Source organism: Haematobia irritans, chromosome 4 (assembly GCF_050003625.1).
Source record: "Haematobia irritans isolate KBUSLIRL chromosome 4, ASM5000362v1, whole genome shotgun sequence".
NCBI lineage: Eukaryota > Metazoa > Arthropoda > Insecta > Diptera > Muscidae > Haematobia > Haematobia irritans.
Window position 1 is genome coordinate 26,807,714 of NC_134400.1, and position 144,179 is coordinate 26,951,892.

The 144,179-nt window shown below is 32.4% G+C and overlaps 3 protein-coding genes across 4 annotated transcripts in view; 2 read left to right on the forward strand and 1 right to left on the reverse strand.

Annotated features, from left to right (window-relative positions):
• LOC142235328 (uncharacterized) overlaps window positions 1-4,700 on the forward strand; it is an 11,188-nt gene extending 6,488 nt beyond the window's left edge. The window contains exon 3 of the mRNA XM_075306584.1: window positions 3,928-4,700. Within this exon, the coding sequence (XP_075162699.1) occupies window positions 3,928-4,700 (773 nt within the window). The remainder of the gene's footprint in view (window positions 1-3,927) is intronic.
• A 10,998-nt stretch (window positions 4,701-15,698) lies between these two features.
• LOC142232651 (uncharacterized) lies at window positions 15,699-16,796 on the forward strand. Its single transcript, XM_075303293.1, has one exon. The coding sequence runs from the start codon at window positions 15,733-15,735 to the stop codon at window positions 16,657-16,659; it is 927 nt and encodes a 308-aa protein (XP_075159408.1). The 5' UTR covers window positions 15,699-15,732; the 3' UTR covers window positions 16,660-16,796.
• Window positions 16,797-22,474: 5,678 nt separating this feature from the next.
• LOC142232652 (uncharacterized) lies at window positions 22,475-111,549 on the reverse strand. 2 transcript variants are annotated; one of them, XM_075303294.1, is made up of 4 exons: window positions 111,414-111,549; window positions 49,723-49,943; window positions 32,671-33,137; window positions 22,475-22,900 (listed from the first exon to the last, which is right to left on the reverse strand). In XM_075303294.1, exons 3-4 carry the CDS (start codon window positions 33,103-33,105, stop codon window positions 22,574-22,576), a joined length of 762 nt encoding a protein of 253 aa, XP_075159409.1. In that variant the 5' UTR covers window positions 33,106-33,137; window positions 49,723-49,943; window positions 111,414-111,549; the 3' UTR covers window positions 22,475-22,573. The 2 variants fall into 2 exon arrangements, with proteins under 2 accessions (XP_075159409.1, XP_075159410.1); XM_075303295.1 differs by lacking the exon at window positions 49,723-49,943 and having other exon boundaries at window positions 111,414-111,548.
• Between the last annotated feature and the right edge of the window lie 32,630 nt (window positions 111,550-144,179).

Below are 144,179 nucleotides of genomic sequence, written 5' to 3' on the forward strand. Positions count from 1 at the left end.
GAAAATTTTGTCAAAATTTTTTTTTTTTATAGAATAATTTGTCAAAATTTTATTTCTATAGAAAATTTGAGCAAAATTTTTTTTTCTGTAGAAAATTTAGTCAACATTTTCTTTCTATAGAAAATTTGAGCAAAATTTTTTTTTTCTGTAGAAAATTTAGTCAACATTTTATTTCTATAGAAACTTTTGCCAAAATTTTATTTCTATAGAAAATTTTGTCAAAATTTTATTTCTATAGAAAGTTTTGTCAAAATTTTATTTCTATAGAAAATTTTGTCAAAATTTTATTTTTATAGAATAATTTGTCAAAATTTTATTTCTATAGAAAATTTGAGCAAAATTTTTTTCTGTAGAAAATTTAGTCAAAATTTTATTTTTATAGAATAATTTTTTATTTTTATAAAAATTTTGTCAAAATTTTATTTTTATAGAATAATTTGTCAAAATTTTATTTCTATAGAAAATTTTGTCAAAATTTTATTTCTATAGAAAATTTTTTCAAAATTTTATTTCTATGGATAATTTTGACAAAATTTTATTTCTATAGAAAATTTAGTCAAAATTTTATTTTTATGCAGAAAATTTAGTCAATTTTATTTCTATAGAAAATTTTGTCAAAATTTTATTTCTATAGAAAATTTTGTCAAAATTTTATTTTTATAGAATAATTTGTCAAAATTTTATTTCTATAGAAAATTTGAGCAAATTTTTTTTCTGTAAAAAATTTAGTCAACATTTTATTTCTATAGAAAATTTTGTCAAAATTTTATTTCTATAGAAAGTTTTGTCAAAATTTTATTTCTATAGAAAATTTTGTCAAAATTTTATTTCTATAGAAAGTTTTGTCAAAATTTTATTTTTATAGAATAATTTGTCAAAATTTTATTTCTATAGAAAATTTGAGCAAAAATTTTTTTTCTGTAGAAAATTTAGTCAAAATTTTATTTCTATAGAAAATTTTGTCAAAATTTTATTTCTATAGAAAATTTTGTCAAAATTTTATTTTTATAGAATAATTTGTCAAAATTTTATTTCTATAGAAAATTTGAGCAAATTTTTTTCTGTAGAAAATTTAGTCAACATTTTATTTCTATAGAAAATTTTGTCAAAATTTTATTTCTATAGAAAATTTAGTCAACATTTTATTTCTATAGAAACTTTTGCCAAAATTTTATTTTTATAGAAACATTTGTCAAAATTTTATTTCTATAGAAAATTTTGTCAAAATTTTATTTCTATAGAAAATTGGAGCAATTTTTTTCTGTAGAAAATTTAGTAAACATTTTATTTCTATAGAAACTCTTGCCAAAATTTTATTTCTATAGAAAATTTTGTCAAAATTTTATTTCTGTAGAAAATTTTGTCAAAATTTTATTGCTATAGAAAATTTGTCAAATTTGTATTTCTATATAAAATTTTGTTCCAAATTGTATTTCTATAGCAAATATTGCCAATTTTTTTTCTATAGAAAATTTTGTCAAAATTTTATTTCTATAGAAAATTTTTTCAAAATATTATTTCTATAGATAATTTTGGCAAAATTTTATTTCTATAGAAAATTTTGTCAAAATTTTATTTTTATAGAATAATTTGTCAAAATGTTATTTCTATAGAAAATTTGAGCAAAATTTTTTTCTATAGGAAATTTTGTCAAACTTTTATTTCTGTAGAAAATTTAGTCAACATTTTATTTCTATAGAAAATTTTATTTCTATAGAAAATCTTGTCAAATTTGTATTTCTATACACAATTGTATTTCTATAGCAAATATTGCCAATTTTTATACCCTTCACCACTACTGTGGTACAGGGTATAATAAGTTTGTGCATTTGTATGTAACGCCAAGAAATATTGGTATACCGATCGGCTTAGAATTAAATTCTGAGTCGATTTAGCGATGTCCGTCTGTCTGTCCGTCCGTCTGTCTGTATATGTAATTTTGTGCACAAAGTACAGCTCGCAATTTAAGTCCGATCGTCCTCAAATTTGGCATAGGGCCGTTTCTTGGGACAGAGACAATCGCTATTGGTTTTGGAAAAAATCGGTTCAGATTTAGATATAGCTGCCATATATATTTATCCCCGATTTGGTCATAGCTAGCGTGTTTATCAACCGATTTTCTTGAAATATCGTACATCCAAATATTTTATGAGTCTCGAAAATCTTGCAAAATATCAGCCAAATCGGTTCATATTTAGATATAGCTCCCATATATATTTTTCGTCTGATTTAGACTCATATGACCACAGAGGCCAAAGTTTACTACCGATATTCGTGAAATTTTGCACAGGGGGTAAAATTGTCATTCTACCAATGCTTGGTAAATTTCATTGAAATCGGTTCAAATTTAGATATAGCTCCCATATATATCTTTCGTCCAATTTAACTTATATGGCCACAAAAGCCAGAGTTTTGCCGTGATTTGCTTCAAATTTTGCACAAGGGCTACGTTTAGTAGTATCGGTAATTGTGCCAAATTTGGGTGAAATCGGTTCAGATTTAGATATGGCTCCCATATATGGCTTCCGTCCGATTTGCACTCATATGACCAGGGGAGCACAACTTTGGCCCCCCATTGACGTGAAATTTCGCATAGATAGCAGATTTATTATTCTAACTATACATGTCAAATTTAGTCAAAATCGGTTCAGATTATATATAGATCCCATAATACGTACACCAGAGTTGGGGAAATATGGTAGAATGTTATACATTTTAGACCCGCTTTCAATGGAAGTTTCCCCCAATTAACTGGATAGCGATAGCCGATTTAAATTTTAATTCTAGAGATTTTGTAGAAGTAAAAAAATTGTCTCCTTTATATAGCTTCCAGCAAATGTGAAGTAGTTGAGATGGTAATACAAATTTTGGCCTACATAGGGGTGAAGGGTATAATATAGTCGGCCCGCCCGACTTTAGACTTTACTTACTTGTTTTCTATAGAAAATTTTGTCAAAATTTTATTTCTATAGAAAATTTTGTCAAAATTTTATTTCTATAGAAAATTTTTTCAAAATTTTATTTCTATAGATAGTTTTGTCAAAATTTTATTTTTATAGAATAATTTGTCAAAATTTTATTTTTATAGAATAATTTGTCAAAATTTTATTTGTATAGAAAATTTGAGCAAAATTTTTTTTCTATATAAAATTATGTCAAACTTTTTTTCTGTAGAAAATTTAGTCAAAATTTTATTTCTATAGAAAATAAGTATTGCTTGAAAATAGAAAATTTTGTTAAAAATGTTATTTCAATAGCAAATTTTGTCAAATTTGTATTTCTATACAAAATTTTGTTAAAATTTTATTTCTATAGAAAATTTGGTCAAAATTGAATTTCTATAGAAGATTTTATCAACATTTTATTTCTATAGACAATTTTGTTGCTGTCGGAATTTACCTTTAGGCCCACTGTGCGTAGTTCAATTGAGGATTCAGATCGTTTTTATTAATGTAGTGGACTCCATATGTATATGTAATCAGTTGCTCATAAATCTCCACAACATCCCAGGTCTTGTGGAGTTTCCTAATCACTGGAAGACTTTTTCGCCCACCTTGTGAAAGCATTTGAAATTTCTTTTCTTGTGGTTTTTAATTCATGCGATGACAAGATAATCACTCCATTTATAAATGACCACAACTATCAAAAATGTTGTCGATGGTGAATCTTTAGCATGGTTCCATGAAACTGGAACATATTTCTTAACTATCTTCTGGTAATAAAGATGATATCAATTAAATCAATTTGCGGAATTCTTAAAATTGAATCGAAATGATATAAAAACCAAATGACATGACACCAAAACTCATAGTTCTTCAAAATGGTGTGCAGCAGTAAAGTAGTGGGTGAGTTGGTTTGGAAATGAATCAAAAGCAGAAGAAGGGACTAAGTCTTAATTTATATATTCCTTAATATTTTCCTTTTTAGCTCTCTTTTGTGTACTGGCTTTTGGGAAGGCAGCTATGGTCTATAGCCATAAATTGAGCAAACATGGTGTGGCTCGTTCGAATGGTGAAACTAATGAAAATGGTGGACAATTTGTTATCTATACCCAGAATGAGGGGTATCCTCAAAAAAGGGAAAAGCCCAAGGAACCTCAAATTGTCGAAGACGAAGAAGATTTCGATGAAGAAAATGAGCAAAAGGAAAAAGATGGCCGTAAAATACCCGATTACTTATATGCCAATGCCATACCCATGAACTCGGATCAGAATGTTCGCATTGTCATACCCCAAATGAGTTATCCCGTCTATGGTTTGGAGAATCGTGGAGTTAATTACGATACGAAAAAGTCGAATCATTATTACAATACCAACCGTATAAGTGTGCCCAATTCTAATTTGCAACTTGGTTTGAATTTAAATGGAAATGCTGGTTTTGGTAAACTGCCTACCATGAGTGAAAAGGATGTAGGTTTACAACAAATGCAGGCTGCAACTATATTACCTATTGTCATTGCTGGTCAACCTGGACCACCAGGTCCTCCGGGTCCACCAGGTCCTGCAGGACCTCCAGGTCCTATGGGAAGGCCAGGTCCTGCAGGTCGTCCAGGACATACAGGTCCCCCTGGACCACCTGGACCTCAGGGACCCCCAGGCTCCAATAGCTACTCAAATTTGCCACAAAGCCATGGTATCTGGTATAAAGGGGTAAATAATCCCATTGTTGGACCACAAAATACTTACAGTAATGACGAATAAAACTTCTATGGATAAATTCTAATTAATGTAGTTTTTATCATAGCGTGATTAGAGATACAAAAGGGGAAAATTTAGTTTTCGAGTAATGGACTTTTTGTTGAAGAAAAAGTCGATGTTAACTTTTTATAATCATCAAAATTGCTTGAATAGATTTTTTGAATATTGAATCAAATCAACTTTTGATGCTGGAGCAAATCGGCTAATATAAGCGACTAATCGAACCTTAAGAAACCGGAAATGTGAATGCTGACAATTCATCAACAATTCATCGACATCAAAAGTCGATTTTTCAATAATCGGAAAAGTTGAAAATTGAGGTTTCCAAAATTTAAAAAAAAATCTAAATGTTGAAAAGTCGACCAAGCCAGAAACCCAAAATTTTCATATTTTGAAATAATCGAAGACCGGTGTATATGTGTGTCTATATGGGGGCTATACCTTGTACCGAAAAACACAATGTTTAGTAAACATTTGTGTCTAGAGCCCAAGAAGTACAATTGTACAATTGTATGAGCTGTCATGATGCGGAGGAAAAAGAATCAATTAAACACCTCTTGTGTGAGTGTCCTGCATTTTGTGTAAAGCGCAAGCAACTTTTAGGAGCATATAGCTTCAGATTACTGGCGGATCTGGAAAACGTTAACTTAAGCAGTCTGCTAATGTTTTTGAACAATCTGGTTGGTTCAACAAAGAAAAATAATCAAGAAGGTTCAGCGGTTAAAACTAGAAGTGCCCATATGTAATAGGTACTTTTAGTTAATGTGGTATCACAATGGACTGAATAGTCTAAGTGAGCCTGAATCTTAATCGGGCTGCCACTTTAACCTAACCTAACCTAACCTAAGTACAATTGGATGAGCGATCTACACCCTCAAAACAAAAATCGCTTTTGTAGCATATACCCCAAACACATTTTGCTTCAAGCATATATATTTTCAGGATTGGTCCAAACAAAATATTGTTTGTATTGTTCAAACATATTTTGTTTCACCTTAGGCATAGACTAGTAAAACAAAATTTTAATGAAATTTTGTTTTTTGTGGATATATTTTTAAGGCGCCAATTCGTTACTTCCATTCTTTTACTTGCAGCATACTCTCTAGGTCTTTATTTCTAAACACATATATGTTTATATGCTATTTCTAAATTAATATTTGTTTGCATCCAAGCATATTATATTTACATAAAATGTATGTCCCAAACAAAATATGTTCTAACATATCAACATATATGTCCCAAACATGTTATGCTAGTTTATGAACATTATATGCAATATATGTTTGGGTAGTCTAAGTTCCAAACATTTTGTATTTTTGCATCCAAATTCAATAATGTTGTCTTCCAAAAAACAATATGTTATTATGTGACCATATAATATGTTTGGAAGCATTTTGCACCCAAAAATATTATATGCTTAAAAAAAATTCTCCCAAACAATATTGTTCTCAAAATTTTATTTATTTATTTATATATTTACAATCATAATGAATTATGAAAATAAACAGGTATTATAGGTGCTAACACCATAGGTTTTCGACCTGAATGCTCAAAATTTTGTTTCTGCCCAATTGTATATTCACCGACATCTTTCTCACTTCCACGAGATTTTTTAGTTCTTAGCACCTTTTTCTGTAATACAAACATTGTAGAAGAAATTATTCAATTTTATGATTTTTTTTTTATTTTAATTTTACCTTTTGCCGGACGGGGATTCGAACAGCGGACCACACAGTTTGTAAGGATCAAAGAAGTAGCTGATCAATTGCCCAAGGAAAAATAAAATGTTAATTTTGTAATAACAAGCAACAACCACCAACTTAATTCAATATCGCTCCCTGTTAAATAGCGCTCCAAGCTACTAAACACATATATGTTTATAGGCTATTTCTAAATTAATATATGTTTGCATCCAAGCATATTATATTTACAAACATTTTATGTCCCAAACATAATATGTTCTAACATATTAACATATATGTCCCAAACATGTTATGCTAGTTTATGAACATTATATGCTTGCACTCAAAAATATTGTGTTTAAAAATTTGTGTTCCAAACATATAATGTTTATAGCCAAACATATGAAAAACAGTCTTTTTCATCCGTGTAGAAACTAAATCATGTCAAATTTGATGACCGGTCAATAAGGGATATCGGTCTATATGTTTTTAACTTAACTTGCTAATTGTTGCAATTAATTTCTGGTCTCAGATTTTCATAGAAAAGAAACTATAGTAACAAATTTGCTTTTTTGCCCACCTTAGTGGCACTTTGAGGACCTGTAATAAAAAACAAGTATATTCGGCCGTGAGTTCGGCCAGGCCAAAATTTTCTATGGCAATAAAATTTAGGTAGATTATTTTTGGCTCCTAGAGGCTCCGCAAGCCAAATCTGGGGATCGTTTTATATGGGCGCTATATATAATTATGGATGTGGATGATGTGGACAAATTTGTGCATGGTTGTTAGAAACCATATACCAACATCATGCACCAAATTTCAGCCGGATCGGATGAAATATGCTTCTCTTTGAGGCTCCGCAAGCCAAGTCTGGGGATCGGTTTACATGGGAGCTGTATATAATTATGGACCGATGTGGACCAACTTTTGCTTGGTTGTTAGAGACCATATACCAACACTATGTACTAAATTTCAGCCGGATCGGATGAAATTTTCTTCTCTTTGAGTCCCTGCAAGTAAAATCTGGGGATAGGTTTATATGCGGCTATATATAATTATGGACCGATGTAGACCAATTTTTGAATGGTTGTTAAATACCATATACCAACACCATTTACAAAATCGGATGAAATTTGCTTCTCTTAGAATCTCCGCAAGCCAAATCTGGGGGTCCTTTTATATGGGGGCTATACGTAAAAGTTGCCCATTTGCAATAAAATCGAACCAACATCAATAACAAATACTTGTGCCCTCCACCATAGGATGGGGGGTATGTTAACTTTGTCATTCCGTTTGTAACACATCGAAATGTTGGTCTAAGACCTCATAAAGTATATATATATATTCTGGGTCGTCGTGAAATTCTGATTCGATCTAAGCATGTTCGTCCTTCCGTCCGCCCGTCTGTTGAAATCACGCTAACTTCCGAACGAAACAAGCTATCGACTTGAAGCTTGGCACAAGTAGTTGTTATTCATGTAGATCGGATGGTATTGCAAATGAGCCATATCGAACCACTTTTACGTATAGCCCCCATATAAACCGACGCTCAGATTTGGATTGCGGATCCGCTTGGAGGAGCAAAATTCATCCGATCCGTTTGAAATTTGGTACATGGTGTTAGTATATGGTCTCTAACAACCATGCAAAAATTGGTCAACATCGGTCCATAATTATATATAGTCCCCATATAAACCGATCCGCCAATCGGGCTTGTAGAGCCTCTAAGAGAAGCAAATTCCATCCGATCCGGCTGAAATTTAGTACATGGTGTAAGTATATGGCCTCTAACAACCATGCAAAAATTAATCCACATCGGTCAATAATTATATATAGTCCCTATATAAACGGACCCCCAAATTTGGCTTGAGGATCCTCTAAGGGAAGCAAATTTCATCCGATCCGGCTGAAATTTAGTATGTGGTGTTAGTATATGGTCTCTAACAACCATGCATAAATTGGTCCACATCGGTCAATAATTATATATAGGCCCCATATAAACCGATCCCCAGAATCGGCTTGCGGAACCTCCAAGAGAAGCAAATTGTATCCGATCCGGCTGAAATTTGGTACATGGTGTTAGCGTATAGTCTCTAACAACCAAGCAAAAATTGGTCCATATAATATAGTCCCCATATAAACCGATCACCAGATTTGACCTCCCGAGCCTCTTGGAAAACCAAAATTCATCTGATTCAGTTGAAATTTGGTACGTGGTGTTAATATATGGCCTCAAACACCCATGCAAAAATTGGTCCATATAGGTCTATAATTATATATAGCCCCCATATAAACCGATCACCAGATTTGACCTCCGGAGCCTCCTGGAAAAACCAAAATTTATCTGATTTAGTTGAAATTTGGTATGTGGTGTTAGTATATGGTCTCCAACAACCATGCAAAAATTGGTCCACATCAGTCAATAATTATATATAGCCCCCATATAAACCGATCCCCAGAATCGGCTTGCGGAGCCTCCAAGAGAAGCAAATTGTATCCGATCCGGCTGAAATTTGGTACGTGATGTTAGTATATGGTATCCAATAACCATGCAGGAATTGGTTCATATCAGTCCATCATTATATATAGCTCCCATATAAAAGGATCCCCAGATTTGACCTCCGGTGCCTTTTGGAGAAGCAAAATTTATCCGATCTGGTTGAAATTTAGTACGTGGTAGTAGTATATGATATTTAACAACCATACCAAAAGTGGTCCATATCAGTTCATAATCATATATAGCCCCCATATAAACCGATCCCGAGATTTGGTTTTGGAGCCTCTTGGAGGAGTAAATTTCATCCAAGTCAGTTGAAATTGGGTACATAGTGCTAGTATATGGCCGTGAAAAACCTGCCTAACTAGGTCCATATCGGTCTATAGTTATATATAGCCCTCAGATAAATCGATACCCAATCACACAAAAATTGGTCCATATCAAGTTCATAATTGTATATAGCCCCCATATAAGCTAGCCCCATATTTCAATTCTGGCTCTCTACGTACCCTGCAAAAGTCCATATCGATACGTAATTATTTGCAGACTTACCTATACATACCTTTTTTGTCTAATACATATGTATATACCACGTATGGACTAACTCACAATTTAGAAAACGATGTTAAGAAGTTTTAAGATACCACAACCCAAGTAATTCGATTGTCGATGACAGTCTTTCGTAGAAGTTTCTACGCAATCCATGGTGGAGGGTATATAAGATTCGATCTGGCCGAACTTACGGCCGTATATACTTATTTGATCTTAGGTTTAAAGCTAGCTAGCTTTCTAAAAATATTTTTACTCTGAAGAAGCCACATCGGTGGCTCGGAATCAATAAACAAAATCCTTAAGAGAAGGAAACACAACTTTGGATCCAAGTAAACTGTTTTTTGATGTAAACAAATTAGCATTAGCAAATTTGCATTAATCGTCAAAATTTCCATAATTTGCCAGTTTTTTGCACACCTGTGTATACAAGCTCCGAACTTGATATAACGATATCTAACGGTAACATTTGTAAGTCATCTCATCATCACAGGGTACAGCAATCCATCGACTAAATGCCGACGACCTACCAACCCATCAACCTTATTACCATTGCCATGTTTTGATTTCATGTGGGGTTTTGGGATTTGGTTTTGAAAACCAGTTCTTTCACTTTAATAATTTCCAATCTAGTGAGTTAAGTAAACAGTGATCATATAATGATCTTAGCTTTTACCTTATTCCCTTCATACCTCATTTGAATGTTTGCGGACAGGGGAGCATTGATGATCATGTTTTGGCGATTGAATGAACTCATTATGGTCCATTGTGACCGAAAACCATGAGCCAAACCAGACCAAGGGAGCCACTTTATGCGTATGGTGATTTATGGTCTTCCATATGAATCAATCTGATTGTTGTTGGACGACAAATACCAAGAATATTATATAACGTTAGGCTAAATGGGTTGTCGCCTAGATTTAACTGAGATGTACGATCTTAATGAGGTAGGCTAACAATAAAGTCTTTGTTTATATTTTTTCTCTCTCTCTCTCTTTCTATGGAAATTTGATATGAACTTTAACACATTTTCATTATGACGAGTATGTTATAGAGGGGACTGGACAAAACAAAAACAAGTAAAAGACTTTATGATCCCAGGCCTTTAGTTACAATAAATTAATTTTGATCTTGATATAGAGCTATTGCAAATTGTCTCTATTAATGGTCCCGATTCAAGAACCTCAATCTACCGATTTGACTTCAACATTTTATTTCTATAGAAAATTTTCTCCAAATTTTATTTCTATGGAAAATTTTCTCCAAATTTTATTTCTATAGAAAATTTTGCAAAATTTTAATTCTATAGAATATTTTGTTAAAATTTTATTTCTATAGAACATTTTTTTACAATTTTATTTCTATAGAAATTTTGACAAAATTTTCTGTAGAAATAAAAATTTTGTCAAAATTTGTTTTTATAGAAAATTTTATATTTTATACAAAATTTTGTCAAACTTTTATTTTTATAGAAAATTATGTCAAAATTTTATTTCTATAGAAAATTTTGTCAAAATTTTATTTCTATAGAAAATTTTGTTAAAATTTCAGTTCAAAATTTTATTTCTATAGAAAATGTTGACAAAATTTTATTTCTATAGAAAATATTGGTCCAAATTTAATTCTATAGAAAATTTTGCCAAATTTAATTCTATAGAAAATTTTGTTAAAATTTTATTCCTAGAGAACATTTTTTTTTAAATTTTATTTTTATAGAAATTTGGCAAAATTTTCTGTAGAAATAAAAATGTTGACAAAATTTTATATCTATAGAAAATTTTGTCAACATTTTATTTCTATAGAAAATTTTGTCAAAATTTTATTTCTATAGAAAAAATTCTTACAATTTTATTTCTATAGACAATTTTCTTAAAATTTTATTTCTATAGAAAAATTTGTGAAAATTTTATTTCTATAGAAAATTTTATAAAAATTTTATATTTGATACGAAGGAGGTTTCAGAATCGTTGAGAGGAGATATTGATGACAACAAAGTTGGATTTCTTGTACTTTTGGACCACTCAAAAGCGTTTGATTCTGTTGATCATCAAAATCTGGCCATGAAATTGAGACGTTTCTTTAAATTCACACCAACCGCGTTGGACCTGATTACGTCGTACCTTAAGGACAGGATTCGAACAGTTTATAGTGGAGGCGATAGATCGGGACCTCTACCTGTATATAAGAGTGTGTCACAGGGGTCCATTATAGGTCCGTTATTATTCTCACTATATGCCAACGATCTCCCCCTTCAATTAGAGCATTGCAAGACTGTCATGTATGCTGATGACGTCCAGGTTTTCCTGAGCGGCAATGTTGGCAGTATCAGGGACACTGTAGAGAGGCTTAACAATGATCTTAGCCGTGTATTTAATTAGGCGAAGGCTAACGGATTATTGCTGAACCCTACGAAATCGAAATGCCTTATAATACACAGGAACAAGCATTTCCACCCACATGCGCCGGATATTATTATAAATGATCAGAAGGTGGATGTTGTCACCAGAGCGAAGAATTTAGGAGTAATTTTCAATAGTTCACTTAGTTGGACAGATCATGTCAATTCTGCTGCGGGCCAGACTTATGCTAGGTTAAGAGCGCTGTGGTTTAGCCATTCCTATACGCCACTGAACATACGAATTCTCTTGGCGAAAACTTTACTGGTACCAGGACTGATTTATGGCTGTGAACTTTTTGCTAATTGTGACTCGGGGAGTCTACGGAGGTTAAACGTTGCCTTCAATAGCATCATCCGTTATGTGTATGGACTGAATAGGCGACAACGTGTCACCTATCTAGCGAATTCTCTGTATGGATTTAGTTTTCAGACTCTCCTCAATTCAAAGGCTTTGATATTTTTGCAAAAACTTATAGTAAAACGGACACCGGATAACTTGTATTGCAAATTGAGAGTCACAAGATCAAGCAGAGGAAGAAAAATAATACCATTTAGGCGTCGATGTCTTGTTTCCGAATGGCATTTCTTTATCAGTACAATACGACTTTGGAACACATTACCAAGCAGCATACAAAGCATCAGCAACCCCTTTATTTTTAAAAAGCGAATACTTCAATTGTATCGGAATTAATTTACATCTATCTTGTCCTTCATAAACTTCTTTTTTACATACTACACCGAAAGAATTTTCTTCGTAAAAAGAACGAAAAATTTCGTTAAAAGTACGAAATTTGTCATTGTTTTACAACCAAAGAAACTTTTCATTAAAAGTACGAAATATTTCGTACTTTTTACGAAGAAAAGTTCTTCCAAAATTTTCGTAGTTTGTAAGAAAAAAATTCGTACTTTTTATGAAAAATCTTCGTACTTTTTATGAAACAATTTCGTTCTTTTTATGAAAATGTTTCGTACTTTTTATGAAAAATTTTCGTAGTTTTTATGAAAAATGTTCGTACTTTTTATGAAAAACTTTCGTACTTTTTTCTGAAAAATGTTCGAACTTTTAGAAAAAAAAATTTATAGTCGAAAATGCATTTGGTTGTAGTTGCAGTGTGTAAAATGACATCAATACTTTACATCTTAAGTTTTTGAATAATTTTTAGTTTTATTGCTTCACTTTTATTCATAGCGCGCTATCACCCAAATGAGAAGTAGCGTAGACTTGCATAAAAAATAGAATAAAGGAATACACTCAAGCACATTATAAAAGACAATTTAATGCCGCGAACGGAAATTTTACAACTTCAATGAAACTTCTTCGTTATTTCAAAGAAAATGTTTCGTACTTTTTATGAAGAAATTTTAACGCAGAATGTTTCGTAAAATATTCGTAAAAACTTCCTCACAAAATTCATGAAATATGAAGAAAGTTTCGTTAAAAGTACGAACTTTTTACGAAGAAAAGTTAATGTAGAATGTTTCGTAGAAGTTTCGTATATTCGTAAAATGTTCTTCGTAAAATTTACGAAAATGAATGAAAATTTCGTTATTTTAATGAAGAATTCAGGAAGAATAGTTAATGAAGAATTCTTCGTAAAATTAACGAAGAGAATTCTTTCGGTGTATCACGTCTTTGCATTTAAATGTTAAATTTTCTATAAATACTAATAACATTTTACTTTTCAAAAATCATTAATTATATAAATTATTACTATTTAAAAGAAATGTTTTTCCTCAATTTTTTATAAAATTTCCCATTATATTAATTATTGTAATCCTAGTTAAGATGGATATTATTTCAACTATTGAATATATAATTATAAGACATTGTCTTGCTGTGTAGAAATATACAAATAAATAAAATAAATAAAAATAAATAAAATTTTTTCAAAATTATTTCTATAGAAAAATTTGTCAACATTTTATTTCTATAGAAAATTTTGTTAAAATTTTATTTCTATAGAAAATTTAGTCAACATTTAATTTCTATAGAAAATTTTGTCAAAATTTTATTTCTATAGAAAATTTTGTCAAAATTTTATTTCTATAGAAAATTTTGTCAAAATTTTATTTCTATAGATAATTTTGTCAAAATTTTATTTCTATAGAAAATTTTGTCAAAATTTTATTTCTATAGATAATTTTGTCAAAATTTTATTTCTATAGATAATTTTGTCAAAATTTTATTTCTACAGAAAATTTTACCAAATTTAATTCTATCGAAAATTTTGCCAAATTTAATTCTATCGAAAATTTTGTCAAAATTTTATTTCTATAGAAAATTTTGTCAAAATTTTATTTCTATAGAAAATTTTGTCAAAATTTTATTTCTATAGATAATTTTGTCAAAATTTTATTTCTATAGATAATTTTGTCAAAATTTTATTTCTATAGAACATTTTGTCAAAATTTTATTTCTATAGATAATTTTGTCAAAATTTTATTTCTATAGAAAATTTTGTCAAAATTTTATTTCTATAGCATATTTCGTCAAAATTTTATTTCTATAGAAAATTTTGTCAAAATTTTATTTCTATAGAAAATTTTGTAAAAATTGTATTTCTATAGAAAATTTTGTAAAAATTTTATTCCTTGAGAACATTTTTTTTTAAATTTTATTTCTATAGAAATTTTGACAAAATTTTTTGTAGATATAAAAATTTTGACAAAATTTTATTTCTATAGAAAATTTTGTAAAAATTGTATATTTTATACAAAATTTTGTCAAAATTTTATTTCTATAGAAAATTTTATATTTTATACAAAATTCAAATTTAAACCTTTATATTTATAGAAAATTATGTCAAATTTTTATTTCTATTGAAAATTTTTCAAAATTTTGTTTCTATGGAAAAATTTCTCCAAATTTGATTTCTATAGAAAATATTGTTCCAAATTTTATTTCTATAGAAAATTTTGCCAAATTTAATTCTATCGAAAATTTTGTTAAAATTTTATTTCTATAGAAAATTTTGTCAAAATTTAATTCCTAAAGAACATTTTTTTTTTAAATTTTATTTCTATAGAAAAAATTGTCAACATTTTTATTTCTATAGAAAATATTGGTCCAAATATTATTTCTGTAAAAAAATTGTCAAAATGTTATTTCTATAGGAAATGTTGTCAAAATTGTATTTCTATAGAAAATTTTGTTAAAATTGTATTTCTATAGAAACTTTTGTCAAAATTTTATTTCTCTAGAAAATTTTGTCAAAATTTTATTTCTATAGAAAATTTTGTCAACATTTTATTTCTTATTCTTATTTGACGAGATATACCAAACTTCGTGTCAATTAACCTGTGTAGCATTGGTATTATTCCTTTTTCAATCCATATGTGAGATTTAAGCCCCTCCACCCTAACGCAAATCATGCAGCACACGGAAGCTATCTAGTTCGAAACGAATGTGCAAAAAACAAAAACTGACACCATGTCATGGCCTTAGGCATTAAATAAAATCATCTTTTGCTTAGCATACCACAGTGCCATAATTTACAACAATGCTGATCGTAAAAAATCAATATGAATAAAAAAACCCTGATTTTGGTTTCGTTTAAAGGTAAAAGCGAAAAAGAAATAATATTTTTTGGGGGGAATTAATTTTACTTTCATTTTTTTTGTTTTTTGAATTTACTCTCCTCCTCTTTGCCATATGAGCGGGCAGTTGTTGTGCATAATTTTTCACTTTTGTTTGCTATCGCAGCCATTGGTAATGGGCATGAATTAGGGCATTAGTGGGGTAGCGACGAGGGTTGTTGTTACCGCTGCTGCTGGAGAAGTTTGTGACGATGATGATGATGAGAAAACGCATGAAACCTATAAAAGGCCAATATGAAGCCAGATTTTAACTCAGTTAATTGATTTAAACTGTGGGAGTAAACTCCAGCCACAAAAATCCGGAATAATAAAATGAGTTGCAAACTCTCATTAGTCGCATTGGCTGTCGTATGCCTGGCGGTTAGTATCGAAGCTGGGGCCTTACGCGTACCCGTACATGCATCCGCCGATAGTGTTGTCGTTCACAAATTGGATTATGAAGGTGTACAGGAGAATGTTAGGGGATCACGGCAGGCCTACGAAGAAGGCTCATCGGGAGAAGATTCCGATGAGGATGATGAAGAAGATGACGCTGAACGCATTCAGCAGAACATCATACAACAGCAACAGGCCCAAGAACAAGCGGCAAATGATTCGCAAGAAGGTAGCGAAGAAGATTCCGATGAGGATGACGATGATGATGAGGAAGATGATGACGATGATGATGAACCCTCATTCCTGGGTCGCAGAAGGCGGGATGTAGATTCCGTTGCCACTCCCTCAGAATCTGTAGTTACCAATGAAATTGTGGAGGAGACTGCAAAACCCTCGGTTGATGGTGATAATAAAGAAGAGGTTATAGTGGAGAATACTGAGGGTACCGAAGCAGCAGCTACTGGCTCTACTACTTCGTCGCCATCATCTTCTAGTACCAATGTTTTGATACTCATCCGAGATGCCATTAAAAAGGTCACCACTGAATTGCCCAACTCAGAGCAAGTGGCCACCAGTGCCCAACAATATTTCCAATTATTCGGTCATTTCCTTCAACAAACCATCGAACAAGTTATTGGAGATGACGATGATGAGGATGAAGTTGAAGCTGTAACAGTTATTCCTGAATCTGCAGCCGCTGCATCTTCACTAGTAGAAGCTGAGAAGGAAACATCATCTTCATCCACAAGTGGAGATAAAGAAACAACTTCCGAAACCAATGGTGATGAAAAGGAAAAGCCCACAATGGGGAATAAACCAGCTGCAGAAACATCTTCAGCAACAACTGTTGAGTCTAAGGCCTAGAGTTGAGGCACTGGTTGACACTCTACTACGACTTTCAGATGCAAATGGTAGCTTTAGCAGAGTGCCAACTATTCTCTTAGTTTTTATTTAGCTAATAGTAAAATTTTAATTTATTTATTTATTTATTGAAAATTAGAATAAAAGAAAATTTATTTAAAAATAGAAAAAAACAAGTATATACGGCCGTAAGTTCGGCCAGGCCGAATCTTATGTACCCTCCACCATGGATTGCGTAGAAACTTCTACGAAAGACTGTCATCCACAATGGAATTACTTGGGTTGTGGTATCTTAAAACTTCTTAACATCGTTTTCTAAATTGTGAGTTAGTCCATACGTGGTAAAGAACCTGAATTGAAATATAGGGGTCGCTTATATGGGAGCTGTATACAATTATGAACTTGATATGGACCAATTTTTTGTGATTGGAGATATAACTATAGGTCGATATGGACCTAGTTAGGCATGGTTGTTAACGGCGCAATGTACTGGCACAATGTACCAAATTTCAACTGACTCGGATGAAATTTGCTCCTCCAAGAGTCTCCAAAACCAAATCTCAGGATCGGTTTATATGGGGGCTATATATGATTATGGACTGACATGGACCACTTTTGGCATGGCTGTTAAATATCATATACTACCACCACGTACCAAATTTCAACCAGATCGGATGAATTTTGCTTCTCCAAAAGGCACCGGAGGTCAATTCTGGGGATCGGTTTATATGGGGCTATATATAAACATGGACTGATATGAACCAATTCCTGCATGATTGTTGGATAACATATACTAACATCACGTACCAAACTTCAACCGAATCGGATGAATTTTGCTCTTCCAAGGGGCTCCGGAAGTCAAATCTGGTGATCGGTTTATGTGGGGGATATATATAATTATTGACCGATATGGATCATTTTTTGCATGGTCATTAGAGACCATATACTAAAACCATGTACCAAATGTCAGCCGGATCGGATGAAATTTGCTTCTCTTAGAGTCCACGCAAGACAAATTAGGGGGGTCCGTTTATATAGGGGCTATACGTAAAAGTGGACCGATATGGGTCATTTGCAATACCACCCGACCTACATCAATATCAACTACTTGTGCCAAGTTTCACGTCGATAGCTTATTTCGTTCGGAATATATTTTGTCAAATTTTTATTTCTATAGAATGTTTTGTCAAAATTTAATTTCTATAGAAAATTTTGACAAAATTGTATTTCTATAGAAAATTTTGTCATCTTGCAGTCTATAGGGCTTTGCCCAAATAAATTTGACAAGCATAGTTTTCCTCTGTTGGTTAAGCTACACTTGTAGTTTAGTCAATGCATGACTTTAAGCTGAGATCAAAAACAACAATAAAAATTTTAATTTCTATAGAAAATTTTGTCAAAATTTTATTTCTATAGAAGATTTTATCAAAATTTTATTTCTATTGAAAATTTTGTCAAAATTTTATTTCTATAGAAAGTTTTGTCAAAATTTTATTTCTATAGAAATTTTTGACAACATTTTATGTCTATAGAAAATTTTGTCAAAATTTAATTTCTATAGAAAATTTTGTCAAAATTTTATTGCTATAGAAAATTTTGTCAGAATAATATTTCTATAGAAAATTTTGTCAAAATAATATGTCTATAGAAAATTTTATCAAAATATTATTGCAATACAAAATTTTGTCAAAATTTTATTTCTATAGAAAATTTTGTCAAAATGTTATTTCTATAGAAAATTTTGTCAAAATTTAATTTCGATAGAAAATTTTGTCAAAATTTTATTTCTATAGAAAATTTTGACAAAATTTTATTTCTATAGAAAATTTTGTAAAAATTTTATTTCTATAGAAAATTTTGACAAAATTTTGTCTCTATAGAAAATTTTGTCAAAATTTTATTTATGTTGATTTTTTTCAAAATTTTTTATTCTACAGAAAATTTTGTTAAAATTTTATGTCTATAGAAAATTTTGACAAAATTTTATTTCTATAGAAAATTTTGTCTCCATAGAAAATTTTGTCAAAATTTTATTTATGTTGATTTTTTTCAAAATTTTTTATTCTACAGACAATTTTGTTTAAATTTTATGTCTATAGAAAATTTTGTCAGAATTTTGTTTCTATAGAAAATTTTTCAAAATTTTATTTCTATAGAAAAGTTTGTCAAAATTTTATTTCTATAGAAAATTTTGTAAAAATTTTATTTTTTTATTTCTATAGAAAATTTTGTCAAAATTTTATTTCTATAGAAAATTTTGTCAAAATTTTATATCTAAGAAAATTTTGTCAAAATTTTATTTATGTTGATTTTTTTTCAAAATTTTTTATGTTGTTGTTGTTTAAATTTTATGTCTATAGAAAATTTTTGACAAAATTTTATTTCTACAGAAAATTCAACAAAAATGGTCAAAATACTAACATTTTCCTTGTAAAATCGCCACTGCTTAATCGAAAAGTTGTAAAAATGACTCTAATTTTCCTAAACTTCTAATGCATATATATCGAGCGATAAGTCATAAATAAATTTTTGCGAAGTTTCCCTAAAATTGCTTCAGATTTAAATGTTTCCCATATTTGTTTACTAACATTGTGTTCCACCCTAGTGCATTAGCCAGCCGACTTAAATTTTGAGTCTCTAGATTCTGGAGAAGTCTATCAAATTCTGTCCAGATCGAGTGACATTTAAATGTATGTGTTTGGGACAAACCTTTATATATAGCCCCCAACACATTTGACGGATGTGATATGGTATCGAAAATGTTGATCTACAGAGTGGCGCAGGGTATAATATAGTCGGCCCCGTCCTACTTTAGACTTTCCTTACTTGTTATACCCTCCACCATAGGATGGGGGTATATTAACTTTGTCATTCCGTTTGTAACACATGGAAATATTGCTCTAAGACCCCATAAAGTATATATATTCTGGGTCGTGGTGAAATTCTGAGTCGATCTGAGCATGACCGTCCGTCCGTCCGTCTGTTGAAATCACGCTAACTTCCGAACGAAACAAGCTATCGACTTGAAACTTGGCACAAGTAGTTGTTATTGATGTAGGTCGGATGGTATTGAAAATGGGCCATTTCGGTCCACTTTTACGTATAGCCCCCATATAAACGGACCCCCAAATTTGGCTTGCGATTGCTCTAAGAGAAGCAAATTTCATCCGATCCGGCTGAAATTTGGTACATGGTGTTAGTATATGGTCTCTAACAACCATACAAAAATTGGTCCATATCGGTCCATAATTACATATAGCCCCCATATAAACCGATCCCCCGATTTGGCTTGCGGAGCCTCTAAGAGAAGCAAATTTCATCCGATCCGGCTGAAATTTGGTACATGGTGTTGGTATATGTTCTCTAATGACCATGCCAAAATTGGTCCATATCGGTCCATAATTATATATAGCCCCCATATAAGCCGATCCCCAGATTTGACCTCCGGAGCCTCTTAGAGGAGCAAAATTCATCCGATCCGGTTGAAATTGGGTACGTGGTGTTAGTATATGGTCTCTAACAATCATGTAAGAATTGGTCCATATCGGTCCATCATTATATATAGCCCCCATATAAACCGATCCCCAAAGTTGTCCTCCGGAGCCTCTTGGAGGAGCAAAATTCATCCGATTCGGTTGAAATTTGGAACGTGGTGTTAGAATGTGGTCTCCAACAAACACGCAAGAATTGGTCCATATCGGTCCATAATTATATATAGCCCCATATAAACCGTTCCCCAGATTTGATCTCCGGAGCCACTTAGAGGAGAAAAATTCATCCGATCCGGTTGAAATTTGCAACGTGGTGTTAGTATAAGGCCGCTAATAACCATGTCAAAATTGGTCCATATCGGTCTATAGTTATATATAGGCGATCCCCAATCACACAAAAATTGGTCCTTATCGGTTCATAATCATGGTTGCCACTCGAGTGAAAAATAATATACCAAAATTTTATTTTTATAGAAAACATTGTCAAAATGTTATTTCTATAGAAAATTTTGTAAAAATTTTATTTCTATAGAAAATTTTGTCAAAATTTTATTTCTATAGAAAATTTTGTAAAAATTTTATTTCTATAGAAAATTTTGTCAAAATTTTATTTCTATAGAACATTTTGTCAAAATTTTATTTCTATAGAAAATTTTGTCAAAATTTTATTTCTATAGAAAATTTTGTCAAAATTTTATTTCTATAGAAAATTTTGTCAGAATTTTATTTCTATAGAAAATTTTATCCAAATTTTATTTCTATAGAAAATGTTGTCAAAATTTTATTTCTATAGAAACTTTAAACTTAATTATATACGTATTTAATCGGCCTTTTTTAGTTTAATATGTACCACGTATGGACTATGTGGCATATGTTACGGTGTTAGGAAGTTTTGAGATACCTTGCCCTCGGCAAGTGTTATCGCAACCCAAGTAATTCGATTGTGGATGACAGTCTTCAGTAGATGTTTCTACGCAATCCATGGTGGAGGGTACATAAGCTTCGGCCTAGCCGAACTTACGGTCGTATATACTTGTTTTTTCTATAGAACAATTTGTCAAAATTTTATTTCTGTAGAAAATTATGTCGAAATTTTATTTCTATAGAAAATTTTGTCAAAATTTTATTTCCATAGAAAATTTTGTCAAAATTTTATTTATATAGAAAATTTTGTCAACATTTTATTTTATATAGAGAATTTTGTCAAAATTTTATTTCTGTACAAAATTTTGACAACATTTTATTTCTATAACAAATTTTGTCAACATTTTATTTCTATAGAAAATGTTTCGCAAAATCTAAAGAATCAAGAGTTTCTCCAATCTACGAAACTGTAGAAAATCTTCCAATTTTTGTAGAATTCTACCGACTATGGCAACAGTGCATGTAAGTCGTATTTTCTTTTTCTGGAGGTATGGGGCAATACCTAAAAATGGTCCGATATGGCCCCATCCTTTGGCGGAGAACATAAAAAAATTGTTTCAACCCTTTTGGACATTTTATCCCATAGTGCAACGTCAAGGCTGTTACACCTGTTGCTGTAGGCGATTTGATAGCTATAAACATAACCTAACAAACTTTAATTTTCATCGACATTGGTGTGAACAAGTATGCTATCAGTTGTTGAATTGAATAATGTTGAATTGTTACAAAATGACGATAAAACAGTTTGCTTTAATTTGCAATAAAATTCAATCAATTCACTTTCACAATAGAAATTGGAAAATATTGGAATATAAAACTTCATTGGAAGACATAAAATTGCCCTTGCTGCTATAAATTAAAAGAAATTTCTGAATTTCTGAAATAGTCAAAAAAGTAAACATGAAGTTGTCAGTTGCGATAGCCGCAGGTCTAAGTAAGAGAGAAATTTTTCGATTTACAATGAACTCGAACTTAACTAATCATTATTTTTTTTTTAATTATAAATTAAAGTTTTGGCTTTTCTCTGTGTGAATTATGGCTGTGTTTCGGCTGCAGTTGTGGATCGTATAGATCGATCGGAGATTGGTAATATTGAAACACCTGCAAATGTAACCCAAATAGAAGGTCGTCAAGCCTATTCCGATGATGATGATGATGATGATTATTATGAGGAGGAAGAAGAAAATGAAGATGAGGAGGAGGAATTACAAGAATCCTTAGATGGTCATAATGCCTCTTCAGATAGTCACAACGAAGAGGAAGATGATAGTGAAGAAAATGAGGAAGGCGACGATGGAGATGACGAGGACGAAAGACGTTTTATGGAGGACAAACGTTATCTGAAAGCCGTCTATGAGATATTGTAAAATGATAATTTTAAATTAAATAAATTAATTTGTTTTTTAATTTTTTTTTATTATAAGTTAGCAATAGATTACAATAAATAAATTTATAATAAATAATAATTATTTACATTTTTTTATTTGTTGACAAATTTTCTCTCAAATTTCTCTTTTGAATTCAAAAACTTGATGCCGTTTATTACGCGCATAGATTTTAGTTCTCATGTTATTACGATGACGATTTGTGGTTCTTAGTGGGGGTGAGGTATAGGTTAATTGTTTATTTAATTGATCCATTGGTGACACATGATCTTTATCCTTTAGACCCATACTAAGGGGTACTTCTGCTCCTCCAATCGACAAAGATATGGGCAACATGGAATGTGAATTGATGACAATTGGTATGGTTATATAAACTGGAGTTTCCGGTATGGCCTCAGCACTTATTGAGCTCAGGGGTTTTACCAAAGGTATTATTTCTTTTTCCTGAAAATATAATTAATTGGGAAACATTGGAATATGGTCAATTTTTGGGGAAGCCAAAAGGGTATTATCAGAAGTTATTCAATTTATAATTTATCATTGAAATGTTAAAGAAAAGTCATTTAAAACAAGTATATACGGCCGTAAGTTCGGCCAGGCCGAATCTTATGTACCCTCCACCATGGATTGCGTAGAAACTTCTACTAAGGCAGTCATCCATAATCGAATTACTTGGGTTGCGTCTTCTAAATTGTAAGTTAGTCCATACGGGGTATATATTAAACAAAAAAGGCCGATTAAATACGTATATAATTCAATTTGACAAAATTTTCTGTAGAAATAAAATTTTGGCAACATTTTCTATAGAAATAAATTTTTGACCAAATTTTCTATAGAAATAAAATTTTGAAAAAAATTTTTATAGAAATAAAATTTTGATAAAATTTTTTATACCACCATAGGATGGGGGTATATTAACTTTGTCATTCCGTTTGTAACACATCGAAATATTGCTCTAAGACCCCATAAAGTATATATATTCTGGGTCGTGGTGAAATTCTGAGTCGATCTGAGCATGTCCGTCCGTCCGTCCGTCTGTTGAAATCATGCTAACTTCCGAACGAAATAAGCTATCGACTTGAAACTTGGCACAAGTAGTTGTTATTGATGTAGGTTGGATGGTATTGCAAATGAGCCGTATCGGTCCACTTTTACGTATAGCCCCCATATAAACGGACCCCCAAATTCGGCTTGCGATTGCACTAAGAGAAGCAAATTTCATCCGATCCGGCTGAAATTTGGTACATGGTGTTAGTATATGGTCTCTAACAGCCATGCAAAAGTTGGTCCATATCGGTCCATAATTACATATAGCCCCCATATAAACCGATCCCCCGATTTGGCTTACGAAGCCTCTAAGAGAACCAAATTTCATCCGATCCGGCTGAAATTTGGTACATGGTGTTAGTATATGGTTTCTAACAACCATGCACAAATTTGTCCATATCGGTCCATAATTACATATAGCCCCCATATAAACCGATCCCCCAATTTGGCTTGCGGAGTCTCTAAGAGAACCAAATTTCATCCGATTCGGCTGAAAGTTGGTACATGGTGCTGGGATATGTTCACTAACAACCATGCAAAAATTGGTCCACATCGGCCCATAATTATATATAGCCCCCATATAAACCGTTCCCCAGATTTGACCTCCGGAGGCTCTTAGAGGAGCAAAAGTCATCCGATCCGATTGAAATTTGGTACGTGGTGTTAGTATATTGTCTCTAACAACCATGCCAAAAGTGGTCCATATCGGTCTATAATTATATATAGCCCCCATATAAGCCGATCCCCAGATTTGACCTCCGAAGCCTCTTAGAGGAGCAAAATTCATCCGATCCAGTTGAAATTTGGTACGTGGTGTTAGTATATGGTCTCTAACAACCATGCCAGAATTGGTCCATATCGGTCCATAATTATATATAGCTCCATATAAATCGATCCCCAGATTTGTCCTCCGGAGCCTCTTGGAGGAGCTTAATCCATCCGATCCGGTTGAAATTTGGAACATGCTGTTAGAATGTGGTCTCTAACAAACACGCAAGAATTGGTCCATATCGGTCCATAATTATATATAGCCTCCCATATAAACCGTTCCCCTGATTTGATCTCCGGAGCCTCTTGGAGGAGCAAAATTCATCCGGTCCCGTTGAAATTTGCAACGTGGTGTTAGTATAAGGCCGCTTATAACCATGTCATAATTGGTCCATATCGGTCTATAGTTATATATAGCCGATCCCCAATCACACAAAAATTGGTCCATATCGGTTCATAATCATGGTTACCACTCGATCCAAAAATTATCTACCAAAATTTTATTTTTATTGTCAAAATGTTATTTCTATAGAAAAATTTGTCAAAATTTTATTTCTATAGAAAATTTTGTCAACATTTTATTTCTATAGAAAATTTTGTCAAAATTTTATTTCTATAGAAATTTTTTTTCCAAATGTTATTTCTATAGAATTTTTTTTTTCCAAAGTTTACTTCTATAGAAAATGTTGTCAAAATTTTATTTCTATAGAAACTGTAAACTTAATTATATACGTATTTAATCGGCCTTTTTTAGTTTAATATATACCACGTATGGACTATGTGGTATATATTACGGTGTTAGGAAGTTTTAAGATACCTTGCCATCGGCAAGTGTTACCGCAACCCAAGTAATTCGATTGTGGATGACTGTCTTCAGTAGAAGTTTCTACGCAATCCATGGTGGAGGGTACATAAGCTTCGGCCTGGCCGAACTTACGGCCGTATATACTTGTTATAGAAATAAAATTATGGTAGATTGTTTTTGGCAATATGGACAAATTTTTGTCCGATATGGAGCAATTTTTTCATGGTTGTTATAGACCCTATACTAACACCACGTATCAAATTTCAACCGGAGCGGATGAATTTTGCTCCTCCAAGAGGCTCCGGAGTTAAAATCTGGAGATCGGTTTAAATGGGGGCTATATATAATTATGGACCGATTTGTACAAATTTGTGCATGATGTTTAGAGACCTATAGAAACACCGCGTGCCAAATTTCAACCGGATCGGAGGAAATTTGCTTCTTTAAGAGACTCCGCAGCCCAAATCTGGTGGTCGGTTTATATAGGGGCTATACGTAAAAGTGGTTCGATATGGCCCATTTGCAATACCATCCAACCTACATCAATAACAACTACTTGTGCCAAGTTTCAAGTCGATAGCTTATTTCGTTGCGTGATTTCAACAGACGGACGGACGGCCGGACACGCTTAGATCGACTCAGAATTTCACCACGACCGAGCAATATTTCGATGTGTTACAAACGAAATTACAAAGTTAATATACCCCCCATCCTATGGTGGAGGGTCGAATAATAATTAATTTTAAATTAAGATATCATGCATTATTGATTTAATTGCATTTTTAATTAAAAACAAATATATACGGCCGTAAGTTCGGCTAGGCCGAATCTTATGTACCCTCCACCATGGATTGCGTAGAAACTTCTACTGAAGACTGTCATCCACAATCGAATTACTTGGGTTGCGGTAACACTTGCCGATGGCAAGGTATCGTAAAACTTCCTAATATCGTCTTCTAAATTGCGTGGTATATATTAAACTTAAAATGGCCGACTAAATACGTATATAATTAAATTTGACAAAATTTTTTATAGAAATAAAATTTTGACAAAAGTTTCTATAGAAATAAAATTTTGACAAAATAAAATTTTGACAACATTTTCTATAGAAGTAAAATTTTGACAAAATTTTCTATAGAAATAAAATTTTCACAAAATTTTCTATAGAAATAAAATTTTGACAAACCGATATGGACCAATTTTTGTGTGATTGGGGATCGGCTATATATAACTATAGACCGATATGGACCAATTTTGGCATGGTTATTAGCAGCCATATACTAACAGCACGTTCCAAATTTCAACCGGATCGAATGAATTTTGCTTCTCCAAGAGGCTCCGGAGATCAAATCTGGGGAATGGTTTATATGGGTGCTGTATATAATTATGGACCGATTTGGACCAATTTTGGCATGGTAGTGAGAGACCATGTACAAACGCCATGTACCAAATTTCAACCGGATCGGATGAATTTTGCTCCTCCAAAAGGCTCCGCAGGACAAATCTGGGGATCGGTTTATATGGGGGCTATATATAATTATGGACCGATATGGACCAATTCTTGCATGCTTGTTAGGGACCATATACTTACACCACGTACCAAATTTCAACTGGATGGGATAAAATTTGCTTCTCTTAGAGGCTCGGCAAGCCATATCTGGGGATCGGTTTATATGGGGGATATATATAATTATGGACCGATTTGGACCAATTTTGGCATGGTAGTGAGAGACCATATACAAACGCCATGTACCAATTTTCAACCGCATCGGATGAATTTTGTTCCTGCAAGAGGCTCCGGAGGTCAAATCTGGGGATCGGTTTATATGGGGGCTATATATAATTATGGACCGATGTGGACCAATTTTTGCATAGGTGTTAAAGACCATAAGCACTATGTTCTAAATTTCAGCCGGATCGGATAAGATTTGCTTCTCTTAGAGGCTCCGCAAGCCAAATCTGGGGATCGGTTTATATGGGGGCTATATATAATTATGTACCGATTTGGACCATTTTTTGCATGGTAGTGAGAGACTATATACAAATGCCATGTACCAAATTTCAACTGGATCGGATGAAATTTGCTTCTCTTTGAGGCTCCGCAAGGCAAATCTGGGGATCGGTTTATATGGGGGCTATATATAATTATGGACCGATGTGAACCAATTTTTGGATGGTAGTCAGATACCATATACCAACACCATGTACCAAATTTCAGCCGGATTGGATGAATTTTGCTCCTCCAAGAGGCTCCACAAGCCAAATCTGAGCGTCCGTTTATATGATTGAATTTTTTGAAATTGATTTTTACGATTATTTAATAGTCCAAAAAGTCAAAAGTCGCGACTTCAAGTGATATATTGTCAGTATACAAACAACCTACGACACATTCCTCTTTCAATTCAAATTCGACTTTTCGATATTTCATTTAAAACGCGATTAGTAGACATTGATCAAAAGTCAATAGTCGATTTCAAAGATTATATATCTAAAAAATTTAAAAAAAGAGTCGAAAGGACAACAGTTCCAAAAGAAAATTTGTCCCAAAATTTTAATATAAAAGTCGAAATCTTGAAAATTAAAAATAATCAAAAGTTCCAAAAGTCAAGTTTTCCAAATTTACATAAAGTCAGTTAAAGTTAACGTAAATCAAAAGGCGATTTAACAAGTCGATTAAAAACACAAAACAGGAGTCCTTTGTAAAGATTATAAAATTAAACTTTACAAAATTAAAAAAAAAAAAAACAAGTAAGGAAAGTCTAAAGTCGGGCGGGGCCGACTATATTATACCCTGCACCACTTTATAGATCTAAATTTTCGATACCATATCACATCCGTCAAATGTGTATTTGTCCCACATACATACATTTAAATATCACTCGATCTGGATAGAATTTGGTAGACTTCTACAAAATCTATAGACTCAAAATTTAAGTCGGCTAATGCACTAGGGTGGAACACAATGTTATTAAAAAACAAGTATATACGGCCGTAAGTTCGGCCAGGCCGAAGCTTATGTACCCTCCATCATGGATTGCGTAGAAACTTCATCTAAACACTGCCATCCACAATCGAATTACTTAAGTTGCGGTAACGCTTGCCGTTGGCAAGGTATCTTAAAACCTCCTAACACCATATTCTAAATTGTATGTAAGTCCATATGTGGTATATATTAAATCAAAAAAGATCGATCCAATACGTATATAATTCAGTTTGACAAAGAAATAAAAAAAGATAGAAATAAAATATTCACAAAATTTTCTATAGAAATAAACATTTTGACAAAATTTTCTATAGAAAGAAAATTTTGACAAAAATTTCTACAGAAATAAAATTTTAACAAAATTTTCTATAGAAATAAACTTTTGACAAAATTTTCTATAGAAATAAAATCTTGGTAGATTATTTTTGGCTCGAGTGGCAACCATGATTATGAACCGAATAAAATTTGAACAAAATTTGCTATAGAAATAAAATTTTGACAAAATTTTCTATAGAAATAAAATTTTGACAATGATGAAAATTTTATTATGAACCGAATAAAATTTTAACAAAATTTTCTCTAGAAATAAGATTTTGACAAAATTTTCTATAGAAATAAAATTTTGACAAAATTTTCTATAGAAATAAAATTTTGGTAGATTATTTTTGGCTCTAGTGGCAACCATAATTATGAACCGATATGGACCAATTTTTGTGTGATTGGACCACTTTTGGTATGGTTGTTAGCGACCATATACTAACACCACGTGCCTAATTTGAACCGGATCGGATGAATTTTGCTCCTCCAAGAGGCTCCGGAGGTCAAATCTGGAGAATGTTTTATATGGGGGCTACATATATATATATGGACCGATATGGACCAATTCTGGCACGGTTGTTAAAGATCATATACTAACACCATGTTCCAATTACAACCGGATTGGATGAAATTTGCTTCTCTTGGAGACTTCGCAAGCCAAATCTGGGGAACGGTTTATATAGGGGCTATATATAATTATGAACCGATGTGGACCAATTTTTGCATGGTTGTTAGAGACCATATACCAATATCATGTACCAAATTTCAGGCGGATCGGATGAAATTTGCTTCTCTTTGAGGCTCCGCAACCCAAATCTGGGGATCGGTTTATATAGGGGCTATATATAATTATGAACCGATGTGGACCAATTTTTGCCTGATTGTTAGAGACCACATACCAACATCATGTACCAAATTTCAATCGGATCGGATGACTTTTGCTCTTCTAAGAGGCTCCGCAAGCCAAATCGGGGGATCGGTTTATATGGGGGCTATATGTAATTATGGACCGATATGAACCAATTTTTGCATGGTTGTTAAAGACCATATACTAACACCATGTACCAAATTTCAGCCGGATCGGGTGAAATTTGGTTCTCTTAGAGGCTCCGCAAACCAAATCGGGGGATCGGTTTATATGGGGGCTATATATAATTATGGACCGATGTGGACCAATTTTTGCATGGTTGTTAGAAACCTTATTCCAACACCATGTACCAAATTTCAGCCGGATCGGATGAAATTTGCTTCTCTTTTAGGCTCCGCAAGCCAAATCTGGAGATCGGTTTATATGGGGGCTATATATAATTATGGACCGATGTGGACCAATTTTTGCATGGTTATTAGAGACCATATACCAATACCATTTATCAAATTTCAGCCTGATCGGATGAAATATGCTTCTGTTAGAGGCTCCACAAGCCAAATCCGAGGGTCCCCTTATATGGGGGCTATACGTAAAAGTGGACCGATATGGCCCATCTAAGCTATATCTAAATCTGAACCGATGTCAACCAAATTTAGTACGCATAGCTACAATGCTAATTCTACTCCCTGTGCAAAATTTCAACTAAATCGGAGTTAAAAATTGGCCTCTGTGGTCATATGAGTGTAAATCGGGCGAAAGCTATATATGGGAGATATATCTAAATCTGAACCGATTTCAACCAAATTTGGCACGTATAGCTACAATGCTAATTCTACTCCCTGTGCAAAATTTCAACTAAATCGGAGTTAAAAATTGGCCTCTGTGGTCATATGAGTGTAAATCGGGCGAAAGCTATATATGGGAGATATATCTAAATCTGAACCGATTTCAACCAAATTTAACACGCATAGCTATAATGCTAATTCTACTCCCTGTGCAAAATTTCAACTAAATCGGAGCAAAAACTTGGCCTCTGTGGGCAAATGAGTGTAAATCGGGCGAAAGCTATATATGGGAGCTATATCTAAATCTGAACCGAGTTGGCTGATATTTTGCAAGTTTTTCGAGACTCATAAAATATTCGGATGTGCGGAATTTGAGGAAGATCGGTTGATATACACGCCAATTATGACCAGATCGGTGAAAAATATATATGGCAGCTATATCTAAATCTGAACCGATTTTTTCCAAAATCAATTGGGATCGTCTTTGAGCCGAAACAGGACCCTATACCAAATTTTAGGACAATCGGACTAAAACTGCGAGCTGTATTTTGCACACAAAAATACATCAACAGACAGACGGACAGACAGACGGACATCGCTAAATCGACTCAGAATTTAATTCTAAGACGATCGGTATACTAAACGATGGGTCTCAGACTTTTCCTTCTTGGCGTTACATACAAATGCACAAACTTATTATACCCTGTACCACAGTAGTGGTGAAGGGTATAAAAAATCGAAAACTCCCAAATTTTAATAGTCAAAAATTCGATATTCGAGAAAAAGTCAGAAAGTTAGTTAAAGTTCGATTAGTTGGTATGCTCACTATCAAAATTTGATTAGATTTTCAAAAAAAGGCGATTTGGCAGATTATAAAATTCAACTTTTTTGAAAAATTAATTCTTCCAAAATTTAAAAAAGGTTGAAATGTAAATTATTCCCATTTTGTTTTTTAAAGTCGAAAGTTGGAAAACTCGAAAAGATTAATTTTTTTTTGCTCACTGTCAAAAGTTGATTTGATTTTCAAAAAAGACGATTTGGCAGATTATAAAATTTAACTTCTTTGAAAAATTAATTAATTAATTTTTCCAAAATTTAAAAAAGGCTGAAAAGTAAATTATTCCCTAGATTTTCAAAAAAAAAGCCGATTTGGCAGATTATAAAATTCAACTTTTTTGAAAAATTAATTCTTCCAAAATTTAAAAAAGGTTGAAATGTAAATTATTCCCATTTTGTTTTTTAATGTCGAAAGTTGGAAAACTCGAAAAGATGATTTTTTTTTGCTCACTGTCAAAAGTTGATTTGATTTTCAAAAAAAGACGATTTGGCAGATTATAAAATTCAATTTTTTTGAAAATTTAATTAATTAATTTTTCCAAAATTTAAAAAAAAATGTTGAAAAGTAAATTATTCCCATTTATTTAAGTCGAAAGTTGTAAAACTCAAAAAGATTAATTTTTAAAATTTTTTAAAGGTCGGAAAATCCAAACGTCAGCTTTTCAAATTAAGAAAAAGTCAGATAGTCAGTTAGAGATTTCAAAATTCCATGTCAAAGATTATAAAATTCAAATTTGTCACAAATTTGCAAATTTTAAAAAGGTCGGAAAGTTAAAAAAATCGACAGTTTTCCAAATTATATTTTCCAAATTTTGAAAAAGTCGGAAAATCAACTAAATTTGTGTATCCTATCAAAAGTCCATTAGACTCGATTTTCAAAAAAAAAATCAAAAGTCGATTTGAAAAATTAAAAACTTTGTATAATCTTTCAAAATTAAATTTTTGTTGAGAAAATCGATTAGTCGAAAAGTCAATTTTTGCTAATTTAAAAAAAAAATCGAAAGGTAGAAAACTCGAAAATTAAAATTTTCTAAATTTTAAAAAGGTCGAAGAGTTAAATAGTAGACTTTTGCCAAATTTTAAAAAATAGAAAGGTACAAAATCAAATATTCCAAAGTTAGTTAAAATTTTGCTCACAAAAGTCGATTACACTCGATTTTCAAAAAATCATAAGTTGACCTCAAGACTATAAAATTTAAATTAGTTTGAGTAGACTTTTATTTAAAAGTCGACTTTTCCCAAATCTAATAAAAAAGTCGAAAAGTACAAAAGTCAAATTTTGCAAATTTAGAAAAATTCGGGAAGCCAGCCAGCTAAAGTTTTGCTTACTCAGTTAAAGTTTTGCTAGCAAAGTCGATTTGATTTTCAAAAAAAATACGATTTGAAATATTCTTAAATTTGACTTGGTTTTTTATTGAGAAAGAAAAGACCTTTAACGGAAATTATTACCATTATTATTATTCATTAGTCATTCATTATTATTCATTATTATTATTATTATTCATTAGTCGAAAAGTAAATTTTGTCCACATTAAAACAAACGAAAGATCGAAAAGTAATTTTTCCCAAATTTTAAAAAAGTCGAAAGGTCAAAAACTCGAAAAACCAAATTCTGCACATTTTAAAAAAATTCGGAAAGTCGATTTTTTTCCTTTTTCAAAAAATTCGAATTCGAAAAAAGTCTAAAGACCCGAAAAGTCAAATTTTCCAAATTTTAAAAAAGTCGGGAATTCGGCTTTTCTAAAATTCAAAAAGTGGAAAGGTCGAGAGGTATATGTATATATGGGCAACAAAACAATTTACCTTATCCTGAGTTATGGCTAAGCCTTTTAGAAAATTCCATGGAATTGAATCTTCTTTGTGGATTTCTTGAAATTCTTCCTTAGTCAAATCTGGGTAACGATGTTCAAGTAACGAAAATTTATCATCAAAATCGTGCCATGGATCACTGGGTTTCTCGGTGGATGCTTCTTCCGTTGTTACTGCCGTTTCAATAGGGGGGATAATGGGAAGTGTGGCAGCATCATTTTGATTGCTTGCTGTTATATCGTCTTTCATGTCAACAGCTTTTGGAGCACTTTCAGATGTAACTTCAGACATTTCTAGAATTGTATCTTTATTTTCTACTCCTTTAGTCTGCATATCATTATCTTTGATGTTTTCCATTTGTCCCTCTGATTTTGTGGTTATGTTTTCCATGGACTGATCATGGTTTTTGTTCTCCAGATCAGTAGGCATAGCCAAGGACCATGCACAGAAGGATACCAATGCTATAAGGACGAAAAATACCAGATTTACAGTTAAGTTAGGATACTCAAAAAATGTATTCAATAATAAAGAGAGCGAGCTCGATAGGTTAGAATATTTTTCTTTTAATTCAATATAAATTTCATTGACGTAAGGACCCGATTGAAAAATATTGATGTGCTAGGTGGTTGTTTTAAAGACATTTGTAGTAAAGTTTGGGGTAAGTAAATGTGAATAGGCCGATCATATAATTGTATTGCAAAATAATTTACCTAGTCTGAAAAGAAAACTCCATCACATCTAGGGATTGTAAACGGAACCAAAATGTATATTTCGGCTTATTCAATATTTGGAAAAGTCGACGTTTTGGCTCTTCAAACTTGAAAAACTTTTTCGAAATTTGGAAAAGTCGATTTTTACACGATTTTTATACCCTTCACCACTACTGTGGTACAGGGTATAATAAGTTTGTGCATTTGTATGTAACGCCAAGAAGGAGTAATCATGGACCAACCTTTTAGTATACGGATCGGCTTAGAATTAAATTCAGAGTCGATTTAGCGATGTCCGTCTGTCTGTCTGTCCGTCTTTCTGTCCGTCTGTCTGTCTGTTGATGTATTTTTGTGTGCAAAGTACAGCTCGCAGTTTTAGTCCGATTATCCTAAAATTTGGTATAGGGTCCTGTTTCGGCTCTAAGACGATCCCTATTGATTTTGGAAAAAATCGGTTCAGATTTAGATATAGCTGTCATATATATTTTTCACCGATATGGTCATAATTGGCGTGTATATCAACCGATCTTCCTCAAATTCCGTAGATCCGAATATTTTATGAGTCTCGAAAAACTTGCAAAATATCAGCCAAATTGGTTCAGATTTAGATATAGCTCCCATATATATCTTTCGTCCGATTTGAACTTATATGGCCACAAAAGCCAGAGTTTTGCCGTGATTTGCTTCAAATTTTGTACAAGTGGTACATTTAATAGTATCGTTAAGTGTGTCAAATTTTGTTAAAATCGGTTCAGATTTAGATATAGCTCACATATATATCTTTCGCCCGATTTGGACTTATATGGTCTCAAAAGTCCGAGTTTTGCCCTGACTTACTTCTAATTTTAACGATACTATTGTATGTGCCAAATATGGTCAAAATCGATTCAGATTTAGATATAGCTCCCATATATATCTTTCGTCCGATTTGAACTTATATGGCCTCAAAATCCAGGGTTTTGCCGTGATTTGCTTCAAATTTCGCACAAGGAGTACGTTAGTAGTATCGGTAATTGTGCCAAATTTGGTTGAAATCGGTTCAGATTTAGATATGGCTCCCATATATATCTTCCATCCGACCAGGGGGGCTAAAGTTATACTCCCATTTACGTGAAATTTCGCATAGATAGCAGAATTATTATTCTAACTATACATGTCAAATTTAGTCAAAATCGGTTCAGATTGTATATAGCTCCCATATATACGTACACCGGAGTTGGGGAAATATGGTAGACTGTTACACAATTTAGACCCATTTTCAATGGAAGTTTCCTCCAATTAACTGGATAGCGTTAGCCGATTTAAATTTTAATTCTAGAGATTTTGTAGAAGTAAAAAACTTGTCTCCTTTATATAGCTTCCAGCAAATGTGAAGTAGTTGAGATGGTAACACAAATTTTGGCCTACATAGGGGTGAAGGGTATAATATAGTCGGCCCCGCCCGACTTTAGACTTTACTTACTTGTTTGTTTTAATATTTGGAAGTCGAATTTTGTACTTTATTAAAATTTACTTTGTGGCGTTTTCCATTGTTCGGAAATTTGAAAAAGTCAAGTTTTGACTTTTGCAAGATTTAAAAAAAAAATTGCAAAAATATAAAAATTTTGAGTTTTTGAATAACTTTTTTTTTTTTTTTAATTTGTAAAAGTCGGCTTTGACACCTTTCGATTTTTTCAAAATTTGGACAAATTAAAAATTGAACAAGTATATACGGCCGTCAGTTCGGCCAGGCCGATGCTTATGTACCCTCCACCATGGATTGCGTAAAAACTTCTACTGAAGACTGTCATCCACAATCGAATTACTTGGGTTGCGGTAACACTTGCCGATGGCAAGGTATCTTAAAACTTCCTAACACCGCCTTCTAAATGGCAAAGTAGCCCATACGTGGTATATATTAAACTAAAAAAGGCCGATTAAATACGTATATAATTAAGTTTCACAAAATTTTTTATAGAAATAAAATTTTGAGAAAATTTTCTATAGAAGTAAAATTTGGACAACATTTTCTATAGAAATAAAATTTTGACAAAATTTTCTATAGAAATAAAATTTTGACAAAATTTTTTATACAAATAAAATTTTGACAAAATTTTTTATAGAAATAAAATTTTGACAAAATTTTTTATAGAAATAAAATTTTGACAAAATTTTTTATAGAAATAAAATTTTGACAAAATTTTCTATAGAAATAAAATTTTGACAAAATTTTCTATTGAAATAAAATTTTGACAAAATTTTTTATACAAATAAAATTTTGAAAAAATTTTTTATAGAAATAAAATTTTGACAAAATTTTTTATAGAAATACAATTTTGACAAAAATTTCTATAGAAATAAAATTTTGGTAGATTATTTTTGGCTCGAGTGGCAACCATGATTATGAACCGATATGGACCAATTTTTGTGTGATTGGGGATCGGCTATATATAACTATAGACCGATATGGACCAATCTATAATAACATAATTTACAATTTACAATAACACCACATTCCAAATTTCAACCGGATCGGATAAATTTTGCTTCTCCAAGAGGCTCCGGAGATCAAATCTGGAGAACGGTTTATATGGGGGCTATATATAATTATAGACCGATATGGACCATGATTGCTAGAGACCATATAATAACACCACGTACCAAATTTCAACCGGATTGGATGAATTTTGCTCCTCCAAAAGGCTCCGGAGGACAAATCTGGGGATCGGTTTATATGGGTGCTATATATAATTATGGACCGATATGGTTCAATTTGTGCATGGTTGTTAGAGACCATATACTTATATCATGTACCAAATTTCAGCCGGATCGGATGAAATTTGCTTCTCTTAGAGGCACCGCAAGCCAAATCGGGGGATCGGTTTGTATGGGGGCTATATATAATTAAGGACCGATGTGGACCAATTTTTGCACAGTTGTTAGAGAACATATACTTGCACCATGTACCAAATTTAATCCGGATCAAATAAAATTTGCTTCTCTTAGAGGCTCCGCAAGCCAAATCTGGGGATCGGTTTATATGGGGGCTATATATAATTATGGACCGATGTGGACTAATTTTTGCATGTTTGTTAAATACCATATACTAGCACTATGTACCAAATTTCAGCCAAATCGGATAAAATTTGCTTCTCTTAGAGGCTCCGCAAGCCAAATCTAGGGTTCGGTTTATATGGGGGCTATAACTAATTATGGACCAATTTTTGCATGGTTGTGAGAGACCATACACAAACACCATGTACCAAATTTCATGCGGATCGAATGAATGTTGCTCCTCCAAGAGGTTCCGCAAGCCAAATCTGAGCGTCGGTTTATATGGGGCTATACGATATGGCAATAACAACTACTTGTTTCAAGTCGATAGCTTGTTTCGTTCGGAAGTTAGCGTGATTTCAACTGACGGACGGACAGACGGACGGACGGACGGACATGCTTAGATCGACTCAGAATTTCACCACTACCCAGAATATATACTTTATGGGGTCTTAGAACAATATTTCGATGTGTTACAAACGGAATGACAAAGTTAATATACCCCCCATCCTATGGTGGAGGGTATAAAAAAAGCCTTTTGACTTTTTTAAAATTTGGAATAGTTGACTTTTCGATTTTTCTTTACGTTACCATAGAAATATTTTCATCATATTCCAAACTCGATTTTTTCGTTAAAAATCGATTTTGGCCAATATCAAAAATTAATTTGAGTCAATTTTCAAAAATATCAAAACGATTAGCCGAATTTTAAGTTTAAAAAAATTCCCGCAAAATTATGATCACAATCAGCTTTAGCCCAAACATTTGATACTGATAAGACACATCTTCTTAATGGCCACGTAGTACCTCATGTCGTCCAGAGGTGTTGTTAATCACCCCAATTTTGTTTGGTCGTACCAAAAGGGTGTACGTTCATTTGGCCATTAATTTTGATTTCAGTGATGAGTGAATATGTTAAATGCAGCATCATAACAAATTCAAATTCATGGTAGGGAATCTTTGGGCTTCTTCCACATTCCTATACTAGAACTGTCATATGATTATAACTATATATCACATATTAAATTTCTAGACTAGAAGTCACATCAAATCAATTTCCCGAACATCACTGTGCAACAATTAATTACGGATTGCATAATAACTTTTATTGCCGATACTTCGATATCTTTAATTTCACTTTTTCTTTCATATTCATTAACACTTTTTGGGCGACACGACCAAAATAATTTGAATAGCAAATAATTTGAAAAAAAAATGGTGGTAAATACCTAATCCGCAGATTGTAAGTTTCATTTTATGCCAAAAATTTACCAAACACTAAAGAAAGTTTTTGGAAATGGCCAATATTTATAGATTTTCTTCCCCCCCAGTGGAACGAATATCACTTCACAAATTTAATTTCATTTCGCTCATGATTACATTTGATCAGCATTCTGCTGATAAGAGTAAGGGGCAGTCCCGTATTGAGATAGATGGATATATGATCTAAGGTAGCCAATTCATTTGAATATGAATTTTGAATAAATTACTACTATTCAATACTGTTCCGGTCTTACAAAGAAATGGCTGAGATTCGCAACTGCACGATGGTGGAAGTTATGGCAAAAATACTCTTGTGAAATCTTATAATGAAGATATTTGATTGTGAAGTTTAATTTGTTTTAGTATCTTTTGTGTAACACATAAAAACAGTTTCAAATGTTATTGACCTATTCGTGGCCAATAAGGTAGGTGTTATACAGTGGTGCTCAAAATGTTAGCCACTATAACGTCCGTTGAAAACAAATTATAAATCAATCGGATTGGATGGAGTTTGCTCCTCCAGGAGGCTCAAGAAGTAATCTTTGGGGACCGGGGGGAATTTTTTTCAAAATTGAAAATTTTGTTAAAATTTTATTCTTATAGAAATTTTTGTCACAATTTTATGTCTATAGAAAATTTTGCCAAAATTTTGCAGTCTATAGGGCTTTGCCCAAATAAATTTGACAAACATTCTTTTCCTCTGTTGGTTAAGCTACATTTGTAGTAGAGGTGTGCACGTGACACGTAATTGTCGTGACTCACGAAAATTTTCGTGATTCATGACAACCGCGTGAGTGTGCGTGAGCGTGATTAACTAACCAAAATATCGTGCGTGAGCGTGAGTAACGAAAGTAATATCTTCGTGAGTGTGCGTGAGTAACGAATTACACTCATATATTCCTGCTCACCAACATAAAACGCATACGAGTTAAATTCAGTTACAATTTTAGTGACACCTGGGATGTTAAGAGTTTAATAACACCCTCGATTTGAATAATGCTCAGGTTTTCAGACACTTCGGTAAGGTAAATGTTTTTCGTGAGTCACGATGTTTTTCGTGAGTCACGATATTTTTCGTGAGTCACGGTATTTTTCGTGAATCACGACGTTTTCGTGCGTGAGTCCTACCAAAAAATATCGTGCGTGAGTGTGCGTGAGTATGATTTTTCAGTCGTGAGTGTGCGTGAATAAACTATTACTCACGTGCACACCTCTAATTTGTAGTTTAGTCAATGCATGGTTTTAAGCTGGAATCAAAAACAACAAAATTGTATTTCTATAGAAAATTTTGTCAACATTTTATTTCTATAGACATTTTTTGTCAAAATTTCATTTCTCTAGAAAATTTTTTCAAAATTTAATTTCTTTAGAAAATTTAGCCAAAATTTTATTTCTATAGAAATTTTTTGTCAAAATTTCATTTGTATAGAAAATTTTGTCTAAATTTTATTTCTATAGAAAATTTGGTAAACATTTTTTCAAAATTTAATTTCTATAGAAAATTTTGTCAAAATTTCATTTCTATAGAAATTTTTTGTCAAAATATCATTTCTTTAGAAAATTTAGCCAAAATTGTATTTCTACAGAAAAATTTTAGTTTTGTAGAACATTTTGTCAAAATTTCATTTCTATAGAAATTGTCAAAATTTCATTTCTATAGAAATTTTTTGTCAAAATTTCATTTCTCTAGAAAATTTTTTCAAAATTTAATTTCTTTAGAAAATTTAGGCAAAATTTTATTCCTATAGAAATTTTTTGTCAAAATTTCATTTGTATAGAAAATTTGGTCTAAATTTTAATTCTATAGAAAATTTGGTAAATTTTTTCAAAATTTAATTTCTATAGAAAATTTTGTCAAAATTTCATTTCTATAGAAATTTTTTATCAAAATATCATTTCTTTAGAAAATTTAGCCAAAATTGTATTTCTACAGAAAAATTTTAGTTTTGTAGAACATTTTGTCAATATTTTATTTCTATAGAAAATTTGTCAATCTTTTATTTCTATAGATAATTTTGTCAAAATGTTATTTCTATAGAAAATTATGTCAAAATTTTATTTCTATAGAAAATTTTGTCAAAATTTTATTTCTATAGAAAATTTTTGTCAAGATTTTATTTCTATAGAAAATTTTGTCAACATTTTATTTCTATAGAAAATTTTGTCAAAATTGTATTTCTATAGTCAAAATTTTATTTCTATAGAAAATCCGGTAAACATTTTTTCAAAATTTCATTTCTATAGAAAATTTTTGTCAAGATTTTATTTCTATACAAATTTTTTTTCAAAATTTCATTTCTCTAGAAAATTTTTTCAAAATTTAATTTCTTTAGAAAATTTAGCCAAAATTTTATTTCTATAGAAATTTTTTGTCAAAATTTTATTTGTATAGAAAATTTTGTAAAATTTTTTTCAAAATTTCATTTCTATAGAAAATTTTGTCAAAATTTCATTTCTATAGAAATTTTTTGTCAAAATATCATTTCTTTAGCAAAAATTGTATTTCTACAGAAAAATTTTAGTTTTGTAGAAAATTTTGTCAATATTTTATTTCTATAGAATATTTGTCAAACTTTTATTTCTATAGAAAGTTATCGCAACATTTTAATTCTATATAAAATTTTTACAATATTTTCTTCCTATAAAAATTTTTGCATAATTTTGTATCCATACAATTTCTCTTAAAGTTTATTTCTGTACAAATTTTTTTTTATAGAAAATATTGAAAAAAATACCGATTTGACCAAAATGGGCCAAAATCAACCAAATTGCATTTGGTCCGACCGACGGACCAAATTTAAAAATTAATAATAAAAACTAATAATATACTCTGATGGGGGCTATATCTAAAAGTAGATCGATATGGTCCAGTTGCAATACATCAATAACAAATACTACTTGAGCCGATAGCTTGTTTCATTTAGAAGTTACGATTTAGAATTTCACCACGAACCAGAACTTATGATGACAAAGTTAGTAAAGGGTGATACGGTCAAAATTTGGTCAAGGGAAAACGCGTGTAAATCGGTGAAATCGTTTATTTAAAAAATCAAATTAAATTTCTTTTTCAAGTTCAATTAGTATAAAATTCAGGAAAAATATTCAGTTAGGCTTTCGCTTTTCCAAATCCGAATTGCCGGGCCTCACGCTTGACACCTGCCATCAGATTTTGTACAGCCACCTTGTCCACCTTCTTCGCCTCAGAAAGCCAGTTTGCCTTGAACTGCTGCGTACCACTCCATGGCCTTTTTACCGTAATGGCAAGATGCCAAATCCGGCCAAAACAGTACGGAACAACCGTGTTTCTTCAGGAAAGGCAGCAGACGTTTATTCAAACACTCTTTCACGTAAATTTCTTGGTTGACAGTCCCGGAAGCTATGAAAATGCTGCTTTTCAAGCCACAGGTACAGATGGCTTGCCAAACCAGATATTTCTTTGCGAACTTTGACAGTTTTATGTGCTTGAAAATATCTGCTACCTTTCCCCTTCCTGTCCCGGAAGCTGCTTGTAGTCGGCTTTGACGTAGGTTTCGCCGTCCATTACCACGCAGTCAAACTTCGTCAGCATCGTCGTGTACAGCCTCCGGGATCGCGCTTTGGCCGTTGTATTTTGTTTATCATCGCGATTTGGAGTCACTACCTTCTTGTAAGTCGATAGTCCGGCTCGTTTTTTGGCTCGATGCACGGTTGTAGACGATACACCCAGCTTATTTGCGGCATCTCGGAGAGAGAGGTTAGGGTTTCGCTTGAAACTACCGGCAACTCTCTTTGTCGTCTCAGCGCCTTCCGGTTTTCGATTTCCCCCCGATCCAGACTTCCTGGCTGTCGACAAACGTTCCCCAAACACTTTAATTACATTTGTAACGGTTGATTTGGCAACTTTTAGCGATTTTGCCAGCTTTGCGTGCGAGTAGCTCGGATTTTCGCGATGCGCGAGCAAAATTTTGATACGCTGCTCTTCTTGCTTGGACGGCATTTTGACAACTGAAGAGTGAATTCCAAAATCAAAATAGGAGCAACATTCTACACACACACACCTTCAAAATGAGGGGTGTTCAGGTTTTTTAAATGCAAAATTGAAAGAAATACGTCAAGTTTATATTGACCAAATTTTGACCGTATCACCCTTTATACCCCATATAAAAAATGATGGCGGGTCCCTGTTCACTTGTAATTTATATATACGCGGAAATCGATATTTCGATATGTTACGGAATAGTAAACTTTTTATACCACCATGCTGTAATGGTGGGTTCAATAAAGTTATTCAACACACATTTAAAAAATTATTGCAGTTATGGTGAAATATTACAAGAGGTTTGTGTCTCTAATATTTTGTGTATGAAATACATAAACATTTGAATTCAACTTGGCCTATACTGTGGACTGTGAAAACAGTTTGAATTATTGGAGATTTTAAATATAGTTTTTATTTATAGTTCATATCTATATATATATGGCGTATGCTTTATTGTGAAGTAAACGCAAGCGTTTGAAAAACATGTCAATACCGCACTTTTGTGTATGAAATCAAGCATTAGAGCTCTCTATATAAAGGGTGATTCTTTTGAGGTTAGGATTTTCATGCATTAGTATTTGACAGATCACGTGGGATTTCAGACATGGTGTCAAAGAGAAAGATGCTCAGTATGCTTTGACATTTCATCATGAATAGACGAACGATCTGCCACAACGTCGAATTTTCAGTGAATGGGCCCTAGAAAAGTTGGCAGAAAATCCGCTTTTTTATCGACAAATTTTGTTCAGCGATGAGGCTCATTTCTGGTTGAATGGCTACGTAAATAAGCAAAATTGCCGCATTTGGAGTGAAGAGCAACCAGAAGCCGTTCAAGAACTGCCCATGCATCCCGAAAAATGCACTGTTTGGTGTGGTTTGTACGCTGGTGGAATCATTGGACCGTATTTTTTCAAAGATGCTGTTGGACGCAACGTTACGGTGAATGGCGATCGCTATCGTTCGATGCTAACAAACTTTTTGTTGCCAAAAATGGAAGAACTGAACTTGGTTGACATGTGGTTTCAACAAGATGGCGCTACATGCCACACAGCTCGCGATTCTATGGCCATTTTGAGGGAAAACTTCGGAGAACAATTCATCTCAAGAAATGGACCGGTAAGTTGGCCACCAAGATCATGCGATTTGACGCCTTTAGACTATTTTTTGTGGGGCTACGTCAAGTCTAAAGTCTACAGAAATAAGCCAGCAACTATTCCAGCTTTGGAAGACAACATTTCCGAAGAAATTCGGGCTATTCCGGCCGAAATGCTCGAAAAAGTTGCCCAAAATTGGACTTTCCGAATGGACCACCTAAGACGCAGCCGCGGTCAACATTTAAATGAAATTATCTTCAAAAAGTAAATGTCATGGACCAATCTAACGTTTCAAATAAAGAACCGATGAGATTTTGCAAATTTTATGCGTTTTTTTAAAAAAAAAAGTTATCAAGCTCTTAACAAATCACCCTTTATATGCTTTCACATAATATCACACTTTGTCACTGCGTTTGTAACGCGTAGAAATATTGATCTCAGACCACGGATCCCACACTCAAAAAAAGCATGCCCGGTTCCAAAGATGTTGTTTTTACTTTAAAAAAAATTGGTATTGATTCCGAGCCAAAGAAGCGGAGAATACGAGGGCGGTTCGGAAACTTCTTAGCCTATCAAGGAAAGAGAATAGTTAGTTTTTCAAAATTTGTGTATACCCTCCACCGTAGGATAGGAGTGTATTAACTTTGCCATTCCGTTTGTAACACATCGAAATATTGCTCTAAGACCCCATAAAGTATATATATTCTGGGTCCTGGTGAAATTCTGAGTCGATCTGAGCATGTCCGTCCGTCCGTCCGTCTGTTGAAATAACGCTAACTTCCGAACGAAACAAGCTACCTACTTGAAACTTGCCACAAGTGGTTGTTATTGATGTAGGTTGGATGGTATTGCAAATGGGCCATATCGGTCCACTTTTACGTATAGCCCCCATATAAACGGACCCCCAAATTTGGCTTGCCGATCCTCTAAGAGAAACAAATTTCATCCGATCCGGCTGAAATCTTGTACATGGTGTTAGTATATGGTCTCTAACAACCATGCAAAAATTGGTCCCTATCGGTCCATAATTATATATAGCCTCCATATAACCCGATCCCCCGATTTGGCTTGCGGAGCCTCTAAGAGAAGCAAATTTCATCCGATCCGGCTGAAATTTAGTACATGGTGTTTCTATATGGTCTCTAATGACCATGCAAAATTGGTCCACATCGGTTCATAATTATAAAGGGTGATTCTTTTGAGGTTAGGATTTTCATGCATTAGTATTTGACAGATCACGTGGGATTTCAGACATGGTGTCAAAGAGAAAGATGCTCAGTATGCTTTGACATTTCATCATGAATAGACTTACTAACGAGCAACGCTTGCAAATCATTGAATTTTATTACCAAAATCAGTGGCAGAAAATCCGCTTTTTTATCGACAAATTTTGTTCAGCGATGAGGCTCATTTCTGGTTGAATGGCTACGTAAATAAGCAAAATTGCCGCATTTGGAGTGAAGAACAACCAGAAGCCGTTCAAGAACTGCCCATGCATCCCGAAAAATGCACTGTTTGGTGTGGTTTGTACGCTGGTGGAATCATTGGACCGTATTTTTTCAAAGATGCTGTTGGACGCAACGTTACGGTGAATGGCGATCGCTATCGTTCGATGCTAACAAACTTTTTGTTGCCAAAAATGGAAGAACTGAACTTGGTTGACATGTGGTTTCAACAAGATGGCGCTACATGCCACACAGCTCGCGATTCTATGGCCATTTTGAGGGAAAACTTCGGAGAACAATTCATCTCAAGAAATGGACCGGTAAGTTGGCCACCAAGATCATGCGATTTGACGCCTTTAGACTATTTTTTGTGGGGCTACGTCAAGTCTAAAGTCTACAGAAATAAGCCAGCAACTATTCCAGCTTTGGAAGACAACATTTCCGAAGAAATTCGGGCTATTCCGGCCGAAATGCTCGAAAAAGTTGCCCAAAATTGGACTTTCCGAATGGACCACCTAAGACGCAGCCGCGGTCAACATTTAAATGAAATTATCTTCAAAAAGTAAATGTCATGGACCAATCTAACGTTTCAAATAAAGAACCGATGAGATTTTGCAAATTTTATGCGTTTTTTTTTTAAAAAAAGTTATCAAGCTCTTAACAAATCACCCTTTATATAGCCCCCATATAAACCGATCCGCCGATTTGGCTTCGAAGCCTCTAAGAGAAGCAAATTTCATCCGACCTGGCTAAAATTTGGTACATGGTGTTAGTATATGACCATATTTATGTATAACCCCCATATAAACCGATCACCAGATTTGACCTCCGGAACCTCTTGGAAGGCCAAAATTCTTCTGATTCAGTTGAAATTTGGTACGTGGCGTTAATATATGGCCTCAAACACCAATGCAAAAATTGGTCGAAATCGGTCCATAATTATATATAGCCCCCATATAAACCTATCCCCAGATTTTACCTCCGGTGCCTTTTGGAGAAGCAAAATTCATCCGATCTGGTTGAAATTTAGTACGTGGTGGTAGTATATGATATTTAACAACCATGCCAAAAGTGGTTCATATCAGTCCATAATCATATATAGCCCCCATATAAATCGATCCCGAAATTTGGTTTTGGAGCCACTTGGAGGAGCAAATTTCATTCGAGTCCCTTGAAATTTGGTACATTGTGCTAGTATATAGCCGTTAATAACCATGCCTAACTAGGTCCATATCGGTCTATAGTTATATATAGCCCTCAGATAAATCGATCCCTAATCACACAAAAATTGGTCCATATCAAGTTCATAATTTCCCCCTTTTTCAATTCCGGCTCTCTACGTACCGTGCAAAAGTCTATATCGATTCGTAATTATTTGTAGACTTACCTATACATATCTTTTTTTGTGTAATATATACCACGTATGGACTAACTCACAATTTAGAAAACGATGTTAAGAAGTTTTAAGATACCACAACCCAATTATTTCGATTGTGGATGGCAGTCTTTCGTAGAAGTTTCTACTCAATCCATGGTGGAAGGTACATAAGATTCGGCATGGCCGGACTCTGTACTCTGAATTTATGTTATTGTTTTATCCTTTTGCAGATAGTCAATCAATAAAATACCTTTGGAGTCCCAAAAAACCGTTGCCATAACCTTACCAGCTGTTTGAATTGTTTTTGCCTTCTTTGGGGCACTTCCTCCAGCTTCTGTCCATTGTTTGGATTGTTCTTTTGTCTCTGATGTATTGTGTGGTGGATCCATGTCTCATCAATAGTTATGAAACGATGCTTAAAATCCATTTTATTTCGCTTAAAACGATCCACACAAGCTTGAGAAATGTTCATTCTTATGCGTTTTTGATCGACTGTTAACAAATGCGGCACCCACCTTGCAGAAAGCTTTTTCGTCTGTGGTTCTTCATGCAAAATTAAATGGACTCGATCATATGAGATGTCTGCGATATTAGCAATTTCACGCACTTTTATTCGTCGATCATTTAATACCATGAAATAAAATTTTATATGGATACATAATATAATTTTATAGATATAGAATTTTGATATTATATTTTATAGGAACAAAATTTTGACAAAATTTTCTATGGAAATTAATTTTTTACAAAATTTTCTATAGAAATAAAATTTTGAGAAAAGTTTCTATCGAAATAAAATCTTGGCAAGATTTTCTGTAGAAATAAAATTTTGGCAAGATTTTCTGTAGAAATAAAATTTTGGCAAGATTTTCTGTAGAAATAAAATTTTGGCAAGATTTCCTGTAGAAATATAATTGTGACAAAAATAAAATTTTCTACAGAAATAAAATTTTGATAATATTTTCTACAGAAATAAAATGTTGACAAAATTTTCTATAGAAATACAATTTTGACAAACTTTTCTATAGAAATAGAATTTTGACAAAATTTTCTATAGAAATACAATTTTGACAAACTTTTCTATAGAAATAGAATTTTGACAAAATTTTCTATAGAAATACAATTTTGACAAACTTTTCTATAGAAATAGAATTTTGACGAAATTTTCTATAGAAATAAAATTTTGACAAGATTTTCTGTAGAAATAAAAATTTGAAAAAAATTTCTAAAGAAATAAAATTTTATATAGATACATAATATAATTTTATAGATATAGAATTTTGATATTATATTTTATAGGAACAAAATTTTGACAAAATTTTCTATGGAAATTAATTTTTTACAAAATTTTCTATAGAAATAAAATTTTGACAAAATTTCTATGGATATAAAACATTTCTATGGAATATAGAAATAAAATTATGACAAAGATTTGTATAGAAATAAAATTTTGACAAAACTTTCTATAAAAATAAAATTTCGACAAAATTTTCTATAGAAATAAAATTTTGACAAAATTTTTTATAGAAATAAAATTTTGACAAGATTTTCTGTAGAAATAAAAATTTGAAAAAAATTTCTATAGAAATAAAATTTTGACAAAATTTTCTATACTAATAAAATTTTTACGAGATTTTCTGTAGAAATAAAAATTTGAAAAAATTTTCTTAAGAAATTAAATTTTATATAGATATATAATATAATTTTATAGACATAGAATTTTGATATTATATTTTATAGGAACAAAATTTTGGCAAATTTTTTTAAATTAAATTAAATTTAAAAAAAAAAAATTGATAAAATTTTAATAAAAATAAAATTTTGACAAACTTTTCTATAGAAATAGAATTTTGACAAAATTTTCTATAGAAATAAAATTTTGACAAATTTTCTATGGAAATAAAACATTTCTATGGAATATAGAAATAAAATTATGACAAAAATTTATACAGAAATAAAATTTTGACAAAACTTTCTATAGAAATAAAATTTTGACAAAATATTCTATAAAAATAAAATTTTGACAAAATTTTCTATAGAAATACAATTTTGACAAACTTTTCTATAGAAATAAAATTTTGACAAAATATTCTATAAAAATAAAATTTTGACAAAATTTTCTATAGAAATAAAATTTTGATAACATTTTCTATACTAATAAGATTTTGACAAGATTTTCTGTAGAAATAAAAATTTGAAAAAATTTTCTAAAGAAATAAAATTTTATATAGATACATAATATAATTTTATAGATATAGAATTTTGTTATTATATTTTATAGGAACAAAATTTTGACAAAATTTTCTATGGAAATTAAATTTTTACAAAATTTTCTATAGAAATAAAATTTAGACAAAATTTCTAGGGAAATAAAACATTTCTATGGAATATAGAAATAAAATTATGACAAAGATTTATATAGAAATAAAATTTTGATAAAACTTTCTATAGAAATAAAATTTCGACAAAATTTTCTATAGAAAAAAAATTTTGACAAATTTTTTTATAAAAATAAAATTTTGACAAGATTTTCTGTAGAAATAAAAATTTGATAAAATTTTCTATAGAAATAAAATTTTGACAAAATATTCTATACTAATAAAATTTTTACGAGATTTTCTGTAGACATAAAAATTTGAAAAAATTTTCTAAAGAAATAAAATTTTATATAGATATATAATATAATTTTATAGACATAGAATTGTGATATTATATTTTATAGAAACAAAATTTTGACAAATCTTTCTAAATTAAATTAAATTTTTAAAAAAATTGATAAAACTTTCATAAAAATAAGATTTTGACAAACTTTTCTATAGAAATAGAATTTTGACAAAATTTTCTATAGAAATAAAATTTTGACAAATTTTCTATGGAAATAAAACATTTCTATGGAATATAGAAATAAAATTATGACAAAAATTTATATAGAAATAAAATTTTGACAAAACTTTCTATAGAAATAAAATTTTGACAAAATATTCTATAAAAATAAAATTTTGACAAATTTTCTATAGAAATAAAATTTTGACAAAACTTTCTATAGAAATAAAATTTCGACAAAATATTCTATAAAAATAAAATTTTGACAAAATTTTCTGTAGAAATAAAATTTTGACAAGATTTTCTGTAGAAATAAAAATTTGAAAAAATTTTCTAAAGAAATAAAATTTTATATAGATACATAATATAATTTATAGATATAGAATTTTGATATTATATTTTATAGGAACAAAATTTTGACAAATTTTTCTAAATTAAATTTTTAAAAAATTAAATTTTTAAAAAAATTGATAAAATTTTCTTAAAAATAAAATTTTGACAAACTTTTCTATAGAAATAGAATTTTGACGAAATTTTCTATAGAAATAAAATTTTGACAAATTTTCTATAGAAGTAAAATTTTAACAAAATCTTCTATAGAAATAAAATTTTGACAAATTTTTTAAAGAAGTAAAATTTTGACACAATTTTCTATTGAACTAAAACTGACAAAATTTTCTACAGAAATAAAATTTTGACAAAATTTTCTACAGAAATAAAACTTTTCTACAACTTGTTACAAAATTTTCTATAGAAATAAAATTTTGACAAATTTTCTATAGAAGTAAAATTTTGACAAAATCTTCTATAGAAATAAAATTTTGACAAATTTTCTATAGAAGTACAATTTTTAAAAAATGTTCTACAGAACTAAAATTGTGACAAAATTTTCTACAGAAATAAAATTTTGACAAAATTTTGTACAGAAATAAAATTTTCTATAGAGGTAAAATGTTGAAATTTTCAATAGAAATAAAATTTTGAAACTTAAATTGAGATTCACTTAAAATATTATTCATGATGTAGGATATATGGGATTTTTCCATTACAAACAGGGACACCGTTATTATTTATCCATTATTCTCTTTGTTCTTCATTGTCCATATCGAAAACAATTTAATTTATGCCACCAAATATCTGCCTCATTGCATGAATTGTAGGTGTCATTTGTCATTATTGCCACGGCAATGTTGGACAACATTACGCCATTAAAAGCCTACAACATTTCACTATTTTGGAATTCCCTTTGTGTTCGTTGGACAGACGTTGCATTTATTACCACCTCAAAAGACCGCCCAGGAAGCTGGCAATCGTTGTAAGATATTCAGTAATCCGGAAAAGGGTATTTTCCAATAATTTCACTATGGTCCTTTCAATGTTGCACACCCGCCAATTGTTCTTTTATTGACTTAAGAGCAAGCTATGAAATCTTTTATTATTCAGTTTTGTTTTTTGTTGTAAATCACAAAGGAACAGAAAGAGCACGAGGGAAACGACGGAGGCCTGGAAATATGAGAAAACCAAATGAAGATTTTTTAATCATCGTAAAAAGGCGGAAATAAAGTTAATGTTTGCATTTGCCATCCAAAGTCCTGGTTGGCCTATTGAGATGCACTGATTCACAACCACCCATCAAACAGAATATCAATGTGCATCATTCATTGAGTCAGCCATCCAAGCTAAGGATGCTGAATCAATTCATAATCATATTGATTATCATCGATGAGGGGGTGGGTGGTTTGGGAGAGGGAGTGTGGCAGGCTATATGCCGGTGTCTCACCAATCTTTCAACTTTACTTTTTAATATGGAATTTCTTAAACTTTTGTAAGAAATTCAATTTGCATTATGCCAGCAAGCAAAGTAGAAATTTCATGGGCGTAGTAGCAAGATTGCTGATTTTTTTAGAATTCTTTAAAATTTTCAAAAGACCATTTTTCGAATTATTAAATATGTCAAACATTACCAATTTCATTGAAATTGCGGCTTCATTCTACACAGAAAGAAGTAAATACGGCCGAATTAAGAAAAAAATTGTGACAAAATTTTCTATAAAAATAAAATTTTGACAAAATTTTCTATAAAAAAAAATTGACAAAATTTTCTATAAAAATAAAATTTTGACAAAATTTTCTATAGAAATAAAATTTTGAAAAAATTTTCTATAGAAATAAAATTTTGAAAAAATTTTCTATAGAAATAATATTTTGACAAATTTTTCTATAGAAATAAAATTGTGACAAAATTTTCTATATAAAGAAAATGTTGACAAAATTTTCTATAGAAATAAAATGTTGACAAAATTTTCTATATAAAGATAATGTTGACAAAATTTTCTATAGAAATAAAATTGTTACAAAATTTTCTATATAAAGAAAATGTTGACAAATTTTTCTTTAGAAATAAAATTTTGACAAAATTTTCTATAGAAATAAAATTTTGACAAAGTTCTCTATAGAAATAAAATTGTGACAAAATTTTCTATATAAGACAAGTATATACGGCCGTAAGTTCGGTCAGGCCGAAGCTTGTGTACCCTCCACCATGGATTGCGTAGAAACTTCTTCTAACACTGCCATCCACAATCTAATTACTTAAGTTGCGGTAACGCTTGCCGATGGCTGGGTATCTTAAAACCTCCTAACACCGTATTCTAAATTGTATGTAAGTCCATACGTGGTATATATTAAATCAAAAAAGATCGATCAAATACGTATTTAATTCAGTTTGACAAAATTTTCTATAGGCATAAAATTTTGACCAAATTTTCTAGAGAAATAAAATTTCCACAAAATTTCCTATAGAAATAAAATTTTGATAAAATTTTCTATAGAAGAAAATTTTGACAAAAATTTCTACAGAAATAAAATAAAATATTGGTAGATTATTTGTGGCTCGAGTGGCAACCATGATTATGAACCGAATAAAATTTTAACAAAATTTTCTATAGAAATAAAATTTTGACAAAATTTTCTACAGAAATAACATTTTGACAATGATGAAAATTTGATTATGAACCGAATAAAATTTTAACAAATTTTCTATAGAAATAAAATTTTGGTAGATTATTTTTGGCTCGAGTGGCAACCATGATGATTGGAGATCGGCCATATATAACTATAGACCGATATGGACCAATTTTGGTATGGTTGTTAGCGGCCATATACTAACACCACGTTCCAAATTTGAACCGGATCGAATGAATTTTCCTCCTCCAAGAGGCGCCGGAGGTCAAATCTGGAGAACGTTTTATATGGGGGCTATATATAATTATGGACCGATATGGACTAATTCTGGCACGGTTATTAAAGATCATATGCTAACACCATGTTCCAAATTATAACCGGATTGGATGAAATTTTCTTCTCTTGGAGACTTCGCAACCCAAATCTGGGGATCAGTTTATATGGGGGCTATATATAATTATGGACCGATGTGAACCAATTTTTGCATGGTTGTTAGAGACCATATACCAACACCATGTACCAAATTTCAGCCGGATCGGATGAAATATGCTTCCGTTAGAGGCTCCACAAACCAAATCTGAGGGTCCCTTTATATGGGGGCTATACGTAAAAGTGGACCGATATGGCCCATTTTCAATACCATCCGACCTACATCAATAACAACTACTTGTGCCAAGTTTCAAGTCGATAGCTTGTTTCGTTCGGAAGTTAGCGTGATTTCAACAGACAGACGGACGGACGGACATGCTTAGATCGACTCAGAATTTCACCACGACCCAGAATATATATACTTTATGGGGTCTTAGAGCAATATTTCGATGTGTTACAAATGGAATGAAAAAGTTAATATACCCCCATCTTATGGTGGAGGGTATAAAAATGTTGACAAAATTTTCTTTGGAAATAAAATTTTGACAAAATTTTCTATAGAAATAAAATTTTGACAAAATTTTCTATAGAAATAAAATGTTGACAAAATTCTCTATAGAAATAAAATGTTGAAAAAATTTTCTATAGAAACAAAATTTTGACAAAATTTTCTATACAAATATATTCAACACAAAACATTTGTTTCGAATAAAACATTTTTTTTATACTAACCACAAAAATTTGATCAACAACATCAAAATAATATTTTTTTAAGTTGGTAGACTTTTGATAAACTTTTCTTAAAATTTTGGTAGATTATTTTTGGCACGAGTGGCAACCGCATCTTCAGTGCATCATAGCGAAGGAGCCTGCTACCCAAGTAAGCGGTGAAAGAGCATTCTCTGCTCCTAAATTTGTAACGAGCGACCTGCGTTCCGAAGAAAAAAATAAAACTCCAAAAAAGAGAATTATTTTCTGAAGGAAAAAATAAAACTCATAAGAAGAGATTTATTTATGACCTTTATTTTGACGTTAAAAAATAACCGTTAACTTTGGAGTTGAGAGCATTTTTTAATATCGCCATCGATTCTGAATGAGCTTTCCGAGATGAATCTATTGGTATATGACAGTTGACTCTAACATGAAGAGTTTTTGAGTTTAAATTTTCTGAATAACAGTTATTTACGGTCCCTGATATATTCCTGATCGGGGAGAAATTCTAAGATGATATAACGATGTCCGTCTGTCTATCTGTCTGTTGTAATCAATAATAAAGCTATTGTGCTGAAATTTTACACAAACCCGTCTTTTGTCTGTAGCCAGGTTAAGTTCGAAGTTGGGGTTTATTGGTGCAGATTTTGATATAGCTCCCATTTTTATACCCTCCACCATCGTAACACATCGAAATATTGCTCCATAAAGCTAACGACTTGAAACTTAGCACAAGTAGTTTTTATTGATGTAGGTCGGATGGATATTGCAAATGGGCCATATCGGACCACTTTTACGTATAGCCCCCATACAAACCGATCCCCAGATTTGGCTTGCGGAGCCTCATAGAGAAGCGAATTGCATCTTATGTGGTTGAAATTTGGTACGTGGTGTTAGCATATGGTCTCTAATAACCTTGCAAAAATTGGGACATATCTGTCCATACCCAGCAAAAAAATTGGAAGTTGTTCCACAAACATTCCTTTTAAAGCCCATCCCAGAATCCCCCATCGAGTTTTTGCAACTTCTGATGCAGTCCTTTTGGACTAGTCCACAAAAATTTCTTCTAGAGCGCATCTTGGAATCCCCCAATGATTTTTTTCCACTTCCGATGCAGTCCTTTTTGACAAGTGCACAAACATTTCTTCTAAAGCGCATCTTGGGATCCCCCAATGATTTTTTTCTACTTCCGATGCAGCCCTTGTGGACAAGTATTAGAAATAACGCAATCAGGCTATTTTAAGAGCAGATTTTGGACAATTAAATTTTACAAAAAAAGAAAACTAATAAAAAAACTTAAAAAAAAACATTGAAAATTGAAATTTGTTACGTGGTGTTAGAATATGGTATCTAACAACCATGCAAAAATTGGTCCATATCGGTCCATAATTATATATAGCCCCCATATTAACCGATTCACAGATTTTGCTTGCGGAGCTCTAAGAGAAGCATATTTCATCCGATCTGATTTCATCTCCGTATATTATATATAGCCGATCCCCAATCACACAAAAATTGATCCATATCGGTTCATAATCATGGCTGCCACTCGAGCCAAAAATAATCTACCAAAATTTTATTTCTATAGAAAATTTTGTCAAAATTTTATTTCTATAAAAAAATTTTGTCAAAATTTTATTTCTATAGAAAATTTTGTCAAAATTTTATTTCTATAGAAAATTTTGTGAAAATTTTATTTCTATAGAAAATTTTGTCCAAATTTTACTTCTATAGAAAATTTTGTCCAAATTTTACTTCTATAGAAAATTTTGTCCAAATTTTACTTCTATAGAAAATACAGGGTGATACTGTCAAAATTTGGTCAAGGGAAAACGTGTGTAAATCGGTGAAATCGTTTATTTAAAAAATCAAATTAAATTTCTTTTTCAAGTTCAATTAGTATAAAATTCAGGAAAAATATTCAGTTAGGCTTTCGCTTTACCAAATCCGAATTGCCGGGCCTCACGCTTGACACCTGCCACCAGATCGTGTACAGCCACCTTGTCCACCTTCTTCGCCGCAGAAAGCCAGTTTGCCTTGAACTGCTGCTCGTCCTTAGCAGTTTTTTTGGTCTTCTTTAGGTTCCGCTTGACAATAGCCCAGTATTTCTCAATTGGGCGGAGCTCTGGCGTGTTGGGAGGGTTCTTGTCCTTGGGAACCACCTGCACGTTGTTGGCGGCGTACCACTCCATGGCCTTTTTACCGTAATGGCAAGATGCCAAATCCGGCCAAAACAGTACGGAACAACCGTGTTTCTTCAGGAAAGGCAGCAGACGTTTATTCAAACACTCTTTCACGTAAATTTCTTGGTTGACAGTCCCGGAAGCTATGAAAATGCTGCTTTTCAAGCCACAGGTACAGATGGCTTGCCAAACCAGATATTTCTTTGCGAACTTTGACAGTTTTATGTGCTTGAAAATATCTGCTACCTTTCCCCTTCCTTTTGCTGTATAAAACTCCTGTCCCGGAAGCTGCTTGTAGTCGGCTTTGACGTAGGTTTCGTCGTGCATTACCACGCAGTCAAACTTCGTCAGCATCGTCGTGTACAGCCTCCCGGATCGCGCTTTGGCCGTCGTATTTTGTTTATTATCGCGATTTGGAGTCACTACCTTCTTGTAAGTCGATAGTCCGGCTCGTTTTTTGGCTCGATACACGGTTGTAGACGATATACCCAGCTTATTTGCGGCATCTCGGAGAGAGACCAAATTTTGACCGTATCACCCTTTATTGTCAAAATTTTATTTTGTCAAAATTTTATTTCTATAAAATTTTTTGTAAAACTTAATTATATACGTATTTGATAGGCCTATTTTAGTTTAATATATATAACGTATGGACTACCTTGCAATTTAAAAGGCGGTGTTAGGAAGTTTTAAGATACCTTGCCATCGGCAAGGGTTACCGCAACCCAAATATTTCGATAGTGGATGGCAGTCTTCAGTAGAAGTTTTTACGCAATCCATGGTGGAGGGTACATAAGCTTCGGCCTGGCCGAACTTACGGCCGTATATACTTGTTTAGTTTAATATATACCACGTATGGACTACCTTGCAATTTAGAAGGCGGTGTTAGGAAGTTTTAAGATACCTTGCCATCGGCAAGTGTTACCGCAACCCAAGTAATTCGATTGTGGATGACAGTCTTCAGTAGAAGTTTTTACGCAATCCATGATGGAGGGTACATAAGCTTCGGCCTGGCCGAACTTACGGCCGTATATACTTGTTTTGTTTCAAATTGGTTAAAAACAGTTTAAGAATTCATAAAATGGTACAATTTATTTAAATTTTGTCGAAAAAAATGCTAAACCATGGATTGCGTAGAAACTTTTACTGAAGACTGTCACCCACAATCGAATTACTTGGGTTGCGGTAACACTTGCCGATGGCAAGGTATCTTAAAACTTCCTAATACCGTAATATATACCACATAGTCCATATGTGGTATATATTAAACTAAAAAAGGCCGATTAAATACGTATATAATTAAGTTTAAAGTTTCTATAGAAATAAAATTTTGACAAAATAAAATTTTGACAACATTTTCTATAGAAGTAAAAGTTGGAAAAAATTTTCTATACAAATAAAATTTGGATACAATTTTCTATAGAAATAAAATTCTGACAAAATTTTCTGTAGAAATAAAATTTTGACAAAATTTTCTATAGAAATAAAATTTTGACAAAATGTTCTATAGAAATAAAATTTTGACAAAATTTTCTATAGAAATAACATTTCGACAATGTTTTCTATAAAAATAAAATTTTGGTAGATTCTTTTTGGCTCGAGTGGCAACCATGATTGTGAACCGATAAGGACTAATTTTTGTGTGATTGGGGATCGCCTATATATAACTATAGACCGATATGGACCAATTTTGGCATGGTTATTAGCGGCCTTATACTAACACCACGTTGCAAATTTAAACCGGATCGGATGAATTTTGCTCCTCCAAGAGGCTCTGGAGATCAAATCTGGAGAACTGCTATATATAATTATGGACCGATATGGACCAATTCTTGCGTGTTTGTTGGAGACCAGATTCTAACCCTACGTTCCAAATTTCAACCGGATCGGATGAATTTTGCTCCTCCAAGACAAATCTGGGGATCGATTTATATGGGGGCTGTATATAATTATGGACCGATATGGACCAATTCTTGCATGGTTGTTAGAGACCATATACTAACACCACGGACCAAATTTCAATCGGATCGGATGACTTTTGCTCCTCTAAGAGGCTGCGGAGGTCAAATCTGGGGATCGGTTTATATAGGGGCTATATATAATTATGGGCGGATGTGGATCAATTTCTGCATGGTCATTAGAGAACATATACCAACACCATGTTCCAAATTTCAGCCGGATCGGATGAAATTTGCTTCTCTTAGAGGCTCCGCAAGCAAATCGGGGGATCGGTTTATATAGGGGCTATATATAATTATGGACCGATGTGGACCAATTTTTGCATGGTTGTTAGAGACCATATACTAACACCATGTACCAAATTTCAGCCGAATCGGATGAAATTTAGTTCTCTTAGAGGCTCCGCAAGTCAAATCGGGGGATCGGTTTATATGGGGGCTGTATGTAATTATTGACCGATATGGACCAATTTTTGCATGGTTGTTAAAGACCATATACTAACACCATGTACCAAATTTCAGCCGGATTGGATGAAATTTGCTTCTCTTAGAGCAATCGCAAGCCAAATTTGGGGGTCCGTTTATATGGGGGCTGTATGTAATTATGGACAATTTTTGCATGGTTGTTAAAGACCATATACTAACACCATATACCAAATTTCAGCCGGATTGGATGAAATTTGCTTCTCTTAGAGCAATCGCAAGCCAAATTTGGGGGTCCGTTTATATGGGGGCTATACGTAAAAGTGGACCGATATGGACCAATTTTTGCATGGTTGTTAGAGACCATATACTAACACCATGTACCAGTTTTCAGCCGTATCGGATGGAATTTGCTTCTCTTAGAGCAATCGCAAGCCAAATTTGGGGGTCCGTTTATATGGGGGCTATACGTAAAAGTGGACCGATATGGCCCATTTGCAATACCATCCGACCTACATCAATAACAACTACTTGTGCCAAGTTTCAAGTCGATAGCTTGTTTCGTTCGGAAGTTAGCGTGATTTCAACAGACGGACGGACGGACATGCTCAGATCGGCTCAGAATTTCACCACGACCCAGAATATATATACTTTATGGGGTCTTAGAGCAATATTTCGATGTGTTACAAACGGAATGACAAAGTTAATATACCCCCATCCTATGGTGGTGGGTATAAAAAATTGTGAATATTTGAAAATATATGAAGTCAAACGTTTCAGACAAGCACTGGAATCCATTAAAAATTATAAAAATTATTTATTTAACAAAATATCACAGAATTTTTTAATTTACGACCAAAACATTGAATTCGGATCACACCTAAAGAAGTGATGCAAATTCATCGCTTCTGCATCAGTTTTGCACCACTTCCGGATCCAAAAAGAACATTTGCATTACTTTTTTGGTGACGCTTTTTTTGCTGGGTATATATATATACCCGTAATACTTGTTATACCCACCACCATAGAATGGTGACGGGGGTATAATAAGTTTGTCATTCCGTTTGTAACACATCGAAATATCGATTTCCGACTATATAAAGTATATATATTCTTGATCAGGGAGAAATTCTAAGACGATATAACGATGTCCGTCTGTCCGTCTGTCCGTCTGTCTGTCTGTCTGTCTGTCTGTCTGTTGTAAACACGCTACAGTCTTCAATAATGAAGCAATCGAGCTGAAATTTTGCACAAACTCGTCTTTTGTCTGCAGGCAGGTCAAGTTCGAAGACGGGCTATATCGGTCCAGGTTTTGATATAGTCCCCATATAAACCGACCTCCCGATTTGGGGTCTTGGGCTTATAGAAATCGTAGTTTTTATCCAATTTGCCTGAAATTTGAAATCTAGAGGTATTTTATGACCGTAAAGAGGTGTGCCAAAAATGGTGAGTATCGGTCCATGTTTTGGTATATCCCCCATATAGACCGATCTCCCGATTTTACTTCTTGGGCTTATAGAAACCGCAGTTTTTATTCAATTTACCTGAAATTGGAAATCTAGTAGGATCATAAATACGTGTGCCAAAAATTGTGAGTATCGGTCCATATTTTGGTATAGCCCCCATATAGACCGATCTCCCGATTTTACTTCTTGGGCTTATAGAAACCGCAGTTTTTAATCAATTTACCTGAAATTGGAAATCTAGAGGTATTTTAGGACAATAAAGAGGTGTGCTGAAAATGGTGAATATCGGTCCATATTTTGGTATAGCCCCCATATAGACCGATTTCCCGATTTTACTTCTTGGGCTTCTAGAATCCGAAGTTTTTATACTATTTGCCTGAAATTGGAAATCTAGAGGTATTTTCGGGTCATAAAGATGTGTGCCGAAAACGGTGAGTATCGGTCCATATTTTAGTATAGCCCCCATAAGAACGATCTCCCGATTTAACTCCTTGGGTTTTTAGAAACCGTAGTTTTTATCTGATTTGCCTGAAATTGTAAGTATTCTGGTGTTTTAGGCTCACAAAAACGTGTATCGGATTAAGTTTTTATCGGTCCGTTTGGTAATGCCTACATATAGACCGACTTCACTTCTTGAGGGTGTAGAAGGCGCACTGATCATGAAAATTGCTTGAAATTCAATGTAAAATTTCCAGATTTAACTTCTACAGATTAAAGATTTCAAATCAAGACGTCATTTTATAATTTTCTTGCACCTTTACAAGAGATGTTAATGATTCCTCTAAACCTCAAACAAAAATGGATCTTATGAATCCAGAATCTGATATAGTCCTCATAGGTGAAATCTTTAAATTTATCGGGAAGTGTTCTCCAGTCCTCAAGCCCTCCTGAAATTTCAAAGGAAACCATAATATTTGGTTCATGGTGGTGGGTATTTAAGATTCGGCCCGGCCGAACTTAGTGCTGTATATACTTGTTTTTTTGGTATGATCGACTCTTTCCTAGCTTTGTGATTTATAAAATTCCATTTGCTGTTATTTAATAACCTAGTAAATTGTTATATTAATGGTCCCTGCTTAATAATTCCATTTGAGGACGTTCCTTAGTTTTCTCACTCACTCACGTCATGGCAATTGGGAAATTTCTAATGCATAACGAACATGATGATATCAAAACGATGATTGAATGAAATGGAAAAGTTTCTCCATTTTAAGTTGAATAAATTTATTTTCACAGTTTTCTTAGCGCTTTCGAACGATGACATTGTCATAAGAAAGCATACAATCCGGAAAGGGGCGAGTGAGGTGAAACGTAAAAAAAAACTCTATAATGCAAAAAGATGGCTTAAGAAATGGTAAAAAAAAACGAAAAAAAGAAACCTGGTACATAATTTTATTTAAACGTGAAAAATTTATCTCTAACAAGACGATTGTACACCACACCCTGAGAAACATTGACTGATAGCACCCGCATTATGTGGAACTCTCTCCTCCTTTTACTCTCCCTCTCTTTGAGGTCGTGACATGGGATCGAAACCAGTAAGAAATGGCCAAAGGGGCCAAAAAGGATAGGCCAAGAATAAATGAACGAGTGCATCAATGACTAAGTGAGTAATAAATGCTGAAATGGAGGAAGCAATATGGTAACCTCTCCTACCATTCGCATTTATTATCCTTATTCGACTCGAGTTATTGCTCTCCTTCCCTTGGAACGTTTCCTTCGACGCATTCCTAGTATGTCGCCATCATAGATATCTGTCAAATGTTTAAACAAAAACTGAATTCAATTCTCCTGCCACATTTGGTTCAATACATTTGATATGGTTTCTCGACCCGCATCCTTGACATTTTGGCAAGGAATGAAAACAAATCAAGGAGCAAAAGCTGTAACGAAAAAAAAAAAACCAGGAACTTCTTTACACTCTTGCTAAACGAATATGTTTGGCGTTGACAGATGAATGAAACAGTGGCTATGGAGAAGGTTTTAGAGGATTGGGTTAAAATTTGAGATTAATGTTATGAAGGTAACTTCTGTAACATATACTCCCAAACATACTTTGCTTCAAGCATATACATTTTTGGATATTGCCCAAACATTTATATGTTTGATCTCTACCAATATATAATATGTTTGAAAGCATATTGGTCTAAACAATATATGTTTGGGTAGTCTATGTTCCAAACATATTGTATTTTTGCATCCAAATTCAATAATGTTGTCTTCCAAAAAACAATATGTTATTATGTGACCATATAATATGTTTGGAAGCATTTTGCACCCAAAAATATTATATGCTTAAAAAAAATTCTCCCAAACAATATTGTTCTCAAAATGTTATTTATTTATTTATATATTTACAATCATAATGAATTATGACAAGTATATACGGCCGCAAGTTCGGCCAGGCCGAATCTTATGTACCCACCACCATGGATTGCGTAGAAACTTCTACGAAAGACTATCATCCACAATCGAATTACTTGGGTTGTGGTATCTTAAAACTTCTTAACATCGTTTTCTAAATTGTGATTTAGTCCATACATGGTACATATTAGACAAAAAAAGTTATGTATAGTTAAGTCTACAAATAATTACGAATCGATATGGTCTTTTTGTACGTAGAGAGCCAGAATTGAAATATGGGGATCGCTTATATGGGGGCTATATACAATTATGAACTTGATATGGACCAATTTTTGTGTGATTGGGGATCGATTTATCTGAGGGCCATATATAACTATAGACCGATATGGACCTAGTTAGGCATGGTTGTTAACGACCATATACTAGCACAATGTACCAAATTTCAACTCACTCGGATGAAATTTGCTCCTCCAATAGGTTCCAAAACCAAATCTCGGGATCGGTTTATATGGGGCTATATATAATTATGGACTGATAGGAACCAATTCCTGCATGGTTGTTGGATACCATATACTAACATCACGTACCAAATTCCAACCGAATGGGAAGAATTTTGCTCTTCTCTGGAGGTCAAATCTGGGGATTGGTTTATATGGGGCCTATATATAATTATGGACCGATGTGGACCAGTTGTTGCATGGTTGTTAGAGACCATATACTGACACCATGTACCAAATTGCAGCCGGATCGGATGAAATGTGCTTCTCTTAGAGGCCTCGCAAGCCAAATCGAGGGATCGGTTTATATGGGGGCTATATATAATTATGGACCGATGTGGACCAGTTGTTGCATGGTTGTTAGAGACCATATACTGACACCATGTACCAAATTTCAGCCGGATCGGATGAAATTTGCTTCTCTTAGGGGCCTCGCAAGCCAAATCGGGGGATCGGTTTATATGGGGGCTATATATAATTATAGACCGATGTGGACCAATTTTAGCATGGTTGTTAGAGACCATATACTAACACCATGTACCAAATTTCAGCCGGATCGGATGAAATTTGCTTCTCTTAGAGGCCTCGCAAGCCAAATTTTGGGGTCCGTTTATATGGGGGCTATACGTAAAAGTGGACCGATATGGCCCATTTGCAATACCATCCGACCTACATCAATAACAACTACTTGTGCCAAGTTTCAAGTCAATAGCTTGTTTCGTTCGGAAGTTAGCGTGATTTCAACAGACGGACGGACATGCTCAGATCGACTTAGAATTTCACCACGACCCAGAATATATATACTTTATGGGGTCTTAGAGCAATATTTCGATGTGTTACAAACGGAATGACAAAGTTAATATACCCCCCATCCTATGGTGGTGGGTCCCCATATTAACGGACCCCCAAATTTGGCTTGCGATTGCTCTAAAAGAAGCAAATTTCATCCGATCAGGCTGAAATTTGGTACATGGTGTTGGTATATGGTCTCTAACAACCTTGCGAAAATTGGTCCATATCGGTCCACTTTTACGTATAGCCCCCATATAAACGGACCCCCAAATTTGGCTTGCGATTGCTCTAAGAGAAGCAAATTTCATCCGATCCGGCTGAAATTTGGTACATGCTGTTAGTATATGGTCTCTACCAACCATGCAAAAATTGTTCCACATCGGTCTATAATTATATATAGCCCCCATATAAACCGATCCCCAGATTTGGCTTGGGGAGCCTAAAAGAGAAGCAAATTTCATCCGATCCGGCTGAAATTTGGTACATGATGTTGGTATATGGTCTCTAACAACCATGCAAAAATTGGTCCATATCGGTCCATAATTATATATAGCCCCCATATAAACCGATCCCCAGATTTGGCTTGTGGAGCCTCTAAGAGAAGCATATTTCATCCGATCCGGCTGAAATTTAGTACATGGTGTTGGTATATGGTCTCTAATAACCGTGCAAAAATTGGTCCACATCGGTCCATAATTGTATATAGCCCCCATATAAGCCGATCCCCAGATTTGGCGTGCGGAGCCTAAAAGAGAAGCAAATTTCATCCGATCCGGCTGAAATTTGGTACATGATGTTGGTATATGGTCTCTAACAACCATGCAAAAATTGGTCCATATCGGTCCTTAATTATATATAGCCCCCATATAAACCGATCCCCAGATTTGGCTTGCGGAGCCTCTAACAGAAGCATATTTCATCCGATCCGGCTGAAATTTGGTATATAGTGTTGGTATATGGTCTCTAACAACCATGCAAAAATTGGTCCACATCGGTTCATAATTATATATAGCCCCCATATAAACCGGTCTCCAGATTTGGCTTGCAAAGCCTCAAAGAGAAGCATATTTCATCCGATCCGGCTGAAATTTGGTATATGGTGTTGGTATATGGTGTTGGTATATGGTCTCTAACAACCATGCAAAAATTGGTCCACATCGGTTCATAATTATATATAGCCCCCATATAAACCGATCTCCAGATTTGGCTTGCAAAGCCTCAAAGAGAAGCAAATTGCATCCGATCCGGCTGAAATTTGGTACATGGTATTGGTATATGGTCGCTAACAACCATGCAAAAATTGGTCCACATCGGTCCATAATTATATAAAGCGCCCATATAAACCGATCCCCAGATTTGGGTTGCGGAGCCTCAAAGAGAAGCAAATTTCATCCGATCCTCCTGAAATTTGGTACATGATATTGGTATATGGTCTCTAACAACCATGCAAAAATTGGTCCACATCGGTTCATAATTATATATAGCCCCCATATAAAACGAACCCCAGATTTGGCTTGCGAAGTCTCCAAGAGAAGCAAATTTCATCCAATCCGGTTGTAATTTGGAACATGGTGTTAGTATATGATCTTTAACAACCGTGCCAGAATTGGTCCATATCGGTCCATAATTATATATAGCCCCCATATAAAGCGTTCTCCAGATTTGACCTCCGGAGCTTCTTGGAGGAGCAAAATTCATCCGATCCGGTTCAAATTAGGAACGTGGTGTTAGTATATGGTCGCTAACAACCATACCAAAATTGGTCCAATCACACAAAAATTGGTCCATATCGGTCCATAATCATGGTTGCCACTAGAGCCAAAAATAATCTACCAAAATTTTTTTCTATAGAAAATTTTGTCAAAATTTTATTTCTATAGAAAATTTTGTCAAAATTTTATTTCTAGAGAAAATTTTGTTAAAATATTATTCGGTTCATAATAAAATTTTCATCATTGTCAAAATTTTATTTCTATAGAAAATTTTGTCAAAATTTTATTTCTATAGAAAATATTGATCAAATTTTATTCGGTTCATAATCATGGTTGCCACTCGAGCCAAAAATAATCTACCAAGATTTTATTTCTATAGAAAATTTTGTCAAAAGTTTATTTCTATAGAAAATTTTGTTAAAATTTTCTTTCTATAGAAAATTTTGTCATACAATTTAGAAGATGGTGTTAGGAGGTTTTAAGATACCTTGCCATCGGAAAGCGTTACCGCAACTTAAGTAATTCGATTGTGGATGGCAGTGTTTAGAAGAAGTTTCTACGCAATCCATGATGGAGGGTACATAAGCTTCGGCCTGGCCGAACTTACGGCCGTATATACTTGTTTTTATTTTAATTTTACCTTTTGCCGGACGGGGATTCGAACAGCGGACCACACAGTTTGTAAGGATCAAAGAAGTAGCTGATCAATTGCCCAAGGAAAAATAAAATGTTAATTTTGTAATAACAAGCAACAACCACCAACTTAATTCAATATCGCTCCCTGTTAAATAGCGCTCCAAGCTACTAAACACATATATGGTTATAGGCTATTTCTAAATTAATATATGTTTGCATCCAAGCATATTATATTTACAAACATTTTATGTCCAAAACATAATATGTTCTAACATATTAACATATATGTCCCAAACATGTTATGCTAGTTTATGAACATTATATGCTTGCACTCAAAAATATTGTGTTCCAAACATATAATGTTTATAGCCAAACATATGAAAAACAGTCTTTTTCATCCGTGTATATCTAAATCTGAACCGATTTTTTCCAAAAACCAATAGCGATTGTCTCTGTCCCAAGAAACGGCCCTATGCTAAATTTGAGGACGATTGGACTTAAATTGCGAGCTGTACTTTGTGCACAAAATTACATATACAGACAGACGGACAGACAGACAGACGGACATCACTAAATCGACTCAGAATTTAATTCTAAGCCGATCGGTATCCTAAAAGATGCGTCTATGACCACTATTTCTTGGCGTTACATACAAATGCACAAACTTATTTTACCCTGTACCACAGTAGTGGTGAAGGGTATAAAAAGTGGAAATCACTCAAAATTTTATTTCTATACAAAATTTTCTCAAAATTTTATTTCGATACAAAATTTTCTCAAAATTTTGACAACATTTTGATTCTATAGAAAATTTTGACAAACTATTGTTTTTATAGAAAATTTTGTCAAAATTTTATTTCTATATAAAATTTTGTCAAAGTTTTATTTCTATAGAAAATTTTTTCCAAATTTTATTTCTATAGAAAATTTTGTCAAAATTTTATTTCTATAGAAAATTTTGACAAAATTTTATTTCTATAGAAAATTTTGTCAAAATGTTATTTCTATAGAAAATTTTGTCAAAATTTTATTTTCATAGAAAATTTTGTAAAAACTTTATTTCTATAATAGAAATTATCAAAATTTTATTTCTATAGAATTTTTGTCAAAATTTTATTTTTATAAAAAGATTCATCAAAGATTCATTTCTAAACAAAATTTGTGAAATACCTGTCCCTTACTCGGGGAGGACTAGGAGAGTAGAACGACAGATCAGGGGACTGGGTAGCTAGAAGTGAAAAAAATAACAGTGTCGAATAGAAGCAGCAGGGTATGGTGCATTTAAGGCGTGTTTAGAGGAGGATGAGTCCTTGGAACACTACCATTGTCGCTGCTTCGCCTTAACTAGGCAAGGAGTTAATCATATCGGTGAAGAGGTGATTCTGTATCTGGCTTAGCTTGGAAACACGGTATGGAAACAAAATAGGGAAGTCCTTAGAGACACAGAGTTCCTGGAATAAAAAAGGTTACCAAGGAATGAAAACGTTAGAGAGCACAATAAGGCGAATACTCCACCCAGAGAAATAATATAATCACCTCCTCGAGAGAAAAGGTTTTTTTTGAGGCAAAACTTTCGTTTTCTTCCCATCCAAAAGTAACATTAGGAAGTGATCATATTCCTTCTCCGCGTGTAGATTAGGTGTATATCAGTCAATATGGGACAGCACAAACTGAAGCTTCTTTTCAATCCAACCTATCATGGACATTTCCTTGAACATTTTTCTAAGGGCTTTTGATCTCTATCATCATCACTGTTCAGCCATTTGTTCTCATAAGTTAGTAAAGTACATCGTTTATTGATGTTATCGCTTGGTCTTTTCCCCCACTGATTCTGGTATTATTTCGATTCGTTTCCCTGTCACTGATGTCGTTGGATGCTGCTGGTCGATCTGTTTGCTTGGATTGAGTTGACAAAATGCATTGTGTATAGTGCTGACAGATGTCAGCGTTTAAACAATACGCTGAAAGTAAACTATGGTGGTGATAGTGGAATTTCTTCGTCTTTCCAACAAGCTAACCACATCACCCGTGAAACACACACACACATACGTACACTCATACACACATAGAAAAAAGTTTATGTTGGCAACAGGATTCAGAGTGATTTCAAGGAATTGTGTTTGGCGGCAATGTGTTCAAGCGACATAAATGCCAGAAGCAATTGATGTTGATTGTATATGTAGTGATGCAGGTGTTGTTGCATATTTACATATATGTGTGTGCGAGTGTGTGTGCGAGTAAATGTGTATGTATTGTCATCAGACATTTCATTTGCAATGAAAGTCTATGAGATATTTGCCAATAAATTTACAAGGACATCGATTTGCATACATGTGTATGTATGCATATACAGGGTGGCTGGCATGTACTGCTACAAAGTTTAGGTTGCTATCATTTCAAAATTTTATTTCTATAGAAAATTTTGTCAAAATTATATTTCTATAGAAAATTTTGTCAAAATTATATTTATACCCTTCACCACTACTGTGGTACAGGGTATAATAAGTTTGTGCATTTGTATGTAACGCCTAGAAATATTGCTCATAGACCCATCTTTTAGTATACCGATCGGCTTAGAATTAAATTCTGAGTCGATTTAGCGATGTCCGTCTGTCTGTCCGTCCGTCTGTCTGTATATGTAATTTTGTACACAAAGTACAGCTCGCAATTTAAGTCCGATCGTCCTCAAATTTGGCATAGGGCCGTTTCTTGGGACAAAGACAATCGCTATTGGTTTTGGAAAAAATCGGTTCAGATTTAGATATAGCTGCCATATATATTTATCCCCGATTTGGTTATAGTTAGCGTGTTTATCAACCGATTTTCTTGAAATATCGTACATCCAAATATTTTACGAGTCTCGAAAATCTTGCAAAATATCAGCCAAATCGGTTCAGATTTAGATATAGCTCCCATATATATCTTTCGTCCGATTTGGACTCATATGACCACAGAGGCCAAAGTTTACTACCGATCTTCGTGAAATTTTCCACAGAGGGTAGAATTGACATTCTACTAATGCTTGGTAAATTTAATTGAAATCGGTTCAAATTTAGATATAGCTCCCATATATATCTTTCGTCCGATTTAAACTTATATGGCCACAAAAGCCAGAGTTTTGCCGTGATTTGCTTCAAATTTTGCACAAGGGGTACGTTTAATAGTATCGTTAAGTGTGTCAAATTTTGTTAACATCGGTTCAGATTTAGATATAGCTCACATATATATCTTTCGCCCGATTTGGACTTATATGGTCTCAAAAGCCAGAGTTTTGCCCAGACTTACTTCAAATTTTGCACAAGCGGTACTTTTAACGATACTATTGTATGTGCTAAATATGGTCAAAATCGATTCAGAGTTAGATATAGCTCCCTTATATATCTTTCGTCCGATTTGAACTTATATGGCCTCAAAATCCAGGGTTTTGCCGTGATTTGCTTCAAATTTCGCACAAGGAGTACGTTTAGTAGTATTGGTAATTGTGCCAAATTTAATTAAAATCGGTTCAGATTTAGATATGGCTCCCATATATATCTTCCGTCCGATTTGCACTCATATGACCAGGGGGCCAAAGTTATACTCCCATTTACGTGAAATTTCGCTTAGATAGCAGAATTATTATTCTAACTATATGTTACATGTCAAATTTAGTCAAAATCGGTTCAGATTATATATAGCTTTCCTTCAATTAAGTGGTTAGCGTTAGCCTATTTAAATTTTAATTCTAGAGATTTTGTAGAAGTAAAAAAATTGTCTCCTTTATATAGCTTCCAGCAAATGTGAAGTAGTTGAGATGGTAACACAAATTTTGGCCTACATAGGGGTGAAGGTTATAATATAGTCGGCCCCGCCCGACTTTAGACTTTACTTACTTGTTTTATAGATAATTTTGTAAATATTTTATTTATATAAAAAATTTTGTCAAAATTTTATTTCTAAAGAAAATTGCATAAAAATGTTATTTCTATAGAAAATTTTGGGAAAAATGTAATTTCTATAGAAAATCTTGTTTATTGGTATAGAAAATTTTGTTTCTATAAAACCTGTTAAAATTGTATAACAATAAGAAATTTTCTCAAAAAAAAATTTTATTTCTGTATAAATTTTTCTAAAAATTTTATTTCTCTAGAAAATTTGGTCAAAATGTTATTTCTATAAAATGTTTTGTCAAAATTTAATTTCTATGAAAAATTTTGCCAAAATTTTATTTCTATAGAAAATGTTGTCAAAATTTTATTTCTATAGAAAATGTTGTCAATATGTTATTTTTATAGAAAATTTCTATAAAAAAAATTGTAAAAATTTCATTTCTAAAGAAAATTGCGTCAACATTTTGTTAGTTTAGAAGATTTTGTCAAAATTTTATTTCTATAGAAAGTTTTGTCAAATTTTATTTCTATAGAAAATTTTGGGAAAAAAGTAATTTCTATAGAAAATCTTGTTTATTTGTATAGAAAATTTTATTTCTATAAAACCTGTCAAAATTTTATTACAATAAGAAATTTTCTCAAAATTTTATTTCTGTAGAAAATTTTGACAAAATTTTGTTTCTATAGAAAACTTTGTCAAAATTATATTTCTATAGAAAATGTTGTCAAAATTTTATTTCTATAGAAAAATTTGTCAAAATTTTATTTTTATAGAAAATTTTTTAAAAATTTTATTTCTATAGAAAATTTTCTCAAAACTTTATATCTATTTAAAATTTTCTGAAAATTTTATTTCTATAGCAAATTTTCTCAAAATTTTATTTCTATAGAAATTTTTGTCAAAATTTTATGTCTATAGAATATTTTGTCAAAATTTTATTTCGGTATAAATTTTTCTAAAAAATGTAATTTTGTTTTTTTTTTCCTTCGTTTTGTTTTGTTATTGTTGGTTCTGTTCTTTAAGCATTGTTGTTGCACTCAAATCGATGATTTGACAGTGGCAAATTATTTATTTCGGCATAAGCCGGCTATCATGCAAACCCTTTTTTTCGGAAGGTTCAAGTGTGTTTCATTGTTGGGTTTAGTGAACTGCCTGAATTTATTCTGATAATTGGTTGATAGTTTTGCTGCAAGTAGAGGATGCTGATGAGGAATGTGGTAATTCCGAAACGTGCGTCCATCAAAACCATCTTGCAGTCTATAGGGCTTTGCCCAAATAAATTTGACAAACATTCTTTTCCTCTGTTGGTTAAGCTGAACTTGTAGTTTAGTCAATGCATGGTTTTAAGCTGAAATCAAAAAACAACAAAATTTAATTTCTATGAAAAATTTTGCCAAAATTTTATTTCTATAGAAAATTTTGTCAAAATTTTATTTCTATAGAAAATTTTATCAAAATTTTATTTCTATAGAAAATGTTGTCAATATTTTATTTTTATAGAAAATTTTGTCAAAATTTTATTTCTATAGAAAATTTTGTCAAAATTTTTTTTCTATACGAAATTTTGTCAAAATTTTATTTCTATAGAAAATTTTGTCAAAATTTTATTTTTATAGAAAAATTGGTCAAAATTTTATTTCTATAGAAAAATTGTTTTTTTTTTATTATTTCTATAAAAATTTTGTCAAATTTTTATAGTCTATAAATTTGACAAACATTATAAATTTGACAAATAAATTTGACTAACATTATTCTCCTCTGTTGGTTAAGCTACTCTTGTAGTTTAGTCAACGCAATGGTTTTTAAGCTGACATCACAGCAACAAATAAATTTTTATTTCTATAGAAAATTTTGTCAAAATTTGTATTTCTATACAAAATTTTGTCAAAATTTTATTTCTATAGAAAATTGTATCAAAATTAACCCAGCCAACAACACTCAAATCGATAATTTGACATTGGCAAAGGAAAAATGAATAATTGTATAAAATTTATTTTAGCCAAAGTCGACTATCGCAAACCTTTTTTTCGGGAGGATCGAGTGTAATTTACATTGGGTTTAGTGGATTATCCGAATTTATTCTGATAATTGGTTGATAGTTTTGCTGCAAGTAGAGGATGCTGATAAGGAATGTGGTAATTCCGAACCGGCTGTCTATCCAACCATCTTCCAGTCTATATACATTTTTGTCAAAATTTTATTTTCATGGAAAATTTTGTCAAAATTTTATTTGTATAGGAAATTTTGTCAAAATTTTATTTATATAGAAAATTTTGTCAAAATTTTATTGCTATACAAAATTTGTCAAAATTTTATTTCTATAGAAAAATTTGTCAAAATTTTATTGCTATACAAAATTTGTCAAAATTTTATTGCTATACAAAATTTATCAAAATTTTATTTCTATAGAAAATTTTGTCAAATTTTTATTTCTATAGAAAATTTTGTCAAAATTTTATTGCTATACAAAATTTTTCAAATTTTTATTTCTATAGAAAATTTTGTCAAAATTTTATTTCTATAGAAAATTTCGTCAAAATTTTATTTCTATAAACAATTTTGTAAAAATTTTACTTCTATAGCAAATTTTGTCAAAATTTTGATTTCTATAGAAAATTTTGTCAACTTTTTATTTCTATAGACATCTTTTTCGAAATTTTATTTTCATGGAAAATTTTGCCAAAATTTTATTTCTATAGACAATTTTGTAAAAATTTTATTTCTATAACAAATTTTGTCGAAATTTTATTTCTATAGAAAATTTTATCAAAATGTTATTTTTATAGAAAATTTTGTCAAAATTTTATATCTATAGAAAATTTTGCCAAAATTTTATTTCTATAGACAATTTTTAAAAATTTTACTTCTATAGCAAATTTTGTCAAAATTTTGATTTCTATAGAAAATTTTGTCAAATTTTTGATTTCTATAGAAAATTTAGTCAAATTTTTATTTCTATAGACATCTTTGTCGAAATTTTATTTTCATGGAAAATTTTGTCAAAATTTTATTTCTATAGAAAAATTTGTCAAAATTTTATTGCTTTACAAAATTTTGTCAAAATTTTATTTCTATAGAAAATTTTGTCAAAATTTTATTGCTATACAAAATTTGTCAAAGTTTTATTGCTATACAAAATTTGTCAAAATTTTATTTCTATAGAAAAATTTGTCAACATTTTATTTCTATAGAAAATTTTGTCAAAATTTTATTTCTATAGACAATTTTGTAAACATTTTATACTGTAACAAATTTTGTTGAGATTTTATTTCTATAGACAATTTTGTAAAAATTTTATTTCTATAACAAATTTTGTCAAGATTTTATTTCTATAGAAAATTTTGTAAAAATTTTACTTCTATAGCAAATTTTGTCAAAATTTTGATTTCTATAGAAAATTTTGTCAAAATTTTGATTTCTATAGAAAATTTTGTCAAATTTTTATTTCTATAGACATCTTTGTCGAAATTTTATTTTCATGGAAAATTTTGTCAAAATTTTATTTGTATAGGAAATTTTGTCAAAATTTTATTTCTATAGAAAATTTTGTCAAAATTTTATTGCTATGCAAAATGTGTCAAAATTTTATTGCTTTACAAAATTTGTCAAAATTTTATTTCTATAGAAAATTTTGTCAAAATTTTATTTCTATAGACAATTTTGTAAAAAATTTATTTCTATAGAAATTGTTGTCAAATTTTTATTTCTATAGAAATCTTTGTCGAAATTTTATTTCTATAGAAATTTTTGTCGAAATTTTATTTCTATATTTTTACTTTGTTGCATTACATATCATCCATCCTGTATATATGTTGATGCTCATTCACATTGAGGTTTGCATCCATTTACATCGGAGCCAAAAACATCTGTTTAATATGGTTACCTCGAACCTGTCGTACTTTTCGCATGGTACAATGAATTCGTTAACAGGGTCTCTTCCACAATGGTGCGTGAATGAGTACAAATGCTGGAGATGGCATCTTCATCATCGATACGAATTTCAAAAGCTATGCTCGCTATTCGATTATGTCAATAGAGACTGGAGCAAGGTGAGCAAAAACAATGGCCTTCATTTTATCATGATAAACCACCACCATACACAAAATCGATATAATTAGGACATTTTTAATGGAATCTTAAATTGAATCTAATGTGAGAGAAATGTGCAAATAGAATTCTTATAGGATTTCATGAAGTAGTGGATTTGATTTGAACCAGAACTATCAGTCAGACTAAATTTAAAGTCCTCTTCGAATTAGAACATATATTGTACTTGAAGTCGAGTTTGAATTTGGAATTCTGTTTTGTTTAACTCATTCAGGAAAGACTTATACACTGCAGTATGCAAAAAACTTAAACTTAGAAAACGAAAATTTCCTAAAACTAAAATAAAAATTTTCCTCCCTTCTATAGCTCAAAAAAAAAAAAATCCAAAATGTTTAAAATATGCTGGGTACACTTTTTATTTTCAGTGTATATGTGGCTTGATTTGCGAAAATCAATTACAAGAAATTTCAAAATAAAATTATTGTCCTTTTTCAAAGATTTCCTAAATTTAGAGGATAGTGCAAAATTTTTGGTTTCTTCGAAATTATCATCCAATCATGCCGTTATTATTAATGTCTTCACTTGCTGCTTTACTTCAGAAATCTGTTCATCGAACAACAAGGATTTTCTTTCTTTCTAAATGATTCACCACAATGTTGTCATCTATGGCCATGGTCATGTCCTTCTTAGTGTTTGAGTTAGGGATTTTAATAGGAAATAGAAAGTCGGCTTTTCGACTTTTTCAATGATGTAATTTTTTCCAAATATTTTGCCTTTTGAGATTGGTAAAAAGTCAACTTTTGATGTTCGATTTTCAATTGTGTGGAAAATTCAATTTTTGAAAGAAAGATGTTTCCATGTTTCTGTTAAAGGTCTATTAATCGATTTTTCGAATTTTTACAAATTTAAAATAGTTGGATTTCCGAATTTGCAATTCGCGAAAAGTCGATGTTTGATGCCACAACTATTCGATCATTTAAACTTTTGAAAAAGTCGTATTTTGACATCACGAATTTTTTATTTTTAAAATTTTTGAAAAAGCCGACTTGTGCAATTGTCGAAAATCGGCTTTTACGTTTTTATAAATTGTCAACATATAAAATAGTCTACACAACTTTCCCTTTTCCATGCGTATTCGACTCTTCGAAAGTTCAAAGTTGTTTAAAAGTAAAATTGTTTAAAAGCTTTTTTAACAGAGCTTTTTGTCTTTTAAAAAGCAGACTTTTCACTTTTGCGATTGACGGTTTTTTTTATGAATTGTCAGCATAGAGAGACTTAAATCGCGTTCCATTTTCAATGAATATTCGACTCGTCGACTCATTCGTTAAAAGTAGTATAGTCGATTTTTTAAGTTTAAAAAATCGACTATATTTCTATACAGTTTTTGAAAAATAGACTTGACATTTTCAAAAAGGTCTACAACACGTTCTCTTTTCAATGCACCTTCGACTCTTCGATTTTTTTTGTTAGCAGACGATTTTTTAATATTTTTAAAAAGTAGATTTTCGACTTTGCGATTGGTAAAAAGTTTTTTGCTATGAAAGAAAATTTTGACAAAATTTGCTATGAAAGAAAATTTTAACAAAATTTTCTATGGAAATAAAATTTTGACAAAATTTTGTATAGCAATAAGATTTTGACAAAATTTTCTATAGAAATAAAACTTGGACAAAATTTTCTATAGAAATAAAATTTGGACAAAATTTTCAATATAAATAAAATTTTGACAAAATTTTCTATAGAAATAAAATTTGGACAAAATGTTCTATAGGAATAAAATTTTGACAAAATTTTCTATAGAAATAAAATTTGGGCAAAATGTTCTATAGGAATAAAATTTTGACAAAATTTTGTATAGAAATAAAATTTTGACAAAATTTTCTACAGAAATAAAATTTTGACAAAATTTTCTATAGAACTAAAATTTTGACAAAATTTTCTATAGAAATAAAATTTTTACAAAATTTTCTATAGAAATAAAATTTTGACAAAAATTTCTATAGAAATAAAATTTTGACAAAATGTTCTATAGAAATAAAATTTGGACAAAATGTTCTATAGAAATACATTTTTGACAACATTTTCTACAGAAATAAAATTTTGACAAAATTTTCTATAGAAATAAAATTTAGATAAAATTTTCTATAAAAATAAAATTTTGACAAAATTTTCTATAGAAATAAAATTTAGATAAAATTTTCTATAAAAATAAAATTTTGACAAACTTTTCTACAGATATAAAATTTTGACAAAATTTTCTGTAGAAATAAAATTTTGACAACATTTTCTACAGAAATAAAATTTTGACAAAATTTTCTATAGAAATAAAATTTTGACAAAATTTTCTATAGAAATAAAATTTAGATAAAATGTTCTATAGAAATAAAATTTTCTACAGAAATAAAATTCGGACAAAATTTTCTATAGAAATAACATTTTGACAAACATTTCTATAGAAATAAAATTTTGACAAAATTTTCTATAGAAATAACATTTTGACAAACATTTCTATAGAAATTAAATTTTGACAAAATTTTCTATAGAAATAAAGTTTGGACAAAATGTTCTTTAGAAATAAAATTTTGACAAGATTTTCTATAGAAATAAAATTTGGACAAAATTTTCTATAGAAATAAAATTTAGATAAAATTTTCTATAAAAATAAAATTTAGACAAAATGTTCTATAAAAAAAAAAATTTGGACAAAATTTTCTATAGAAATAAAATTGAGATAACATTTTCTATAGAAATAAAATTTTGACAAAATGTTCTATAGAAATAAAATTTTTACAAAATTTTCTATAGAAATAAAATTTTGACAAAATTTTCTATAAAAATAAAATTTGGGCAAAATTTTCTATAGAAATAAAATTGAGATAACATATTCTATAGAAATAAAATTTGGACAAAATATTCTATAGAAATAAAATTTGAAAAAATTTTGTACAGAAATAAAATTTTGACAAAATTTTCTACAGAAATAAAATTTTGACAACATTTGCTACAGAAATAAAATTGGAAAAAATTTTCTACAGAAATAAAATTTTGACAAAATTTTCTACAGAAATAAAATTTTGACAAAATTTTCTATAGAAATAAAATTTTGACAAAATTTTCTATAAAAATAAAATTTGGACAAAATTTTCTATAGAAATAAAATTGAGATAACATTTTCTATAGAAATAAAATTTTGACAAAATGTTCTATAGAAATAAAATTTTGACAAAATTTTCTATAGAAATAAAATTTTTACAAAATTTTCTATAGAAATAAAATTTTGACAAAATTTTCTATAGAAATAAAATTTGGACAAAATGTTCTATAGAAATAAAATTTTGACAACATTTTCTACAGAAATAAAATTTTGACAAAATTTTCTATAGAAATAAAATTTTGACAAAATTTTCTACAGAAATTTTCTATAGAAATTAAATTTAGACAAAATTTTCTATAGAAATAGAATTTTGACAAAAATTTCTATAGAAATAAAATTTTGACAAAATTTTCTACAGAAATAAAATTTTGACAAAATTTTCTATAGAAATAAAATTTTGACAAAATTTTCTACAGAAATAAAATTCTGGCAAAATTTTTTATAGAAATAAAATGTTGACAAAATTTTCTATAGAAATACAAGAGACAGCGTGACTTACATTGCGTTCCCTTTTCAATGCACATTGGACTTTTCGATTGTTATTAAAAAGTCGATTTGTAGAATTTGTAAATTTGGAAAAGGTTGACTTTCGACTTTTTTGATTGATGAAAAGTGGACTTTTGACGTCAGATCTTTTGAAAAAGTAAAATAAAAAAAAACTCAAAAAACAAAAACTAAAAAAAGAAAAACGATTAGTCGTATTGGACGATTGCACCTGTGAACTGTTTTCGCCAAAAAAACGATTAATCGAAATTGTTGATTTTTGACTTTTGCATCTCTATTCCTATAGATAGTATGGCTCAATCATTGTCACTGTCATAACAATTTGCTGTGCTTTCATCTTTCAGGATTCTTCATTACTTTGCCGTCTTTAGAGTTGCGGTCGATGTTTAAATCGTTGTAAATGTATTACTCTAATTGGATTCTCATTGATTATCTCCATTGCCATTTCCGTTTCCTTTGTAATTTGATTTTATTCCTTCAGCACAACTCAAGGAGTTCAGCAGTTGTAAGGATATAACCAACACACAACCATATAGATACTGAACATAAAACTATTTGCAATTTTATGGAAATTTAAAAATGAAAATTAGTCACACTTTTATAAATCGGTGTTGCAATAGTCAATACATTAAAATCATTGGATGTTAGTCGTTGTATTTGCCAATTTGCTTTTAGTTTTCTCAAGCAACAAGGCTAAGAGAAATAACGATCTAAATTCGGGCAAATCCCGAAATTTTTATTCCATAGGCGAATAGTCATAAATACCAAAGCAAAACTTTTTATTTATATTTTAACAAAATTTTCTGTAGAAATAAAATTATGACAAAATTTTCTATAGAAATCAAATTTTGACAGAACTTTTCTATAAAAATAAAATTTTGAAACATTTGTCTATAGAAATAAAATGTTGATAAAATGTTCTATAGAAATAAAATTTTGACAACATTTTCTATAGAACTAAAATGTGGACAAAATTTTTTATATAAATAAAATTTTGACAAAAATGTTTATGCGAATAAGAGTTTAACAACATTTTCTATAGAAATAAAATTTTGACAAAATTTTTACAAAAATAAAATGTTGACAAAATTTTATTTCTTAATTTTGGCTAAATTTTCTATAGAAATAAAATTTTGACAAAATTTTCTACAGAAATAAAATCGTGAGAAAATTTTCTATAGAAATAAAATTTTGAGAAAGTATTCTATAGAAATAAAATTTGGACAAAATGTTCTATAGAAATAAAATTTTGACAACTTTTGTATAGAAATAAAATTTTGACAAAATTTTGTATAGAAAAAAATTTTGACGAAATAAAATTTTCTATAGACATAAATTTTGACAAAATTTTCTATAAAAATAAAAGTTTGCCAACATTTTCTATAGAACTTAAATGTTGGCCAAATTTTCTATAGAAATAAAATCTTGACAAAATTTTGTATAGAAATAAAATTTTGAAAAAATTTTCTATAGAAATAATATTTTGAGAAAATTTTCTAAAGGAATAAAATTTTGAGAATATTTTCTATAGAAATAAAATTTTGAGAAAATATTGTATACAAATAAAATTTTGTCAAAATTTTCTATAGAAATAAAATTTTGAGAAAATTTTCCATAGAAATAGAATATTGACAAAATTTTGTATAGAAATAAAATTTTGACGAAATAAATTTTTCTATTGACATAAATTTTTACAAAATTTTCTATAAAAATAAAATTTTGACAACATTTTCTATAGAACTTAAATGTTGGCCAAATTTTCTATAGAAATAAAATCTTGACAAAATTTTGTATAGAAATAAAATTTTAACAAAATTTTCTATAGAAATAATATTTTGAGAAAATTTTGTAAAGGAATAAAATTTTGGGAATATTTTCTATAGAAATAAAATTTTGAGAAAATATTGTATACAAATAAAATTTTGGCAAAAATTTCTATAGAAATAAAATTTTGAGAAAATTTTCCATAGAAATAAAATTTTGACAAAATTTTGTATAGAAATAAAATTTTGACGAAATAAAATTTTCTATAGACATAAATTTTTACAAAATTTTCTATAAAAATAAAATTTTGACAACATTTTCTATAGAACTTAAATGTTGGCCAAATTTTCGATAGAAATAAAATCTTGACAAAATTTTGTATAGAAATAAAATTTTGACAAAATTTTCTATAGAAATAATATTTTGAGAAAATTTTGTAAAGGAATAAAATTTTGGGAATATTTTCTATAGAAATAAAATTTTGAGAAAATGTTCTATACAAATAAAATTTTGACAAAATTTTCTATAGAAATAAAATTTTGAGAAAATTTTCCATAGAAATAAAATTTTGACAAAATTTTCTTCAGTAATAAAATGTTGATAAAATTTTCTGTAAAAATAAAATTTTGACAGAATGTTCTATAGAAATAAAGTTTTATCAAAATTTTCTATAGAAATAAAATATTTTCAAAATTTTCTATAGAAATAGAATTTTGACAAAATTTTCTATAGAAATAAAATTTTGAGAAAATTTTCCTTAGAAATAAAATTTTGATAAAATACAATTTTCTAAAGACATACATCTTGACAATATTTTCTATAAAAATAAAATTTTGAAAAAATTTTCTATAGAACTTAAATTTTGACAATATTTTCTATAGAAATTAAATCTTGCCAAAATTTTCTATAGAACTAACATTTTGACAAAATTTTCTATAGAAATACATTCTATACAAATAAAATTTTGACAAAATTTTCTATAAAAATAAAATTTTGACAAAATTTTCTATAGAAATAAAATTTTGAGAAAATTTTCCATAGAAATAAAATATTGACAAAATTTTCTGTAGAAATAAATATTTGACAAAACTTTCTTCAGTAATAAAATTTTGACAAAATTTTCTTTAAAAATACAATTTTGACCAAATTTTCTATAAAAATAAAAGTTTGACAAAATTTTCGATAGAAATGAAGTTTTGTCAAAATTTTCTATAGAAATAATATTTTGACAAAATGTTCTATAGAAATAAAATTTTGTCAAAATTTTCTAAGAATTAAAATTTTTCCAAAATTTTCTATAGAATTAGAATTTTGACAAAGTTTTGTATAGAAATAAAATTTTGAGAAAATTTTCTATAGAAATAAAATTTTGAGAAAATTTTCTAAAGAAATAAAATTTTGAGAAAATATTCTATACAAATAAAATTTTGACAAACAATCCTATACAAATAAAATTTTGACAATTTTTTCTATAGAAATAAAATTTTGACAAAATTTTCTTTCTATAGAAATAGAATTTTGAAAACCTTCGTCTCTTTATTAGTATCGGTTTAAACCATTGAAGTTAATGTTCTTTTTACATTCTTCACCCGATTGCAAATAATTAAATTCAAATATGTTCCATATTAACTTTAACATTCATTTGTTTTAAATATTTTCAATGAGCAGAAAAACAACAACGATTTAGTTTACTTGAAACAATCCACCGTGCCAAAATATCACATTGCCTGATGATGAATTCATTCCAAATTTATTGCGAATATATTGGATTTTATTGAACTTAACAAAAAAAAAAGCAAAAAAAACAAATGAAGGAAAAACAATTTGGGAAAAAAATCAATAACAACAACAAACACACACACACACACACACACACATAAAAAAAACTTGAGGAAAAACACATTCACATTCACACAACAATACAATTTCATGTCGTTGGTGAATGGCAATCAATCATGGTTGACTTCAATTTAATTTGTTTGTCCAATTGCATCGCGGAATTGAAACGTGGTGAAGAAGTTTTGCTCTACCTCCCACTCCGCCTCCAACAACCCAAGCGTTGGTTTAATGTTTTTTTCGGTTACACGTAAAATTTTTTTTCTGATTCAATCACGAAATTAATTGATCCAATTAATGTTTTAATTGAAATGTCTTCAATCACAGAAATGATAGCATCAATTAAAAAGTAATTTAAAGTCAATAAAAAAATTAATTGATCCAATTAAAAAATTAATTGATACTATTAATTTTTGTGATTAAATTTTGTTTCAATTTGTTGAATCAATAAAATTTTAAATTGACATTTTTTTTTTAGAACTCAATTAAAATTTTAATTGGAAAAATTTTCGTGAAGTTTTTTTCTGTGTAGGTCTTTCTGATAACGTATTTCCGTTTGACCTAAGTTTTTTTTATGCGTTTGTAGTTACCAATAACGGAAGAATATTGTTATTGAATTTCATTGTAGGTTTTTTTAATAGAATTTCCCATATGTGTTTATGAATACCAACATTTTTTTATAAAAATATACTTTAATAATCAAATATTCATTTTAATTGAATGCAAATAAAGAAAATTATTAAAATTGTATATCCGTATTAATAAAACAAGTAAGGAAAGTCTAAAGTCGGGCGGGGCCGACTATATTATACCCTGCACCACTTTGTAGATCTAAATTTTCGATACCATATCACATCCGTCAAATGTGTTGGGTGCTATATATAAAGGTTTGTCCCAAATACATACATTTAAATATCACTCGATTTGGACAGAATTTGATAGACTTTTACAAAATCTATAGACTCAACATTTTATGTTGGCTAATGCATCAGGGTGGAACACAATTTTAGTAAAAAAATATGGGAAACATTTAAATCTGAAGCAATTTTAAGGAAACTTCGCAAAAGTTCATTTATGATTTATCGCTCGATATATATGTGTTAGAAGTTTAGGAAAATTTGAGTCAGTTTTACAACTTTTCGACTAAGCAGTGGCGATTTTACAAGGATAATGTTGGTATTTTGACCATTTTTGTCGAAATCAGAAAAACATATATATGGGAGCTATATCTAAATCTTAACCGATTTCAACCAAATTTGGCAGGCATAGCTACAATGCTAATTCTACTCCATGTGCAAAATTTCAACTAAATCGGAGCAAAAAATTGGCCTCTGTGGTCATATGAGTGTAAATCGGGCGAAAGCTGTATATGGCAGTTATATATAAATCTGAACCGATTTCAATCAAATTTGGCACGCATAGCTATAATGCTAAATCTACTCCCTGTGAAAAATTTCAACCAAATTGGGCCAAAACTTGGGCTTCTGGGGCCATATAAGTCCATATCGGGCGAAAAATATATATGGAAGCTATATCTAAATCTGAACCGATTTCAATCAAATTTGGCACACATGACTATACTACCAATTGTGCTCCTTGTGCAAAATTTCAAGCTAATCGGGATAAAACTCTGGCTTCTGGGTCCATATAAGTGCATATCGGGCGAAAGATATATATGGGAGCTATATCTAAATCTGAATCGATTTCAACCAAATTTGGCACACATAGCTACAATGCTAAACCTACTCCTTGTGCAAAATTTCAACTAAATCGGAGCAAAAAATTGGCCTCTGTGGTCATATGAGTGTAAATCGGGCGAAAGCTATATATGGGAGCTATATATAAATCTGAACCGATTTCAATCAAATTTGGCACGCATAGCTAGAATGCTAAATCTACTCCCTGTGCAAAATTTCAACCACATTGGGTCAAAACTCTAGCTTTTAGGACCATATTAGTCCATATCGGGCGAAAGATATATATGGGAGCTATATCTAAATCTGAACCGATTTCAATCCAATTTTGCACACTTGACTATACAACTAATTGTACTCCTAGTGCAAAATTTCAACCAAATTCGGCCAAATATCTGGCTTCTGGGGCCATATAAGTCCATATCGAGCGAAATATATATATGGGAGCTATATCTAAATCTGAACCGATTTCTTCCAAAATCAATAGGGTTCTATTCTGAGCCCAAACACATACTTGTGCCAAATTTGAAGTCGATTGGACTAAAACTTCGACCTAGACTTTGATTACAAAAATGTGTTCACGGACAGACGGACAGACGGACAGACGGACAGACGGACAGACGGACATCGCTATATCGACTCAGGAACCCACCCTGACCATTTTTGCCAAAGACACCATGTGTCTATCTCGTCTCCTTCTGGGTGTTGCAAACATATGCACTAACTTATAATACCCTGTTCCACAGTGTGGAGCAGGGTATAATTAAATTGAGTGAATAACAAGAATATACGGCAGAAGGTTCGACCGGGTTGAATCTTAAATATCCACCACAATCAATCAAATATAATAGTTTCCTATGAGAAAACTTCATCGTAAAGGGTTACTTGGAAATGTATAGAATTTCAAGAGGATATAACGACAGATACTCTCCCAAATATATCAGTTCAAATGGTGCATTTCCCGAAGATAAATTTATAGTGTCTGGATTTATAGGAACCATGAGTTTTTGAGGAATCTTAAACATCTCGTCTAAGCGTGGAAAAAATTCCGTTGAAAAAAAAAAAAACTTTCATATGATTTGTTGTAAAATCCCTCCAGTTGCGTGCAGTGTAGATGATATGTGCGCCTTCTATAATATACCAAAATTTGAAGAACATTTTACCACAATTTTACAACAAAATTTAACAGACAAAAAAATATTATTTCTATAGAAAATGGTGTCCAAATTTTACTTCTAAAGAAGATTTTTGTTCCAAATTTTATTTCTATAGGATTTTTTTTTTCTACAGAAAATTTTGTCAACATTTAATTTCTATAGAAATTTTTTTTCAAAATTTTATTCAAAAAACTTGTTTTTCTCAAAATTTTATTTCTTTAAAAAATTTTGTCAAGATTTTATTTCTATAGAAATTCAGTCAAAATTTTATTTCTTTAGGAAATTTTCTCAAAATTTTATTTCTATTTCTATACAAAGTTTTGTCAAAATTTTATTTCTATATATAGAAAATTTTATTTCAATAGAAATTTTTTGCAAAATTTGATTTCTATAGGAATTTTTTGCAAAATTTGATTTTATAAAAAATTTTTGCTAAATTTGATTTCTATATAAAATTTTTGCAAACTTTTATTTCTATAGAAAATGGTGTCCAATTTTTTCTAAAGAAATATTTTTTGCTTAATTTTAGTTCTATAAAAAATGTTTGCAAATGTTTATTTTTATAGAAAAATTTTACAATATGTTATTTCTGTATTTTTCCATATTTTATTTCTATAGAGAAAGTTTTCCTAGATTTTATTTCTATAGAAAATTTTTGCAAAATTTTATTTCTATAGAAAATTTTTGCAAAATTTGATTTCTATAGAAACATTTTCCTAAATTTTATTTATATATAGAAAATTTTTGCAAAATTGTATTTCTTTAGAAAATGTTGTCCATGTTTTTCAAAAGAAACTTTTTTGCGAAAATTTATTTCTATAGAAAATTTCCTCTACATTTTCTTTCTATGACAATTTTTTGCAAAATTTTATTTCTATAGAAAATGTTGTCCAAATTTTTATACCCTAAACCACATAGTGGTCAGGGTATAAAAACTTTTATCAACCAAAAAAAGTGCCTACCATAAAATAAATACCGATCGACTCACCGAATCACCTGCTGAGTCGATCTAGCGCTTGGTGTCCGTTCGTCCGTCTGTCCGTGTTTTTATTGTTCACAGGATTCCGGTTCCGAGGGTTTGTTTTTTTTTGGGCACAAGGACGAACGCTATTGAATTTGGAAGAAATCGGATCAAATTTAGATATAGCCCCATATATATATATATATATATATATATATATATATATATATATATATATATATATATATATATATATATATATATATATATATATATATATATATATATATATATATATATATATATATATATATATACATATATATATATATATATATATATATATATATATATATATATATATATATATAGCTTAAGTACCCTCCACCATGGATTGCGTAGAAACTTTTAGTAAAGACTGTCATCCACAATCGAATTACTTGGGTTGCGGTAACACTTGCGATGGCAAGGTATCTTAAAACATCCTAACACCGTCTTCTAAATTGTAAGTTAGTCCATACGTGGTATATATTAAACTTAAACAAGTAAGTAAAGTAGAAAGTCGGGCGCGGCCGACTATATCATACCCTAAACCACCATTACAGAATTAGTAATCATAAGCATTTGTGGGGTAACATATAGGTCTGGGAGATAAACCGCAGTTGCATATTTAAGAAAATTAAGGGGTACATGTCTATGGGTGCTTTGTGTCAATCTGACTATAGCTCATAGTCAATGTTGCCAGGGAAAATGTTCGGCTTACCCTACAAGGACAAAAAATTCCCTACTTTCCTATACATTCCCAAACAATTTTCCCTACTATATTTTTCGTTAAATTTAAAAAATTTTACAAAACAAAAATGGTTCAAAGTACTTTATTACCTTAAAACATGAATATGCCACGTATATAACTTACAATATAAATTTGTATTACCACCACGGTTGCCACAGTTGGTAGAATTTTATCCAAATTAGTAATCTGTTTTCTTAAATCTCTATAAAAAACAAGTAAGGAAAGTCTAAACTCGGGCGGGGCCGACTATATTATACCCTGCACCACTTTGTAGATCTAAATTTTCGATACCATATCACATCCGTCAAATGTGTTGGGGGCTATATATAAAGGTTTGTCCCAAATACATACAATTAAATATCACTCGATTTGGACAGAATTTTATAGACTTCTACAAAATCTTTAAACTCAAAATTTAAGTCGGCTAATGCACTATGGTGGAACACAATGTTAGTAAAAAATATGGGAAACATTTAAATCTGAAGCAATTTTAAGGAAACTTAGAAAAAGTTTATTTATGATTTATCGCTCGATATATATGTATTAGCAGTTTAGGAAAATTAGAGTCACTTTTACAACTTTTCGACTAAGCAGTGGCGATTTTACAAGGAAAATGTTGGTATTTTGACTATTTTTGTCGAAACCAGAATAAATATATATGGGAGATATATCTAAATCTGAACCGATTTCAACCAAATTTGGCACGCATAGCTACAATGCTAATTCTACTGCCTGTGCAAAATTTCAGCTAAATCGGAGCAAAAAATTGGCGTCTGTGGTCATATGAGTGTAAATCGGCCGAAAGCTATATATTGGAGCTATATCTAAATCTGAACCGATGGGTTTCAGACTTTTCCTTCTTGGCGTTACATACAAATGCACAAACTTATTATACCCTGTACCACAGTAGTGGTGAAGGGTATAAAAAGAGAAAATCGTTAAATTAGTGTGGTTAATAAATACAAATTTGTAAAAATCGAGCAATATTCTTATGAATGAGCTACAAGTACGTATAAGTACGATCGGCTAGTACATCAAAATTTGAAATTTGAATAACATTGGTTAATAAATAAGATTACTATGGCCAAATTTGGGAAAATCGAGCGATGCATATATATGGAAGCTATATCTAAATCTGAACCAATTTGCATTATATTTTGCGGGTTTGATTAATACCACAAAAGGTTACCTTGTGCAAGATTTGAGTAAGATCAGTTACGAAATGAGGCCTGTATGGTCAAACATAAGGTTATAAGGGCGAATTTTTCAAAATCGGACGATACATATATGGGAGCTATATCTAAATTTGAACCGATTTCGATGAAATTTTGCACATATAGTTAGTACTATAGAGGACTGGATCTAGCCAACTTTTAGTAAGATCGGTTAATAAATAGGGGTTCTATGGCCAAATTTGGGAAAATCGGACTATACATATATATGGGAGCTATATCTAAATCTGAACCGATTTCGACGATTTATTGCACATATAGTTAGTGCTATAGAAAACTACATTTAGCCAAATTTGGGTAAGATCGGTTGATAAATAAGGGTTTTATGGCCAAATTTGGGAAAATCGGGCGGTACATATATATGGGAGCTATATCTAAATCTGAACCGATTTCGACGATTTTTTGCACATATAGTCAGTGCTATAGAAAACTACATTTAGCCAAATTTGGGTAAGATCGGTTTATAAATAAGGGTTTTATGGCCAAATTTAGAAAAATCTGAACCGATGTCGATGATTTTTTGCACGTATAGTTAGTGCTATAGAAGATTATATTTAGCCAACTTTGAGTAAGATCGGTTGATAAATAAAGGTTTTGTGGCCAAATTTGGGAAAAGCGGGCGATACATATATATGAGAGCTATATCTAAATCTGAACCGATTTGGATAAAATTTTGCAGACTTGAAGGGCGATGGAAAAGATTACCTTTTGCCAAATTTGGTGACGATCCGTTTGCAAAAACGCGCAACGTGACCCCATTTGTCGAAATCGGGCGATACATATATATGGGAGCTATATCTAAATTTGATCCGATTTCTTCCAAATTCAGTAGCGTTCGTCCTTGTGACCAAAAAACTCCCTGTACCAAATTTCATCAAAATTGGTTAATAATTGCGACCGGAATCCTGTGAACAACAATTTTGACAAAATTTTCTATAGAAGTAAAATTTGGACAAATTTTTCTATAGAAATAAAATCTGGACAAAATTTTCTATAGAAATAAAATTTTGACAAAATTTTCTAAAGAAATAAAATCGGGACAAGATTTTCTATAGAAATAATATTTTGACAAAATTTTCTATAGAAATCAAATTTTGACAAAATTTTATTTGTATAGAAATAAAATTTTGGTAGATTATTTTTGGCTCGAGTGGCAACCATAAATAGGAACCGATATGGACCAAGTTTTGTGTGATTGGGGATCGGCTATATATATCTATAGACCGATATGGACCAATTTTGGTATGGTTGTTAGCGGCCATATACTAACACCGGGTTCCAAATTTGAACCGGATTGGATGAATTTTGCTCCTCCAAGAGGCTCCGAAGGTCAAATCTGGAGAACGGTTTATATGGGGGCTATATATAATTATGGACCGATTTCGACCAATTCCTGCATGGTTGTTAGAGACAATATACTAACACCACGTACCAAATTTCAACCGAATCGGATGAATTTTGCTCTTCCACGAGGCTCCGGAGGTCAAATCTGGGGATTCGTTTATATGGGGGCTATATATAATTATGGACCGATGTGGACCAATTTTTGCATGGTTGTTAGAGACCATATACTAACACCATGTACCAAATTTTAATCAGATCGCATGAATTTTGCTTCTCCAAAAGGCACCGGAGGCCAAATCTGGGGAACGGTTTGTATGGCTATATATAATTATAGACCGACATGGACCAATTCCTGCATTGTTGTTAGAGACCAAATACTAACATCACGTACCAAATTTCAACCCAATCGGATGAATTTTGCTCTTTAACGAGGCTCCGGATGTCAAATCTGGGGATCGTTTTATATGGGGGCTATATACTTATGGACCGATGTGGTCAAATTTTTGCACGGTTGTTAGAGACCATATATTAACACCATGTATCAAATTTCAGGCGGATAGGATGAAATTTGCTTCTCTTAGAGGCTCCGCAAGCCAAATCTGGGGATCGGTTTATTTGGTGGCTATACGTAAAAGTGGCCCATTTGCAATACCATCCGACCTACATCAATAACAACTACTTGTGCCAAGTTTCAAGTCGATAGCTTGTTTCGTTCGGAAGTTAGCGTGGTTTCAACAGACGGACGGACGGACATGCTTAGATCAACTCAGAATTTCACCACGACCCAGAATAAAGGGTGATACGGTCAAAATTTGGTCAAGGGAAAACGCGTGTAAATCGGTGAAATCGTTTATTTAAAAAATCAAATTAAATTTCTTTTTCAAGTTCAATTAGTAAAAAATTCCGGAAAAATATTCAGTTAGGCTTTCGCTTTTCCAAATCCGAATTGTCGGGCCTCACGCTTGACACCTGCCATCAGATTTTGTACAGCCACCTTGTCCACCTTCTTCGCCGCAGAAAGCCAGTTTGCCTTGAACTGCTGCTTGTCCTTAGCAGTTTTTTTGGTCTTCTTTAGGTTCCGCTTGACAATAGCCCAGTATTTCTCAATTGGGCGGAGCTCTGGCGTGTTGGGAGGGTTCTTGTCCTTGGGAACCACCTGCACGTTGTTGGCTGCGTACCACTCCATGGCCTTTTTACCGTAATGGCAAGATGCCAAATCCGGCCAAAACAGTACGGAACAACCGTGTTTCTTCAGGAAAGGCAGCAGACGTTTATTCAAACACTCTTTCACGTAAATTTCTTGGTTGACAGTCCCGGAAGCTATGAAAATGCTGCTTTTCAAGCCACCGGTACAGATGGCTTGCCAAACCAGATATTTCTTTGCGAACTTTGACAGTTTTATGTGCTTGAAAATATCTGCTACCTTTCCCCTTCCTTTTGCCGTATAAAACTCCTGTCCCGGAAGCTGCTTGTAGTCGGCTTTGACGTAGGTTTCGTCGTCCATTACCACGCAGTCAAACTTCGTCAGCATCGTCGTGTACAGCCTCCGGGATCGCGCTTTGGCCATCGTATTTTGTTTATCATCGCGATTTGGAGTAACTACCTTCTTGTAAGTCGATAGTCCAGCTCGTTTTTTGGCTCGATGCACGGTTGTAGACGATACACCCAGTTTATTTGCGGCATCTCGGAGAGAGAGGTTAGGGTTTCGCTTGAAACTACCGGCTTTCTTTCTCTTTGTCGTCTCAGCGGCTTCCGGTTTTCGATTTCCCCCCGATCCAGACTTCCTAGCTGTCGACAAACGTTCCCCAAACACTTTAATTACATTTGTAACGGTTGATTTGGCAACTTTTAGCGATTTTGCCAGCTTTGCGTGCGAGTAGCTCGGATTTTCGCGATGCGCGAGCAAAATTTTGATACGCTGCTCTTCTTGCTTGGACGACATTTTGACAACTGAAGAGTGAATTCCAAAATCAAAATAGGAGCAACATTCTACACACACACCTTCAAAATGAGGGGTGTGCAGGTTTTTTAAATGCAAAATTTAAAGAAAGATCGGCCGATTTTGCCAAATTTGGCCGTAAAACCCTTATTTATCAACCGATCGTACTCAAAGTGGGCTAAATGTAATCTCCTATAGCACTAATTGTATATGCAAAATTTCATCGAAATCGTTTCAGATATAGATAACTCCCATATATATGTATGTAGCACCCGATTTTTCCAAATTTGCCCATTTGTATCAACCGATCTTACTTAAAGTTGGCTTACTATAATCTTCTATGGTACTAACTATATGTGCAAAAAATTATGAAAATCGGTACACATTTAGATATAGCACCCATTTATATGTCGCCGGATTTTCAAAAATTTACCCTAATAACATTATTTTTAATAATATTAGCCTCATTTATTAACCGATCTTACACAAATTTAGCACAATATAATCTTCTCTAATATCAACCTAACTTTCAAAATATCTTCCAAATTGGTTCAGATTTAGATATAGCTCCCATATATATGTAGCGTCCGATTTTGTCAAAATTTGCCCCTAATAACCTTATTTTTGACCATATAGGCCTCATTTATTAACTGATTTTACTCAAATGTTTATGTTTACAACTTCATTAGGAGTGGTTTAGGGTATGATATAGTCGGCGCCGCTCGAATTTCTACTTTACTTACTTGTTTTTATTAGCTCTCGTTACCACTCCGGTCCTCCATGTACTTATTATAGGTCAACTTTAAAGAACTTTTTGTCTTTACTTCAACTCAAAAAATATTCATAGTCATTTATCACAATTTAATATTTCTGAAGTGTGACTCATCCTAATACAAAATGATTGACCCAATCTACATCACACATCACTGTCATATGAGTAATAATGGTAATCAGACACGAAGTTGCCCGGTGACGAAAAAGGAAATTTCTTGTCACGAAAGCCCTACCCAAAATGTAGGTATCTTTTCAATGACATTCTAGCCAAAGGTTTTGCCCATAATTTCGACTTTATTTTTATCTCTGTTCCGGTTGTTGTTGTTGTTGTTCTTAGTATTCCTCATGCATGCCACAGAGATGCTAATCTATACAATTATTATTGTATGTCAATCGTTTTCCCTAAACTCTTGGTGTTGTGTCATTCGAAGCCCCAAAAGTCATCAGTGGTATTTACTAATATATCTTTGTAAAAATACCGGAAAAAGGAAGTCCTAAGAAAATTCTCGTTTTCTCTCTCCCTTTCTCTCGTTCTGTTTCTTTGTCACTGGCAAATTGTGTATAAGTCTGTGCTCTTTGCTACTTTGAAGTGTAATATAGGCATAAATATAGGTTTTGACCTTAATAATTTTATGCCTAACAAATTGTGATATGACACTCCCTTGGGAGAACAATACTAACACAAAAGTAGAATAACAATAAAGGGAAATGCCCCTGCAAACAATTTCTTTTGAAAATACATCTAAGTAGTTTTTGAATTGATTTTTTGAACATTTCAATTAAAATTTTAATTCATATAGCAATTTTTAAAAAAATCATTGAAAAACAAGTATAAATAAAATTATGACAACATTTTCTAAAAAAAATTGACAAAATTTTCTATGGAAATAAAATTTTGACAAAATTTTCTATAGAAATAAAATTTTGACAAATTTTGTATAGCAATAAAGTTTTTGAAAAATAAAAAAAAAAATCTATAGAAATAAAATTTTGACAAAATTTTCTATAGAAATAAAATTTTGACAAATTTTGTATAGCAATAAAGTTTTTGAAAAATAAAAAAAAAATCTATAGAAATAAAATTTTGACAAAATTTTCTATAGAAATAAAATTTTGACAAAATTTTCTATAGAAATAAAATTTTGAAAAAAAATTTCTATAGACATAAAATTTTGACAAAATTTTCTATAGAAATAAAATTTTTACAAAATTTTCTATAGAAATAAAATTTTGAAAAAATTTTCTATAGAAATAAAATTTTGACAAAATTTTCTATAGAAATAAAATTTTGACAAAATTTTCTATAGAAATAAAATTTTGACAAAATTTTCTATAGAAATAAAATTTTGACAACATTTTCTATAGTAATAAAATTTTCAATACAATTAAAATCTTGACAAAATTTTCTATAAAACTAAAATTTTGACAAAATTTTCTATAGAAATAAAATTTTGACAAAATATTTTATAGAAATACAACTTCCTATACAAAAAAATTTTGACAAAATTTTCTACGGAAATAAAATTGTGATAAAATTTTCTATGGAATTTTCTATAGAAATTTTTTTCTATAGAAATTTTGAAAAAATTTTCTATTGAAAAAAATGTTGATTTATTATTATTTTATTAATTTTATTTTATAATACAATTCATTTAATGAGATTTTATCACAGTAGATATTACAACAAATGAGACTCTGGCTGGCAATATAAGCTATGTCATTTAAGATACATATTATTAAAGGCAAAAACAGGTTAAAGACCTTTATATGAAATTAAACAAAAGTCAAATATTGTTGAAAATTAACATGCATGCAGAAGATTATCTAATTCAATAACCTAAAACAAACATATATTTTCAATTTGATAATTTAATAGTAAAAAAAGAAATATTTTAATATACTTGCTCTACACAAGACCTTATCAAACAATAAGGGGAAGTTTCAATTTTGGAAAAATAATTTAAATTTAGCCTTTTGATGAAATCACAAATTTTCTCATATCCAGTTTCATTATGAAGTAATGAAGTAGAGTATCTCCAATTCTTTCCATTGATAATTTTTAAACATTTATTTTGTACAATCTATAACTTCTCCAAATGGGCCTTTGCAGCTTTGGACCAAACTGGACATGCATATGTTAAAATAGGTCTTATGATACCTTTGAACAGAAGATTCTTATTTTTATGATTCAGCAGAGACTTTCTACACAAAAGCGGCCACAACGCCCTTAACGATTTTAACGATTTGTTACGGATCTCTTCTAAGTGTTTCCCATAAGTTAATTTTTTATCTAACGTGACCCCCAGATACTTGACACTATCAGCAACCGCAATCGTTTCATCCCCAAACTTAAGCCTTCGATTCGGCTTCCTTTTAGGGGATTTATTATAAGGAAAAATAATCGCCTGCGTTTTACTGGGATTTATTTTAATCTTCCATTTCGAAAAATACCTATTGCAAGACGCCAGTCCTTTTTCCATTTTCTTCAAAAGCGCTTTAGTTACCTTACTAGTAGTAATAAGCGCAGTATCATCTGCATAATAAGCAACTTGCATGTACGATGAAGGAGACGCAAAATTTTCTAAAAAAAAATGTGCAAAATTTTGTATAGAAGTAAAATTGTGACAAAATTTTCTATAGAAATAAAATTATAAAAAAAAATTTATAGACATAAATTTATTCTGAAATTTGCTATAGAAAGAACATTTTTACAAAATTTTCTGTAGAAATAAATTTTTGGTAAAATTTTCTGTAGAAATAAAATTTAGCCAAGTAAAATTTTGACAATATTTCTTTAGAAATAAAATGTTGAGAAAATTTTCTATAGAAATAAATTATTGACAAAATTTTCTATAGAAATAAATTGTTGACAAAATTTTCTATAGAAATAAAATTTTCAGAAAATTTTCTATGGAAATAAAATTTTGCCAAGATTTGCTGTACAAATAAAATTTTGAAAAAAATTTCTATTGAAAAAATGTTGACAAAATTTTCTATTGAAATAAAATTTTGGCAAAATTTTCTATAAAAAAAATGTGCAAAATTTTGTATAGAAGTAAAATTGTGACAAAATTTTCTATAGAAATAAAATTTTTAAAAAAATTTTATAGACATAAATTTATTCTGAAATTTCCTATAGAAAGAAAATGTTTACAAAATTTTCTGTAGAAATAAATTTTTGGTAAAATTTTCTATAGAAATAAAATTTAGCCAAAATTTGCTTTAGAAGTAAAATTTTGACGAAATTTCTTCAGAAATAAAATGTTGAGAAAATTTTCTATAGAAATAAATTGTTGACAAAATTTTCTATAGAAACAAGTATATACCTCCGTAAGTTCGGCCAGGCCGAAGCTTATGTACACTCCACCATGGATTGCGTAGAAACTTCTACTGAAGACTGTCATCCACAATCGAATTACTTGGGTTGCGGTAACACCTGCCGATGGCAAGGTATCTTAAAACTTCCTAACACCGTAATATATACCACATAGTCCATACGTGGTTTATATTAAACTAAAAAAGGCAGATTAAATACCTATATAATTAAGTTTAAAGTTTCTATAGAAATAAAATTTTGACAACATTTTCTATAGAAGTAAAATTTGGAAAAAATTCTATAGAAATAAAATTTGGAAAAAATTTACTATAGAAATAAAATTTTGGCAAAATTTTCTATAGAAATAAAATTTTGACAAAATTTTCTATTGAAATAAAATTTTTACAAAATTTTCTATGGAAAAAAAATTTTGACAAAAGTTTCTATAGAAATAACAATTTGATAATGTTTTCTATAAAAATAAAATTTTGGTAGATTATTTTTGGCTCGAGTGGCAAGCATGATTATGAACCGATATCATATGCTGACACCATGTACCAAATTGCAACCGGATCGGATGAAATTTGCTTCTCTTAGAGGCTCCGCAAGCCAAATCTGGGGATCGATTTATATGGGGGCTATATATATTATGGACCGATATGGACCAATTCCTGCATGGTTGTTGGATACCATATACTAACACCACGTACATAATTTCAACCGGATCGGATGAATTTTGCTCCTCTAAGAGGCTCCGGAGGTCAAATCTGGGGATCGGCTTATATGGGGGTTATATATAATTATGGACCGATATGGACCAATTTTGGCATGGTTGTTAGAGACCCTATACTAACACCATGTACCAAATTTAAGCCGGATCGGATGAAATTTGCTTCTCTTAGAGGCTCCGCAAACCAAATCGGGGGATCGGTTTATATGGAGGCTATATATAACTATGGACCGATGTTGACCAATTTTTGCATGGTTGTTAGAGACCATATACTAACACCATGTACCAAATTTAAGCCGGATCGGATGAAATTTGGTTTTCTTAGAGGCTCCGCAAACCAAATCGGGGGATCGGTTTATATGGGGGCTATATATAATTATGGACCGATGTGAACCAATTTTTGCATGGTTGTTAGAGACCATATACTAACAACATGTACCAAAATTCAGCCGGATCGGATGAAATTTGCTTCTCTTAGAGCAATCGCAAGCCAAATTTGGGGGTCCGTTTATATGGGGGCTATACGTAAAAGTGGACCGATATGGCCCATTTGCAATACCATCCGACCTACATCAATAACAACTACTTGTGCCAAGTTTCAAGTCGATAGCTTGTTTCGTTCGGAAGTTAGCGTGATTTCAACAGACGGACGGACGGACGGACATGCTCAGATGGACTCAGAATTTCACCACGACCCAGAATATATATACTTTATGGGGTCTTAGAGCAATATTTCGATGTGTTACAAACGGAATGACAAAGTTAATATACCCCCATCCTATGGTGGAGGGTATAATAAAATTTTCAGAAAATTTTCTATATAAATAAAATTTAGCCAAAATTTGCTGTAGAAATAAAATTTTGAAAATATTTTCTATAGAAATAGAATTTAGCCAAAATTTCCTATAGAAATAAAATTTTCTTTAGAAATAAAATTGTGCAAAATAAGATCCTTTTGTTTGGTAATTTTTTAATAAAATTTTCTCCAAATTTTTTGTAGATTATTTATGGCTTGAGTGGCAACCGTGTTTATAGGCTCATAAACAAGTGTGTCGTATATGGTGTTCAGCGGTCCATGTTTTGGCATGGACTACATATAGACCGATCTCCCAATTTAATTTTTTGAGCTTATAGAAATCGCAATTTTTAGCCGATTTGCTTGAAACTGGTTTTAGGTTAACTAAATGTAATTAACATTAAAAATCATTGGCGCCAAATCATAACCATTTTAACCATACTATAGTTCATTCCTACTAGTTCTGGGAATCGTACCAATATTTTCTTTTGCTTTATTTCATATTGAACTTATCTGTATGGTCATTGAACTTTACACTCACGTTTAATTCATTTCTTAAAAAAAGGAAAATTACATTGGGCTGTGGAAAATTTCATGAAAACTAATAAAGGGAAATTTGTTAAGAGCTTGATAACTTTTTTTAAAAAAAAAACGCATAAAATTTGCAAAATCTCATCGGTTCTTTATTTGAAACGTTAGATTGGTCCATGACATTTACTTTTTGAAGATAATTTCATTTAAATGTTGACCGCGGCTGCGTCTTAGGTGGTCCATTCGGAAAGTCCAATTTTGGGCAACTTTTTCGAGCATTTCGGCCGGAATAGCCCGAATTTCTTCGGAAATGTTGTCTTCCAAAGCTGGAATAGTTGCTGGCTTATTTCTGTAGACTTTAGACTTGACGTAGCCCCACAAAAAATAGTCTAAAGGCGTCAAATCGCATGATCTTGGTGGCCAACTTACCGGTCCATTTCTTGAGATGAATTGTTCTCCGAAGTTTTCCCTCAAAATGGCCATAGAATCGCGAGCTGTGTGGCATGTAGCGCCATCTTGTTGAAACCACATGTCAACCAAGTTCAGTTCTTCCATTTTTGGCAACAAAAAGTTTGTTAGCATCGAACGATAGCGATCGCCATTCACCGTAACGTTGCGTCCAACAGCATCTTTGAAAAAATACGGTCCAATGATTCCACCAGCGTACAAACCACACCAAACAGTGCATTTTTCGGGATGCATGGGCAGTTCTTGAACGGCTTCTGGTTGCTCTTCACTCCAAATGCGGCAATTTTGCTTATTTACGTAGCCATTCAACCAGAAATGAGCCTCATCGCTGAACAAAATTTGTCGATAAAAAAGCGGATTTTCTGCCAACTTTTCTAGGGCCCATTCACTGAAAATTCGACGTTGTGGCAGATCGTAAGTCTATTCATGATGAAATGTCAAAGCATACTGAGCATCTTTCTCTTTGACACCATGTCTGAAATCCCACGTGATCTGTCAAATACTAATGCATGAAATCCTAACCTCAAAAGAATCACCCTTTACAATTTAACTACCAACAAATAATTTTTTTTACCAATAAAATAAGTTAAAATTAGCGTTAGTTTAAATACAGACTTTTTTCGTTGCTCTAGGACGAAGAATTTTTATACCCTGCTCCACACTGTGGAACAGGGTATTATAAGTTAGTGCATATGTTTGCAACACCCAGAAGGAGACGGGTGGCAAAAATGCTCAGGGTGGGCTCTTGAGTCGATATAGCCATGTCCGTCTGTCCGTCTGTCCGTCTGTCCGTCTGTCCGTCTGTCCGTGAACACATTTTTGTAATCAAAGTCTAGGTCGCAGTTTTAGTCTAATCGACTTCAAATTTGGCCCAAGTACGTGTTTTGGCTCAGAATAGATACCTATTGATTTTGGAAGAAATCGGTTCAGATTTAGATATAGCTCCCATATATATCTTTCGCCCGATATGGACTAATACGGTCCCAGAAGCCAGAGTTCTACCCCAATTTCGTTGAAATTTTGCACTAGGAGTTCAATTAGTAGTGTAGTCTAGTGTGCCAAATTTTATTGAAATCGGTTCAGATTTAGATATAGCTCCCATATATATCGTTCGCCCGATTTACACTCATATGACCACAGAGGCCAATTTTTTGCTCCGATTTAGTTGAAACTTTGCACAGGGAGTAGAATTAGCATTGTAGCTATGCGTGCCAAATTTGGTTGAAATCGGTTCAGATTTAGATATAGCTGCCATATATAGCTTTCGCCCGATTTACACTCATATGACCACAGTGGCCAATCTTTTACTCCGATTTAGTTGAAATTGTGCACAGGGAGTAGAATTAGCATTGTAACTATGCGTGCCAAATTTGGTTGAAATCGGTTCAGATTTGGATATATCTCCCATATATAGCTTTCGCCCGATTTACACTCATATGACCACAGAGGCCAATTTTTAACTCCGATTTAGTTGAAATTTTGCACAGGGAGTAGAATTAGCATTGTTGCTATGCGTGTCAAATTTGATTGAAATCGGTTCAGATTTAGATATATCTCCCATATATAGCATTCGCCCGATTTACACTCATATGACCACAGAGGCCAATCTTTTACTCCGATTTAGTTGAAATTGTGCACAGGGAGTAGAATTAGCATTGTAACTATGCGTGCCAAATTTGGTTGAAATCGGTTCAGATTTGGATATATCTCCCATATATAGCTTTCGCCCGATTTACACTCATATGACCACAGAGGCCAATTTTTAACTCCGATTTAGTTGAAATTTTGCACAGGGAGTAGAATTAGCATTGTAGCTATGCGTGCCAAATTTGGTTGAAATCGGTTCAGATTTAGATATAGCTCCCATATATAGCTTTCGCCCGATTTACACTCATATGACCACAGAGGCCAATTTTTAACTCCGATTTAGTTGAAATTTTGCACAGGGAGTGGAATTAGCATTGTAGCTATGCGTGCCAAATTTGGTTGAAATCGGTTCAGATTTAGATATATCTCCCATATATAGCTTTCGCCCGATTTACACTCATATGACCACAGAGGCCAATTTTTAACTCCGATTTAGTTGAAATTTTGCACAGGGAGTAGAATTAGCATTGTAGCTATGCGTGCCAAATTTGGTTGAAATCGGTTCAGATTTAGATATAGCTCCCATATATAGCTTTCGCCCGATTTACACTCATATGACCACAGAGGCTAATTTTTAACTCCGATTTAGTTGAAATTTTGCACAGAGAGTAGAATTAGCATTGTTGCTATGCGTGCCAAATTTGGTTGAAATCGGTTCAGATTTAGATATAGCTCCCACACATATGTTTTTCTGATTTCAACAAAAATGGTCAAAATACCTAAATTTTCCTTGTAAAATCGCCACTGCTTAGTCGAAAAGTTGTAAAAATTACTATAATTTTCCTAAACTTCTTATACATATATATCGAGCGATAAATCATAAATCATAGCCCCCAACACATTTGATGGATGTGATATGGTATCGAAAATTTAGATCTACAAAGTGGTGCAGGGTATAATATAGTCGGCCCCGCCCGACTTTAGACTTTTCTTACTTGTTTATATTTGATTCATGGCGATGAGTATTTAAGATTCGGCCGGTTGAACTTAAGGCCTTATGTGTTTATTGTTAAATTGATTGATTGAAGAAATTTCAATTAAAATTAATTCGGAATAATTAATTTCGTGAAGAAAACAATTGTTCGGAAATAGATGTACCAATCATATGAGAAAGTTTTTTTTCTTCATGGCGAAATTACTTGGATACAGTTTAGATAGAAAATGTTTGATGGAATAGGACAAGATTGTGTGTGTGTTTGTTCATACGAGTATGTATGTGTTGGCAGGAACTTTGGTTTCTATATCTTAGTCCTGGTACTAAGGTAACATAGGTTCAATTGTTGACTCCTAAATGGATTTGATGCCATCGATAACCATGCTAAGATTCAATATTGGGAATACTGAAAATCAACTTTTCGACTTATCGACTTTTTTTTGTCAAAAACGTCGAAAAGTCAAAGTTGTCTATTGAATTAGAATCACATTGACTTTATGGTATAGGCCGCTGTCGACTAACTAACATTTTATAGTGAGCACTAACGACTAATCGAACTTTAAGCGAAATTCAAAAATCTGAATTTGAATGGCAAGAGGAATAGCTCTTTATAACCTGAGCTCCACTGGGGAACAGGGTATTATAATTTAATGCATATGTTTGCAACACCCAGAAGGCGACGAAACAAACACATCCTTCAGTCCGTCTGTCTGTGAACACATCTTTGTGATCAAAGTATAGGTAGCAGTTTTAACCTAATCGCTCTTAAATTGGACATAACTGTGTGTTTTGGGTCAGAATAGGATGATTTTGGAAATAATCGGTTCAGATTTATATATAGCATCCATATATATCTTTGGTCCGATTTACCCTCATATAACCACAGAGGCCATATTTTCACTCCGATTTAAGTAACATTTTTCACAAGGAGTAACACTAGCATTCTAACAATGCATGCCAAATTTGCATGAAATCGGTTCAGATTTAGATATAGCATCCATATATATCTTTCGTCCGACTTACACACATATGATCACACAAATTAAAAAAATCCAAAAATCGACTTTTCCAATTTTCAAAAAAAAAATTCAAAAAGTTGACATTTGGAATTTTTTTAAATTTTTAAAATATCAAATAATGGAAAATTCAACTTTTCAAAATTTTGCAAAAATCACAAAAAAAAAACAAGTATATACGGCCGTAAGTTCGGCCAGGCCGAATCTTATGTACCCTCCACCATGGATTGGGTAGAAACTTCTACGAAAGACTGTCATCCACAATCGAATTACTTGGGTTGTGGTATCTTAAAACTTCTTAACATCGTTTTCTAAATTGTGAGTTAGTCCATACGTGGTATATATTAGACAAAAAAGTTATGTATAGATAAGGCTACAAATAATTACAAATCGACATTGACTTTTGCACGGTACGTAGAGAGCCAGAATTGAAATATGGGGGTCGCTTATATGGGGGCTATATAGAATTAAGAACTTGATATGGACCAATTTTTGTGTGATTGGGAATCGATTTATCTTAGTACTACTACTTAGGCATGGTTCTTAACGGCCATATACTAGCACAATGTACCAAATTTCAACTGACTCGGATGAAATTTGCTCCTCCAAGAGGCTCCAAAACCAAATCTAGGGATCGGTTTATATGGTGGCTATATATGATTATGGACTGATATGGACCACTTTTGGCATGGTTGCTAAATATCATATACCACCACCACGTAACAAATTTCAACCAGATCGGATGAATTTTGCTTCTCCAAACGGCACCAGAGGTCAAGTCTGGGGATCGGTTTATATGGGGGCTATATATAAATATGGACTGATATGAACCAATTCCTGCATGGTTGTTGGATACCATATTCTAACATCACGTACCAAATTTCAACCGAATCGGATGAATTTTGCTCTGCCAAAGGGCTCCGGAGGTCCAATCTGGGGATCGGTTTATATGGGGGATATATATAATTATGGACCGATTTCGACCAATTTTTGCTGTGTTTGAGGCCATATATTAACACCACGTACCAAATTTCAACTGAATCAGATGAATTTTGGTTTTTCAAGAGGCTCCGGAGGTCAAATCTGGTGATCGGTTTATATGGGGGTTATATAAAGGGTAATACGGGCAAAATTTGGTCAAGGGAAAACGCGTGTAAATCGGTGAAATCGTTTATTTAAAAAATCAAATTAAATTTCTTTTTCAAGTTCAATTAGTATAAAATTCAGGAAAAATATTCAGTTAGGTTTTCGCTTTTCCAAATCCGAATTGCCGGGCCTCACGCTTGACACCTGCCATCAGATTTTGTACAGCCACTTTGTCCACCTTCTTCGCCGCAGAAAGCCAGTTTGCCTTGAACTGCTGCTCGTCCTTAGCAGTTTTTTTGGTCTTCTTTAGGTTCCGCTTGACAATAGCCCAGTATTTCTCAATTGGGTGGAGCTCTGGCGTGTTGGGAGGGTTCTTGTCTTTGGGAACCACCTGCACGTTGTTGGCGGCGTACCACTCCATGGCCTTGTTACCGTAATGGCAAGATGCCAAATCCGGCCAAAACAGTACGGAACAACCGTGTTTCTTCAGGAAAGGCAGCAGACGTTTATTCAAACACTCTTTCACGTAAATTTCTTGGTTGACAGTCCCGGAAGCTATGAAAATGCTGCTTTTCAATCCACAGGTACAGATGGCTTGCCAAACCAGATATTTCTTTGCGAACTTTGACAGTTTTATGTGCTTGAAAATATCTGCTACCTTTCCCCTTCCTTTTGCCGTATAAAACTCCTGTCCCGGAAGCTGCTTGTAGTCGGCTTTGACGTAGGTTTCGTCGTCCATTACCACGCAGTCAAACTTCGTCAGCATCGTCGTGTACAGCCTCCGGGATCGCGCTTTGGCCGTCGTATTTTGTTTATCATCGCGATTTGGAGTCACTACCTTCTTGTAAGTCGATAGTCCAGCTCGTTTTTTGGCTCGATGCACGGTTGTAGACGATACACCCAGCTTATTTGCGGCATCTCGGAGAGAGAGGTTAGGGTTTCGCTTGAAACTACCGGCAACTCTCTTTGTCGTCTCAGCGGCCTCCGGTTTTCGATTTCCCCCCGATCCAGACTTCCTGGCTGTCGACAAACGTTCCCCAAACACTTTAATTACATTTTTAACGGTTGATTTGGCAACTTTTAGCGATTTTGCCAGCTTTGCGTGCGAGTAGCTCGGATTTTTGCGATGCGCGAGCAAAATTTTGATACGCTGCTCTTCTTGCTTGGACGGCATTTTGACAACTGAAGAGTGAATTCCAAAATCAAAATAGGAGCATCATTCTACACACACACACACCTTCAAAATGAGGGGTGTTCAGTTTTTTTAAATGCAAAATTTAAAGAAATACGTCAAGTTTATATTGACCAAATTTTGACCACCCTTTATAGAACATTTTGTCAAAACTTTTTTTCTATAGAAAAATTTGTCAAAATTTTAATTCTATAGAAAAATTTGTCAACATTTTATTTCTATAGAAAAAATTTTCAAAATTCATTTCTATAGGAAATTGTGTCAAAATTTTATTTTTATAGAAAATGTCAAAAATTTATTTGTTTCCTTAGAAAATTGTGTCAAAATTTTATTTCAATAGAAAATGTCAAAAATTTATTTATTTCTTTAGAAAATTTTCTCAAAATTTTATTTTTATAAAAAATTTTGTAAAAATTTTATTTCCATAGAAAATTTTGTCAAAACTGTTTTTCTATAGGAACTTTTGTCAAAACTATTTATTTTATTTCTATTGAAAATTTTGTCAAAATTTTATTTCTATAGAAAATTTTCACAAAACTTTTTCAAAATTTACTTATTTCTTTAGAAATTTTTGTCAGAATTTTATTTCTATAGAAAATTTTGTCAAAATTTTATTTCTATAAAAAATTTTGTCAAAACTTTTTTTCTATAGGAACTTTTGTCAAAACTTTTTTCTATAGAAAATTTTGAGAAAATTTTCTAGAGAAAAAAAGTTTTGACAAAAATCATATTTCTATAGAGAATTTTATCAAATTTTGTCAAAATTTTATTTCTATAGAAAATTTTCTAAAAAATTTTATTTCTATAAAATTTTTTGTCAAAATTTTATTTCTATAAAAACTTTAACCAAAATTTTATTTCTATTAATAACTTGTGAAATACTTCTTAGTTGGAGATAAATATTTTGCAAAATCTACCATTTTTGGTAAAATTCTACCAAATGTGGCAACCGTGGCAATAGCTTCCTTGTACGAAGAAAACTTCTTTGTGAAAATACGTGGCCCTGTACAAACATCTCTACTCGTACTTCGATACATCATAAAGAGTTTTCGGGTATTGAAAATGTGCCTTTATCTTTCACTTACATATATGTATATCATATCTACCATAGCATTGATGTGTAACTAATTACCAATTGTAATATTGTAATTAAATTAATGTGTTTTACCAAATTTCTATCTAAAACAGGAAAAACTGTAAATGGTTATGGCGTATAACTATCAATTAACAGCAATAGATAGTACCAACGATTGTTCAACTAAAATGTTAAATTGATTTTAGACATGTATATACGGCCCTAAGATCAGCCAGGCCGATCTCAAATCTCAAATTCATTTGTGTTAATTTTCGCTCACGATATTAATTGATCCAATTTTTTTTATTGCAATTTTTTCAATCACAAAAAAATTGAAATGTTTATTATTTGATTTGAAAGATTAGAAAAGTCGACTTTTGGCCTTTTTTTGACAAAAAGTCGATTGATGTAAATTTCAAGTCTCGACCCATTCCAGAACCCGATAATTTTTGATAATTATCACAAATATGTACCGGAAGTCTGTCGTTTACACCAAAAAGCCAGCAAAAGAGAGCCGGAGAGAGCCTACATTTAACAGTTATCAGATAGAGAAATTGCAAGTTTTTGCTAGAGAATGTTTTTCCCCAGTAAAATCTTGCAAATCATAACATACGTTGCCAGCTGATTGTTAATAGCAAACAAAGCACCAGCACAATGTATATGTTCCGCAGCTACAATTGGATGCCAAAAAAAAATGGCTTCGTTCTTTGTTTTTAATGTTTTAGAAGCTGAAATCTGCCAATATTTACTGGATGCCGTTCGTGTACTTTTCAGCTATTTTAAGCAAAGAGAGTAAAATACACTCTTACTCTCTTGCTAGTTTTTTACTGGATATTTTTTACTGGAAAAGAACGCGAACACACCGTATCTTTCATGATGCAAGCAGTAGTTTTAGATGGTTTATGTATATGGTGACGTATACGTTATAATAACTGAATTGTTTTTGTTAACATTACATATACGCATCATGGCCCTTTTATAACGTCAACTATAAGGTGGTTGATGACTTCTCATCACGGTTGCCACTCGTGGCAATAATAACATAAATTACCAAATTAACAAAATTTGAATAAAAACCCACAAATCTACCAAATTTAAATAAAATAAAATACAATACAAATTGGTTAGCATAAAAAAATGTTGTTTTTTTCGAATGAAGGAATTTTATTTTGATAGAAAATTTTCTCAAAATTTTATTTTGATAGAAAATTTTCTCAAAATTTTATTTTGATAGAAAATTTTCTCAAAATTTTATTTTGATAGAAAATTTTCTCAAAATTTTATTTTGATAGAAAATTTTCTCAAAATATTATTTTGATAGAAAAATTTCTCAAAATTTTATATTGAAAGAAAATTTTCTCAAAATTTTATTTTGATAGAAAATTTTCTCAAAATTTTACTTCTATAGAAAATTTTTTCAAAATATTATTTCTATAGAAAATTTTATCAAAATTTTATTTCTATAACAAATTTTCTCAATATTTTATTTTGATAGAAAATGTTCTCAAAATTTTATTTTGATAGAAAATTTTCTCAAAATTTTATTTTCATAGAAACGTTTCTCAAAATTTTATTTTGATAGAAAATTTTCTCCAAACTTTATTTCTACAGAAGATTGTCTCAAAATTTTATTTCTAAAGAAAATTGAAGTACCTATTATTTGGAGAGGAATATTTGTGTTTTGTTTTGAGGTGGGTATCGCGTTAGAAAAATTCTTAAAACCCCGCCCGAAGGCCCTCCGTGAAAAAATAATTTTAATACTATTGGGAACAAAAGTGTGTATACTGCCACCACTGTCAAATTCCAGAAAGCGAAAAATATTCCCAAATAAAAACCAAGCACAAACCCAAAAAGGAAATTTGGATTGAATTTTATTTGAAATACTGGGATTTTTTCATAATTTTCATAATACAAACGGGCCCTAAAAATAAAATGAAGTTACTCCCCAAAAAAAAGCATAAAAATTTGGTGTTGTTGTTTTTCATATAATTTCAGTCCTACTTCATTAAATTTATGGGCTACTTTTCATGGAGCCCATATTGATAGAGCTCAAGACTTATTTAGTCTGCTACAATTTTCTTCGAAATAAATTCTCAAATATATGAAAAAAGCTCACATTTTTGTGATAAAATAATGACTTAATATTAAACTGTATAAAATTGAATATTATCTAATTTGCGTGTCCTTAAATTAGATAATATTATGTACAAACTTCTTTGAAATAAAGGAATTTTAACTAAAAACAAATTAGGAAAGTTTAAAGACGGCTATAGTATAGTCGGCACCAGTTTGTGGATCCACATCTTCGATACTAATTCAACTCCTTCAAATTTGTGTAGTTCTATATATAAAGTTCTACAAAATCTTTTGGCTTAAAATATCGCACAAACAACTATGGGAAAATTTTAAATCTAAGCCCATTTTTATACCATTTCGCAAAAGTGCATTTATAATTTATGTATCGATAGGTATGTATTAGAGGTCTGGAAAAATTTGATTCATTTTTAAAATTTTTCGACATGTCTGTGGAGTCTTTAGGAAAATGTGGGTATTTTGGGGCCGAAAGAGCATATACATATATATGGGATCTATACCTAAATCTGAAACGATCTCAATCAAATTTAGCACACTTAACTATACTAATAATAATTGTACTCCTTGTGTAAAATTGCAAACAAATCAGGGTAAACTCTGGCTTCTGGGGCCCAATTTCAAGCAAATCAGGATAAAACTGTGGGTTCTGGGGTCATATAAGTGCATATGGGACGAAATATATATATGGAAACTATATCGAAATATGAACCTGTTTCTTACAAAGTCAAGAGTGTGACCCACAACAGAAAGTTTTGCCAAACTTCAAGTCGATTGGACTAAAACTGCGACATAGACATTGATTAGAAAAATGCGTTTACAGACGGACGGACGGACAGACATGACTATATCGACACAGGGATCGAACCTAAGTAATATTGCCAAAGACACCATGTGTCTATCTCATCTCCTTCTGAGTGTTGCAAACGTATGCACTACCCAGCAAAAAAATTTGGAAGTACTTCCCAAGGTACAACTTTAAAATCACTTCCAAAAATGTCCTTCCAAAGATGTTCTTTATTTTGACTACTCAGGAAGTTCTTTTAATTTATTTTTTATACCCTCCACAATAACTTTGTCATTCCGTTTGTAACACATCGAAATATTGCTCTAAGACCTCATAAAGTATATATATTCTGGGTCGTGGTGAAATTCTGAATCGATCTAAGACGTCCGTCCGTCCGCCCTTCTGTTGAAATCACGCTAACTTCCGAACGAAACAAGCTATCGACTTGAAACTTAGCACAAGTAGTTGTTATTGATGTAGGTCGGATGGTATTGCAAATGGGCCATATCGGTCCACTTTTACGTATAGCCCCCATATAAACGGACCCCCAAATTTGGCTTGCGATTGCTCTAAGAGAAGCAAATTTCTTCCGAAATTTGGTACATGGTGTTAGTATATGGTTTCTAACAACCATGCAAAAATTGGTCCACATCGGTCCATAATTATATATAGCCCCCATATAAACCGATCCCCAGATTTGGCTTGCGGAGCCTCTGAGAGAAGCCAATTTCATCCGATCCGGCTGAAATTTGGTACATGGTGTTAGTATATGGTCTCTAACAACCATGCAAAAATTGGTCCACATCGGTCCATAATTATATATAGCCCCCATATAAACCGATCCCCAGATTTGGCTTGCGAGAACTCTAAAGGGAAGCAAATTTCATCCGATCCGGCTTGGTACATGGTGTTAGTATATGGTCTCTAACAACCATGCAAAAATTGGTCCACATCGGTCCATAATTATATATAGCCCCCATATAAACCGATCCCCAGATTTGGCTTGCGGAGCCTCTGAGAGAAGCCAATTTCATCCGATCCGGCTGAAATTTGGTACATGGTGTTAGTATATGGTCTCTAACAACCATGCAAAAATTGGTCCACATCGGTCAATAATTATATATAGCCCCCATATAAACCGATCACCAGATTTGACCTCCGGAGCCTCTTGGAAGACCAAAATTTATGTGATTCAGTTGAAATTTGGTACGTGGTGTTAATATATGGCCTCAAACTCCCATGCAAAAATTGGTCGATATCGGTCCATAATTATTTATAGGCCCCATATGAATCGATCCCCAGATTTGGCTTGCGGAGCCTCTGAGAGAAGCCAATTTCATCCGATCCGGCTGAAATTTGGTACATGGTGTTAGTATAGGGTCTCTAACAACCATGCCAAAATTGGTCCATATCGGTCCATAATTATATATAACCCCCATATAAGCCGATCCCCAGATTTGACCTCCGGAGCCTCTTAGAGGAGCAAAATTCATCCGATCCGGTTGAAATTATGTACGTGGTGTTAGTATATGGTATCCAACAACCATGCAGGAATTGGTCCATATCGGTCCATAATTATATATAGCCCCCATATAAACCGATCCCCAGATTTGGCTTGCGGAGGCTCTGAGAGAAGCCAATTTCATCCGATCCGGCTGAAATTTGGTACATGGTGTTAGTATATGGTCTCTAACAACCATGCAAAAATTGGTCCACATCGGTCCATAATTATATATAGCCCCCATATAAACCGATCCCCAGATTTGGCTTGCGAGAACTCTAAAGGGAAGCAAATTTCATCCGATCCGGCTTGGTACATGGTGTTAGTATATGGTCTCTAACAACCATGCAAAAATTGGTCCACATCGGTCCATAATTATATATAGCCCCCATATAAACCGATCCCCAGATTTGGCTTGCGGAGCCTCTGAGAGAAGCCAATTTCATCCGATCCGGCTGAAATTTGGTACATGGTGTTAGTATATGGTCTCTAACAACCATGCAAAAATTGGTCCACATCGGTCAATAATTATATATAGCCCCCATATAAACCGATCACCAGATTTGACCTCCGGAGCCTCTTGGAAGACCAAAATTTATCTGATTCAGTTGAAATTTGGTACGTGGTGTTAATATATGGCCTCAAACTCCCATGCAAAAATTGGTCGATATCGGTCCATAATTATTTATAGGCCCCATATGAATCGATCCCCAGATTTGAACTCCAGAGCCCCTTGGAAGAGCATTCGGTCGGAATTTGGTATGTGATGTTAGTATATGGTATCCAACAACCATGCATGAATTGCTTCGTATCGGTCCATAATTATATATAGCTCCCATATAAACCGATCCCCAGATTTGACCTCCGATGCCTTTTGGAGAAGCAAAATTCATCCGATCTGCTTGAAATTTGGTACGTGGTGGTAGTATATGATATTTAACAACTATGCCAAAAGTGGTCCATATCAGTCCATAATCATACATAGCTCCATATAAAACGATCCCGAGATTTGGTTTTGGAGCCTTTTGGAGGAGCAAATTTCATTCGAGTGAGTTGAAATTTGGTATATTGTGCTAGTAAATGGTCGTTAACAACCATGCCTGACTAGGTCCATATCGGTCTATAGTTATATTTGGCCCTCAGATAAATCGATCCCCAGTCACACAAAAATTGGTCCATATCAAGTTCATAATTGTATATAGCCCCATATAAGCGACCCCCATATTTCAATGCTGGATACCTTGCCACCGGTATCCATGGTGGAGGGTACATGAGATTCGGCCTGGCCGAACTTAAGACCGTGTATACTTGTTTGATTTAATAGATACCACGTATGGACTTACATACAAGTTAGAAGACGATGTTAGGAGGTTTTAAGATACCTTGCCATCGGCAAGCGTTACCGCAGCTTAAGTAATTCGATTCTGGATGACAGTGTTTAGAAGAAGTTTCTACGCAATCCATGATGGAGGGTACATAAGCTTCGGCCTGGCCGAACTTACGGACGTATATACTTGTTCAATTCTGGCTCTCTACGTACCGTGCAAATCTCGATTCGAAATTATTTGTAGACATACCTATACATACCGTTTGTGTCTAATATATACCACGTATGTACTAACTAACAATTTAGAAAACGATGAAGAAGTTTTAAGATACCACAACCCAAGTAATTCGATTGTGGATGACAGTCTTTCGTAGAAGTTTCTACGCAATCCATGGTGGAGGGTACATAAGATTCGGCCTGGCCGAACTTATGGCCCTATATACTTGTTTGCAGCTAAAATTTCCCTTATTCCCCGTCCAAAAATAAAATGTTTGAAGTGATTATATTCCTTCTCTGCCTGAGTACAAAATTCATTGCTTCAGGGCAAACTTTGCACCACTTCCAATACAGTGAAATCTCTCAGTTGCGAACACCCACGTTCGCCTAAGTTTTGTTCAAATTTTTAGAGTTGTCCACTTATGAGAATTTAATTTAATTATAAAGCAAATGTCTCCACTTCTGAGAGATGTCTGTATTAGATTGAGAGGTTTCACTATATTTTCATTGTTTTTTTTTTTGGCGACGCCTTACTTTTTTCTGTGTTATAACATACCCAGTTTTACAGATTGATGCAGGATTCAATACGCCCTATATTGCAAAAATTTGTAATTTCATTTTCATCCCTAGAATGAATGAGGACAACGCCAAGAAAGGTTAGAACAATATTTCAATATGGCCACATTTGTGTGGGGATTTCCTTAACACGTTCAACAACACCACACCATACAGGAAACTAACGAAGAAGATAACTTACGTGTGTTATGAACCCAAATATACCGAGGTCATATAACAGCAATTGACACACTTCCCCAAGTAGAACTCTTAGTATTCCTATGGTATATCACGATTCGAGGAATAAATATGGCCGTTTATTGATGTAGTAGATATAGTCTCCTCTGGAATTGTTAGCCTTTTATGAGGCGGATATTCTTAGTATCATTTCATTGTTGCTGCTGTTGTCGTTGTTATGCATCGATAAGATACAGTGGTCGATTGTCAGTCAGTATGACAGTATCTCGCTCTCTATCTCCCTATCGTCCTTATATAAAAAGTAGAGCCTAATTTTCAATTAGCAAAATACGATGATGTGTCTGGAATATTTTACTAACGCTAGAAAAGCCTTCAATGAGTTTTTGCCACTTCGTGAATATTTAGACGACTACGAGTATGTCTATTTGTGGACCCATCGCCCATCTTCCCACCGCAATTACTTTGTTGGCTATGGCTGCGTGCCTTGTGTAAATATGTGAGTGGAGGCAATGTGTGTGAGTGTGTAAGTGCGTGTTTCATGTGCAATTTGTATTGCTGTTGTTGTGTATGTTGGAGAGTGTGTGTGTGTGTCCTGAATTGTGCTGAGTTGAGATTTCCTTCCGGTTTAGCTGTGCTTTTAGTGCTGAGTGTTGCCTGGGAGCTCGCTAATTTATTCTGCATTATGTTAAGAATTTTAAGTAAAGGCATAAGCCTTTGCATAGCGTACTGAAATCATAAATGAATGAAATTTTCTGTAAGGGCGTTGAGATTTCTTAAAGAGCTGAATTCATAAAATTTAGAGAAAACCGGGTGTATGCCATAATGAAATATGCTCAACAGAAAGATCGGGAATACATTTGGTGCAATTATGGTGCGGTCGTGGACCATATTGGACTTCAATTAAATTAACCAAATAGGTTTAGATTTAGATATAGCTATCATTTGCGAGGTCGGATCAAAAATAACTTATGACATAATACAATTATGCCAGTGTTCTTTCATATCCTGAAAACACTTCGGAAATGCACTGTTAGGCATACAGTATATAGCTCTTTGTTCCATTTTTTTTGTCATTTCCACAAACATAGCCAAACGTTTTCCTTTCATTAGGGTCTTTAATTTTGGTAAGAGCTGCTGATTCGACACCAGTTATGATTTTTGTAATCTGGCTTTCGTCTCCAAAAATTCCCAATTTAAACTAAAATTCCTCACAAAAATCTCCAATAAATTATTGAAAAATGTTTATGAAAAAAAAAATAAATAAAGAAATAGGCTCTGTTGGCGCCATCTAGTGGTATCCAATAATAAATACTCAAAACTTCATTGCACTGAACTTCAAATTTCATAGCAATTAGAACTCATATATATCATAAAAAAAACAACGATTCGCCCTCTCAAGTTTTTTGAAATAGGTAAAATAGTTTTTCAACAGCGGTTAGTTTCGAATTATTAATGAATATTGCAGTGAATAAATCACGAAAGGTCGGCCACGATGCGTAGTCACCGGCAAAAACTCCAGTATCGCAAGGAGGTACATGTATCGAAAGCTCTGACGACTTTTGAGCAACATTTGTCTGAGCATCACTTTCTTGAACATTCTTTCGGACCTTAGCGATAATATTTACGCATCTGATGTATGTTTTATGATATTGATTATGCAGAAGGTGAATCTTTTTCTTTTCCTTAGAAGCTGAGGCATGTTCCTCATAAGCCGATTTATACTTTGCCCACAATATTTCTAATTCAGTTCTCTCACAATCCACAGCCTCCATCGAGTAATCGGAAAAATTTTCCGCTTTCAATCGATTTTCATAGCGCGACAATTCCTCACCCACTTCATTGTATGTATCCGCCACCGACATTTTATATCCAAAAATTTACTTCGAATCTATTTTTGAATATCCAACTGAACTTTCCAAATTGTAATAATTACAACAATGACGTAACCTCGTCCAGGTAGTTTCGTTTGCGTAAGACGCCGGCACACGGACCAACAACTCAAACTCATAAAAAAAGAACAACCGCTACTCACTAGCACTGCTCAATTTTGGCTAGGACGGCATAAATTCTTAACAAACCAACAATATCAGTATTCGGACCATACGAGGAGCACCGCAAATTTGTATTTGTTACGTTGATGAAATCTTGAAACAGTCCCTTTATCTCACTATTATATGCCAATACACGAGGAACACCACCAACAACAATGTACCGTAAGCTCGGATCAAATATGGCGTTTGTACATATACCCACACGTTATGTAAAAATTTCGGCTAACCTCACTTTTATTCCACATCAGCCTTATACACACTATATATGGGCCACATGCATATCAAACCCACAATAAAATATTTCTTACGTACCTCAATCCGTGGTTCAATTATCCGGTTCGAAGGACCAAATGTATCTTCGCGAGAGTCTTGACCAGTATCGTCCGCCGTACAGGAATGCCCAAGTGCCCTAGGTGGTTAGTTCACCAGCTTCCTGGCGAAATCTTCGTTCTCTGCTGGATACAATTAGAGGCAGAGCTAAGTCAATGCACACGAGGGACCCAACCGTTCCGAATTGTGATATTATGGGGAACTTGTCCACACTGGTGGTTAACTGACCACTGTCTGACAAAGCTGGTGAAGTGACCACTGCCCGACAAGACTGGTTAGGAGTGGTAGTCGCAGCAAGAGTGATGCAATATGGGTCAGGGTGTTCCTCTGGCGCTTTCTTTAGCGGCTTACGCACTTCTATTATTTTCCCCGAAATAATACGCGAAGGATTTTGTGCTGATTGTATAATAAATTGCTTTTTATTGTATGGTTTAACGTAAACTATATTTAGGTTTTTGTTTCCTTTTTAGAATAATTCAATGGCTGTTCTGCTTTTCTCTACGATGCAAAAGGTTGTGACAGGAAACTCAGTACTATCGTTGCTTGAAACTTGAGAGGGCGAATCGTTGTTTTTTTTATGATATATATGAGTTCTAATTGCTATGAAATTTGAAGTTCAGTGCAATGAAGTTTTGAGTATTTATTATTGGATACCACTAGATGGCGCCAACAGGCTCTGCTGTAGAAAATCAGCAATAATTAAAAAAATTGGTAAATATTTTTGTCATATCAGCTTGCGGGCAGCAATAGGATCAAGACCTCGAAACACATAACCAGGAGAAATCCTCGTGCAATGAAAATGGGACATCGAGTCAGTGTTGTCAGAAGTAGGGGACATTCCCTACATGTAGTTTTTATACCCTTCACCACTACTGTGGTACAGGGTATAATAAGTTTGTGCATTTGTATGTAACGCCAGGAAGGAAAAGTCTGAGACCCATCGTTTAGTATACCGATCGTCTTAGAATTAAATTCTGAGTCGATTTAGCGATGTCCGTCTGTCTGTTCATGTATTTTTGTGCGCAAAGTACAGGTCGCAGTTTAAGTCCGATAGTCCTCAAATTTGGCACAGGGTCGTTTTGGGGAACAAAGACGATCGCTATTGATTTCGGAAAAAATCGGTTCAGATTTAGATATAGCTGTCATATATATTTATCCCCGATTTGGTTATAATTGGCGTGTTTATCAACCGATGTTCTTCAACTTCCGTACATCCTAATATTTTATGAGTCTCACAAAATTTGCAAAATATTATACAAATCGGTTCAGATTTAGATATAGCTCCCATATATATCTTTCGCCCGATATGGACTAATACGGTCCCAGAAGCCAGAGTTTTACGCCAATTTGGTTGAAATTTTGTACTAGGAGTACAATTAGTAGTATAGTCAAGTGTGCCAAATTTTATTGAAATCGGTTCAGATTTAGATATAGCTCCCATATATATCGTTCGCCCGATTTAGACTCATATGACCACAGTGGCCAATCTTTTACTCCGATTTAATTGAAATTTTGCACAGGGAGTAGAATTAGCATTGTTGCTATGCGTGCCAAATTTGGTTGAAATCGGTTCAGATTTAGATATATCTCCCATATATAGCTTTCGCCCGATTAACACTCATATGACCACAGAGGCCAATTTTTTGCTCCGATTTAGTTGAAATTTTGCACAACGAGTAGAATTATCATTGTAGCTATGCGTGCCAAATTTGGTTGAAATCGGTTCAGATTTAGATATAGCTCCCATATATATGCTTTTCTGATTTCGACAAAAATGGTCAAAATACCAACATTTCCTTGTGGCGATTTAACCACTGCTTAGTCGAAAAGTTGTAAAATGACTCTATTTTTCCTAAACTTCTAATACACATATATCGAGCGATAAATCATAAATAAAGTTTTGCGAAGTTTCCTTAAAATTGCTTCAGTTTTAAATGTTTCCCATATTTATACCCTTCACCACTACTGTGGTACAGGGTATAATAAGTTTATGCATTTGTATGTAACGCCAAGAAGGAAAAGTCTGAGACCCATCGTTTAGTATACCGATCGTCTTAGAATAAAAATCCTGAGTCGATTTAGCGATGTCCGTCTGTCTGTCTGTTGATGTATTTTTGTGTGCAAAGTACAGCTCGCAGTTTTAGTCCGATTGCCCTAAAATTTGGTACAGGGTCCTGTTTCGGCTCAAAGACGATCCCTATTGATTTTGGAAAAAATCGGTTCAGATTTAGATATAGCTGCCATATATATTTTTCATCGATCTGGTCATAATTGGCGTGTATATCAACCGATCTTCCTCAAATTCCGTACATCCGAATATTTTATGAGTCTCGAAAAGCTTTCAAAATATCAGACAAATCGGTTCAGATTTAGATATAGCTCCCATATATAGCTTTGGCCCGATTTACACTCATTTGCCCATAGAGGCCAATTTTTAACTCCGATTTAGTTGAAATTTTGCACAGGGAGTAGAATTAGCATTGTTACTATGCGTGCCAAATTTGGTTGAAATCGGTTCAGATTTAAATATATCTCCCATATATAGCTTTCGCCCGATTTATACTCATATGACCACAGAGGCCAATTTTTAACTCCGATTTAGTTGAAATTTTGCACAGGGAGTAGAACTAGCATTGTAACTATGCGTGTCAAATTTGGTTGAAATCGGTTCAGATTTAGATAAAGCTCCCATATATATGTTTTTCTGAATTCGACAAAAATGGTCAAAATACCAACATTTTCCTTGTAAAGTCGCCACTGCTTAGTCGAAAAGTTGTAAAAATGACTCTAATTTTCCTAAACTTCTAATACATATATATCGAGCGATAAATCATAAATAATCTTTTGCGAAGTTTCCTTAAAATTGCTTAAGATTTAAATGTTCCCCATATTTTTTTACTAAAATTATGTTCCACCCTAGTGCATTAGCCGACATAAATTTTGAGTCTATAGATTTTGTAGAAGTCTATCAAATTCTGTCCAGATCGATTGATATTTAAATGTATTTGGGTTAAACCTTTATATAACCCCCAACACGTTTGACGAATGTGATATAGTATCGAAAATTTAGATCTACTAAGTGGTGCAGGGTATAATATAGTCGGCCCGACTTTAGACCTTCCTTACTTGTTTTTTACTAACATAGTGTTCCACCCTAGTGCATTAGCCGACTTAAATTTTGAGTCCATAGATTTGGTAGAAATCTATCAAATACTGTCCATATCGAGTGATATTTAAATGTATATTTTTGGGACAAACTTTTATAAAGGGTGATTCTTTTGAGGTTAGGATTTTCATGCATTAGTATTTGACAGATCACGTGGGATTTCAGACATGGTGTCAAAGAGAAAGATGCTCAGTATGCTTTGACATTTCATCATGAATAGACTTACTAACGAGCAATGCTTGCAAATCATTGAATTTTATTACCAAAATCAGTGTTCGGTTCGAAATGTGTTTATCGACAAATTTTGTTCAGCGATGAGGCTCATTTCTGGTTGAATGGCTACGTAAATAAGCAAAATTGCCGCATTTGGAGTGAAGAGCAACCAGAAGCCGTTCAAGAACTGCCCATGCATCCCGAAAAATGCACTGTTTGGTGTGGTTTGTACGCTGGTGGAATCATTGGACCGTATTTTTTCAAAGATGCTGTTGGACGCAACGTTACGGTGAATGGCGATCGCTATCGTTCGATGCTAACAAACTTTTTGTTGCCAAAAATGGAAGAACTGAACTTGGTTGACATGTGGTTTCAACAAGATGGCGCTACATGCCACACAGCTCGCGATTCTATGGCCATTTTGAGGGAAAACTTCGGAGAACAATTCATCTCAAGAAATGGACCGGTAAGTTGGCCACCAAGATCATGCGATTTGACGCCTTTAGACTATTTTTTGTGGGGCTACGTCAAGTCTAAAGTCTACAGAAATAAGCCAGCAACTATTCCAGCTTTGGAAGACAACATTTCCGAAGAAATTCGGGCTATTCCGGCCGAAATGCTCGAAAAAGTTGCCCAAAATTGGACTTTCCGAATGGACCACCTAAGACGCAGCCGCGGTCAACATTTAAATGAAATTATCTTCAAAAAGTAAATGTCATGGACCAATCTAACGTTTCAAATAAAGAACCGATGAGATTTTGCAAATTTTATGCGTTTTTTTTAAAAAAAAAGTTATCAAGCTCTTAACAAATCACCCTTTATATAGCCCCCAACACATTTGACGGATGTGATATGGTATAAAAAATTTAGATCTACAAAGTGGTGCAGGGTATAATATAGTCGGCTCCGCCCGACTTTAGACTTTCCTTACTTGTTTTCTAATATTTAGCGTCTTGTAGGGACCTAGGGACACAATGTAGGGACTTTTTCACTCAACACAATTTTTAATAATTTTTACATTTTGAAGGAAATTAGAAGCCGGCAAGGCTTGATCTTTAACAATGTGTGGTAACCACGGTTACCACTCGTATCACAAAAAAAAAAATCTACCAAAATTTGAAAAAATCTTACCACAAATCTACCAAACAAATATTTCTATAGAAAATTTTGTCCAATTTTTTATACCCTCCACCATAGGATGGGGAGTATATTAACTTTGTCATTCCGTTTGTAACACATCGAAATATTGTTCTAAGACCCCATAAAGTATATATATTCTGGGTCGTGGTGAAATTCTGAGTCGATCTAAGCATGTCCGTCCGTCCGTCAGTCTGTTGAAATCACGCTAACTTCCGAACGAAACAAGCTATCGACTTGAAACTTGGCACAAGTAATTCTTATTGATGTAGATCGGATGGTATTGCAAATGGGCCATATCGGTCCATTTTTACGTATAGCCCCCATATAAACGGACCCCCAAATTTGGCTTGCGATTGCTCTAAGAGAAGCAAATTTCATCCGATCCGGCTGAAATTTGGTACATGGTGTTAGTATATGGTCTCTAACAACCATGCAAAAATTGGTCCGGAGCCTTTAAGAGAAGCAAATTTCATCCGATCCGGCTGAAATTTGGTACATGGTGTAAGTATATGGTTTCTAATGGCCATGCAAAAATTGGTCCACATCGGTCCATAATTATATATAGCCCCCATATGAACCGATCCCCCGATTTGGCTTGCGGAGCCTCTAAGAGAAGCAAATTTCATCCGATCCGGCTGCAATTTGGTGCATGATGTTTGTATATGGTCTCTAACAACCATGCTGAAATTGGTCCACATCGGTCCATAATTATATATAGCCCCCATATAAACCGATCCCTAGATTTGGCTTGCGGAGGCTCTAAGAGAAGCAAATTTAATCCGATCCGGTTGAAATTTGGTACATGGTGTTAATATATGGTCTCTAATGACCATGCCAAAATTGGTTCACATCGGTACATAATTATATATAGCCCCTATATAAATTGATAACCAGATTTGACCTCCGGAGCCTCTTGGAAGACCAAAATTCATCTGATTCAGTTGAAATTTGGTACGTGGTGTTAATATATGGTCTCAAGCATCCATGCAAAAAGTGACCGAAATCGGTCAATAATTATATATAGGCCCCATATAAACCGATCCCCAGATTTGACCTCCGGAGCCCCTTGGAAGAGCAAAATTCATCCGATTCGGTTGAAATTTGGTACGTGATGTTAGAATATGGTATCCAACAACCATGCAGGAATTGGTTCATATCAGTCCATAATTATATATAGCCCTCATATAAACCGATCCCCAGACTTGACCTCGGTTGCCTTTTGGAGAAGCAAAATTCATCCGATCTGGTTGAAATTTGGTACGTGGTGGTAGTATATGATATTTAACAACCATGCCAAAAGTTGTCCATATCAGTCCATAATCGTATATAGCCCCCATATAAGCCGGAGCCTCTTAGAGGAGCAAAATTCATCCGATCCGGTTGAAATTTGGAACGTGGTGTTAATATAAGGCCGCTAATAACCATGCCAAAATTGGTCCATATCGGTCTATAGTTATATATAGGCGATCCCCAATCACACAAAAATTGGTCCTTTACGGTTCATAATCATGGTTGCCGCTCGAGCCAAAAATAATCTACCAAAATTTTATTTTTATAGAAAACATTGTCAAAATGTTATTTCTATAGAAAATTTTGTCAAAATTTTATTTCTATAGAACATTTTGTCAAAATTCTATTTCTATAGAAAATTTTGTCAAAATTTTATTTCTATAGAAAATTTTGTCAAAATTTTATTTCTATAGAAAATTTTGTCAAAATTTTATTTCTATAGAAAATTTTGTCAAAATTTTATTTCTATAGAAAATTTTGTCAAAATTTTATTTCTATAGAAAATTTTTTCAAAATTTTATTTCTATAGAAAATTTTTTTTCTCCAAATTTTACTTGTCAAACTTTTGTTTTGTCAAAATTGTATTTCTATAGAAGCTTTAAACTTAATTATATACGTATTTAATCGGCCTTTGTTAGTTTAATATATACCACGCATGGACTATGTGGTATATATTACGGTGTTAGGAAGTTTTAAGATACCTTGCCATCGGCAAGTGTTACCGCAACCCAAGTAATTCGATTGTGGATGACAGTCTTCAGTATAAGTTTCTACGCAATCCATGGTGGAGGGTACATAAGCTTCGGCCTGACCGAACTTACGGCAGTATATACTTGTTTTGCTTTTCATTTCAGGTATTACAAAGACCGATGGAAGGCAATGTACCGTCGTTTGCGGCTAGATCAAGTAGACCGTCATGTAGGCTTTGCCGTTCTGAGTACGGGCGGCAGCGGAAAACGCGGGCATACTGCTTCGGCTGCGGCAACGCTGTTTGCGGAGAACATAGCACACTTTTACATCGCAGACAAGAAGTACACGCTCAACAACAATAATTTTAAAATATTTTTATAATAGTCTTAAGAAAATTCAAGCAAAAAAAAAAAGAAAAAGAAAATTAAAAAATTTAAAAAATTATTTTTGTATGTAGAATTTAGTTATAAACAATAAAAACAAAACAAAAAATTAAAAAAAAAATTACTTAAAAAAACATGATTTACAAAAAAGGTCCGTAGGGACCTTTTCACACGGCCGTGAAGTTCAGAACTGTCACTCATCGGAGGGTTAAAAGGGGGCGTGCAGTGTCTACATTAAGGGTTTGGTTTTTTCAAACATAACCCATTTACACTTTGGTCTCATTTCATCTTGTTAGCAATTGATTGTAAGCAATTGAATACATTTTTAAATTGATTTCATCTCCGGTCTTGTTTTTCCATCAGTAAGCAAAGAAATATATGACGATTATAACACGAGATGTTGGCAATCACTCAAATTTTTATAAAATTTATGCTCAAGCTATGCTATCAAAAATTATAAATTATCCTTTGATCGTGGTTATTTATTATTCACACAGATGATGATGTTGTTTTTCACAAAATTCTCCAAATTGTTTGCAGAGATTAATTGACACGTGTATACATATGTATGTATGTGTGTATAATTTAGCAAATTCTGTAGCATTGTGACCTGCATTATCGTTTGTGTTAAAATCATGATTCTTTTTCGTTTTCGTGTGTGTGCTTTTTTTCTCAATTCATATGTGGAATCCAATAGTGTGTCATAAACGTGACTCTTTTATTGATTCACTAGAAAGCAAGGCAACCAAAAACAAAAATCTCTCATATAACATACACAAACACGTACTCACACACTCTTTGTCGTCTTTCATGGACACGCATGTACACATTCACATTCACGCTCTCGTTTTGTTTTTTTTTCTGGTTTCTCTTACTCGCAATACAAACAGTGAAAATTAGTGTTCATCTGCAATGTTTGAGTCAATACAACAGCAATATCTGTAACAACAACAATAACAACAAATGGGAAAACATGTCGTATATCCTAAGTAAATGAACAAAGAGATGTAATAATAACAAAAACAAAGAAAAATGGTCAACTACTGCAACAATAGGAATTCCTGACCAGAAAAAGGTAAAATAACAAAATAGTACATAAGTTTGGCTTTGGTGGCATTGGACACTAAACATTTGGAGAAAAAAACTTTTCCGCATCACTTTCATTTTAGCAATAATTAACTCCTCTTGCTAGGATTTCTAAATCGCTTGTCTAACTGATAACAGATGGGAGCCACCGTGGTGCAATGGTTAGCATGCCCGCCTTGCATACACAAGGTCGTGGGTTCGATTCCTGCTTCGACCGAACACCAAAAAGTTTTTCAGCGGTGGATTATCCCACCTCAGTAATGCTGGTGACATTTCTGAGGGTTTCAAAGCTTCTCTAAGTGGTTTCACTGCAATATGGAACGCCGTTCGGACTCGGCTATAAAAAGGAGGTCCCTTGTCATTGAGCTTAACATGGAATCGGGCAGCACTCAGTGATAAGAGAGAAGTTCACCAATGTGGTATCACAATGGACTGAATAGTCTAAGTGAGCCTGATACATCGGGCTGCCACCTAACCTAACCTAACTGATAACAGATTTATTACAATATCAATTCGATATACCCTCCATCATAGGATGGAGGTCAAGTGGTCGAATGGTATTGGAAATGTCCCATATCGGACAACTTTTCGATATAGACTTCCAGATTTGACCTCCGGAGCCTCTTAGAGAAGCAAATCTCATCCGATCCGGTTGAAATTTGTTTCGTGATGTTAGTATATGGACACTAACAAGCATGCAAAAATTAGTCCATATCGCTCCATAATTATGTTTAGCCCGCCAGATTTAATTATGTTTAGATCCCCAGACTTGGCCTCCGGAGGATCCTGGAGGAGCAAACTTCATTCGATTCGGTTCAAATTTGGTACATTGTGCTTGTATATGGCCGCTAACAACTATGCCAAACTTGGTCCATTTCGGTCTATATTTATATATAGCCCTCAGATAAACCGATCCACAATCACACCAAAATTGGTCCATATTAGTTCATAATTGTATATATCCCCATATTTCAATTCTGGCTCTTTAATTACCGCGCAAAAATTCATATCGGTTCGTAATTATTTGTAGACTTCCCTCTATATAACTTTTTTGTCTAATATGTACCACGTATGGACTAACTTACAATTTAGAAGCCGATGTTAAGAAGTTTTAAGACGACGTAGAAATGGTAACTGGTGTCTTCGTGAGATGAAGAAGTAATTCGATTCGTAGATAACCGTGAGTACTTCGATTCTTTGGTTGCTTGACGATCGAGATTTGATGAGAGATTCGTTTCGTGGATGAGTGCGTGGCTTTCTTGACGGTCGGTGGTGGATAGAAAATACACTTTCTAGACGCCCAAGAAGCAAAATCGGTCCATATGGAGGCTATACCAAAACATGGACTGATACTGACCATTTTCGACACACCTCTTTATGGTCCCAAAATATCTCTAGATTTCTAATTTCAGGCAAATCGGATTGTAAATACAGTTTCTAGATTCCCAAGAAGTAAAATCGAAAGATCGGTCTATATGGGGGCTATACGAAAACATGGACCGATACCTCCCATTTTCGACACACCAATTTGTGGTCTTAAAAGACCTCCAGATTTTCAATTTCAGGCAAATAGGATTGTAAATACAGTTTCTAGACGCCCAAGAAGCAAAATCGGGAAATCGGTCCATATGGGGGCTATACGAAAACATGGACCGATAGGCACCGTAACCATAACTTGTTGGGTTTCTAGATACCCAAGAAGTTATGGGGGCTATACCAAACCATGGACCGATACCTCCCATCTTCGCCACACCAATTTGTGGTCTCAAAAGACCTCTAGATTTTCAATTTCAGGCAAATCGGATAGAAAATACACTTTCTAGACGCCCAAGAAGCAAAATCAGGGAATCGGTCCATATGGGGTCTATACCAAAACATGGACCGATACTGACCATTTTCGACACATCTCTTTATGGTCCCAAAATACCTCTAAATTTCCAGGCAAATCGGATTGTAAATATAGTTTCTAGACGCCCAAGAAGTAAAATCGAGAGATCGGTCTATATGGGGGCTATACCAAAACATGGACCGATACCTCCCATCTTCGCCACACCAATTTGTGGTCTCAAAAGACCTCTAGATTTTCAATTTCAGGCAAATCGGATAGAAAATACACTTTCTAGACGCCCAAGAAGCAAAATCGGGAAATCGGTCCATATGGGGGCTATACGAAAATATGGACCGATAGGCACCGTAACCATAACTTGTTGGATTTCTAGATACCCAAGAAGTTATGGGGGTTATACTAAAACATGGACCGATACTCACCGTTTTCGGCACACCTCTTTATGGAATATATACTTCTAGATTTCAAAATTCAGGCAAATTGGATAAAAACTGCGGTTTCTAGAATCAAAAACAATAAAATCATTTCTTGCCCACATATTTATAGTCCTAAAAACCTTCAGATTTGAAATTTCCTACAAATTGGATAAAAACTGTAGCCTATAAGCTCAAGAAATAAAATCGGGAGATCGGTCTATATGGAGGATATACCAAAACATGGACCACTATACGTCATTTTCGGCACACGTATTTGTGGTCCATAAAAAAACTCAAGATTTTTAATTTCAGGCAAATTGGATAAAAACAACGGATTCTATAAGCCCAAGAAGTAAAATCAGGAGATCGGTCTATATGAGGGCTATACCAAAACATTGAATGAAACTCACACCTCTATGAGGTTCTAAAATACCTCTAGATTTCCAATTTCAGGTAAATTGGATAAAAACTACGGTTTCCAGAAGCCCAAGAAGTAAAATCGGGAGATCGGTTTATATGAGGGCTATACCAAAACATTGACCGATACTCACACCTCTATAGGGTTCTAAAATACCTCTAAATTTTCAATTTAAGGCAAATTGGATAAAAACAACGGAAGTAAAATCAGGAGATCGGTCTATATGAGGGCTATACCAAAACATTGACCGATACTCACCATTTTTGGTTCTAAAATACCTCTAGATTTCCAATTTCAGGCAAATTGGATGAAAACTACGGTTTCCAGAAGATCAAGAAGTAAAATCGGGAGATCGGTCTATATGGGGGCTATACCAAAATATGAGCCGATACTCACCATCTTTGGCTCACCTCTATGTGGTCCTAAAATACCTCCAGATGGTGGTGGGTATAATAAAATTTTTACAAAATTTTCTATAGAAATAAAATTTTAACAAAATTTTCTACAGAAATAAAATTTTGACAAATTATTCTATTAAAAAAAAAATGTTGACAAAATTTTCCATAGAAATAAATTTTGACAAAATTTTCCATAGAAAAAAGATTCCAAAAAAATATCTATAGGAATAAAATTTTGCTAAAATGATCTATTGAACTAAAATTTTGACAAATTTTTCTATTGAAGAAACATTTTGCAATATTTTGTATAGGAATACAATTTTGATAGAATTATCTATAGAAATAATATTTTTACCAAATTTTCTATAAAAATAAAATTTTGAGAAAAATTTTCTATAGAAATAAATATTTGACAAAATTTTCTATAGAAATAAATATATGACAAAATTTTCTATAGAAATGAAATTTTGGTAAAAAAAGTAAAATAGGGAGATCGGTTTATATGAGGGCTATACCAAAACATTGACCGATACTCACACCTCTATAGGGTTCTAAAATACCTCTAGATTTTCAATTTAAGGCAAATTGGATAAAAACAACGGAAGTAAAATCAGGAGATCGGTCTATATGAGGGCTATACCAAAACATTGACCGATACTCACCATTTTTGGCACACCTCTATAGGGTTCTAAAATACCTCTAGATTTCCAATTTCAGGCAAATTGGATGAAAACTACGGTTTCCAGAAGACCAAGAAGTAAAATCGGGAGATCGGTCTATATGGGGGCTATACCAAAATATGAGCCGATACTCACCATCTTTGGCTCACCTCTATGTGGTCCTAAAATACCTCCAGATGGTGGTGGGTATAATAAAATTTTTACAAAATTTTCTATAGAAATAAAATTTTAACAAAATTTTCTACAGAAATAAAATTTTGACAAATTATTCTATTGAAAAAAAAATGTTGACAAAATTTTCCATAGAAATAAATTTTGACAAAATTTTCCATAGAAAAAAAATTCCAAAAAAATATCTATAGGAATAAAATTTTGCTAAAATGATCTATTGAACTAAAATTTTGACAAATTTTTCTATTGAAGAAACATTTTGCAATATTTTGTATAGGAATACAATTTTGATAGAATTATCTATAGAAATAATATTTTTACCAAATTTTCTATAAAAATAAAATTTTGAGAAAAATTTTCTATAGAAATAAATATTTGACAAAATTTTCTATAGAAATAAATATATGACAAAATTTTCTATAGAAATGAAATTTTCCATAGAAAAAAATTTTGACAGACTTATCTATGGAAATAAAATTTTGAGAAAATTTTCTATAGACATAAAATTGTGACAAAATTTTTCTGTAGAAATAAAATTTTGACAAAATTTTCTATAGAAATAAAATTTTGAGAAAGATTTTCTATAGAAATAAATATTTGACAAAATTTTCTATAGAAATAAGTATTTGACAAAATTTTCTATAGAAATAAATATTTGACAAAATTTTCTATAGAAATGAAATTTTGGTAAAATTGTCCATAGAAAAAAATTTTGACAGACTTATCTATGGAAATAAAATTTTGAGAAAATTTTCTATAGAGATAAAATTGTGACAAAATTTTTCTGTAGAAATAAAACTTTGACAAAATTTTCTATAGAAATAAAATTTTGATAAAATTTTCTATAGAAATAACATTTTGACAAAATTTCCTACAGAAATAAAATTTTGACAAAACTTTCTGTAGAAATAAAATTATGAGAATAATGTTCTATAGTAATAAATATTTGACAAGATTTTCTATAGAAATAAAATTTTGGTAAAATTTTCCATAGAAAAAATTTTGACAGACTTATCTATGGAAATAAAATTTTGAGTAAATTTTCTATAGAAATAAAATTGTGACAACATTTTTCTGTAGAAATAAAATTTTGACAAAATTTTCTATAGAAATAAAATTTTGATAAAATATTCTATAGAAATAAAATTTTGACAAAATTTCCTATAGAAAAATTTACAAAATTTTTTATACAATTACAATTGTGACAAAAATTTTCTGTAGAAAACTTTCTGTAGAAATAAAATTTTAAGAAAAATGTTCTATAGTAAGAAATATTTGACAAAATTTTCTATAGAAATGAAAGTTTGGTAAAATTTTCCATAGAAAAAAATTTTGACAGACTTATCTATGGAAATAAATTTTTTAGAAAATTTTCTATAGAAATAAAATTGTGACAAAATTTTTCTGTAGAAATAAAATTTTGACAAAATTTTCTATAGAAATTAAATTTTGATAAAATATTCTATAGAAATAAAATTTTGACAAAATTTCCTATAGAAAAATTGACAAAATTTTTTATACAATTACAATTGTGACAAAAATTTTCTGTAGATATTAAATTTTATATTACATGTTAGCCTGATACCGAAACAGGCAATTGACGTCCAAATTCATTATATCTAATTATACAATTATTTTTCGAGCTTTATGGACAGATATAGATTAAGGAACATGGTTAATAGAGCCATTGAAAAGAAACGCCAGATACAAATCTATACACGCCTGGACTGTACATGTTTCGGTTCGGGCGAATGAACCTTTCCACAGCCTTTAGTATAGATCTGGCTGGGAGAGATAACTCAATTTTGGGCCCTTATGGAGAAAACATTTGGGAAATTTCCTCTTACAAATTGAATCATCTTTTCTCCCACTGTACATCATCTTTTCATATAACTTACAAGTCCCTTAATCTTATTTTTATTTCGTTTTGTTACATAGTAATGCAACAACACGAAATTTATTTTTAGAAAGCTAATTTGTTAGAATTCACCTAAGTGGTGAAAAGTCGAACAATGCTTATTGTTTCTACAGTCAAAATATTCTATAGAAATAAAATTTTGACAAAATTTCCTATAGAAAAATTGACAAAATTTTCTATACAATTACAATTGTGACAAAAATTTTCTGCAGAAATAAAATTTTGATAAAATGTCCTATAGAAATAATATTTTGACAAAATGTCCTATAGAAATAAAATTTTGACAAAATGTTCTATAGAAATAAAATTTTGACAAAATTTTCTATAGAATTTTTTTTTCTATACAAGTAAAATTTTGACAAAAATTTTCAACAGAAATAAAATTTTGACAAAATTTTCTATAGAAATAAAATTTTGACAAATTTTTCTATAGAAATAAAATTTTCTATACAAATACAATTGTGACAAAAATTTTCTGTAGAAATAAAATTTTGACAAAATTTTCTATAGAAATAAAATTTTTGCAAAATTTTCTAAAGAAATAACATTTTAACAAAATTTTCTATAGAAACAAAATTTCCTATAGAAAAATTGACAAAATTTTCTATACAAATACAATTTAGGCTATACTCGCTGAATGCAGCTCTTCCATTTCGTGTCAGATACATATTAGCCCATGCTTTGTTAATGTCACAGGTCTGTTTTTGCATGGAGGTATATTTGTGTACTACATCCAGCAACATCAATAAGATTAGAATTCTCGTGAATAAGATTATGAGATTTGTTTTCAATGTTCGGTATAGCACAACGATCAGACAGGCTGATGGTCAAATTGTTCATAGCTACAATCACATATCTCCTTATGTAATTCGTTTTTTTAATTGTGCTTTTTCGGACTATATTACTATAAGATACTTACTGACGTTCTACAAGATAGTAAAAAGCTGTAAGCCCAAATTCTTGGCACAACAATTTACGTTTTTGCATTCTCAACGGAATTTGCAAATTTTTATTCCTTTAAGACACTATTCGATTTACGACAAATCACTTTTGATTACAGTTGCACATGCTTGGAATTTCTTACCGACCGAATTGAAAAGATTTACATTTTCCTATTTCACATACCGGAAGAAGCTACTAGAATATTTTGGAAATTTGTAGCTTGGCACCATCGTTGTCTTCGGACCTATTTATTAAGTTTAGAATTTTTTTTATATATGTTGTAAAAAGTAAAGTGTTGTTGATTGAAGCTGACTATAGATAAAAATAAAAACAAATGAATAAATAAATAAATAAAAAAAAATAATAATAATATGTATATATTTAGGACTACGGTTATTACTTTATTAACAAATATGTAACAATTGTAATATATTTTTTCGGCTATAAATAAGTAGCTTTTTGTATTACAAAACTGAATGAAATAAAAAAAAAAAAAAATTCTATACAATTACAATTGTGACAAAAATTTTCCGTAGAAATAAAATTTTGACAAAATTTTCTATAGAAATAAAATGTTGACAAATATGTCTGTAGAAATTTTTTTTCTATACAAATACAATTGTGACAAAAATTTTCAACTGAAATAAAGTTTGACAAAATTTCCTATAGAAATACAATTTTGGCAAAATTATCAATAAAAAATAATTTTGTATAGAAATAAAATTTTTACTAAATTTTCTATAGAAATAAAATTTTGACAAAATTTTCTATAGAAAAAAATGCTGAAAAAAAATTTTTCTATAGAAACAAAATTTTGACATCATTTTCTCTCTTTTGATTATCCTACCCTTGTAGTTTAGTCATCGCATGGTTTTAAGAAAATGAAGCAATAAGTTTTGGAGTAAATTTTCTATAGAAATAAATTTTTATTGTTGTTTTTTGATTTCAGCTTAAAATCATGCATTGACTAAACTACAAGAGTATCTTAACCAACAGAGGAAAATTACGTTTGTCTAATTTATTTGGAATTTTTTTTAATGTGTTTGATTTGTGGTAAAATTGTAATAAAATGTTGGTAGATTATGTTTGGTACGAGTGGTAACCGTGGTTAGTACTCTATTGCTAGTGTGACAAAAGTGATTTCACAATTTTAAAGGCAATACTGGTATATATTTAATTCATTTTTTGTATCGACAGAAAACATTGCCTCTAGTTGGTTTTTAATGTGAGTGCCACTGCCCTATATTTTACGAAAGTCTCCACGGTAACATTTATGACCATACATATTAATATACTATCATAAAATAATTCATTGATTTATAACATATATTTCTATGGGTATGCATATGTCAAAACCTTCTAGATTCTTCTACCTCCTCTATTCAATTGGGAGCTAAGACTACTTTTCATATTGAATTTGATTGTTAATATTGATCAACTTTAAGTGGGAGGGAGGTTCGTTTAAGACTTCGATTTTCTTTGCCCAATGCGTCTATATTGGACAGCTTTTTCTATTCTCATGACCCATTATTAGTTGGCAAATAAATCTTTTTCTCCTCTTTGGTTTTTTGTGTCAGCCATAGGCTATAGAATATCCTTTAGTTGCCGCATAATGGCATGGGAGGAGAATTGAATCATTTTGTATTTTTTTTTTTTGCTTTTGGAGGGTGGTGGGGGAGGAATGTGGCCATGAATTATGGCATGTAATCAGTAGGAACAAAATCATTCCGTTTAATCATAGCTAATATATCATTTTGTTAATACTTTCTTTTATAGTTATTTTTTTCTCATGGTCTCCGTTTCCTTTCTTGAGTGCGTTGTCGTTCACTTCAATGAGATGATCTCAGCACTCACACATATATCCACACAAACCCACATGTGTATACGTGTGTGTAAATGCGATATTCTTTATGTTTGGTGTCGGCTTTTGTCTTTCATATGCTGTCTTTGTTAGGATGAACACTTGGCCTAATTCTCATTAAATATGTATGCGTGTCTATGCATATATAGGTAAGTAAGCTTATCCAGTAGGAAAATTCGTGAAGGCTTCTTGGGTAGTTGGCGGCAAAAAGAACAAGTATATAAGGCCGTAAGTTCGGCCAGGCCGAATCTTATGTATCCTCCACCACGGATTGCGTAGAAACTTCTACTAAAGACGGTCATCCACAATTGAATTACTTGGCTTGCGGCCGATGGCAAGGCATCTTAAAACTTCATAACATCATCTTCTGAATTGTAAATTAGTCCATGCGGGATATATAGTAGACAAAAGAAAGGGCGATTAAATACGTATATATTCAGTTCTTGATCGGTGTATATAGGAAAGAAATAATTACGAACCGATATGAACTTTTGTGCGGTAATTATAGAGCCAAAATTGAAAAATGGGGGTCGCTTTATATGGGGGCTATATACAATTATGAACACGATTCTACCAAAAATGACAGATTTTTTACTATTTGGTAGATTAGGTAGAATTCTTGAGGTTTTTGGAAGATTTTGCAAAATATTCCCCTCCAACTATGAAATGCTTCATAAATTTCCTATAGAAATAACATTTTGACAAAATTTTCTATAGAAATAAAATTCTGACAAAATTTTCTATAGAAATAAAATTTTGACAAAATTTAGTATAGCAATAAATTTTTGACAAAATTTTCTATAGAAATATAAAATTTTTACAAAATTTTCTATGGCAGTAAAATTTTGGTAGATTATTTTTCGCTCGAGTGGCAATCGTTATTTTTCTGTGATTGGGGATCGGTTTATCTGGGGGCTATATATAATTATAGATCGATACGGACCAATTTTGGCATGGTTATTATCGGTCATATACTAACACCACGTACCAAATTTCATTTAGATCGGATGAATTTTGTCCCTCCAAGAGGCTCCGGAGTCAAGTCTGGGGATCGGTTTATATGGGGGCTATATATAATTATGGACCGATGTGGACCGATTTTTACATGGTTGTTAGATACCATATACTTATGTTACACCTCGTACCAAATTTCAACCGGATCGGATGAATTTTTCTCCTCCAAGAGGCTCCGGAGTTCAAATCTGGGGATCGGTTTATATGGGGGCTATATATAATTATGGACCGATGTGGACCAATTTTTGCATGGTTGGTAGAGACCATATACCAACACCCATTAGCGTAGCTAGACAATTTTCCTAGGGGGGGCTATAGCCCCCCCAGCTAAAAATTTATAGACTGAACTTATAGGTTCAATTAATGTTTTATTTCATAAAATTGAATAAAAAATTGGGCATCAAAATAACTCGACAATTAATTTATAATAAAGCAACTAAAAGTAGTTCCACACTTTTCCCAGCAAGAAAATTGTGAGTTGTTCTAAAGGCACAACTTTAAAAGTACTTCCAAAAATGTCCTCAATTATTTTTACTACTTCATTTTTTACTTTTTTTAGTCATATTTTAATGTGTAATTTTTTGTTTTCTTTTTTTTTCAAATAGTTAAAAAAAGAGTAAGAATAAATAAATTGGTACAAATTATTCAAATTTTGCCACAAAACTGCTAAATCCATTATAGAAAAATCGATAAGTTTCGAAATTATTCGAGGAAAAACGTTTCAAACAAGCGTCAGAATGCATTAAAAATCATAAAAACAATATAAAAATTATTTGTTTGGGAAAATATCACAAAATTTTTTAATTCACATTCAAAACACTGAATTGGGATCTCACCTTAAGAAGTGATGCAAATTCATTGCAACGGCTGTTGAAACGGTGAACATTTGTCCTATGACAAGCTCATATTACATTCATTGCTTCTCCGCCAATTTTGCACCACTTCTAGACCCAAAAAGAACATTTTCACTACTTTTTAGGCAATGCTTTTTCGCAGCATTATTAAGATATCAATTTATGAAAGAATGTTTTAATATCAATTACTATTTTTTTAATTAAATTGACTAAACTAAATCAATCATAAGTTCAACCACAGCTCTATTTCATAAATATCTGAATTCAAATATTGCCATCGGTAACTGCACCCTCACAAAAAATCGCTTCTGTAACATATACTCCCAAACATATTTTGCTTCAAGCATATACATTTTTGGGTATTGCCCAAACATTTATATGTTTGATCTCTTCCAATATATAATATGTTTGAAAGCATATTGGTCTAAACAATATATGTTTGGGTAGTCTAAGTTCCAAACATTTTGTATTTTTGCATCCAAATTCAATAATGTTGTCTTCCAAAAAATAATATGTATGTTTGGAAGCATTTTGCACTCAAAAATATTATATGCTTAAAAAAAATTCTCCCAAACAATATTGTGCTCAAAATTTTATTTATATATTTACAATCATAATGAATTACGAAAATAAACAGGTAATATAGGTGCTAACAACATAGGTTTTCGACCTAAATGCTCAAAATTTTGTTTCTGCCCAATTGTATATTCCCCCACATCTTTCTCACTTCCACGAGATTTTTTAGTTCTTAGCACCTTTTTCTGTAATACAAACATTGTAGAAGAAATTATTCAATTGTATGATTTTTTTATTTTAATTTTACCTTTTGCCGGACGGGGATTCGAACAGCGGACCACACAGTTTGTAAGGATCAAAGAAGTAGCTGATCAATTGCCCAAGGAAAAATAAAATGTTAATTTTGTTATAACAAGCAACAACCACCAACTTAATTCAATATCGCTCCCTGTTAAATAGCGTTCCAAGCTACTAAACACATATATGTTTATAGGCTATTTCTAAATTAATATATGTTTGCATCCAAGCATATTATATTTACAAACATTTTATGTCCCAAACATAATATGTTCTAACATATATATCCCAAACATGTTATGCTAGTTTATGAACATTATATGCTTGCACTCAAAAATATTGTGTTTAAAAATTTGTGTTCCAAACACATAATGTTTATAGCCAAACATATGAAAAACAGTCTTTTTCATCCGTGTGCTACCACAACCCAAGTAATTCGATTGTCATGAAAGTCATTAGCGGAACTTTGTGCAATTGTATATACTTGTTTTATTTTTCTAAAAATTAAAAAAATCTATTGACATTTATTGAAAAATGGAAAATCATAAATAGAGTTCCAAATTCTGGGGGGGGCTAAAATTTTTCTGGGGGGGGTCTAAGCCCCCTCCCCAGAGGCCTTCCTACGCTTATGCCAACACCATGTACCAAATTTCAGCCAGATCGGATGAAATTTGTTTCTCTTTGAGACTCCGCCAGCTAAATCTGGGGATCGGTTTATATGGGGGCTATATGTAATTATGGGCCGATGTGGACCAATTTTTGCTTAGTTGTTAGAGTCCATCCACCAAATTTCAGCCGGATCGGATGAAATTTGTTTCTCTTAGAGGATCCGCAAGCCAACTTTGGGGATCGGTTTATATGGGAGCTATATGTAATTATAGGCCGATATGGACCAATTTTTGCATGTTTGTTAAAGACCATATACTAACACCATGTACCAAATTTCAGCCGGATCGGATGAAATTAGCTTCTCTTAGAGGCTCCGCAAGCCAAATCTGGGGCTCGGTTTTATGGCGGCTATATATAATTATGGACCGATGTGGAACAACTTTTGCATGGTTATTAGAGACCATATACTAACACCATGTACCAATTTTCAGCCGGAAATTTGCTTCTCTTAGAGGCTCCGCAAGTCAAATCTGGGGTTCGGTTTATATGGGGGCTATATATAATTATGTTCCGATATGGACCAATTTTTGCATATACTTACACCTCGCATCGATAGCTTGTTTCGTTCGGAAGTTAGCGTGATTTCAACAGACGGCCGGACGGACGGACTGACATGCTTAGATCGACTCGGAATTTCACCACGATCCAGAATATATATACTTTATGGGGTCTTAGAGCAATATTTCGATGTGTTACAAACGGAATGACAAAGTTAATATGCCCACCATCCTATGGTGGTGGGTATAAAAACGTGTTGCATGTTCCCAGTGAAAAAGTAACATTATGAAATAAAACATGTTTGAGATGATCATATTTTTTCTCTGGGTGTAGGTGAACGGGAACCAGTGATTTCATTGAAATGGGAGGGTATATGTCTAACTTTGGCCGAGTCCTTAGAAATGTCTCGTAAATTTTACTGCAGCCAAACCCCCAACTGCAGGACGAAACCTTACACTCTTAGAAAAATATGTTTTTCATATGCTCCGATATAAACAAAATGTGTTTCGGGCACAATTTTTAAACACAATTTATTTAAGTGCAAACATGTAATGTTCCTAAACTAACACTAAATGTTTGGGACATCTATGTTAATATGTTAGAATATATTATGTTTGGGGCATGAATGTTTCATAAAAATCATATGTGTGAATGCAAACATATATGAATTTACAAATTTCGACTAAACATACATAGGTTGTGATATTTTATTCAAAGCGACAGAGAGAGAGAGAGAGAGTATAGACAAAGAAATAGAGATGGAAACCGGGAGAGTTGACGAAAGATATCAACATAACACACCGAAAGCATCAAAAGAGAACAATTTCTGTGAAACCGCTTGCATGTTGTTTCGGAAAACTGTTTTATGATAAGGCCAAAAATTTGATATGCTTAAGTCTAAATATTATTTAATTTGAATAAAGAGAATGGACATTCGGAACCAAGAGAATAGACATTTGAAAAACAAACAGCATACGTTTTCGCCTTGAGAGCAGCATTTTATGTATGTGTGGACATGTGTTTTGTTTATCATTTTGGCATTATGGGCACAATTTTTTTCTTGGTTCGTTAAAAGAAATCAGTGGTCTTCATAAAAATAACAAAAAGGGCACTATACTCTTTTTAGAGTTGGGACAGTAAAATGAAATAAGGAGGAAATAGTGAAAAATTACGCAGTAAAATGTATAAAAACAAAGTTTAGTTCCTCTTTATTAATAAGTAGTCCACGAGGAGTTGACGGACACCTTCAAATATAAAAGCGGGCATTAAGTTCGAGTTTTGCAGCTAAAACAATTTAAAAAGTTTATTTTCTTTAAAATGAATTATTAAAGAAAAATAAAAGGCATTTTATAGCGATGGTGTTAAATGCTAGTAAAAAACTGTTCACGCCTAAATAAATTTATGTTTATATTATAAAATTATTTATGTATGTTTATACTCGACTCCACGTTCTTCTTTTGTTACAGTTTTTGAATTCCTTCCAAATTTTAAAGTTTTGTACCAAAAACAGTTTTTTGTTACAAAATTGTTATTTTTGCAATAAAAAATAATATTTTATCCAAAAATCAGCCAATTTCGTTTATATCAAGCACTGTTACTGACTATAAATCTTTAATAACCCACATTTCGAAGTTTCATAATAAAAATTTAATATAGTATAAATATAAATGTGTAAATTAAAAAAAAAACAAAAAAAAAAAAAACAAAAAAAAAATGTTCGGTCGGACCAGGGATTGAACCCACGACCCTTTGCATGCAAGGCAGACATGCTAACCACTGCTCCACGTGGCAAACAAATGTATGTTTCTGTTAAATAATGTTATGTTTGCATGGCCTCGTGGGCGCTGCAAACTATGCTATATAAATGTAACTTATAACGATAATTATCTGCTGGTGACCATAACAGCTACGTAGCCCAGTGGATAGTGTGTTGGTTTACAAACAGTATGGTCCCCGGTTCGATTCTCCGTGCAGGCGAAAGGTAAAATTTAAAAAATTTATAAAAGTGAATAATTTCTTCAACATTATTTGTATTACAGAAAAAGGTGCCAAAAACTAAAAATTTCGTGGAAGTGAAAATTACGATAATGTTAGGGAATGAGCACAATCGTCTTTGGGAAAAATTCTTCCAAGCATATAATATTTTTGGGCTCAAAATGCTTCCAAACATATAATATGTTCACATAAAACAAACATATTAATGTTTCGGCAGTATTCAATAATATATGTGCTTCCTGCAAAATATGTTTGGAACATATGTTAAAGGAGCGATTTTTTTTGAGGGTGTAGTTATGGACCGCGACGTTAATGTTTGAAATGAATACTAAAGACTCAGTTGTTGAACTACAGAAAATCGTACATATATTGCATTGCAGGCCAAAATCTCAGTGGTTATTGTCTGATACTTCAGAGGTTAAATGGAAGACAAAATCGCAGGTCTTACACGGATGAAAAAGACTGTTTTTCATATGTTTGGCTATAAACATTATATGTTTGGAACACAAATTTTTAAACACAATATTTTTGAGTGCAAGCATATAATGTTCATAAACTAGCATAACATGTTTGGGACATATATGTTAATATGTTAGAACATATTATGTTTGGGACATAAAATGTTTGTAAATATAATATGCTTGGATGCAAACATATATTAATTTAGAAATAGCCTATAAACATATATGTGTTTAGTAGCTTGGAGCGCTATTTAACAGGGAGCGATATTGAATTAAATTGGTGGTTGTTGCTTGTTATTACAAAATTAACATTTTATTTTTCCTTGGGCAATTGATCAGCTACTTCTTTGATCCTTACAAACTGTGTGGTCCGCTGTTCGAATCCCCGTCCGGCAAAAGGTAAAATTAAAATAAAAACAAGTATATACGGCCGTAAGTTCGGCCAGGCCGAAGCTTATGTACCCTCCATCATGGATTGCGTAGAAACTTCTTCTAAACACTGCCATCCACAATCGAATTACTTAAGTTGCGGTAACGCGTGCAAGGTATCTTAAAACCTCCTAACACCTTCTTCCAAATTGTATGTAAGTCCATACGTGGTATATATTAAATCAAAAAAGATCGATCCAATACGTATATAATTCAGTTTGACAAAGTAGACATTAAATTTTTACAAAATTTTCTACAGAAATAAAATTTTAACAAAATTTTCTATAGAAATAAAATTTTCTATAGAAATAAAAATGTTGACAAAATTTTCTATAGAAAGAAAATTTTGACAAAAATTTCTACAGAAATAAAATTTTAACAAAATTTTCTATAGAAATAGACTTTTGACAAAATATTCTATAGAAATAAAAACTTGGTAGATTATTTTTGGTTCGAGTGGCAACCATGATTATGAACCGAATAAAATTTGAACAAAATTTTCTATAGAAATAAAATTTTGACAATGATGAAAATTTTATTATGAACCGAATAAAATTTTAACAAAATTTTCTCTAGAAATAAAATTTTGACAAAATTTTCTATAGAAATAAAATTTTGATAAAATTGTCTATATAATAAAATTTTGGTAGATTATTTTTGGCTCTAGTGGCAACCATGATTATGAACCGATATGGACCAATTTTTGTGTGATTGGACCAATTGTTGTATGGTTGTTAGCGACCATATACTAACACCACGTTCCTAATTTGAACCGGATCGGATGAATTTTGCTCCTCCAAGAGGCTCCGGAGGTCAAATCTGGAGAACGTTTTATATGGGGGCTATATATAATTATGGACCGATATGGACCAATTCTGGCACGGTTGTTAAAGATCATATACTAACACCATGTTCAAAATTACAACCGGATCGGATGCAATTTGCTTCTCTTTGAGGCTTCGCAAGCCAAATCTGGAGATCGGTTTATATGGGGTCTATATATAATTATGGACCGATGTGGACCAATTTTTGCATGATTGTTAGAGACCATCTACCAACACCATGTAGCAAATTTCAGCTGGATCGGATGAAATTTGCTTCTCTTAGAGGCTCCACAAGCCAAATCTGGGGGTCGGTTTATATGGGGGCTATATATAATTATGGACCGATGTGAACCAATTTTTACATGATTGTTGGAGACCATATACCAACACCATATACCAAATTTCAGCCGGATCGGATGAAATATGCTTCTCTTAGAGGCTCCACAAGCCAAATCTGGGGATCGGTTTATATGGGGGCTATATATAATTATGGACCGATGTGGACCAATTTTTGCATGGTTGTTAGAGACCATATACCAACACCATGTACCAAATTTCAGCTGGATCGGATGAAATATGCTTCTCTTAGAGGCTCCACAAGCCAAATCTGGGGATCGGTTTATATGGGGGCTATATATAATTATGGACCGATGTGAACCAATTTTTGCATGATTGTTAGAGACCATCTACCAACACCATGTACCAAATTTCAGCCGGATCGGATGAAATATGCTTCTCTTAGAGGCTCCACAAGCCAAATCTGGGGATCGGTTTATATGGGGGCTATATATAATTATAGACCGATGTGGACCAATTTTTGCATGGTTGTTAGAGACCATATACCAACACCATACACCAAATTTCAGCCCGATCGGATGAAATATGCTTCTGTTAGAGGCTCCACAAGCCAAATCTGAGGGTCCCTTTATATGGGGGCTATACGTAAAAGTGGACCGATATGGCCCATTTTCAATACCATCCGACCTACATCGATAACAACGACTTGTGCCAAGTTTCAAGTCGATAGCTTGTTTCGTTCGGAAGTTAGCGTGATTTCAACAGACGGACGGACGGACGGACGGACGGACGGACATGCTTAGATCGACTCAGAATTTCACCACGACCCAGAATATATATACTTTATGGGGTCTTAGAGCAATATTTCGATGTGTTACAAACGGAATGACAAAGTTAATATACCCCCATCCTATGATGGAGGGTATAAAAATCATACAATTGAATAATTTCTTCTACAATGTTTGTATTACAGAAAAAGGTGCTAAGAACTAAAAAATCTCGTGGAAGTGAGAAAGATGTGGGGGAATATACAATTGGGCAGAAACAAAATTTTGAGCATTCAGGTCGAAAACCTATGTTGTTAGCACCTATATTACCTGTTTATTTTCATAATTCATTATGATTGTAAATATATAAATAAATAAATAAAATTTTGAGCACAATATTGTTTGGGAGAATTTTTTTTAAGCATATAATATTTTTGGGTGCAAAATGCTTCCAAACATATTATATGTTCACATAATAATATATTGTTTTTTGGAAGACAACATTATTGAATTTGGATGCAAAAATACAAAATGTTTGGAACTTAGACTACCCAAACATATATTGTTTAGACCAATATGCTTTCAAACATATTATATATTGGAAGAGATCAAACATATAAATGTTTGGGCAATACCCAAAAATGTATATGTTTGAAGCAAAATATGTTTGGGAGTATATGTTACAGAAGCGATTTTTTGTGAGCGTGTACCTTTGATGGTTTAACTGCAGTTCCAAACCTCAATATTTAAACTGCAACCGAATCCTAAGTGATTAAAGTGCTAGTCGGAGGTTGAGTGATTGAACTATCTGGCGAAATTCCAGTTTTTAAACTGCAGACCACTGAGTCCATGATTGAACTGTAAGCCGAGAATGGGTATGATCTGCGTTGATTGAGCTGCAAGTGCCCGAAATCTCCGTGCAGGTTGAAACCTCAGTGATTGAACTTCAGTTCGAAATGAGATCACTCATCTCAGTGACTGATCTCAGTGACAGAAAGAAGGCTGATTTAAATTCAGGTTGAAACCCCAGCGATTAAACAATCCCATTTTGAAGATTTTGATAAAAATTTTATGATTTTTTTAGAAGTTTACTTCAGTTACTATTTCTACAAAAAAGGAGAATTACTCACAATGGGCTTTGGTAGCAGCACCTAATATGAAAATTAAATCTTTTAAAAATATTGCCTTTATAGAAAATTTAGCCAACATTTAATTTAGAAAATTTAATCAACATTTTATTTCTATAAAAAATTTTGTCGCTATTTTATTTGTATAGAAATGTTGTCAAAATTTTATTCTTATCGTAATATTATTTCTATAGGAAATTTTCACAAAATTTTATTTTTATAGAAAATGTTGTTAAAATTTTATTTCTATGGAAAATTTTGTGGAAATTTTATTTCTATGGAAAATTTTGTAGAAATTTTATTTCTATAGAAAATTTTGAGAAAATTTTATTTGTATAGAAAATTTTCACAAAACTCTATTTCTAAAGAAAATGTTCACAAAATTTTATTTCTATAGATTTTTTTTCTCAAAATTTTAATTCTATAGAAAATTTTGTCAAGATGTTATTCCTACAGAAAATTTTGTCATAATTTTGTTTCTATACAAAATTGTGTTAAAGCTGTATTTTCCCTACGGGAAATTAGTGTAAATTGCTACTAATGGGCCCATTACAGGACCGGTACTATTGCTCCAGTCTATCAATATTTTTAATTGTCATATAATTTATTGATGTTTATACTCACTTGATATTAAAATCTTTTAGAATCCACATTTTTACAACTATCAGAATTATTTATAGTTCAACATATTCCTTTCTGGTGCGATACGGATGGAAACGGGTCCTAAAAGTTTGTCCCAGACTGTTTCATGAGCAGTTGTCTATGGGGTAATCCTACTAAGTTGTTTCAGGACGTGTCCTTTGGGATGAGTCCAAGTCGTGTCCTAAAGTGTTAATTTTCCCAACCAATGACAAACCCATGTTAAAGTGACCGGTCCATTCCATACGCTTGGACCAGAACTATGACTGGTCCATACACACCAATGACTAACCCTCTACCAGACCTGGGGTTGATCAATTTCCCTTAGAATCTATAGAAAATTTTCTCAAAATTTTATTTCTATAGAAAATTTTCTCAAAATTTTATTTCTATAGAAAATTTTTGCAAATTTTCATTTCTATAGCAAATTTTATCAAAATTTTATTGCTATAGAAAATTTTTGTCAAAAATTTATTTTTATGGAAAATTTTCTCAAAATTTTATTCTAATAGAAACAAGTAAGGAAAGTCTAAAGTCGGACGGGGCCGACTATATTATACCCTGCACCACTTTGTAAATCTAAATTTTCGATACCATATCACATCCGTCAAATGTGTTGGGGCTATATATAAAGGTTTGTCCCAAATACATACATTTAAATATCACTCGATCTGGACAAAATTTGATAGACTTCTACAAAATCTATAGACTCAAAATTTAAGTCGGCTAATGCACTAGGGTGGAGCACAATGTTAGTAAAAAACCAGTAAGGAAAGTCTAAAGTCGGGCGGGGCCGACTATATTATACCCTGCACCACTTTGTAGATCTAAATTTTCGATACCATATCACATCTGTCAAATGTGTTGGGGGCTATATATAAAGGTTTGTCCCAAATACATACATTTAAATATCACTCGATCTGGACAGAATTTGATAGACTCTACAAAATGTATAGACTTAAAATTTAAGTCGGCTAATGCACTAGGGTGGAACACAATGTTAGTAAAAAAATATGGGAAACATATAAATCTGAAGCAATTTTAAGGAAATTTCGCAAAAGTTTATTTATGATTTATCGCTCGATATATATGTATTAGAAGTTTAAGAAAATTAGAGTCATTTTTTCAACTATTCGACTAAGCAGTGGCGATTTTACAAGGGAAATTTTGGTATTTTGACCATTTTTGTCGAAATCAGAAAAACATATATATGGGAGCTATATCTAAATCTGAACCGATTTCAACCAAATTTGACACGCATAGCTACAATGCTAATTCTACTCCCTGTGCAAAATTTCAACTAAATCGGAGCAAAAAATTAGCCTCTGTGGTCATATGAGTGTAAATCGGGCGAAAGCTATATATGGGAGCTATATCTAAATCTGAACCGATTCCAACCAAATTTGGCACGTATAGCAACAATGCTAATTCTACTCCCTGTGCAAAATTTCAATTAAATCGGAGTAATAGATTGGCCTCTGTGGTCATATGAGTGTAAATCGGGCGAACGATATATATGGGAGCTATATCTAAATCTGAACCGATTTCCTCCAAATATGACACGCATAGCTATAATGCTAATTTTACTGCCTGTGCAAAATTTCAACTAAATCGGAGCAAAAAATTGGCCTCTGTGGACAAAGGAGTGTAAATCGGTCGAAAGCTATATATGGGAGCTATATCTAAATCTGAACCGATTTGGATGATATTTTGCAAGTTTTTCGAGACTCATAAGATATTGAGATGTACGGAATTTGTGGAAGATCGGTTGATATACACGCCAATTATGACCAGATCGGTGAAAAATATATATGGCAGCTATATCTAAATCTGAACCGATTTTTTCCAAAATCAATAGGGATCGTCTTTGAGCCGAAACAGGACCCCATACCAAATTTTAGGACAATCGGACTAAAACTGCGAGCTGTACTTTGCACACAAAAATACATCAACAGACAGACAGACGGACAGACAGACAGACAGACAGACAGACAGACAGACAGACAGACAGACAGACAGACAGACGGACATCGCTAAATCGACTCAGAATTTAATTCTAAGACGATCGGTATACTAAACGATGGGTCTCAGACTTTTCCTTCTTGGCGTTACATACAAATGCACAAACTTATTATACCCTGTACCACAGTAGTGGTGAAGGGTATAAATATGGGAAACATATAAATCTGAAGCAATTTTAAGGAAATTTCGCAAAAGTTTATTTATGATTTATCGCTCGATATATATGTATTAGAAGTTTAAGAAAATTAGGTTCATTTTTTCAACTATTCGACTAAGCAGTGGCGATTTTACAAGGGAAATGTTGGTATTTTGACCATTTTTGTCGAAATCAGAAAAACATATATATGGGAGCTATATCTAAATCTGAACCGATTTCAACCAAATTTGACACGCATAGCAACAATGCTAATTCTACTCCCTGTGCGAAATTTCAACTAAATCGGAGCAAAACATTAGCCTCTGTGGTCATATGAGTGTAAATCGGGCGAAAGCTATATATGGGAGCTATATCTAAATCTGAACCGATTCCAACCAAATTTGGCACGTATAGCACCAATGCTAATTCTACTCCCTGTGCAAAATTTCAATTAAATCGGAGTAACAGATTGGCCTCTGTGGTCATATGAGTGTAAATCGGGCGAAAGCTATCTATGGGAGCTATATCTAAATCTGAACCGATTTCCACCAAATATGACACGCATAGCTATAATGCTAATTTTACTCCCTGTGCAAAATTTCAACTAAATCGGAGCACAAAATTGGCCTCTGTGGACAAAGGAGTGTAAATCGGTCGAAAGCTATATATGGGAGCTATATCTAAATCTGAACCGATTTGGATATTTTGCAAGTATTTCGAGACTCATAAAATATTGAGATGTACGGAATTTGTGGAAGATCGGTTGATATACACGCCAATTATGACCAGATCGGTGAAAAATATATATGGCAGCTATATCTAAATCTGAACCAAAATCAATAGGGATCGTCTTTGAGCCGAAACAGGACCCCATACCAAATTTTAGGACAATCGGACTAAAACTGCGAGCTGTACTTTGCACACAAAAATACATCAACAGACAGACAGACAGACGGACAGACAGACAGACAGACAGACAGACATCGCTAAATCGACTCAGAATTTAATTCTAAGACGATCGGTATACTAAACGATGGGTCTCAGACTTTTCCTTCTTGGCGTTACATACATATGCACAAACTTATTATATCCTGTACCACAGTAGTGGTGAAGGGTATAAATATGGGAAACATATAAATCTGAAGCAATTTTAAGGAAATTTCGCAAAAGTTTATTTATGATTTATCGCTCGATATATATGTATTAGAAGTTTAAGAAAATTAGGTTCATTTTTTCAACTATTCGACTAAGCAGTGGCGATTTTACAAGGGAAATTTTGGTATTTTGACCATTTTTGTCGAAATCAGAAAAACATATATATGGGAGCTATATCTAAATCTGAACCGATTTCAACCAAATTTGACACGCATAGCTACAATGCTAATTCTACTCCCTGTGCAAAATTTCAACTAAATCGGAGCAAAAAATTAGCCTCTGTGGTCATATGAGTGTAAATCGGGCGAAAGCTATATATGGGAGCTATATCTAAATCTGAGCCGATTCCAACCAAATTTGGCACGTATAGCAACAATGCTAATTCTACTCCCTGTGCAAAATTTCAATTAAATCGGAGTAACAGATTGGCCTCTGTGGTCATATGAGTGTAAATCGGGCGAAAGCTATATATGGGAGCTATATCTAAATCTGAACCGATTTCCTCCAAATATGACACGCATAGCTATAATGCTAATTTTACTGCCTGTGCAAAATTTCAACTAAATCGGAGCAAAAAATTGGCCTCTGTGGACAAAGGAGTGTAAATCGGTCGAAAGCTATATATGGGAGCTATATCTAAATCTGAACCGATTTGGATGATATTTTGCAAGTTTTTCGAGACTCATAAAATATTGAGATGTACGGAATTTGTGGAAGATCGGTTGATATACACGCCAATTATGACCAGATCGGTGAAAAATATATATGGCAGCTATATCTAAATCTGAACCGATTTTTTCCAAAATCAATAGGGATCGTCTTTGAGCCGAAACAGGACCCCATACCAAATTTTAGGACAATCGGACTAAAACTGCGAGCTGTACTTTGCACACAAAAATACATCAACAGACAGACAGACGGACAGACAGACAGACAGACAGACAGACAGACAGACAGACAGACAGACAGACAGACAGACAGACGGACATCGCTAAATCGACTCAGAATTTAATTCTAAGACGATCGGTATACTAAACGATGGGTCTCAGACTTTTCCTTCTTGGCGTTACATACAAATGCACAAACTTATTATACCCTGTACCACAGTAGTGGTGAAGGGTATAAATATGGGAAACATTTAAATCTGAAGCAATTTTAAGGAAACTTCGCAAAAGTTTATTTATGATTTATCGCTCGATATATATGTATTAGAAGTTTAGGAAAATTAGAGTCATTTTTACAACTTTTCGACTAAGCAGTGGCGATTTTACAAGGAAAATTTTGGTATTTTGACCATTTTTGTCGAAATCAGAAAAACATATATATGGGAGCTATATCTAAATCTGAACCGATTTCAACCAAATTTGGCACGCATAGCAACAATGCTAATTCTACTCCCTGTGCAAAATTTCAACTAAATCGGAGCAAAAAATTAGCCTCTGTAATCATATGAGTGTAAATCGGGCGAAAGCTATATATGGGAGCTATATCTAAATCTGAACCGATTTCAACCAAATTTGGCACGCATAGCTACAATGCTTATTCTACTCCCTGTGCAAAATTTCAATTAAATCGGAGTAAAAGATTGGCCTCTGTGGTCATATGAGTGCAAATCGGGCGAAAGCTATATATGGAAGCTATATCTAAATCTGAACCGATTTCAATAAAATATAGCACACTCGACTACACTACTAATTCTACTCCCTGTGCAAAGTTTCAACCAAATTGGGGTACAACTCTGGCTTCTGTGAGCGTATTAGTGCATATCGAAAGATATATATGGGAGCTCTTAATAGAGTGAAGCTCATTGTCAATATGATGACGCGATTTGTGTACCGCATTCGCCGTAGGCAATCTATATCTCCATCTGTTAAACGCTTTCTTCTTGTTCCTTCAAGGATTTTGTAGTATGTTGGAACCTTTTAACATTCTACAAAGTCATTGTTAGATATATACCCTTGGTTTTGCGACTTTTTTAGTATGCCTACCATTACATTCTCTTTTCTTATTCTAACTGGTGACTATATTTGGGCTACCTAATTATGGGACTTTGCCCCCTTTTTATTTTATCTTTGTTGTTATGGCTGGGGAGCCGCGTTAGTATTAGATTTATTACAGAATTATTTAATGCTGAGGTACTTACTAAGAGTAATAAGTTTATTGGCCTTGAAGGCTTTATATTACAATATGATTCAATAAATACATAAATAAATAAGTAAATAAATAATAAATAAATAAATAGTAATAAGAAACTATTTCTTATATATAAAAGAAATTTATTTCGATGGCCTTATAAAGCCCTATCAACAGAAGGCATGGAACAAGGCCTTCTCCTCCTTTGTCATCCAATTTTATTTTGAAAATTGATACAATGCCTATGTAACATCACTTACGCCTTACTAAATAAGGTCTAATATAACGTCTGCTTAA

Coding starts and splice junctions, on each gene's coding strand:
- LOC142232651 (XM_075303293.1), top strand. CDS start 15,733: ATGAGTTGCAAACTCTCATTAGTCGCATTGGCTGTCGTATGCCTGGCG.
- LOC142232652 (XM_075303294.1), bottom strand. CDS start 33,105: ATGCCTACTGATCTGGAGAACAAAAACCATGATCAGTCCATGGAAAAC. Junction 22,901..32,670: donor TAGCCATAACTCAGGATAAG/GTAAATTGTTTT, acceptor TTATATTTTCAG/GAAAAAGAAATAATACCTTT.